This window comes from Megalobrama amblycephala, linkage group LG7 (assembly GCF_018812025.1).
Source record: "Megalobrama amblycephala isolate DHTTF-2021 linkage group LG7, ASM1881202v1, whole genome shotgun sequence".
In the NCBI taxonomy this organism is placed as follows: domain Eukaryota; kingdom Metazoa; phylum Chordata; class Actinopteri; order Cypriniformes; family Xenocyprididae; genus Megalobrama; species Megalobrama amblycephala.
In genome coordinates this window covers 17,626,734-17,749,547 of record NC_063050.1, presented here as the reverse complement: position 1 = coordinate 17,749,547, position 122,814 = coordinate 17,626,734, and the positions used below count along the sequence as shown (strand labels likewise).

Here is a 122,814-nt window from a genome sequence, read left to right as displayed (position 1 = left end):
AAGTGACCATCGTGTGCCTGTAACTGAGTTATAACAGCCAGACAAGTAAAGAAAAAAGATGATCAGGTGTTGGTTATGTTTTCACATAATCATTATTAGAATCACTGAACTCATTTAGAGCCCAATCTCTGAGTTAGATTTACATTATTGATTACAGCAGCACTGTGATTCTACAGCAGTCTATTTTTTTTTTTTATTCTATTTTTTTACAGTCTATGGATGGGACGGTTGATACCGGGGCTCCGATGCTCAGACGCAGTTTTCAAAGCACTATTGTATCACACACTGTACCGATGCTTGTATCGAAATGACAATACCACGTGATTGATGACGTTTGAAGCTTCAAACGTCATGCAGTATTGGAAAATCGGGACAGCTGGTTTGAAAAAATTGGCGCTTCACCTGATGCATAAAAGGAAAATGCATTTAATCATATTTTATTGCTGGGGTCCGAAGAGACCCCGAACAGAATATAACATCTCATCCAAAATTATCAGCTATGATCACATCATTGTATATTTTATATTATTGATCAATATGTGAATCCGTTGAATAGGCTACACATGACAGGAGTTGTGGTCTCATTGTCACAAATTAATTTAGATGAGATTAGTTTAGATCAGATAGAACTGTATTGATCCAAAACAAAAGTGATTCCGTATGTCACGGACATAGGTCACGGACTTCCGAAGCATTGTCTGGTCACGTGCTTTTTCAAACCGTAGATCTGCTAGATATGGTGTAGAAAACAAGTCTGACCACCAGATGTCGCTAATGTGCACTGTGTTAAAAGCTTCGAGTAATGAACCTTTTTTCGGCACAATTTGATGAAAGCCTCAAACGCTTTAGAAAGCCTCGGTTTCCCATCACTAGCAAAAACCCATTCAAAAAACCCATAGACTTGACGGCGTTGGAACCGGAAGTCCTAAAATGCTAACTGGGGCACTCTATTGACGTGAAGGATCTTGGCAAGCGCTCGAACTCCCCGTCTGCTGCCTATCCCACTGAAAATTAACTGGGATCTCGTATACTGTAGCCTAGGCTACCAAGTAAAATGCACCCCCTGACCAAGGGCATAATGTATATTAATAAAATAAAGTAATAACGAATAAGTAAATACAAACAAGCTGGACAATGTGCCGAAGTGTCAAGGTTCTTTTCCTGTAATGTAATGTGTTGTATTGATGAACTGACTTTTTAAAAAAAAAGTCTTAATGATAAAATTATTTATTTTTATTTATTTATTTATCTTATTTTTATTCATGTATTTATTTATTTATTTTACAAACCCAAGATTATAGCCATAAAATACATTTCTTCAATACAGATTTTATCTTGCCTGGTCAGGCTTGATAAAAATGTTAAAGCTAAATGTTTAAAAAAAAATACATCTAAAATCAAGTCAATCTCCAACACTGCATGTTTGCTAATAAACAAAAAAAAAAGTACACATCCATAGACAGTAGCACGTACAAAATGACAAAACTATACTCAATGTCGCCCTCTATTGACTCTAGCGCTAATAGAGCCAAGTATGGCTCTGGGCTGGTTGACAGGTGTCACGTGATCAGTGACGCCGTAATCTGAGTCGTAACTTCCTTGTTTTTGTCGGAACCATTAAACTGAAACCATTTCAGTAATATACGGACAAATAAACAGGAGACGAAATGCATTTTACCAGGTAACACTATCTGCTACCTAAGAACATGTTTGTTTTTGTCTTGTGTCAGTTAGAGAACTGCATTTGCGTGATAGAAAATGACAGTTTGGTGAGTGTCAGTGCGTTGTTATGTGTCAGTTTGTCCTTACATTATCCTGAATATTAGTATTGAGCTACTGTATTTAACGCGTAGACAGTTTAAGCATTAATTCTTGCAGTATATGAACTTCAGTTTGTTTTGGCTTATTAAAGACGTGAAACTGAAATATGTCAGGATTGTTCTTACAGGCCGAACTCATCTTGGACAGATTGTACCCACATATGGAAGATTTCGTCTGTGTTTCTAAACCTAGTGCGCTACCAACCTAGAGAACAGTTCTAGACATTATAGGCACTTTCGCTAAGCACTGTTGACGCCCCTAAATCGCACCAGTCGCATATGCAAAAAGTCGAACGTTCGTAACGCCCAAGAATTTAACAGAATATTTTGGAACGCGCCCAGATGCTCTGACATTTAGTTTCGAACGTGCGGAATTTTTTCGATGATGCTCAAAAATTTGATTCGAATGTTCAGAACACGCCTATGATTCCCCAGACATTAGATTCGAATATTTGGAACCTATTTATAATGCTCCAAAATTTGATTCTAATCAACAGAACGTACCTTTGAACGTACCAAATTCAGTTTGAACGTGCAGCGTGGATCATGACAGTGATGCTTTAGAATTCGAATTAAACTTTAAAATCTCTTAAAATTTAATGTAAGTACGAATTTAATAGGATATTTTGAAACACGTTTATGATGCCCCATCATTAAGATTTGAACATTCGAAATTTGGTGATGATATTCAAAAATTAAATTTGAATGTTCAGAACACGCCTATGATTCTGCAGAAATAGGATTTGAACCTTCAGAACCCATTTAATGCCCATAAAGTTGAACTTTCAATTTGAAATTTGAACGAAATGGAACAAATGGAACATGTCACTTGATTCAAACTTTTGGAATGTGCCAAGTGCATTAAAATCATTTTGATAGACATTATTTTATATCTCTAGTAGAAAAAATATATATCTAACTCTTCCCAGTATGTTCTGAATGCATGTAGGTGGGTTTAATCAAATAATAATTTTCCCCTCCCTAGACATACATGCCCAAATTTATGTTTCCCATAGTGAATTGTGATGAATCAGTAGGTTTTGGAAGAGTTAGGCGGATGGATTAGTAAATCTATGATTTTATTTAACCAGAAAAACCACATCAGGTGATTTATGATCTGCATTCTAGTCTCGAGTGCCTGGCCCTCCACACGAGCTGTCATTTACACACACGCTGCCCAATATGGAAACAGGAATGGGGCGTGACCTCTTCCCTTCCCTTCTACTGAGTTCTCACCCATTTGCTTCCCACTATCTTATGCCAGACTTTTTGTTCTGTTCCAGATCCGTCATTTCCAGGCGGAGACGGCAAGGCGGTACAGCCTAGGAGCTCTCCCTTATTCCGGATCCTTCCATCTGTCTCTCTCTTTATGTGTGAATCATGATGCTGTGCTGGGGAAGCAGTGCCTCGGGTCAGCTGGGCATCGGTGCGTCAGAGGCGTCTGTCTTTGAGCCCAGGAGCTGTTGCATGTTCGATGGGAGGGGTCTTAAAGAAGTGGCATGTGGAAGCCAGCACTCGCTCTTCCTGTTGCATGATGGGAGCGTATACACCTGTGGCTCCAACAGCAGCGGTCAGCTGGGCCATGACAAGCGAGGATGCAGGCCAGGTAACTGACATAAACTGAATTTGAACATACAGTACAGCATGATTCATGACAGTGATGCTGCAGAATTTGAACTTTCAGAACATGTCAGTAATGCACAAAAAGTTGTTCGGGATGCTCTTGTCTCTCCAAAAGATTTATTTTATATAACACGCCTGTGGTGTCCCATCAATTAGATTTGGACATTTGGAATTTGTTGATGATGCTCAAAAATTAGGGCGTTTTCACACCTATGAATTTTTAGTTTTGTTCCGAAACAGGGACTAATTTGTTACAGTGTTGCATTTTCTTCTTGGTTCGGTTTGCTTTCACAAGGCAACATTTCAAAGCGTACCAAAATGTGTTTATGCAAGTCACATACGAGTACATCGGTCCTCTTATTGGTTTTCTCAGCATCATCCATCAAAATGATTGACAAGTTCGCTCCATGAGCTTATTGTGGCTTTATTTGTAACTGTCGAGACACATGCAAACACTATACAAATGTAGCCATCATTCCTGATGTTAAATTATATACAACATTAATATTAATACTGTGACAAATTCAAGCTTGTTCTCTCTTGATCTCCCAGCACTGTCTTGTAGGCTAACTGTGTCGAGACCATATATGAATGTTATAATGCAGGTAGAGCTGGAATCAAGGTTTCGTTGGGACAGCATTCTTGCACGAAGCACAATTAGACAACATTTTAAGACCAAGAAGCGCTCTTTGGTGTTCAGCTAGGGTAACTAATGTGTTCACTCACAGAATCAGACACTACTGCTTTTTATATAACACATTTCCCATTATGAATTATGTTATCGTTTGGTCCATTGAGTCGGTTTGCTTTCACATCTCTCTTGTCTCGGTACGCTTGTTTGGTCTGCTTTTGGTGCACACCCGAATGCGATTGCTGCATTCACACCTGTCCAAATGGACCACACCAAGGTGGACAATGAACTCTAGTTCAGTTCAACCGAACTAAATGAGGCAGGTGTGAAAACACCCTTAGATTTGAATATTCATATCATTCTTACCGTTTCACCGAAATTAGATTCAGACATTTCTAACCTGTATATAATGCTTCAAAATGTAATTCTCATGTTCAGAACGTACCTTTACCATGGATTTATTTTGAACATACAGCATATAATTTGGCACTGATGCTCCAGAATTCCATTCAAGCTTTCAAAATGTATGTATGAATGTAATTTCAGGACGCATTTATTATGCATCAGCAATTCATACATTCAATTTGAACGTACAGTTTGAAACATGGCACTGACGCTCCAGATGCGCCTATGATGCCCCAACAATTAGATTGTAAATTGTTCAGAATCTGTTGATGATGCTCATAAATTAGATTTGAATATACACCTATATTTGCATTACGTAAAGTTTCCTTTCATGCAATGCCATAATAATTGATGGAATAAAGGTTTTACAGCCTTTGCACATTGAAATGTTGCCTTTTTTTAATGAATGTAGCCTTTTGTGTTTAAATATGAATTTCTCATGTTCCTGCTGAAGTTTTATGTCCCATGTCTATTAATTTGACAATTTCATGTAATCACAGTATGTTTTGGCACACACCTAAAATTAGGTTCTCAGAAATAAGGCAACAAACTAATCATGTGGCATTACTTGCTTGATCATGCTATTATTATTATTGTGTTACAGTGTATTAACAGTCAGTGATGACAGCAGATCTTGTTTTATCCAGCATGCATTGGGACTCGCCAGTCCAGGGTTGTTAATCCGGTTTATAAGAAAACAATTCCAAGCAGCAGACGGTCTCTCACATGTCTGTGCTAATGAGATCGCACCATTTGTTCAATACAAGGCCCTGTTATGTGAATTGGTACGAGGGACATGTAAAAGAAGTCAAGAAACTAGTCTCCTTCCAAAATGATAAATCAGAAAATGACCCAACAAGAAGCAATACTGCTTGATTAAATGTATTCAAGTCATTCTATGTCCAACGCAGAAACCAGATCGGATTCAAGAAAATGTATATGAATCTAATGTGTAGAGTGATACATATTTTGTCTCTAAAAGGGTTGCATTGATTGTAGAAATACATACTGATAAGGTTTTGTTCTTTGTTTTTCAAATAGCTGTGTTTCTATTACTTACTGTAAATTCATAAAATTCTTAACAGATGTTGAGCATTTTTTTTTTGTCCATCAAGATTGCAGCTTGTAGAGATTCAGATGATTTTGATTTAGATGCTACAATGAAAAGCTTTTGCGAGGAATGCGTGTTCCGAAATGCTCTAAATTGTTTTCGAAAATGAAAGTTTTTTCTGATGCTGTTTTGGTTAAGTAGGCATTCAGTTTCGTCTCGCCACATTCACACGCCAAAAGTTTTTTTTTTTTGTGGTTTCCTTTAAGCCACTGCTGTATTGCTGACATCTTGATGAGAAGATAAAAGATTACATGTGACATTGTTTTGATGCCACACAACCTAGACGATTGTGATTGGTCACTCACAGTAGGTGCCTTCATCTGAATACACACTACTGTTCAAATGTTTTTGAAAGAAGTCTCTGTAACACTTTACAATAAGGTTCATTTGTTAACATTAGTTAACTACAGTAGTTAACATGAACTAATAATGAACTGCACTTATACAGCATTTATTAATCTTTGTTAATGATAATTTCAACATTTACTAATACATTATTAAAATCTTGTTAACATTAGTTAATGCACTGTGAACTAACATGAACAAACAATGAACTGTATTTTCATTAACTAACATTAATGAAGATTAGTAAATACAGTAACAAATGTATTGTTCATGGTTAGTTCATGTTAGTTAATACATTAATGTTTAACTAATGAACCTTATTGGAAAGTGTTACCGTCTCTTATTCTCACCAAGACTGCATTTATTTGATCAAAAATACAGTAAAAACAGTAATATTGCGAAATATTATTATAATTTAAAATAACTGTTTTCTATTTGAATATATTTTCAAAAGTAATTTATTCCTGTGATGTCAAAGCTTAATTTTCAGCATCATTACTCCAGTCTTCAGTGTCACATGATCCTTCAGAAATCACTCTAATATGATGATTTGATGCTCAAGAAACATTTCTGATTATTGTCAATGTTGAAAACAGTTGTGCTGCTTCATATTTTTGTGGAAACCCTTTATTTCATGATTCTGTGATAAATAGAAAGCTCAAAAGTCTTTATTTGAAATTGAAATCTCTACATACAAACATTATAAATGTCACATTTGCTCCATTTAATGCATCCTTGCGGAATAAAAATATTATTTCTTTAAAAAAAGAACTTTTGAATGGTAGTGTACAGGGAATTCTAATATTTTAATATGTCAAAAACATTATAGCAGTTACAAATCTTTTACTGCACAAAGCAGTACCTGCTGATTTCACAAGGCCGGAGTGTGATATTTTCATCTAATGGATTTGTTTGTGTGTGTCTCTCATAGAGCTGGTTGGAGCTCTGGATGCTCAGAAGATAGCCGGCGTGTCGTGTGGTCAGGCTCACTCTCTGGCGGTGAATGAGCAGGGGCAGGTGTTTGCCTGGGGTGCTGGAGAAGGAGGGCAGCTCGGTCTGGGTACGGCTGAAGAGGCGGTTCGTGTGCCCAGGTAAAACATCACTTTTTAATGCAAAGTTTTCATAAATGAATAAGAATGTTTCATAAAATTTTAAATGACACAGTCCGACTAAAACACCTAATACAAAGTCCACTGTGAAGCACATACGCTGTTGGAATCAAATTTTCCTTAAAAATGTTTAAATTTGGTGATCTGCAAATTAAAGGGATACTCCACATAAAAATGAAAATTGCCATCCCTGATATATATGACTTTCTTTCTTCAGATAAACACAAACAAAGATTTTTAGGAAAATAATCTGTCTCTGTAGTTCAGATAATGCAAGTGAATGGGTTCCGATTGTGACGGTAATCCATACGACCCCAGTGGATGAATCAATGGCTGCATCCAAAATCACATACTTCTCTACTATATAGTAGGCGAAAAACAGTATGTGACAAAAGAAGTATGTTCGACATCACAGTACTCATAAAAGAGTAGGCAAAAAGTACCCGGATGACCTACTACTTCCGGAGTGATTCTGAAGTGCGCATATGATGGACACTTCACTATCCCATGAGGCCACTGGAGAGGATTTGTGAATGGCGTTGTAAGTGATGCAACTGATGCTGATCGGTCACATGATAATGACAGCATGGTGGATGTAGTACATCCAGAATACATTCATACTATATAGAACATGTTTTTTAGTGGTCTTGAAGTAATTACTTATTCAAAATAAGTAAAGACTCGAGTGTATGCGATTTCAGACGCATCCATTGTCTTATGAAGCGAACAGTTCCGGTCGACTTACACAAGCGTTTATTTTTATTTTTTTGTTCTGTTATGTTCTGTATTTGATTTATGTTTGGTGGAGGATGAATTTCATTTTATGATTTATTGCCCACTTTACAACAATTTATGAACTGATTTGTATAATATGATGCAACAGAAAAACCCGGATCTGTTTTGGCTGCCTGAAGGTGAAATTATGTTTTGGTTATTTGAAAATGAAATTTTTTGTATGGCAACCTTTGTTGAGAAGGCATGGACATTAAGACAAAAGACTTTGTATCCTGAGATGAGGTGATTTAGTTGTGATTATGTCAGGATGTTGTGGCTTATTATATTGTTTGTTTTTCTGATGGACATCTTTCCTAATGGCTGGATAGTGTCATATAAGCCCATGCGGGCTGGGCACCATGAGTGCATGACATGAGTGCAAAATATTCATTCATTCTTTCATATTTGTTTTGTCATACGAGCGTTCATGAGGGGGGTGTTGTGACACTTATTGTAATTGCATTGTGAAGTTTGTGCGAGAAGTAGAATCGCAGAGGACCACCGCTTTACATAAACTTGACGCAATTACGTCATGCTTCACTACGGCCCCTAGTGATCGCTTGTATGACCTATCGTTTGCTTCAGAAGATATTGATTTATCCTCTGGGGTCATATGGATTACTACAGTCATCATGATTACTTTGTGGTTCTTTTAAGCATCAATCAAGCGGCACCCATTCACTTGCATTATATGCACTCACAGAGATGGATTATTTTCCTTCATTTGTGTTTATCTGATGAAAGAAAGTCATATATATTGAGGATGGCACGAAGGTGAGCGAATGATGAAAGATTTTCATTTTTGTGTGAACTTTACCTTTAATGCACATTTTGTTTTTTATCCGCTCTGCATCAGAACCAACATTCAAGTTTCAAACGTGATGCTTTGTTTCCTGTTATTTTGATTCCAGTGTAAATGCATTTATACCACATTAACAGTTACATCCTTTTTTGTGGTATATATGCTTTTTCATATTCAACTTCCTTTGCATTGTGAAGGCTGCTCTAGATAGGGGATTCTAATTGGCTCCTAACCTCGTGAGGGGGTCTCTGCATGGGGCCTTCCTCACCGCAGGGGTCTCCCGAATGCAAGTGATTTAGACTTAATGATAGTTATAATGTGCTATTACTGAAAGCTCTTCTGTTCTGTTGTGGATTAGATGTTTGCTCTAGTATTGCTGAATAAACCACAACAGATGGAACAACATTTCCTGACATTTATTTGAATGAGATCATCACTTGTCATCTCGGTTACAACCAGAGAGGGTTAATGATTGAGGGTTATTTATTTGGTTTCACATTTTGTAATGTGATCAAGACCACTGGGATTCGACTGTGAGATTCCTGGCCAGTCAATAAATCAGGAATTTCTTTATTAAATATTTGGATGCTTTGATAATGCAGCTGCCAATAATAGTGCAGTACTCTCAGCTCAGCTCAACCATATGTAGCTCTTTGCTGCATAACATTCACTGGTCAACCTGCTTCCTTTGACCCTTTCCCATTCTTCTATATGTCTGTCCTATTTATATGCCTTCAACAATTAATGTGGCTGAGAAAGTGTATCTAATTTGCACTAAAATAATTGGGAATAATTATGTTTTTGTTTTGAAGGGAAAACACATTGAGAATTGTTTCCTTTATGATTTAAATAATTAATGCATCAAAGCATTTTAATCCATTACACAGAATACCTCAGATTTCCCTCCACAATCCATGCAGAAAATATGAAAAAAATAATAAATTGGTGATGCACCAAGTACCCCTGGAATATGAATATTTATTTATATAATACCTTCTGCAATGGATTTTGCACAGATGTGTCACTCTCTCAAAATGCATATTTTTGATTATTATATAATTATTTTATAATTTGTAAAAATCATTCGGAATGAATATTTCTGTTTAGAAGTAAAAAAAAAAAACAACAACCTTGAATTCAAATTAATTGAGCTGCAATTTCATAATTGTTAAATCCATTCTATAGAATTTCACAGATTTCCCCCCACAATTGGTGCAGAAACTGAAAGACCTAGAACCTAGTCATCAATTATATATGTTGAATGGTTTTTATTCTCCAACATCACCATAACAGTTAAAATGGAGTAGCATTAACCAGGTAAATTTGTTAGATGTAGTCCAGTCTTCTTAAATACTTTTCTGTATTCCTTTTTATTTTAATTTTTTTAGGTTGATTAAAAAGTTGTGCGAACATCGAATCTCACAAGTAATGTGTGGCAACCAACACTGTATAGCACTTTCAAAAGGTAAGAGCAGATGTTGTATCAGTCGTTTTTCTTTTCTGTTGTGCTTCTGATGTGTCAGTTAAAGAAGATTCCCGCTGTCCTCCTCTTCTCAGATGGTCAGTTGTTCGTATGGGGAGAGAACTCCAGTGGTCAGCTGGGTTTAGGGAAGGGAGAGCCGAGCACTCTGTCTCCTCAACCGCTCAAATCTCTGTGTGGGATCCCGCTGGCTCAAATCAGCGCTGGAGGAGACCACAGCTTCGCCTTGTCCCTCTCTGGAGCTGTGTTCGGCTGGGGGAAGAACTGCGCTGGACAACTAGGCCTCAATGACGAGCAAGGTAAAACACACACGCTGATCTAGTGGTTAAAAATCTGCTCTGCGAACCAAGAGGTTGTTGGTTTGAATTCTGCAACAGACTATTCTTGAAACTTTTATACCCTTCAGTAAGGTGCCAAAACTTAGGTTTGATTTGTCAGTCCAAACTGAATATGATTAAAGAGGACCTATTATGCTTTTTTACTTTCTTTAGTCTGCAATGTTGCTGTTTGAGCGTGAAAAAGGTCTGCAAAGTTACAAAGCACAAAATCACTCCAAAGGGAGTTATTCTCTATATCAGTGTCCACTGTTTCTGAACTCTCTAAAAATGCCTCCATTGTAGTCTTGAGTTTTCTGCCGGGAACAAACATGTCTTATTTAAATAATTCCTGTCCAAGGCTTATGCAAATAAAGGGGTGAGACATGGTTTAGTTAGTAGTGTGTTGAATCTCACAGATATGATAAGGGGCGTGACATTTCCCATACACGCTCGAAGCGGTTGACCAATCACAAAACACTGGTCCAGCTGACCAGTCAGAGCACATTGTGCTTTTGAGGAGGAGCTTCATAGAGACAGGAACTAAACAGAGCGTTACTGACAGACTGGGACGAGAGGTGCTGCAACAATGTCAAATATGTGAAAAATAATGTGTTTTTTGAACATTCAAGCATGAAATCCTGTTCTAGTAGACCCCAAAAACAAAATCAAGACTTTGAAAAAGGGCATAATATGGCCTCTTTAATAGACTGGCATAATGTTGCCTGATATTTTTGACTGTAATCTCATAGACCGGGCTGTTCCCTGCCACATCAAGTTCCTGCGGTCACAGAAGGTGGTGTACATCAGCTGTGGAGAGGAACACACCGCTGCCTTGACAAAGGTGTATAGCAGTATGCTGAAAAACACATGCTCCAAAACAATTTTTTAAATATTTGATTTAAATAAAAGTTTATTTAAAAGTCTCAAGTTAAAAATTGAGACAAATTGCTACAGTTATTTGAACAATCCATTAATTTAATCTTTAATCTTTTTTTTTTTTAATGATTGTTACTAAGAATTTCTGTTAGCTTGCTAAAAGTTGCTTGATTTCATTTTTGATTTTCAGTCTGGAGCATTGAAGCATTGCTGTTTGTGCCGTGTTTGTTTTAGGAAGGGGGTCTGTTCACATTTGGAAACGGTTCAAGAGGACAGCTGGGCCACGATTCCACCAACAACGAGCCTCTTCCACGCAGAGTTATGGAGCTCATGGGCACTGAGGTGTCTCAGATCGCTTGTGGGCGGTAAGTATATGTACTAGACAAGATGCACATTCTGTGTCCATCTGTTTCAGAATGATGTGCTGTTTTTCTTTGAAAGTGTTAGATTTTGTTTGTGTCATATCCAAAAATATACTGATAGAGAATGCATATATTTGTTCATCAAGATTTTTTTTTTTAAAGAAATTAATACTTTTATCTAGCAGGGATGCATTAAATTGACCAAAAGTGACAGTCAATACATTTATAATGTTATAAAAAAAATTGTTTCAAATAAATGCTGTTCTTTTGCTGTTCTTCTATTCATCAAGAATGCTGAAAAACAATGTATCACGGTTTTCACAAAAATATTAAGCAGCAAAACTGTTATCACAATAATAAATGTTTCTTGAGAATCAAATCAGCATATTAGAATGATTTCTGAAGGATCATGTGACACTGAAGACTGGAGTAATGATGCTGAAAATTCAGCTTTGATCACAGGAATAAATTACATTCTAAAATATATTCAAATAGAAAACTGTTATTTTAAATTATAATAATATTTCACATTTTCTTACAATTACAATATTTCACAGTACTTATTTACTGTATTTTTATTCAAATAAATGCAGCCTTGAGCATAAGAGACTTTCAAAAACTTTTAAACAGTAGTGTACATTATTCGATTTGAAAAAGCATGATTTAAAAATAAATTAATGTACATTAAATTGTATTATATCATATACCTGATCTCTGGAAATCAACATCCATTGAAAAAAACATATATGTTAACCATTAGTATAGCTAATTATTTAAATGAATCAACTATTGTATGCTGCCACAAATTTGCAGGAACAAAAATATGGTGTAGAAGCATAAAAGATTGTCATTCGGCAGATGCTATTATCCATGACTTGCTTTGCACTTATTACAAGGCCATTTCTTTACAAATACAATTTATACTCCTCCATAACCTTACTTATTATCACTCAATTGCACCTCATATCTCAAGCACTGTGCAACATGCATGCAATAGTTTTTCTGGTTTAATATCGTTTTGTGCATGCAGTCATCAGAAAAGAATGAGATGGGATATTTCACAACATGTCTCTGTGTGTACGTCACAGGCACCACACCCTGGCGTTCGTGCCCTCAACGGGCCTGGTTTATGCTTTCGGCTGCAACACTCAGGGCCAGCTGGGCACAGGCCTCAGAGGAAATGCAAAGAGCCCACTTCCTGTCAGAAACATCCAACCCCTGTGCATTGGAAATACATACACAAGTACGTACATATGATCACCAGGCCATTGTGGAACATTCCGTATGGATTACATAAATCCTCTAAATAAGTCATAACAAGCTAAATGTTAATTACAATTTACCTCAAACTGGAGTGACGGGGATAGTCAGATATTAATAGATGCAGTTGAACAAGATCTGTAGTTTGCTTTGTGATGCGTCCGATTGCTGAATCTTCAAAAGCTATGTTTGATTGTGTAAAAAAAATAGTAATAATTTGTATATTAGTCTTTTTTTCTCCTTCAGGTTCCTCTGATATGTAAGCAAATATTATTGAAATCTGTTTTACCACAAAGTCGACATGCATTTTGCAGAAATGTGCCTGTTATCAAATCTAGCTTCTCTTCTCTAAAAGCACATTTTTTATTAAAAAAGTTTGTAATGTCTTTACAAATTAGGGCTGGACGATTAATCGAAAAGTAATCGAAACCGAAATTCAGAACCTCTAACCGACGTAATTTTCCCATGTCGGTTATTTCGGTTATTTAATCCTGTTGATACTTCCCCCTTAAAAACATACTACCGTGTGTAGCTACATGACTGCCTCGTCCAGTCAGTGGCATAAAGGCAAAACACGGAGGTGAACGCCGGTTCATCACATAGTGATAGCGCGCGAGCGGTGAGCCTTGCGTCTTCACTAAACTTTGTCAGTTGTATTTGTTTTATGGTTTGGACATTCAAGCGATTAGACGATCGGATGTGTATTATTATATCGAGCCACCGCGCTCGCGCTCTGCATTGTGGCACGAACACTCATACAAACACTAGCTGCGCAAAACGTGAAGATCGCGCGCACAGAGAGGAACGCAGAAACTAGTTGTCAGCGCTGTCCAGTTAAGTAGCTTAGAAACTCAAAACTTATTATAGCATATATTTTTCTACTTTTTAAGGAACTGTTTACAACCCACAGATTCACAATTAATAGTGAGACGGTATGACTAACTCACACACGCAATCACTCGTACTGGTAATGCGCTAATTTATCTTCTTCTGATTTACAACGAGCAGAAATCTGTAAGAAATGTTACGAACATAAATAAAATAACTGCTGATAGTGAACTATGATGTCAAATCGCTCTTTCAATAGGAAAAAAATATCCCACCTTTAATAGTCAATCATATTTACAGTACAAACCTTGTCAGTGAACTATGAGGGCAAAAAAAAACAAAAAAACAGAAACAAAATAATCGTTCATTAATCGTAATCGAGGTAAAATGTTCAATTAATCGAGGTTTTGATTTTAGGCCATAATCGTCCAGCCCTATTACAAATGATTCTTCATGTTATTTTATATCACTATAAAAGGAACCATTCTATATGTTCTTTTTCTACAGAAGCCGAGCGCTACACCGTCAGTAAAATTCACAGTGGAGGTGATCACAATTTCCTGTTGTTGTCTGCCAAGGAGGTAACCTTGCTGCTTTTCACTGTAGTATCATCAGAGCTGTCATCAATGTAATCCTCAATATCTTCTCATGAATTGAGTAGTGTGTACCTGCTCATACAAATGTGATGTATTTGATGTTTATTTGATCAATCTTATCTGCAAGTTTGATTGGTCAGTAGCTACTGTTATCCACATGGTGGCGCCGATACATCAATATAATGGTTTTTCGGGATCAACATAAAGACTGATGCCCTGTTTTGTTTTATTAATTTAGTTTCTGTGTAGGACAATTAGGAATTTGCCCAATTAACAGTGAAACAGTAAATTTTGCTCTGGGGTCATAATATTACATTTCTAAGTGTGTGTGTTGTGTGTTTGAGAACAGGGTTTATCTTGTCCTGAGGATTTCCGCATCATAAATAGCACCAAAAGCATTGCTCTGATTAATTCTGAGAGTCTGGACAGCTGGAGGATGAAGCTCCATGACAACAGCGATTCAAGCATCACCAAGTGAGTGTATTACTTCATCCGGTTTACAGTTATGATAGAGGCCTTACGGAAATATTCAACTTTTGTAATGTTTTATAATTTCTAAGGCAAAATTAACTGCATTTTAAAATATTTAACCTTCATAATATGACACACACTACCATTCAGTCAGTAAGATTTTTAAAAAGTTTTTGAACAAAATCCTTCTGCTCACCAAGGCTGCATTTATTTGATCAAAAATACGATAAAATCATTAATATTGTGAAATATTATTACAATTTAAAATAACTGTTTTATATTTGAATATATTTTAAAATAGAATTTATACCGGTGATCAAAGCTGAATTTTCAGCATCATTACTCCAGTCTTCAGTGTCACATGATCCTTCAGAAATCACATTTCTGATTATTATCAATGTTGTAAGCGGTTATGCTGCTTAATATTTGTATGGAAACCATGATACATTTTTTTAGAATTCTTTGATGTATAGAAAGTAAAAAAACAGTATTTATTTTAAATATAAGTCGTTCATGTTGTGTACGGAAGAGGATTAGGGCCAAGCAATAATAAAAAAATAAAACCATCTTGAGATTAAAGTTGTTACATTTCGAGAAAAAACTCGATAAATTTCGAGAAAAAAGTCAAAATAAAATGTTGAGACTAAAGTCATTAAATTACGAGAAAAAAGTCGTTAAATTACGAGAACAAATTCGTTAAATTATGAGAAAAATGTTGTTAAATTACGAGAAAAAAAGTCGTTAAATTACGAGAACAAATTTGTAATTTAACGACTTTATTCTCATAATTTAATGACTTTATTCTCAACATTTTATCTCGACTTTTTTCTCGAAATTTTAATGACATTTTTCTCATAATTTAAAGACTTTTTTCTCGTAATTTAATGACTTTATTCTCAACATTTTATCTCGACTTTTTTCTCGAAATTTAACGAGTTTTTTCACGTAATTTAATGACTTTATTCTCAACATTTTATCTCGACTTTCTCGAAATTTAACGAGTTTTTTCACGTAATTTAATGACTTTATTCTCAACATTTTATCTCGACTTTTTTCTCGAAATTTAACGAGTTTTTTCTCGTAATTTAACGAGTTTATTCTCAACATTTTATCTCGACTTTTTTCTCGAAATTTAACGAGTTTTTTCTCAAAATTTAACGAGTTTTTTCTCGTAATTTAATGACTTTATTCTCAACATTTTATCTCGACTTTTTTCTCGAAATTTAACGAGTTTTTTCACGTAATTTAACGAGTTTATTCTCAACATTTTATCTCGACTTTTTTCTCGAAATTTAACGAGTTTTTTCTCGTAATTTAACGAGTTTATTCTCAACATTTTATCTCGACTTTTTTCTCGAAATTTAACGAGTTTATTCTCAACATTTTATTTCGACTTTTTTCTCGAAATTTAACGAGTTTTTTCTCGTAATTTAACGAGTTTATTCTCAACATTTTATTTCGACTTTTTTCTCGAAATTTAACGAGTTTTTTCTCGTAATTTAACGAGTTTATTCTCAACATTTTATTTCGACTTTTTTCTCGAAATTTAACGAGTTTTTTCTCGTAATTTAACAAGTTTATTCTCGAAATTTTAACGAGTTTTTTCACGTAATTTAATGACTTTATTCTCAACATTTTATCTCGACTTTTTTCTCGAAATTTAACAAGTTTTTTCACGTAATTTAATGACTTTATTCTCAACATTTTATCTCGACTTTTTTCTCGAAATTTAACGAGTTTTTTCTCGTAATTTAACGAGTTTATTCTCAACATTTTATCTCGACTTTTTTCTCGAAATTTAACGAGTTTATTCTCGTAATTTAACGAGTTTATTCTCAACATTTTATCTCGACTTTTTTCTCGAAATTTAACGAGTTTTTTCACGTAATTTAATGACTTTATTCTCAACATTTTATCTCGACTTTTTTCTCGAAATTTAACGAGTTTTTTCTCGTAATTTAATGAGTTTATTGTCAACATTTTATCTCGACTTTTTTCTCGAAATTTAACGAGTTTTTTCTCGTAATTTAATGACTTTATTCTCAACATTTTATCTCGACTTTTTTCTTGAAATTTAACGAGTTTTTTCTCGTAATTTAACGAGTTTATTCTCAACATTTTATTTCGACTTTTTTCTCGAAATTTAACGAGTTTTTTCTCGTAATTTAATGAGTTTATTCTCAACATTTTATCTCGACTTTTTTCTCGAAATTTAACGAGTTTTTTCTCGTAATTTAATGAGTTTATTCTCAACATTTTATCTCGACTTTTTTCTTGAAATTTAACGAGTTTTTTCTCGTAATTTAACGAGTTTATTCTCAACATTTTATTTCGACTTTTTTCTCGAAATTTAACGAGTTTTTTCTCGTAATTTAATGAGTTTATTCTCAACATTTTATCTCGACTTTTTTCTCGAAATTTAACAAGTTTTTTCTCGTAATTTAATGAGTTTATTCTCAACATTTTATCTCTACTTTTTTCTCGAAATTTAACAAGTTTTTTCTCGTAATTTAATGAGTTTATTCTCAACATTTTATCTCGACTTTTTTCTCGAAATTTAACAAGTTTTTTCTCGTAATTTAATGAGTTTATTCTCAACATTTTATCTCTACTTTTTTCTCGAAATTTAACAAGTTTTTTCTCGTAATTTAACGAGTTTAGATGGTTTTATTTTTTTATTATTGCTTGACCCTAATCCTCTTCCGTATGTTGCAGAATGAAAGTGTCAATTTAAAAATTAAGAAATATAAATTTTATATATAAATTGAAGAAAAAAAACCCCCACCTTTTTATTTTTTGTTTTTTACACTGTATAAAATATATTGATTTGATTTCAATGCTGATTACAAAAATCTTCCCGTCCTTCTAGTGACATCATACTCCTGTTGTCCTCAACTGCATGTTGGAATGCCAGCTTTTTGGACCAAAGGTGAGCAGTTAAGATGTTCCTGCCTTGCATTCCCATGTCAAAAAGCATAAGTGCACGGGGTGATGCCATGGAGAGTGGAGCGCTTGTGATTTTTCCATAGGTGACTTCTGCTTAATGTCAGGAGGCAAATTCTTCGCAGGCACCCGCACGGCTCCTGGTTACAGCTCTGTGTGCAAAAGAGCAGTCCCTCTTTCAGAGCAAATGTGACTCGATGGGGATCTTATTCTGAAGAGAGACTCTAGAAACCTCATTGTGCCTGATGCAGTTCTTGATGTTCATAATCTGCACTGCGGCCGAAAACATTTCAAGAGATTATCTGGTTACATAAGGAACAACTGGTGTTGCTGGCGTTCAGACGGGGTATTATGATTTCTGAGGTCAAGTCTTCATTTTATAATGCGGTTTTGGATATTTGATTAAAACTCAGCTGTGCACATGTTCCAACTCAGGGTTGGCGGGCATTTGGAGCGACACATGGACTCTGTGGCACACAATGAACTCTAGATCAAGAGTTGAGGTTTCTGTAGAAATTTTCACTGCTGACTGGGCAGCTTTATTTCTACAGATTGAATTGGATCAAACTGATTTTGAATTAGATCAAGAAAATCTAATTAAATAAAAAATCTCCACCTGAACTGAAATGAATCAGATAGACCAAATCCAAATCCAAAACTCAATCAAATTAAAAATGAATATGATTGGTCAAATGCAGTTGAATTTAATTTGTTTTAAATTAGTCTGATTGATCAAATTCAATATAATGAATCAGATTATTCAGATCCAGTTAAATGTAATTGAAAGGAATTGGATTTGTCTAATCCAATTGAATCAAGTTGAAATTAATCAGATAATTGGATCAGATTCCATTAAATTGATTCATATCAAATAAAATCTGAACGACCAAATAATCATACAAAGACATGCAAAAACAAGAGAGAACAAAGCAAATATTAATAATTGATTATGTTGTAATCAATGTTTGCTTTTTCCTGTGAGCTTTTTATTTTTTGTTCTTCCCATATATTTAAAATATTATATTTAATATAACATATTTTCATATAAAATATTTTCCACATATTTTGATGGTTTAATCAAATTTGTAGGGTCATTAAAAACAAATATCCTCCCTCCTTTCCATCTTTCCTTTCAAAATTGCAAATTTAACCTGTAATATCGCATAAAACGTTAAAATAAATAAACGAATAAAGCAACGTGTTTAAGAGAACAAAATCGCCCCTTTCTGGGAAAATTGCAGCAAAATATCTGTAATAAAAATGGAATCGGGGAAGCCACTGTGCTCTTTTTTTCCTACTTCATAAATGACTTGCGCCTGTGCAGACGAAACGCAATAAACTCTCTCGTGTTATTTTACGTTCAGATGTCTGGTGTTTGGGAACACATTCATGCGAGACGCCTCTGAGAGGTCATAATACCAAATCATTTCGATGACAGACTTTGGTTCACATTTGAGATGCTGTGCAATGAAATTGGTCCACTGGTTAGTCCAGTTATCCAATCACATCCACTGTTGATTCAAAGTCACATGAGTTTTTTGTTGAGCATCGAGGGATTTATTCTGTAAATGTGTTTTTCTATCTTAGTTTATGCACATCTCTTCTTATCGGATAAAAAAATGTTTCCACCTAAATTGAGTGCATACATTATTTAATGTGCATTTATAGAATTTATTTATCTTGATATCCCAAAATGAGCATAAAAATAGGTGGATGGAAACATAACTATTGAAACTGGACACATATTAATGTCCTGGTGTCGTTTATTATAGATCAACCATCTTACCCAGACATGCTTAAAATACACTGGCCTCGGTTCATATGGTCATGCGTATGGGGTTCACTGGTCTGTAGTGCAGGATCAGCATCAGGCTTAAACACCTGCAGCTCTGTATTTACACCCAGCGTGTGATCGTACTTTCATCCCTCCAGAGTGACAGACACAGATAAAGAGCAATGGAGAGGACAGGCCTTAAATCTCCTCACCTCAGATCCCTCTATTTGTTCATCTGTTCCTTAACCAGTTCCCAGGCCAGGACCCACCGTTGCTTGGATATACTAAATCTCAATGTTATATGTTTCCAAATGGTTTTAACTTGTATAGTAACTAATTCAGCAAATGCATTTTTTCTAATCTTAAATTAGTAAATTAAATTTGTACAGTGTTAGATTTCATATCTTGTTGCAAACCAACATTTGGAAACTAATTTTCACCTGCTGTTTTCACAGTGATGACGGACATTTCAAGACAAACCCCAAAGTCCCAGGGATCGATTTCAATGCCGTTAGGCTGCTTTTTGAGACGCTGATGAAACCAGCCTTCGCAAGACTTTTGGAGCAGGTGTGCGCTTTGATATGTCACCATAATCATTTATTTAGGTCTTTAATGCATTGCGTACTTGGAAGGCAATTACTCTGCTGCGAACATTATCAGGTTTCTAAAACATTCAAAGCATTCAAAAGAACAGCATTTATTTGAAGTACAAATCTTTTGTCTTCACTGTCACTTTTGATCAATATACAGTACAGTCCAAAAGTTTGGAACCACTAAGATTTTTAATGTTTTTAAAAGACGTTTCGTCTGCTCACCAAGGCTACATTTATTTAATTAAAAATACAGTAAAAAAACAGTAATATTGTGAAATATTATTACAATTTAAAATAACTGTGTACTATTTAAATATATTTGACAAAGTAATTTATTCCTGTGATGCAAATCTGAATTTTCAGCATCGTTACTCCAGTCTTTAGTGTCACATGATCCTTCAGAAATCATTCTAATATACTGATCTGCTGCTCAATAAACATTTATGATTATTTTCAATGTTGAAAACAGTTGTGTACTTTTTTTTTCAGGATTCCTTGATGAATAGAAAGTTCAAAAGAACAGCATTTATCTGAAATACAAAGCTTCTGTAGCATTATACACTACCGTTCAAAAGTTTGGGGTCAGTAAGAATTTTTATTTTTATTTTTTTGAAAAGAAATTAAAGAAATGAATACTTTTATTCAGCAAGGATGCATTAAATCAATCAAAAGTGGCAGTAAAGACATTTATAATGTTACAAAAGATTAGATTTCAGATAAACACTGTTCTTTTGAACTTTCTATTCATCAAATAATCCTGAAAAAAAATATTGTACACAAATATTTTGTACAATTGTACACATTTAATGTTTCTTGAGCAGCAGATCAGCATATTAGAATGATTTCTGAAGGATCATGTGACACTGAAGACTGGAGTAATGATGCTGAAAATTCAGCTTTGCCATCACAGGAATAAATTACTTTGTGAAATATATTCAAATAGAAAACAGTTATTTTAAATTGTAATAATATTTCACAATATTACTGTTTTTTTACTGTATTTTTAATTAAATAAATGTAGCCTTGGTGAGCAGACGAAACTTCTTTTAAAAACATTAAAAATCTTAGTGGTTCCAAACTTTTGGACTGTACTGTATATGTATTATTAATAATAAACCACTTTCAAATGTGTTCTTCTAGGCCACAAAGAGCTTTGAGAGTCTCCTAATCCCCCAACTGCCCTGCTCTCCTCCTGACGTGGAAGCCATGCGGATCTACTTGATCCTGTCCGAATGTCCCGCTCTCCAGGACTCCAAAAACTACATCTCTCTCACCATCCCTCTAGCCATGGCCATCCTCAGATTGGACGCCAACCCTAGCAAAGTGCTCGGTACGACGTCGCCAACATGTTCCACTGCCCAGCAAAGTTCAAGATCAAAAAGTCTTTTGAAATGAATCTGTATGCTGTTTCTCAGATAACTGGTGGTCTCTGATGGATTGCGAGGTTTTCTCCAGACTAGTGGAGATGTACAAAAGCATCGTTGTGTTTCTGTTGACTGGCGGGAAGGCGCTTCTGGTGCCTGTGTTTCTGGAGAGCTACACCAGTGCCGCCCTTCGACTGCTGGAGAAACTTCACAAGGTACAGCCAAAATCCACACAACAGATTTCGGGTTTTAATGAGTAAATGATAAACTGCTTATTAATAAGCTATTTGATTGAATATTCCCCAGCTGAATTGCTGTTTTTCATCTGTTTTTGCAGACATACTTGCATAATTTAACTTGCGTTGTTGAATGATAAACTACTGTTAGTGACGGATCCAAGTATTTTGCTGCAGGTCAATCTGAAAGCCCATCATGTGGAATACAACCACTTCTACATCCCTGATATCGCCACCCTGGTGGACATCCAGGAAGACTACCTCAAATGGTTTCTGCGCAAAGCTGATATTGTGCGTATATTGCTGCACGTAGGCCTTTTGTAGATGAACAGCATTTATAGATACTTGCTAAGGGTTGCATATTTGCATGTAAAGTTATGTTTCCATTCAAAGTTGCAAATTTAACTCATGTAAAACAATTGCAAACAAAGCACCATTTCCATCCCATGTGTTTAAGAGCACAAAATCCTCACTTCCTGGGACATTGGTGTAAAATATCAGGGCTCTTTTTCTGTGCGTCATAAATAAAAAGAGCGCGCAGATGAAACGCAATAAACATTATCTTGCATTCAGAGGCGGATGCTTAAGTTTGGGAAGTGCATTTCAGAATGACCAAACCAACATTTGAGATGCTGTGCGATGCGATTGGTTTGCTGGTTAGTCCAGTTATCCAATCACATTCCTCTGTTGAGGCAAAGTTTTTTTGTTGGGCATTCAGGGATTTATTCGGTAAATGCGTTTCCGTCGGTATTTAATGCGCATGTCTTCTTATTGGATAAAAATATTATCCGCCTCAATTGAGCGCAAGCTTTTGATGCACATTTTTAGAATTTATGTGCATCTTAGCATTTCCATCCATTGTTTTTTTTTATGCGATAACCCAAAATTTGTATAATAATAGGCGGATGGAAACATAGCTAATATTAATGTGAACATGAACTAGACCCCACTATGTACACAAAATGTTATCGTTTCACATAGACATCTCATACCTTGATTAGCCCAAGCTGAAAAATAAAAGTACCCCATAATTTAACATATATTCTCCTTTTGTTTTATTGTAGAAAATGCGATACCCTCCAGTGCAGGTTTGTTGATTCAATAACTCAATAACTCAGTTTGTTTTTAGACAGTTGTGATGGTCTCAGCTTGATCATCTGAATCTTATTTCCCAGGGTTCTGTCACGTTATGTGCCTATCCGTTCATATTGAACGCGCAAGCCAAGACAACCGTGCTGCAAACAGATGCTGAGCTGCAAATGCAGGTAAAAAAAATAAATAACACAACTCAACACTCAACTCTGAGTTGTTAACTTTCACCACCATTCAGAAGTTTGAGGTCGGTTAGATTTTTCAATGCTTCTGAAAGAAGTCTCTTATGCATTTATTTGATCAAAAATACAGTAAAAATAGTAATATTGTTAAATAGTTTTACAATTTAAAATGACTGTTTTGTGTTTTGCTAGTTTAATGTTAATAATTTATTTCTGTTTTCAGCATCATTACTTGCTTTAATTTGGTGCTCAAGAAACATCTGAATTATTATCAATGTTGAAAACAGTTGTGCTCCTTAATATTTTTATAGAAACAGTGATACATTTTTTCAGGATTCTTTGATGAATATAAGATTCAAAAGAACAGCATTTATTTAAAATCAAATTTTTTTGTAACATTATACGTCTTTACTGTATTCATTTCTTTAAAAAAGAAATCGTACTGACAGCAAACGTTTGAAATGTTGTTAGCTTTTACAAAGTAGTATTTTATTTCTACTATTTTTTTCATATGTTTATAAGCATTATACATTTTAGTTCCAAAAAATTACTTGGTTTGACAAACACAATGTTTCCTATTAAACAAAGAAGTTAAAGTGGACATATTACATTAGTTCATGTTACAGTTACGGCCTGGCAAAATTATGATTTGCTATTGGTTTCAGAGCAGATACAGAGGATGTGCTCTGCATGAATAGTACTATTATCGTCTCATAAAAATACACAGGGATTATGAATCTGACTCTTATTATTTGACTTGTTTTGCCTGCTTCATTACTGTACAGATGGCCGTGAGCGGCGCTAACTTGCACAACGTCTTCATGCTGTTGACAATGGAACCTTTGCTGGCAAGAAACCCTTTCCTTGTGCTTCACGTACGAAGGAACCACTTAGTCAGCGACGCTCTCCGGGAGCTCACAGTCTACAATGACGTAGACTTGAAGAAGCCGCTCAAGGTTTGTCTTTGTCATCCCAATGCACAGGGTTCTTCGTCTGGTCCACATTGTAGCATATTTTGAAGAACCACCCACTTAGACATAAGTTTGACTAACATAAAATCTTATTAAAGGGGACCTATTATGCCCCTTTTTACAAGATGTAATATAAGTCTCTGGTGTCCCTAAAATGTGTCTGTGAAGTTTCAGCTCAAAATACCCCACAGATCATTTATTAAAGCTTGTCAAATTTGCCACGCCATTTTTGTGTGTCCCTTTAAATGCAAATGAGCTGCTGCTCCTGGCTCACTTTCCAAAAGAGGGCGGAGCTTTAACAGCTTTAACGCTTCGGTTGCTCAACAACAACAAAACAGAAGAATCTCACGCAGCCAAAATGACGATTGTCAGTAACGGTGTTCAGCCTTACATTGTTCAGGCAGACACTGATGGAAAGACTCAAGAAGAAGTTACAACGTTTAGAATGAATCTGGATGTTTCTGAATGGTTACTGGATAAATTTATGTTGTTGCTGTGGAGTTGATTCAACTCTTCGACTAGCATGTGCCGTCATGTTAATCTTTTGTGCAAATCCAGCGTTAAATTGACCTTCGTTTGTGAAGCAGTTCGGCGTAAAATGACGGCATGGCAATGACACTCTTACAACAACTCTTCCTCTTCTCTTCTCACCCCCTTTGTTGTGTGTTCTCGGGGGTGGGGTTTATGTAAATTTTGGGGTTTGTGATGTCACCAACCCAGGAAGAAGCTCCTTGTAGTCCCTACCAGCCTTTTGTTGTAGTCCTTAAAAAGCGATTTCTGTGAAAAGAAAATATCTCCCTTTGCATTGAACTTTGAGCGTCGTAACTTTGCAGACGTTTTTGCTCAAAAAGCAACATTACATACTAACTTAAGTATGAAAAAAAGTGAAATCATAATCAGCCTTTAATAATTGCAGGTCATCTTTGATGGAGAGGAAGCTGTGGATGCTGGAGGAGTCACCAAGGAGTTCTTCCTGCTCCTGCTAAAAGAGCTGATGGATCCGATCTATGGCATGTTCACGCAGTATTCAGACTCCAATCTGCTGTGGTTCTCTGATAAAGTGAGTTCAGCCTTAGTTACTACCACAGAATTCAACATTACATAATAAACTTATAATCAACGACTTTAAATGAATAGTTTTATATTTCTTCATTGTTTTGGATTGTCATTCACAATGCTTCATGGGATTCTAGTTCTTTCCCTCACTAGAGCCGTTAAGTACACAGTCTTGTACCTTTGTGTTTTTGTCTGATTTTCAAATACTTTTTTGCTTTAAATAAAAGTTTGTAATTTTGTTTTTTTGACCTCGTAGCTGGTTGGTTTGGTTCATGACTTATAACGCTTATAACAAAGACTTTTTAAAAAACTATATGGGAAAAAACTTAATGGAAAATTACTTTCAACGTCGCTGAAAAAGAGGGTGGGCACTAATGCACTCTATACAGTAGGTGTTTCTCAAAGTGCCGCGTGATTGAGAACATAAACACAGATAATCTTATCGGCCTGGCGATTTTGAAATATCTGGGCCAGCTCAGCTGTTTTCATGCAAACATGATGATCCTGCTGGATTTTTCTATGGCATGATGACTTCCAGAACACTTCAGCTGTGTACAAAACAAGACTGAGATGAGGACTACACGTGATTCGACAAAGTTTAATGAGTTCAATTTACTTTCTCTGCTGGAGAGACTTTGTAGACAAACATTCTTGGATAATTAAAGGGTTGTAATGGAAAGATGGCTTTTAGATAAAGGAATCTTGGTGACATCAGTATTTTTATGTATAACTCATGTCTGTGCATTTGCATTGCAGTGTTTTGTGGAACACAACTGGTTCCACTTGATTGGGATCATTTGTGGTTTGGCCATCTATAACTCTACTGTGGTGGACCTGCACTTTCCCCTGGTGCTCTACAAGAAGCTTCTAGACGTTTCGCCCACTCTGGATGACCTCAAAGAGCTTTCGCCTACAGAGGGAAGGTATGCAACATGATGCTTTTTTTGACTGTCTTAAAAGTCAGCATGAAACTATTGGTGGATTTCATGTGAGTGACAGGTTGTCCCGCCCTCACGCCAGTAAACACATCATCAGTGAAGAGATGTCGACACATGAATTTAAAAAATAATAATTATGTGCACAGATAAATCTTTTATAATAAATATAATAAAACTCCACTATTCCATAAAATAAGAATTGTCCATTTTGATTTCATGGTGACTTTTAGGGATTGTTTGTTCAAAAATGAAAATTCTATCATGACTTAAAAATGGCTTAAAAGTAGTCCATACAGACATAATTCACAAAAAATATTCTAATTCGCTGTAGCTCTCTATATGAGGTAGGGGAGTTTTTAAAATAGATATTCCAGAGTTGCCGAATCCAGCTTGTTCAAATTAAGCCTGTCTGTATCTAAACTTGTACCACTTAGCTCTTGTAGGCAACATGTTGTTGTTTTTCCACGAAAAGTCATCACTCGCTAATCAAATCAGCTCGGCCTCCCGCAGACCACTGTATCGCAGCCCTCGTTAGACCAAATCAATGGAGTTCCTGTGACCCCTGAGGCTTTACTGAGAAATCGAACTCCTAAACGGACTGCACAGACCAGTGAAGAGGAACAGTTTTGTCTCATTTTTCACCCTACGCTCTGTGTCCTTTGCCACTGCGTTACATAAACAAGTTGTTTTTTTATGTAACATTAATTAAAAGCCACCCAAAAAGCTTTTTGAACTGCTCAAGTTTGTGAGTCACCATCAGACCACTAAATGGTTACAGAAGGAGATCAGCCCTGCTCAGAGTTGATGGCCGGTTCAAGCCTGTAATCGTGTTTGTGGTTTGCGTCTTCAAGGCTGTTCCCCACATACTGTAGTTCATGAGTCATATCACCTTATGAAAACAGCCGTCAGCAGACCTTGACCTGGCAATTACAACTCCATGGTGAATGATTTCGTTGTGTGCTAATGCGTTTAAAAGCATCAATGATTAATTGGCTTCCTCTCAGTTAGATGTGTTTGACACTGCTGCCACATTGTTGGATTTATCCGTGGACGGTTTTAATCTGATCAACAGCTAAGGAACAAGATTTACAGCAACATGAAATTGAAGACAATACTCAACTTATTTGATTTAAAATAGCAAGTATGCAAATACAGACCAGTGTTGTTGTAGTTTTGAATTTTGAATTTAGGTTTTATTTCTATTTTATTTTGAGTTTGTCTTTTAGTTATTTATTTATTTTATTTAGTTGTTTAATTTATTTTATAAAATGGTTAGTTCCTGTCACGATAAAACACGGCTATTATATGTCTGCTTCACCCAACGGTTCTGTGTATCACTACACAACACCCTTAGCAACCACTCTTAGCAACGTAAACTGTATGTTCTCAATTGATAATGTTCATTGAAGCTTACTGTATTCTGTAGAAGAATATTGTGAGATAGAGATCGAGTGAGCGATTTATTACCTGCATTAAGATTTAGCATTTTCCTTCAGGTCAATCCAATGTTCATAATAAAAAAATCTGTTTAAATGTCCGATGTATTATCTTGTCCTTTTAACATTTAAGGGGTTTTCCCATGACTGACAGCGCTAGTCAAAGCATTTGTCAGTTGCGTCTTGTTCCGTGTTCACAACAATTCAATCTTTTCCATTTAAAACTCTTTGTTACGGACTGACACACTCATAAAGACAGTCTTTTGCCGCCATCTAATGCCGTTAAATTGTAACTTCTGTTGCTGTTCACGGTCAGGGACTATTTTTTCTGGCGGAAGGAAGGCTTTTAGAAAAAGTTTACTTCATGAAAGTTGAATTGATACATATTTCTGGCTTTAATATTTGTATTGTGTGGTAACTGTTTTATAAAAGCAATAAGGTACTCAAGGCTAGTGTTATATCGTGAATAAGTCACGGCTGAATTGGTTGCAGGCACGACGCGAAGCGCCCTTCAGCGTAACTTATTCACGATACAGCACAGCCTCCCTTATTGCTTACTTTAAAGTATTAAATTGTAATTTTGAATTTTGTGCTGCATATTTGTTTGTTAACTGATTTAAAAAGTAGCATTAAAGTGCCCCTATTATGCTTTTTCGTATATTAACTTTCATGCAGTGTGTAATATAGATGTTTGTGAATGTAAAAGTCTGCAAAGTTTCAAAGATGAATAAATGCAGTTATTGTCTCCCAAAAGAAGGAAAGGATTCTGAACTGCCTGAAATGAGTCATCAGTTATTCCTGGCTGACCAATCATAGAAAAATAGACCAATCAAATCAGACTAGGTCATCTGACCAATCAGAGCAGAGAAGGCTCTCAGAAAGGAGGGGTTTAGAGAGACCGAATCTTTATTGAACCGTTTCAGACACTTTGAGAAAAGACGTGATGCTGCAATGTGTATTATGAGAAAATTAAAGTGTTTTATGACCTTGGATGCATGTAAACTTATTGTAGGAGACTCCAAAACAACATTAACAGCCTTTAAAATAACATATTAGGGGCACTTTAAATTTCTCAAGGCTGTTTATTATTATTATAGTGACATTTTCATGTTTAATGCAGGTGGGTTATAAAATTAGTAACCTTTACAATATATTCTAAATCAAAAACTATATATATATATATATATATATTTTTTTTTTAATCACACAAAATGTTACTGTGCTGGAAACAAACCTCAGTACTCAAGAGGGCAATAAAGTTACCTTTAAATGCTACGAACTTTAAACGTGAAGCGGGTGTATTCATGTAGCTAGCTATAAACGTGTCCTTGTTTTGAGACCTCAGTTGAATCTGTGTTCTGAGTTAGACTGGCTGCTTATGTAAAAAGCAAACATCATGATTTATATGAGGTTTATAATGTCATAGGCAGAAGAGTGTCATTTGTTAAATGTAGGAGATGATGTGTGTCCCCTGTCCCTGCTCGGGTAAGCCAGGGGTTTGCTTTTATACCCTACAGCTGGTGAGCTCTTAGCTGCGATTACAGGAGACAAAGACAATTAAATGCCCGTCGAAGACTCTAGAGATAAAAAAGAGACATTGATGATAAAGTTTGGCTTGGACATCTGTCATAATGACGAATGGATGTATTTTACGTTTTACAACTGCTGCAAATTTTGACTAAATGTTTGTTTTTTGCTGTATGTTTTCATATGTGTACAGGAGTCTTCAGCAGCTGCTGGACTATGAGGGTGATGTGGAGGAGACCTTCTGTCTGAACTTTGCAGTAAGTTGCTGGACACCAAATTAAACGCGTCCCCTCAAATTATGCCACAAGTAGCCAAGAGCATTTGTCTGATTAGACAATTCATTTTATGGAGGAATTCACAAGTTTTAGTAAATAAACTAATTCAACTGAACCTATCCTTGCTATCACACACATGCTACCAAGACAGTTATTTAAAAGTGTGCGCTTTTACATCTGGAAGATGAAGAGAGTTTGCTCATTTGCCATATGTCCCGTCAACGTTTCCTGTCAGATGATAGAATGATATTCAGCAGATGTTTTTGTGATTTATGATTTAGAATTAGGGCGATAGAGATGAAAAATCTCAGTATGTTCCAAGCTTTTGACAATATTAGCTCTGAAATTGCTTAAATTAAAAGAAATTAAATTGGAATTGTATATTAAAATAAAAATTAATGCCAGAACTAAAGAAACTTCAGACTTTTCAGTAAATTAATACGCACTCATATTTATTTATATGTACCAGTATATTTATTCAAATATATTCTATTTTAGAAATAAAAATATAATACTTTTATCGTTCGAAGCCGTTGTAAAATTCCCGAAAACATACAGCTGACCGGATTACAGTATCGCTGCGCCTAGTGATGGGGAGTCGACTCCAAAAGAGTCGACTCCTCGACTCTGAATAGCCCCAGAGTCGGGGTCGACTCCAGCACGTGAATCGACTCTCAGTGTCGACTCTGTTGCTGTGTCTGAAATCGCTCGCTTGTTTACTGATTTTTGAATCCATAGCCTATAGTGCATGGCAGTTGAGTGCACTACAAGCAAGGAGTGAACAAAATGAAGCGAGTAATTCGGACACTTGACGAATCGTGTCAGAGAGCTGTCGCAGAAACTTTGTCACATACATTTATCCCACATGTAGCTTACTTTAGAAATAGATAACAGTCATAGTGTCTTTAGTTTGTAATTATACATACCTCCGTGCCAGCTTAACCTTTTGAGCGGTACGGTCCCACATGTGGGAATTTTATTTCTGTGGCCCTGGGCGTACGGTCCCACACAGTCCCACACATAGACTCCCACATATGGGATTTCGAACGTTCAGCGACGTCACATAACTGCCAGATTCAAACTGTGCTTTCGCGCTCTGGCTGCGAGACGGACGCGCGCAGCTCTTGACATATATCACAACTATACAGTGTTTTCAGCCACATAACGTTTCTTTTAAGGTTTCAGACATTTAAATAGACATAAGCACCATTAAAACAATATATTTAGAGTTTATAAAATACACACTGATGTCAGACATCAGTGGAAGGAGCAATAACAATCCATTTCAAATACAATTTGCCGACATTTATTCATATCAGACACACATAATGGGCCCAAGTAACTACAAAGTTTACTCTATTATTCTTCCAGTTCACCAGCCACTTACTTGCATATATTTCGGGAGAAACTGATGAATTCACCTGCTGTAAATCCGACTGACAGGAGTCTGCGAACTGCGGGGCAAACTAAGATGGCGGCGCCCATCTCGCGTTATAGATCATGATAAAGATCATTTATAAAGGTTTTTAAACGACAAAACACACTCACTTACACATATTTGAGGATCGGAATATCAGATAGTTGATGACATGGTAAGCAAGTTTGTGAATATTTTAAATAAACAAGGGAAAACAAAATAATAGCGATCCATCTGTCATACAGTGTTATACAGTAAGATTTGCGAAGCTCCCCCTCCAGGTTCCTTCAGTGAATCACACTGTCGTAAATACTCCAAGCGCAGCTCTGGACTACAACGGCTACAACGCTCACCAGCGCAGTAGTTTTGCAAATACAGTACACGAAATCTCGATGGAGGTGGGTAATTTTCGAAATTGTCTTATAAAGTAATAATACTTTATAATACAAAATATTTTTGTCACTCTCGCGTGAACGTGAACATGAGGCGAGATGTGTCGGGTCGGCGCAGCTCAACTTGCAAGTGCTGTTTTCTGGCGTAGACGTGCCAGAGGGGGTTAGTGCTCGCCACAAACACACCACTACAAGTCAATTAACCATCGTAAGGACTTAGAAAACTATTTATGAAGGTAAAAAAGTTACTTAGTTCTGCTTTAAAAGAACTCATTCTGGGGGGACAGTTAGAATATTTTAAACTCGCGCTCGAAAGGGTTAAGTATTGATGGTCGCTATATTGATGCAATGAACATAGATTTGACTTTCCATGGTTAACATGTTTATAATCATTAAACTAACCATAAATAATAATAAAAACTCACATAAATAAAAACACATTAATAAGTGTACATTATTGTATGCATCTTTGCATGTATTGTATTTATTTTAGTATCTTTAATCCTCGTGTCCAAGCACTTCTAAGACAATGATCTTGTGCATTCAGCGCCACCCGACCATTATAATGAGATGAATTCATTAAAGAATCCCTTCTTTCTCGTTTATTAAATTCAGACATCATTTTTGTTTAATGACCGGATTTTCGTGTTGGAGAAAAATAATTAAGTGTGTAAGGACTGCCATCTTGCCTTATTTATGACCCTGTTTTGAAGTAAAGTAAATGGAGTCGAGGAGTCGATTCCATCGACACCTACAGTCGAGTCGACTCCAAAAAACCTGGAATCAAACACCCACTTAGTGTGTCTGTCTTAGCAACCACTCTTACAACGTAAACATATGTTTGTTCCCAATTGATTTTGTTCATTGAAGCTTACTGTATTATGTAGAAGAGTATTGTGAGAGTGATATTGAGTGACAGAGTTTACCTGCACTCAGATTTAGCATTTTCCTTCAGGTCAGTCCTGTGTTCATAATAAAAAATCAGTTTGAATGTCCGCTGTGATCTTGTCCTTTTAACATTTAATGGGTTTCCCGTGCCCTGACACTGACAGCGCTAGCCAAAGCATTTAACATTTGCGTCTTGTTCCGTGTTCACAACAAGTTTCAATATAAAAGTCTTTGCGAACGAGTGCCTCGCTCATAAAGACAATCTTTGCTGCCATCTAATGGTGTCATAATGTAACTTCTGTTGCTGTTCATGGTCAGGGACTATTTTTTTCCAGCAGAAGGAAGGCTTTTAATGATTTTAATTCATGAAAGTTGCATTGATACATATATTGTGGCTTTAATATTTGTATTGTTTGGTAACCGTTTTATTAAAGCAATAAGCCTCGTGAAGCCGTGGTTTACAGTGAATTAAATTAACAGCTCCGTGTCGTGCCTAACAACGCCCCTTAACTGTTATAAATTCACTGTAAACCACGGCTTCTTGGGTCTTATTGCTTTAATAAAATATAATCTCATAAAAAATCTTTGCTAATATATCCTAAATATTTAATATTTCACCCAATCGTTGATGTTTATTAGTGATTCTTTCCTGATGGTGATGACGAGCACTGTCACAGACGTGTGTGTTTACTGTAATGCTTGTGTTAGACAAACCAAAATGTTCAATGACAAAATGTAACCACTGTATCCACAGATTACGAGAGAGTATTATGGGATCACAGAAGTTAAGGAGCTGGTACAGGGCGGGAAGAACATCGCTGTGGACAAGACAAACAGGTGCGATTGTTAGCAGTAAAGAGTCTGTGGTGTGTGTCTCTTTAAATGAAGGTCTGAAAGAGGTCATGTTGTTCCTGCCTGTGCTCCATATTTCAGTGTCTGTGGGAGTGACAGTGTGTGTGTGTGTGTGTGTGTGTGTGTGTGTGTGTGTGTGTGTGTGTGTGTGTGTGTGTCAGCAGTGACAAAATTGCACAGTTTCAGAAGCTGCAGGAACAGATGGGACAGCATCAATAAAAAAATCCAAACCCAAACGCCCAAAAAAAAACAAAACATGTAAATGCACACACATTTGTGATGTATGTAGAATTGTTGCTGCATTCAAGGGTAAATTTAAAATAAAACAATAAGTGGAGATTTTATGAAAAGATAATGGTGAACGTGTTTGTTTGAATTGTGCATGTTTTGTTTGCATATGTATGTGCGTCCTGCTGTCTGATGGTGAGATTAGGCAGAGGGCCAGTCATCTTGAACTCAGATCAAGGCCCGTTCCACACACACACACGCACACACACACACACACACACACACACACACACACACACACACACACACACACACACACACACACACACACAGATCACATTCTTCAGTAAACCTGACGCTGCTATATGACCTCCTGAAGAGATTACAGGCCGTCAGCTCAGCTCAGAATTTCAATCGTAATTCACTCGGTCTGGTACGTGAGTGCATTTAAATCCTCAAGGGAAGATTTTACAAACTGTTGACAAGCAAACATTCAATATTCCCTTTCTACACATTTTCTACATGTACAGTACAATCATTGCTGATATTAACTAACTGGTAAATTCATCTCGGCAACTAGCACTGTCAAGAACAGGAAATGAGAGATTATATTATGCATAATGAAAATACAGACTATTTTAAGACCACAACATGCTTTTTTTGTTAAGACAATTCAGCAATGTGTTCAGATAGTTTAGTTTTTGATCTCTTTGATCCATGCGATTATATTCTCATTACTTTAGTTTCTCATTAGATAGTACATATTTTTTATTAATATAAGTATCATTATTATATAACAATCATCTTTTTTAAATAAAAATGACTGTAATACCATCATTTAAAAAAAAAAAAATTAATCAGAATGAAGACAGCAAATGCTACCATGATGTATAACTACATTTAAATAGTGTGTATATATATATATATATATATATATATATATATATATATATATATATATATATATATATATATATATATTATATATATATATAATTTTAATGTTATGAGTGAGGGTATTTCTACAGTACAGTAATAATAAGAATTAAAAATGTACTTATGTATTTAAAAAAAACTAATAAAATATGCTTCATTTTCTTGAAAAGTCGATGCAATTAAAATAAAATGCAAAATGCTAGATACAGTTAACAAATTTATGGGAAATATATATATTTATAAAAATATATTTATATACAGTATATATATTTCCCATAAACATTTTGTATTTTATTTTACTTTTTTTATTGCATTGAATAGAAAATTAAGCATATTTTATTAACCAAGCACCTTTGCCATTTATTTATATATATATATATATATATATATATATATATATATATATATATATATATATATATATAGTGCTGCTTAAAAGTTTGTGAACCCCTTGCAGAATCTGTTTAAATGTGAATAATTTTAACCGAAAATGCATGTTATTTTAAAAAATGTTAAAAAAACATAAAAAAATGTTTACATATGGTCAACAAGACAAAAAAAAAAAATAGCTGAATTTATAAATATGACCCAATTCAAAAGTTTATGAACCCTTGATTCTTAATAATACTGTGAGTGGTTATCTGGATGATCTATGACTGTTTTTATGTTTTGTGATGGTTGTTCATGAGTCCCTTGTTTGTCCTGAACAGTTAAACTGCCCAATATTCTTCAGAAAAATCCTCCAGGTCCCAAAAATTCTTCAGATTTCCAGCATCTTTTGCATATTTGAACCATTTCCAGCAGTGACTGTATGATTCTCCGGTCCATTTTTGAAATTCAGCTATTTTTTTGTCTTGTGGATTATATGTAAACATATTTTATGTAAAATATCTTACTTGGGACAGTACTAAATAAAATAAATGACACATTTTGTTTGATCTCTCTTATTAAAATTATTCACATTTAAACAGATTCTGCAAGTGGTTCACAAACTTTCAAGCAGCACTGTGTATACATATATATATATATATATATATATATATATATATATATATATATATATATATATATATATAAATTGTGTTTAAGAAAAATGTCTTGTTTTTGTATGTTCCTCTCTCAGGAAGGAGTTTGTTCAGGCGTATCTGCAGTATGTATTCAGTGACGCCGTACAGGAGCTGTATTCGGCCTTCTCCAGCGGTTTCCTGAAGGTCTGTGGTGGGGAGATTCTCTCTCTCTTCCAGCCCTCTGAGCTTATGGCCATGGTGGTGGGCAACAACAACTACAACTGGGAGGAGATGGAGAAGGTGGGACACAGAGCGGTGCTCCAGATTTTTAAGACACACTAACTCAACATTCATATTGATGCCTTGTGTTTTTTCATGACTTTGTATCTCTTCTTTTTCCTCGCAGAATGCCTCCTACAAGGGCGAGTTCTCTGCATCCCACCCAACAGTTAAGATGTTTTGGGAGGTGTTTCATGAGTTTCCCTTAGAGAAAAAAAAGCAGTTCTTATGTAAGTGAGAGACAACTGCGTAATGGTTTGTGCTACTGAATGTAGAGTCACACCAAAATTTATGCAGCCATCTTGAATATTTCATTCATTAATACAGTTTATTTACTATAGATTAAAAAAAATGGTTATAAAATATGACAAGATCTTAATTATGTCAGATAACACTTGAGCAAAACATGGTCAGGTCAAATTGTCTGAATAATTTTTGGTTCCAAATTTTACTGGTAGTCCACTGTATGAAGAATATTTGGGTATAATATGTCACAGTTTACTTTATTTTGCTATCCTCACTTACATAAATGAACTATAGTGTCCTGCACCCACTAGTAAAAATATATCAAAAATGTCTGAATAATTTTTGGTTTGACTCTATAATATAAACCTGTCTGAATGCAAAGCCAGTGTGAAGACCTATTCAAACCAAAAGTGAAAATCACAAATCTATATATTTATGCACCTTTATACTATATTTTGTGCTCCTTTGATCTGCCATCATCCATAAACTTGCAGAGGAGAGTTTGACGTTTCGCGTAAAGGAGAAACATCGTCTTTTTCGAACTAGCTTCAAGTTTTGTTGAATGCTACTTGGTTTAAAAATAACTCCCGTGTGAGCGGTGCTTCAGAACCCAGACAAAATAAGTGTTGTTTATGTGCTCCCACAGTGTTCTTGACCGGCAGTGACCGCATCCCCATCCACGGCATGGCCAGTCTACGCATCGTCATCCAGTCCACTGCTGCGGAAGAGCACTACCTTCCTGTGGCTCACACCTGCTATAACATGCTGGACATGCCCTGCTACCAGACCAAAGAGACCCTGCGGCACCGGCTCACACAAGCCGTGGAGCAGTACGAAGGATTCAGTCTGGTCTGAGCAGGAACTACGGAGGTGGCTGTCTGTATGCTGGCACTGCACTTTAAACCTGTGGAGAAATGGAAACGAACGCTGCTCTCGCATTTATTTTACCACAGAAGAGCACGTCCAGAATCTCATGCGAGTAAATCTATAATTTTCCTATTTTTACAGACTTGACTCTTGACTTGCTTATTTGGTTGCATCTTGAGACGTGCACTTTTGTTTTGTTTTTTTCTAAAATTTATATTTTTTAAATGACAAAAATAAATTATAAGATTGGGATTAGTTGAGTAGTTGGCAAAATAAATTAAAGACTTGACTTTCTTTATATTTTTTTTCTGAATATAATTGTTTTTGAATCAGATTTCAAAACCGATAGGTTGCTCTTGTCTAGACCATGTTATTTTGCCGTTTTGACTTTAAGGAAGGAAACAAATTTGGAACAAATTTACTAGTCTAAGCATATGAAATGCCCACCAAAAGATCTATATATAACAGATCCATCACAACCCTCTAAATTGGGGGCCCGTCCGGGTTCAAGATGGTAGCGATAACACAGCCCCATCAGCACAGTACACCATTACAGGCCCAATACATTAAAAGATTTTAACTCGAGTAACCCCTTTTGTTTCTGAGCTTTACCCTTTCAGCTCGTGCTCAAATCGGAAGTTAAGCATTTTCGCACCTCCTGAATCCATTCCAACGGTTTTCCTTTTATGTACAGTAGAAAGTAATCAGTATAAAAGTGTCTCTTATTAAAGATAGGCATGCATGAGCATGTCATGCCCAGCTGCTTTTCGGAAATATTTAAATGAACTAAATCAGATTTCTCTTAGAATGCTATGGGGTTCAATTGAGGATGTGATCCAGCAATAACTACTGGTTGATGTATGACGTGTACTAGTTATGGGATTTTAATTACGTTTTAATCCAGCAAATGTGAATATTCTAACAGCTGTGTTCTTCCAGTCAGTCCATTGCCGCTTTCAGTTTAATCCTTCTTGTTTCACAGGAAGGTCATATGCTGTAAAATTTCGTTTTCTACTCACATTTTCTTTCTGATGTTGGGTTGCAATTAAAAATGGACCAGAGTTCCTCGGTGGTTTCTTGAGATGGGGGATGATAAGGGACTGTTGAGACCACGGTGATGTTTTGCATCTAGCTGCATGAGATGTATTTGTTTGTATATGATGGAAGGCCATATAAAGAAGTGTTTCTATCCAACCTATTCCTTTCTGTCAATGTATGCAAACAAGGGCTTCTTAGTGGCTACTGATGCATTGTTATTTTAGTAAAGTATATTTACTTTTATAGCTTTCAAATGGAATATATTGTTTTATCTATTTTTTTCCAAAACAATAAAATTATTTCACCTCAAGCGTTTTCTTGCACTTAATGACTCTGAAATGAACACCCAACACCAGCATAGTCAGAAAAAATATTTTGGTTTTATATCATATGTACAAAATACAAATACAATCATGTACTAAAATGTACACACAGTATTCATCATCTTTATCCATCATTCTTGTCACGTTCAGTAAAAACAAAATTCACGCTACAATTTTCCAATCTGGAGAATAAGAGAAGTGGGTGACGTATTCACTCGGTTTGTATCCACGTTCACCAGGCGCAAACGCTCAGTGAGGCCCCATAGGTTTGCTTTCTATTGCTGGCTAACAATAGAGATGTGTTGAGGGGATTTGATCCACCCACATCACTGTTAAACAGTGAGTTTCATAGTTTCAGTGAGTTAGACACTGGAGACTATTTAGTACAAAAATATACACACACAAAAAAAGCACAATGAAAGCTGGTTTATAGTACCTTGGTTTGTGCGTTTCTACACCATTACAGCATAACGAGAGATTTTTTTCCTTTGTTTTTTGGTTGTTCATTTGCACTTTTTATCTTTCGTAAAGAAAATTACTGACTTGAGTAAATTCTAGCTTAGTCAATGGCCTTAAAGATTACAGCTTCAGAGATGGAGGGGAGAGAAATTAGATAAACGCTGAACAAATGCAAATGATGCATTTTCTCAAAAGCATTAATATTCAAAATAACGCCATTTGCATGAATTATGGCACCAGTAAATAACAAAAAATAATATACAGAGAGCCTTCCTTCCATTAATTGGTTACTTTCTTCAATTCATCAAATACTAAAAGTTCCTATAATGATAAACTCTCCTCATCTCTAAGTATACACATAGGCAATTTAAGACGCAATAGCTCAATGTTCTTCAAAGCTTGTGCCTGATTGTGAAAACACAGTTGTTTCTATATTACAGCGATATTAATATAGAAAAAACGATCTAAAAACCAATACGAATTGTCGTATAACACAACACAAAATATATCAGAAACATTCTTCTGGACTTCAAGGGAATTGGGATCAGAGATTCGCAAGTAATCTGACTGCGTTCTGAAATCCACGGTCTCATAGCAGACTGCAAAATAATCCGAAGTCAAAAGCAGAACACGAGTCCTTATCACTCTACGGTGAAACGAACGGAACTGTACATCTGCTATTGGTGAACCAGGCGTGTCTTGGTGTCCTTCAAAGCCAAATGTTCCTGGAAAACTTGTCCAAGAGAAACATGTCTTTGTACCCACTGTATTTCTTTGGATAGCAGTGGCTGGTCCTTGTTTGGCTAGTGGAGTAAGTCTTAGCTGAGCACTAGATGAACTTGGAGGAGTCTCTTTTACTGATGAGCACTTCCAACAGCCTTAGCTTGGCTTTAATATGCTTGTATTCATTGTATTCCCCAGCCAAGGGTGAGCGATCTTCCTTTTGCACGTTTCTATGGGAACAGCAAATGTAGAACATTCAATAATAAGATTCTGTTTCTCTCTGTAGAGAGTATATGAACATTTTCAATACTTAGAGCAAACATGTTCACTTTGTATTTGTATTGTGGAAGTTTTCTTTACCTGCCGTTCTGTTTGAAGAACTCATCCTCAAATTCACGGAGGTTTTGGCGGATTCTTTTCTTTTCCTCGCGGGCTTCCTGGAGTTGCTCCACAAGTTCCTGCCTGTGTGTTTGGTTAGGAGGGAGTGGAAAGTTTTAATATTCTTTCGACCCACCGCAGCAACAATGCAATAATTTGCTGCTTCAATAGTTGGTAAATATTACTAAACAATTAGCTTTTTTAAAATGCACAAATTACTTTTAGCCATTTGTATATATTTGGCTTTGGAGTTCCACAAGATGAATTATGAATACAAGAAAAAAGGTAAAAGGTCTGTAAGGGCGCTTACACACTAGTTTGTTGTGTCAGAAAACACGCCAATTCATTGACTTCAGTAGAGATGATACGTAGCAAGGATGTAAAGGAAAATGGCTAGATTTGCGCTACATCACACAACCAATAGTTGACAATATTTTAACTACGATGCTTTGACCATTGACAACTTGCTTTTGGAAATCTGCATTCTTTTAGTAATTATACCTTTAGTTTGCCAAGGATGCATTTTCCAAAAGCACCATAAGTGTAAGTAGACTGTAGAGACCACTGGCACTAATGGTCTCTACGATATCTTTGGGTTTACTGTGTTTTTGAGAAACCCAGCCTGGGTTAGTTCCTGGCCATTAGAGGTCTGGTCTGACTCTTTCCACATCCTCAAAATGGATCTCAAAACACTCCGTCCAAGCATTATCTTGTGTGTCAGCGCCCTAAGACATACGTTTCTACTCTAAACCGAATACTTACATGGTAGCAGCATGCAAATTGGACAATCTCATGTCCATGGTGTTCTTGGAGGGTGATAGTTCATCAACAGGTGAGATGAAACCATCTGTGTCCTCATCCAGCTGGTCAAGAAGTCCCAACATGCTCAGCTCTGGCTTAACCGTGACCGTGAACTGTGTCCTGGTGTCACTGTCGTCGTCCGAGCCATCCTCCTCCTCCTGGAAAAGAGCAGATGGCGCTGGTTAGATCAACTCTGAGGGTTTACGCTACCATGACTAAGCAGTATGAAGCCTGAAACATTGATTTGGAAGGCAAATCTAAATGGGAATCATTTAGGAATCATTGTGCATCAAGCCTGTGTAGTGACAAGTGTTAGTACAAATGAAAAGCATCAGTGCTTTAACAGTGCAATAAATAATTTTCATTTCAGTGGAGTATTTAATGCACTGCCTTACATTTGAGTCACCAATTCAAGTTTTCACATCCCTGGTGCCAAAACCCAACAGGGATGATCAAACGGCAATGGAATCAGCAGGAGTTGAATCTCACAGCACTCCCAAGTATGTGCCCATGCAGTTACTGATTCATGATTAGGTTAATGAGGAAACTAGTGGGGGGGGGGAGGAGGTGGGTCAGCCGAATCACTGGTTGATTGAGCAGTAACAGCTCTTCACCTTTGTGTCGCTGAAGAACAGGGCTGGTACACCCTCGATAATGGGCTGCAGCAGGGGGCCTCTGCGCTTGCTGGAAGGCGAGCCCTGTGGTGGGTGTTAATAGTGACATTACAACCCGGTAAACTACCTTCACATAAGCCCACTTCAGGGCAGGAACTAACTCCACTAATGGACTATAAGATTCACATTAAATAAACCTTGAAATCTGAAGATGGCTCTTCAAGAAATTGTCTTAGGGCATATTCACCAAATTGGGAACCCACGGTTTAACTGATGCTAACAGAAAATGTAACTAGATAACCATATCTTTGACTCAAAAATGGAGAAGCTAAAGCTAAAAGACAATTCAATTCAAACATGTATAATCAGGCTTTAGAGTATTATATAATAGTAATATCCATTTTGTGCTACATAGGCCAGATGTTTTCAGAACATACCAATGTAATATTGGCATGCACTTAGGGTGCATTTCACACGCATATCATACTGTATTAAGTGGGGAAAAAACGCTTCCTGTGGTGTGGGAATATGCCCAAGGTTGTGGTTTAATGTTTTTAGAGTATGTGTGTAAGAGACTTAGGAATTATAAGGAATACTGTTGCAAATATCCAGCTACAGGATGTGACCTCAGTGAGCTACTCTTGAGCTCTTGTTAAAGACGGGCTTATAGGCGCTAAAAAGCCCCAGCACTGCCATTGCATCAATACTGCAGCTAAATGCTTATATTGTGCTACTGCTAATGCTATTTCCTCTACTAATACCGTGGAGATTTATCCATACCGTTTAGATCAAGAATAAAGTAGAAATAGCAGCTAGCTATCCTTTAATACAACAACAGTAGCTTAAGCATTTCTGCTAGCATGGCCCGGATAAGTATTAGCTTTATTTCAAAAACCTAATGAGCTGCCTCGCTGCCAAATGCCTACATGGTCAGCAAACGAACTGTCATGAGCCGATTTGGAACAGTCTACATAGGCAGCAACTTTGGACAGCTCATATATGGCGCCCAATGCGGGACACTCGACTCGTAATGGTTTAAATACACTTCAAATGTTAGCATTTTGCTAAGCTAACCATACTCTAACCATAAATATATACAGTATTCACAAATATTAGGTCAAATAACAAGTTTAATTTGATTAATGTACTCTTGCTTAGTCAGCCATCTTGCTCCATGGCATACTGGTAATTTGGCTATAGGCCCTGTTTACACCTGGCATTACTATTAATATGCGTTTTGGCCGATCAGATCAAAAGTTGACGATGGAGACACATTTCCATTTACACTTCCATTGTCCACTTTCAACCACTTCTGTCCTGTTTTCTTTGAAGGGAGGGTCTATGGGCGGGTAAATGTATGGGCTCAGATCTTTCGATCTAATGGACAAAACAAGCTCGTGCAACTTACATATGAATGCGCCCGGAGACTACGGAAAAACATACGAAGAGCAGCAGCTTTCGTTTCTGCTCTGATAGCCGCAAGACCAGCCGAAAGCGACAAGTGCTTGTAAGAAATAAGGAATGGCAAGAGAACATTGTGCTTGGTACATTTGTCTTCAAACCAAAATTGGGTCTTTAGCCAACTAAGTTTAAGTTTAAATCCTATCTGGCTAATGCGCTTCTCATTTATGTTTATGCGTAAGGTCAGTAGGTGGCGAGTAGGCGTTGTTTTGTGGTTGTTCGAACACATTCGACCTCATGAGCGTCTACACTACGAAAGCAATCCTGTCTAATGCATTTTCGGCTACCTCTGGAAGTGGTCGAAAGTGGACAAGCTCAAAATTTTACACCCTGTTTACACCTGTACTTAGCGTCGTCCACTTGTGATCCGATCAAACAAAATGAGTCATAATACCAGGTGTAAACAGGGCCTTAGTGAGGTATCTCATAGGCAAAATAATGAAGTTGCAACAGCCAGGATTGGAGCTAAACTCTGAAGGACACTGGCCCTCCAAGAGCAGGATTGGACACTCCTGCTGTACATGAACTCCTAGATGAGAGATTTCTCCAGTAAATGGAGAAACAGAGTTGGGACAGAAGCATGCAATAGGAAGGGAAAAGTGAAACATGGTTAAGAAGAAAAGAAAAACGGTGGAAAAACAGAACTTACAATGACTGGAATGGCGGAAGCTCTGCAGAGGATCTGTTTGACGAGTCTGTACCGGTCGTATAAAGGCTTCATGACCTGCCTCTCATTCTTGGTGATCTAGAATGAGTGACAAGAAGACAGACATTAAAATCAACCTCAGCCTATGTAGATAATAAGTAACTTTTGAAAAACTGTATACTCACCGGTCTCCCATGGATGTTCTCATAATATAGAAGAGCTTTCTGAAGGGCCACTTTTTCTGCTCCAATCTGCTCACGGGTCATGTCCTAATGAAGAACAGAGAATGAAATTTTAAAGATTTGTGCAGTTGTTTACAATAAAAAAGGTCAAAAGTGGAAAAAGACACCCTTAAAATCGCACCTTAATGTCTTCAGGTCGGCCAGCCTCCTTGCGTTTCTCCTGCAGTTTGTTCATGACTGCATCCAGTGTGCTCTCCACAGGGGGTTTGGGGGCTTTGGTCTCAGGAGCTTTCTTCTCCAGCTGAGACCCAAAGCTCTTGGGAAGCGTGTTGCTACGCTGGCGGGGGATGGGCGTCAAATCCTCTTCTGACTTTAGCAACTTGTGATCTGTGATGTAAAGCCAGAACATGGAGCCACTTGTTTATAAGAACTTTGCAAGCCATGAGCAGAGCAGATTAGATCAGATGTTGTTTTCCTGTTAGGCCCAACCCACAAAGGTTAGTGAGAAATTATACCCGAAACATTTTGTTTGAACAAAACATCATGAAGATTGGATTAACATGGCTTACATGATACAAACCACTTTCATAACAGTAATTGTTTTCACTTGCAGAGGCATTCATACCTTTCAAGTCTTTGCGCATCTTGGCCAGTTCATTCATCCAGCGCAGAACCTCTGGATTGGCAGCTTTGTCGCCGTGTGAAGGCTGTCGAGAAAACACTAGACTCAATGTTTGTAGCAAATAGAGCTAAATACATTTTGCACTGGTCAATTAGATCATAAAAATGGTACTTTGAGAATGACTGCTTCATTGATTATAATGGGATTGGTTGATCAGTGTAGGATTTTTAGTTGTTCCAACAGATTTAAAAATGACTCATCCAATCAGATATAACGTTTTACTGTTTAGACATCTCTAAGGCTCACCCTGTATTTGCGCTCATCCTCGAACTTCTCCTCGAACCTCCGGATCTTCTTCTTGAGTACGTGGATCCGCTTTGAAAGCTGAGCAGAGGTCAACTCTTCCCGGTCGTCGTCGCAGGAGCCTAACGATGAACTTCTTCGCCTACTGTATGAAGAACATCATTCATTTCACCCTCTGAAATACATAGTATTTCATCTTCCATACCTCACAAGGGTTTTGTTTTACCTGACAAAGGAGTGGGCATTGGGTGGTGATGGAGGAACCTCTGTGTCGTCCAGATACTGCTGACCGTCTCCATAAGCATAGAAACGTGGCGAGACCATTGGGTCACTATCCTCCTCCAAGAGCTGGCGAATAAGCTTGCCACCGGCGTGGGGAGACAGACGAGCTTCCTCGCGGTCCATACTCTCCCTTTGCCACGACGAGTAGGCTGGCACTGGTTCTGTCAACACATAAGCATTAAAATTGAGGGACAATGACAAAGTAGCATGCCTAGAATTCACAAGTCACTTAGTAAATAGCCAAACGGGGAACAAGTGGCAACAGGACATCCACAAAGTTGGCTGTGACTTATAACAACAATCTAACAAATGTTTGAGTACACATTAAATTTTAACTAAGCTGATACTCTATTGACCTTGTTGCTATTTCGGGTCAAAAGCACTAAAATGTGTGCTGCTCAGCTCAGTTGTTTTTAACTTTGAGAAACAGAAGTACACTATCACCTTTGAAAAACCACACATGTATTGTGTATTTAATATTGTAGACTAGTAAGTGTGACAAAGTGTTCTGAAGACTATCATTAACTAAAGATTATTAATCAAACACAGTGAGCACATGCTGTGATACGGGAATGTTTTGCTTATTTACTATGCAGATGCTGTGACCGTAAAGTAAGGTCAGAAGAGCAATTTAATGATGCAGCAAGAAGAATGTTGCGATAAACGCTGACTGCAATGTGACCTGTGGAACTGGTGTGCATGATGGATCAAACTCGATCTTATCTTTTGTTATAAAGTTGATATCAGCATATTTACAGCATTGAAGTGAAGGTAAAACCCTCAGTGTTTGCACAAGATTCATTCAACATTCATTAGGACAAACAATAAAACAATGTGTTTGTGCCCACGTTTGGTACTGTAACTTTTTTTATTGATGTTCTTACTGAATTCTAAAAGAACATTAAAATACTCATCAATAGTTTATGGGGCTAAGGTGTTCTAATTGGTTTTCACATGTTGCTATGCAGTTGCTGATTGGTTGTGGTTGGTTTCTAGGGTGTTGCTATGTAGTTTCAAAGGTGTTTACATTTTTTTTTTTTTTTTTTTTGGGGGGGGGGGGGTACATTGCTTTGCAGTTTCTATGGTAATGTGAGTCTTTGCCAGGTTGTTTAGCAACTATGTGATTGCTAAAGTGTTTTTAGCATGAAATGCTAAAATGTTCTAAGTGTTTTCTTTGCGGTTGTTAAGGTAATGTCTTTGGTTGCTAAAGTGTCCTGAGTGGTTTTTAGCACATTTCTATGCAGTTGTTTAGGTAATGTGAGTTGTTGCCAGTTTGCTTTCATTTGCTAAGTGATTTTTTTAACATGTTGCTAACTTGCTATACAGCTGTTAATGTGTTGTAGGTGGTTGGTTAGGAGTTGCTATGTGGTTTCAAAAGAGTTCAGAGTTTTTTTGGCTCACTGCTATTGCTATCATTATCAATGTTTAATATTCACAATATTAGCAGTAATAGCGGTGATGCGTGCCTTAGCAAACATAATTTCAAAACATGCACACTCACTCAAACACTCAGCTCAATATGCCATTCAAAATGCTGTGCAGCCAATCTGTTAGAGCTTACATTCCCACAGGTTCTGTGCACTTTTTGTGTCATGTGCTTAACAGTCATGCTTGAGGAGCTAATGGGTCAGGTGGACCTCTCCCTCATGGCAGCACATTTTGGAGCCATTTTGTTGAGCCGGCATAATACATCCAAGCATTTGCTGCAAGATGGCCTTTCACTGAAAGACTCACAAAGTCTCTCAGTAGGCTATTGCGAACATAAATAAAAGCACATATTATTGTGCCTGTCCTCAAAGGCTGCAGGTTGTTAGATGCTAGCTTGGTACATGCCAGTTTGAGGTGTTTTATTGGTTTTCCATGCAGCTTTTAAAGGTCACTGGTGAGAGACGGGGCTAAGGGATGTCAAGTTGTTAACAAAAGCAGATCTCAGCCCTTACCCTCATTGTGACTTGATTTTAAAAGGCTTTTGAAATCAAGGAAAGGTGCGCTAAAGAAATGAGAATCTGAAAGACAAAAGGAAAGAGAAGAAAACTGTGAAAACGACCCAAGGAAATGCTGTTTTACTCGAGAGAGCAAGACGGGCAGAAAAGCAGGGAGTGATAGATAAGACTGTAGACATCACAGCTGGCAAACAGCTGCCTCTTGGCACTGCAGTGGGTCACCGCAATGTGCTTTGGCACTGGCCTCAGTGGGACAAAGGTCTGGCAGCTCGATGTTACATACAGTCCTGAACACTCATTTGACCACTCCCATGAGCTGGAGCAATAGCTTGTTTTTATTGCCACTGTATATTTACAGTCGCGTGAGTTCCTTTCCAGCAACCATATGCTTCCAGAGATACAAAACACTTTTAGCTTGTATAATCATTTACCCTTTTCATCTGTGATTTTATTCCACTTAGCATAATTGCTATGATTATACTGAATATAACTATGTACAGCAGAATGCACAAAGCATTAGATCTGTTTTGTTATATTTGTATAGTGTTTTTACCACACATAAAACTGACTCTTTTCATCATGTTATCTGTGATTAAGTTGTTCCACTCAGCATAACAAATGCACTGTGAACTACTCAAAATAGTTAAATTGCTAGGATTTGTGGCACATAAATAGGTAATAATGCACAACTGGATATTGACTGCCTAAAAAACAATTGAATTTATTTATTTTAAAGCGCTTTTCACAATAAATTTTGTCCTAAAACTGATCTGATTATCATGTTATCTGTGATCAAGTAGTTCCACTTGGCATAACAAACATGATTGCAAGGATTTGTAGAATATAACTAGGTAAAGAACACAAAACCATTCAAATTACTGATCTGTATAGCGCGTTTCAAAAAAATAATAAATATTCCGAAATGATCTTTTTCATCATGTTTTTCTAATTCATTTGCTCCATTTAGCATAAACTAAATAGCTAGGATTTGCAGAATAAAACTAGGAAATATGCACCCCAAAACTAGTAAGTTTATTTAATTTAAAATGCTTTTCACAATAAATACTGTTTCAAAACTAGTCTTTTTCATCATGTTATCTGCAATTTTATCTGCAAACTTAATTGTAAGGATCTGTGTATAAGATGAAAAGGCCTTAAAATCATTTAAATTCCAAATTCTATTTAAGTATAGCGCATTTTACAATATATATTCCAAAACTACATGAAGAAAACTTTTCTGTCTAAACACAAGACAGCACATGGAGGAACTATCTCATGTTGCAATCCCAGGAATGTCTGTACCTTGCAAAACCACAGAGCGATTTATTTTGACCATCTTAGTCTAACAGTCAACCGAGACGTGTCATTATGTAAGCAGCCATTTGAAGCTCTCACTAGAGGGTGCCGTTGAACAACTACATTATACAGTATAGAGATTCTGCCAAGGCTGTGACCACAATATTAAGCACTATATTAAAGTAAAGGGTAACTGTAAATCAACATGGCAACCCTCACAGCAGGGCAGCTCCATATATGTGCACTTCACCGCCTCGGGTGAATCCGTGCTAGGCCTTGAACGGAGAAATCTAGGATTTCGTACACTACAACATTTCCAAGGTCAATGCGAAAAGGGGTGTGTTTGCGCATGTTTGTACAAGTCAACAACTAGCACATGCTGCACGAACAGGAGAGGAAACAGGAAGGGAGAGTGTTGTGAATAGCCATGATAAGTTTTAAAGGCTCAGACGTGACGTGCACATAGCAACAGCTCCCAGACTCCTGGATTTAAACCTCCTCCTGTTTCACTTCTCAGTTGCTATGACTATACGGTCCTCCACTTGTAGAGCAAAACGTCTGCTTGTTGCTAGGCTCACCCTCCTCCACCCCAAACAAATTTAAACCCTGAAGACAACAAATGCTGTTCATCGTAAACTTGACTGAAATGCAGCAGCTGTGGAAATGCACCAAACCATTTTATTGTGATGCATCTGATCAGTGAAGTTCATTTAGATTCTATGGACTGCTTGCATAAAACATGGCCTTACAGAGAGTACAATATGAATGCTGAAAAAGATAAATGAAACAAATAAACAAAAAGTGCTCTATCTATCTATCTATCTATCTATCTATCTATCTATCAATCAATCAAAGGATTTGATGAAAAAGTGATATAATCTACAGGTATATTTACAAATTAATCTTAAATTAAATTAAATAAATAAATAAACTCATACATAAACACATTATATTCATATTACACATACTTACTATATATACACACCAATTATATATACACAAAGTCTATCATCTATATTTAAAAATTAATCTATACATTAAAATGAAATTAAAAAAATAAATAAAACACTATACATATTAAATATATATATTTAAATAAAGTAAATATTACATATAATTACTTATATATATATATATATATATATATATATATATATATACACACACACACACACACACAAAGTCTGTCATCTATTTTTATAAATTAATCTATACATTAAAATTTAATTGAAAAAAAATTAAAACAAAAAACAATATTCCATTTTATCTCAAAGAATATGATGAATAAACAAAAAATTGCTATAATCTATATTTATTAATGTACATTAAGATTAAATAAATTAAATAAAAACTTATATAAATGTATATTGTAATTCTAATATTGTATTGTAAGTCTATCATCTATATTTATAAATTACTCCATACATTAAAATAAAAACAAAAAACAATATTCCATTTCATCTTAAAGAACATAACAAAAAAGCGCTATAATCTATATTCATTAATACACATTAAAATTAAATACAAAAATTTAATAAAAACCTAATTTTAAAATATATATTATATCTTAAAGAATATGATACATAAACAAAGCAGCACAGATATGCAATTAACAGCCTTTCGACTGTTTACAAACAGAGGATTATGGCCAAAGGGGAAGTGTGGGAAAAAAAAAAAAAAAAAAAAAAACATGCAACAGCAAGAACTGCAGCTGAATCCAGCGCAAACTCAATAAATCCCAGAAGCATCAGAGTCAAAATTCTCATGGGACATCGCAGGGCTTTGAAGACGCTGTGGCTCAAACCTCAGTATTTACAACAACCATGCACTCAAAAAAAAAAAAAAGCATTGCTATCACGCTTTTGCAATGCAAAATCTGGGCTAAACGCAACAGTATGCAATGCATGAGGAGGAAAACAGACTGCTTGTAATCTTCTTCCTCTGTTAAGTGACTTAATAAGATCCACTGCATGAGGACACAATGTGGGCAAGGCAGACTTGCAGCTGCCGCCCATGTGCAGAGAGACAGACAGCAACAAAGTGAGAGAGACAAATATATAAAAAAAAAAAAAACCACTAACCTGCCCAGTTGCTGTCGTCTGTCAGAGTAGAAAGGTCCAGTCGAGGGACATCGTCGCACGGCTCTGCGCCACTAAGAGCCTCCTGGATCTTCATGGCAGGCGTCTAGCAGAGAAAAGAGCGAAGGATAAACACCAACTACACCAGAGTGGGGGTAGTGCGCTTCTTAAGTTGAGCAATACCCTGCCTGCGCCTGTCCCCGTCTACTTACAGGCTGGGAGGAGGCAGGGGGCGGCACTGGAGGACAAACCCCTGCCTGCTGATTGGCTGTCTGCCCTGCTCAAGCCCCACCCATGTTCCTTTGAAGGTGGGTGTGGTTAATTTTATGTTCTTTTCTATCTCTCTACCCCTCCCTTTCTCTCTGCGCAGCTGTGTCCCAGTAGCTGAGAGAGAGAGAGAGGGAACATGCCGAGCACGCAGAGCACGCAGGCAGAAATGCCTTCCCAATCATTTCACTTTAGCATTGCCGGGACTCTTCCCTCTGTTTCGGCAATGATCAATCACACAGGAGGGGTCGCGGGGGGTGCAGACAGATCTAATCCGGACAAACGTGCAACTCGGTCACTCGCACAAACACACACTTCCGCCACTGGGGCGTGGGATGGGGTCTATTTTTGGAGCAGAGGGGGACTTTTTCCCTAACTACAATGTGAAAAGGAAGTTGCAAATAAAACAAAGATTATTGGAAATAGGGCTGTCATTAATCATTATTTTGATGAATAAAAAAAAAAAGAGACCTAAACAAAGGCCTAAGCCTTTAAAAGGACTTAAAATAAAAATATAATAACAATGAGGAAATCATATTTGGTTGAAATAAAGTTATCAAAAGCAAGTATGGTTTTATAGAACGACACTGTAAAAATATAGGCTACATAATATAAACAATCATCTTATGTACATTATGTATTATAAAAAAAAATGGCTGAAGAGGGCGTTAAGGGCCTTGTGTTGTTACACTTTACAGCAGATCAAATCCTTGTTTAATACTGGCCAAATGACATTCAGTTCAAATGTCCACTTAATCTTTGGCCATTACTTTGCGATAGAAATGCTACAGCCACTGTTATTTCTTGAACAAGAATATGCGGACATCAAAACATGCACGCTCAAATCGAGGGTTTAAACTTTTATTTTGAAATCGCCTTGCATGTTTAGAAACATATTGATGTAGCCTATTCTCCTGTGTGGCTGTAGGTTTATAAATGATTTACCTTACAATGTGTTCCCAGATGAATGTTATAAGCAAACCAAACTCACAGCATATGTAAAGACAAAGTTTGAGACGCGATTCACTCATGTAAATAAAAACAGTACATGTGGAGCAGCATTTGTCGAACTGAGACGCACCTACGTATGTAACCTGCACGCGTGTAAATAAAGCGCATACCGGCTATTAAACCAACAGCGCATATATTTGTTTAATTTAATCGCAGCCTTTGGGAATTCACAATAACACTATGATTAGTCCACTTTCAAATAAAATTTACCTGATAATTTACTCACCCCCATGTCATCCAAGATGTTCATGTCTTTCTTTTTTTTTAGAAAATGACCGATCATTTCGCTGGATAAGACCCTTATTCCTCATCTGGTATCGTTTAAAGCACTTTGAAGCTGCACTGAAACTGTAATTTTGACCTTCAACCGTTTGGAGGCCATTGAAATCCACTACATGGAGAATAATCCTGGAATGTTTTCATCTTAATTTCTTTTCGACTGAAGAAATAAAGACATGAACATCTTGGATGACATGGGGGTGAGTAAATTATCAGGAAATTTTCATTCAGAAGTGAATTAATCCTTTAAGATTTTTAAATAGCTTAGCCTAAATAGAGTACTCGAATTGAGGAATCGTGACAAAATTTCACATTTAATTAGGTAACACTTTCCAATAAGGTTCATTAGTTAAACATTAGTTAATGTATTATGTAACATGAACTAACCATGAGCAATACATTTGTTACTGTATTTGAAAATACAGTTGTTCATTGTTTGTTCATGTTAGTTCAGTGCATTGACTAATGTTAACAAGATTTTAATAATGTATTAGTAAATGTTAAAAAAAAATTCACAAAGATTAAAAAATGCTGTATAAGTGCAGTTCATTATTAGTGTTACTAATGTTAACTAATAAACCTTATTGTAAAGTGTTACCTTGAAATCAGTGTGTTAATTGCCGATTGTGAAATTTACTAGCAATTTCGAGTTAAAACTGGTTCTACACCAAGTTTTTTTTTTTCCCCAGTGTGCATGGCCTGCATTACTGACAGCATGACAAACAGTCCCGTTTAGTTATTACGCCACACATGGCTTACTCATGCTAATGCAACTGGATTTGGAACGCACTTGTGCCATTGCAGACGTGCTATTTTTGGCGATGTGATTTTCATTACGTGCCTCATCATGATCCTTAATTGCAACACTGCTGATATTGTGTCAATCCAAACTTAGAAAGAGGACTTTGTGCTGTTTAAAGTTGTGCACTTGGCTCTGTAAAATGCCTCTGCCAACATGCCAAGAGATGTGATGTTTATTACCACCAGAGTAGATAAGGAACAGAATGGGAAACAGACTGTCCAGACTTCCTGAACGTGATAAACACTGCCACTTCAATGGAACGAGACTAAAAGCAAACATTTAACCTGAAATGAGTCTCATTGCACAAATACACACTCATCAAAACTGAAAAATATACACCAGTTCATGAGCAGGCTAACTGCTTATTTAAAACGAGAATGTGTTTACAGTACGAACGTAAACCTAATGTATATACAACGTCTACATGCTTTTGCTTAAACCATGACGAAAACGACTTTAAGATCTGAGCGGTGGAAGTCAGTTGACTTAGATCAACAGGCTTTCCACAGATTTACAGCCTTCACATGATGTTTGTCCCAGAAAAACATTGACTAAAATCTCTCCAATCAAGGGCAATCAACAGTAAACAATTCATCAGATAATCTTCTTGTCATCACCTGATTAAAGAGGTGACAACAATAATGAGATTATATGGCTGATGAGATAGAGTTATTATGGATATAAATATTTCAATCTACGCATCTCATCTTATCCAGAGATGCCAAAACACCAGTAATCTTATCTAGAATCTCAAACTGTGGCCCAAAAGCTCTGAAGCAAAGGCTTTGTTGAAAAGTTAGGGGGGAAATTAAGCATTTAAAATAAGTTGAGATCTCTGTGTCTTAGGGTTTTTTCAAATAAAATGTTCATAATGCATTCATTTCAAACAGTGAAATCGCCAAGATTAAGAGAGTAATATTCAACTGGTCATGTGATCTCAAAATGATAGACCCCCATTTCTTTATGTACTTATAAAACTTTAAATAAGGACAAAATTATGGAGTGCACCTTAAAAGAAGCCATTAAATATGAAACTAAGACAAAATTATGTATTTACCACAAATAAAAAAAAAAAAATGTATTCATTAACGTCATGCTCAGTATAGAAACGGAACTGTCAGAGATGGCTTTAAACACTGTGGTTAACTAAAAAAGCTGCAGTAAAGCTCTGCATATGAGTAAAGGATTATGCTTTTCAACACGTTCAAAGAAAAAAGTCTCTAATCAGCTGCCAGTATCAACGAGATGGGAAGCACTTATACCACAATGCATTGAGTACGTGTCACTTCTGGGTACAACATGTTCTAACTGTTAGAGCGCATGAAGTAGTAAGATCTCACGCATGACATGCAGTGACACACTGATTCAACATGTATGTGACATCACAATGGCAGCGAATCATGTTTGGGCTTAACAAAAACCAATATTCCTTGTTAAAAAATAAATAAATGCCTTTGAAGGACAAAGAGAAAGAAAACTGAATTGCTTGATTTCTATCTTATTTAGACTAGACCGTTTTACAGACTGAACGTCGATAGAGAAACATTTAAACAGAGGATGTTCGTGACTATATCAACTCTTTCATTGAACCTCAAAGTATTTGAATGCTTGAGTCACTCTCAAAAATGTATGAATGTTGTTGCATCAGTTAAATAAACAGAGTGACGTTCATTTTAAAGGCAGAAGCACTACATTTCACTTCAAGGAGTTTGTTAGTTTCAATCTTAAAAACGAAGGTTCTAAAAGGAATGTCATAGAAGAACTAGTTTGGGTTCCCCAAAGAACCTTTCAGTGAACAATTGTTAAAAAGAACCACTTTTCTTAGTGTGAAGAATCTGAAAAACCTTTTTCCACTATAAAGAATTTTGACATGCCCTGACATTTGTGCTTTTTTTCAGTTTTTCATAAACACATTAATGACACAAGTATCATTACACTGTATTCAGCACAAACTAGGCTACCATAATATGTGAGGAACATGTATGTACATGTTTGTGTTTTTGAAGGAATAACGTTTATGCGTGGTTATTGAAAAAACTTAAGTCACTGAAATAAGGCCAAAAAATGTATATTAAATCTGTGTTCATAAGACTTCTTGGTATTGGAGGTTGTAGACTAGAGTTTTTACTTCAGAATTATGTAAAAATTATGCTGACTACTCTTTCATATAAAACAATATATTGATTTAGTTTTTGTAAGACACTTTTTGTCAAGAAACACAGTATGCGTGGAGGCATGAATCATCATGAATAATGGGTGATTCTAACCTGAGAAGACAAAAGAATTGCGTAATGATGACCTGAAATGACTTGCATATTAATGAGGCCTTTCAGTCAGGTAGGCTGTGAAAAAAGCCTCTGTAATCATGTCTCAGCTCAATTTAAAATAATGGTATTCTATTATATACTTTAAAATATAATGTATTTCTGTGATGCAAAGTGACTGAACAATTATGTTACCTCTATGGCATTTCATATAGGCTTTTAGCTTAAAAGCATGCACATTTGGGGAAATATTGATGGATTCTTATATGTTTGTCAATTTTCTATACAGAGGAGTAATATTTATTCTATATTTATTGTCATCACTATGAGTGCTGGATACTGTGTTTTCAATTCATACTTGCAGCCGGAGGGCGCTCTGTGCACCTTTAGTCCACAAATCCATATAAAGAAGAACAAGAACCAGGAACTAACGGCATGTCTTCTAGAGATCGCTAACCATGGCTTTAACATCCAGATAAACACTTTTCAAGACAATAAATACACGATTGAGACGATGTATGCATGTATTGACTGAATTTGCATCTGAATAGCGCTGGCTCCGTGGGCGTGGCCGCATTAGCAGATAATGAGCTGAATCACGGATTTCTGACATGGCTCTATTTTCATACAGATTACATAAACACAGAATGTTTGTTTTCGACTTGCACGATTTAAAACCTGACATTTCAACGTTTCTTTAGACATAAGTCTAATTTTTTTGTCATTGGTATTCACTAAGTTACAGTTCATTTTCTGAGAACTATCAGATTGGACTTTGTTCAGAGGGAGATGAGAGATCACGCATCATGTTAGTTTATTTTACAAAAAGCACAACATTTTGTTTTTACTCTGAGTGTACACAAATGAAAGAAGATATTCAACAGATTAAAATGGTGTATAACTCTTAATTGTATGTGCAACATTGACAGAGTATTTTGAGTCTCTTTCACACTGGTAAGAAAAAAAATGCGGTGGTATCGCCGGCGATACCTCAGACCTCAGAGTGTTAAAGGTTCTTCATAGAACCATAGATGCCAATAAAGAACCTTTATTTTTAAAGGGTTAGTTCACCCAAAAATGAAAATTCTGTCATTAAGTTCTCACCCTCATCTCATTCCGTAAGACCTTCATTCATCTTCGGAACACAAATTAAGGTATTTTTAATCAAATCCGATGGCTCAGTGAGGCCTCCATTGACAGCAAGATAATTAACACTTTCAGATGCCCAGAAAGCTACTAAAGACATTTAAAACAGTTCATGTGACTGCAGTGATTCAACCTTAATGTTATGAAGCGACGAGAATACTTTTTGTGTGCCAAAATAACAAATATTTATTCAACAATATCTAGTGATGGGAGATTTCAAAACACTGCTTCATGAAGCTGCGAAGCTTTACAAATCTTTTGTTATAAATCAGTGGTATCAAACCCCCCAGTGGTGAACCATTGAAATTTCGAAACACTTATGACGTAACGAAGCCTCGTTTACTGAAATCACGTGACTTTGGCAGTTTGATATGCGCTCTGAACCACTGATTCGAAACAAAAGATTTGTAAAGCTTCGAAGCTTCATGAAGCAGTGTTTTGAAATCGTCCATCACTAGATATTGTTGAATAAAGTCATTATTTTGTTTTTTTGGCACACAAAAAGTATTCTCATCACTTCATAACATTAAGGTTAAACCACTGTAGTCACATGAACTATTTTAAATATGTGTTTAGTAGTTTTTAGTCTTGCTGTCAATAGAGGCCTCACTGGGCCATCAAAAATATCTTAATTTGTGTTCTGAAGATGAACGAAGGTCTTACAGGTAGAATGACATGAGGATGAGAAATTAATTACATAAATTTTCATTTTTGGGTGAACTCACCCTTTAAGAGTGTACAAATTCATACAATTGAAGTGTCCAAACACTTTAGGACCACTGTGTATCAGTAATTGGAGGACAACCAACCGACTGGTCTGAACATGCAGGAAGACGACTAAAGCTGAGGGTTTGGTCCATTGGCACATTGACATTAAACGGCGCCAGAGCCCAGATGGCATGACAGCAGGCTAAAGGTAGGTGGTGGTCCAACAAATCCAGGATGTTCTCACAGTAACACCAACAGACACAATTGTTTGGATGCAATTCAGATGCTCTTCTAATCGCTTTATCCAAAGATCTGGCAATGTATATCAATGTTGACATGTCTTAACACCGCCGTAACAGACGATCACAAGACATTGTGAAAGCGCAAATATTTAGTACGGCTATCTATTTGGTGTTCTTCCTGTAGATGTCTTTTCACCTAAAACAATAAGCCACTCACTCAAGTATCTTGTTCATCTACATTTTTCTTTAAAAAAACAAGGCTGTTATTACATGAACTTTTCTTAGAACTATGTACGGTACTCAAACAGGACAAAAAAACAAAAAAAAACAAGATAAAGAAAGCAGGAAAGAAAAGTAGGTTGCAGGAAATGTGATACAGAAAAAGAAATGCTAGAAAAACTACACTCACCTGAATAAAATGTAACCCATGTTCCTTTTGATAGTTCCCCCTAAAAATATACATTTCATTAGTGATATTGTAACAGCATAACATTGCTAAAATGATCTGTAAAGATCAGACTGAAATTATCAGGGATATTGTTTTAAAAAAAATTGAATACTGTTTGAAATGCTGGGATCCAGTGTGCAGAGCGGTAGGTGCTACACACGGTTAGAAACAGCACAAGATTTGACCTTCTGTGATTTTACTTGTATTGTTAAATGAGAGTGTTTAGATATCCATAATTTATAACCACCAAATCAGCAACATTGTACTGTAAATGTCGCTATCATATGGTAATGTTTTCAGGTTTCTGATCTCAGACACCCAAGGGTCTCAGTTAAACAAGCTTAGTTTCAATAGACGTTTTTTCCCCCAATAAAGTCAATAGATTATTTTTTTTTGGTTGAGTTCTAAAAGTTAGGTTACTTAAGTTAGTATGTTGCTCTCAAAAGATCAAGGAAAATTTCATTTCTCATGATGTGATCTATTTAAGTTAATTCTATTGCCCAACATACATAGAACTGCGCATAATGCATTTAGAGGCGTTTAAATTACCTGTTATCAGCAGATGCCATGTTTTCTGTAGCATTTCTATCGTATGCCCCAGGTGGCACTTGGGAGTCCATTAGCTAGATTTAAAAGAAAACCAACACATGTATGTTCTTAATATATTAACAGTATAATTAAACATTAAAATAAATAAAGTGACAGTAAAGTGTGCATGTACAAGATTTTGCAGCAATCAAATTCAGGGATATTATTATCATGTTTAACAGTTGTAAAAGTGACTGGACAGTATCCACCTAGTGTAACTTCAAATATATAAAGTCTAGTCAGTGAATATTGCGTTCGTTTAAGTTCAGCAATTATTTAAAAATTATTTGAAAAAGCTTAAAAAACTCACTTTTTTACTACTGATTTTTTCCCCAAATAAATTCGAAGTACATCATTTTGGTTGAAAAGTAGAATTAAAAAACAAACATGAACTTTGTCATTTCTTAGTACTTCATGTTTAACGCATTTGTTTTATATCTAGGTTTACTGTTACGTTTTTTTTGTTTTTTTTTTAAATGTGGTGTCAGACTTTTGTCTACATTACAAACTGTATATCTAATTAGATTGGTTATCTGCCATTAAAAGCCCATATTGGTTGACCATAAGTTGACCAAGAGATGTTTTAGTATAACTGAGACATTACTAAGGCGTCTGTAATGGTGTCTAATGCACGTCACTGTGGTGTACCTGCAAATGCTTTGAAAACTGTGGTCTGATCTGCTGAGATGAATCCAAAATACAAACACACACGTAGTATAAACATGAGTCAGTGTCTTCGTCAAAACACTATTCCCATAAAAGCAAACCCTGCAATTTACCTCCAATTTTCCAAAAAGATGCATTAAGAAGGGCTTTAAGATAATTAGCTATTCCTGTCACTGTTCCGTACCACTCTTTAATTTGTGAGGTTTTTTTTATGGGGGGGGGGGGGGGGGTCAATGACCTTGAGAGTATTGAAGGGATAGTTCACCCAAAAATGACAATTCAAGAAAAATGAATGTCATTCCAAACTTGCATGACTTATCCTCTTTTGTGATCCACAGAACGGAGTATTTCGAAGAATGACTTTCGAAGAATGTTTTTGTCCATATAATGAGTGGGGCTCAAAACAACATGGGACCAATAGATATACAAAGATGGTGCACTCCTATTACTTATAAATGGGACAAACTGAAAAACGCAATATAGTGGAATAAGTCCCGCCTTCTAAACAGAAGAGCCAATCGCTGATTGATAAAATCACTGCATCTCTGCAGCTGCCGTTAGAAGCTCCGGTTCCCATCGAAACCAGAGACTCGCGCTTACGACTGCACATGCGCATTGGCTGGTATAGCCTGAAAAATATGCTTTTTGAGCATAAGAAACAACATTCATGGGACACTTCATGTCAGATTTTGTTGCTTATTTGAAATATGCTATTTAATTTTGAGTTCGGCAAGCAGTTTTTGAGATTTCAGGATTCCCCCATTCAAATAGAAAGGACTTGGGATTGAATGCCCGAAATAGCTGCCCGGAGACGTTTCAAATAGGGCGGCCAAGTAAACAGACTTTCCTTTAAAGGGACTTTGATTGGACCCATTGATGCTGTAGAAGTAATGAAAAAAATAAATAAATTACTGATGCAATTTTCAAAATATTCCAATATATTTAATGTTTCATAAAAAAAAATTCATAAATGTTTAAAAAGACTTGATGGTGAGTAAAAATGATTACAATTTTCTCTTTTATTGGTGAACTAAATTAAAATAAATGAAATAAATTTCTTAACATCTAGTTTAGGTATCATGAACTAGAATTTTTCAATATTGGTTCAAGTTAACTGCATATAGTAATATGTTTTTAACATTTCAATTTGGATTAATGTTGTGTATATAGTTGTACATTAATGAACATGAATTAATTATAAACAATATTAAAAACGAACATGAACCTAGAACCTAATAAATGCTGTAAAAAGTTGTTGTTTATTGTTAGTTCATGATACGGTACCCAACGCATTACCTGTAACACTTTACAATAAGGTGAATAATATAATCGAACAGTAAAAATCTAATTGCTCGTTGTTTGTTGATGTTTGTTCACAGTGCATTTGGATTTTAAATAATTATTAGTAAATGTTGAAATCACCATTGACTAAAATTAATAAATGCTGTAGAAGTATTGTTCATTGTTAATTCATGTTAAAGGATTAGTTCACTTTCAAATTAAAATTTCCTGATAATTTACTCACCCCCATGTCATCCAAGATGTCCGTGTCCTTCTTTCTTCAGTCGAAAAGAAATTAAGGTTTTTTGATGAAAACATTCCAGGATTATTCTCCTTATAGTGACTTCACTGGCCTCCAAATGGTTGAAGGTCAAAATTACAGTTTCAGTGCAGCTTCAAAGGGCTTTAAACGATACCAATATTCAAATTACGGAATGAACGAGGCGCCAGTTCCAATTTTTTTTTTCATAAGTTGAATAGGGAAGGTCTAGGACATACAGCGTAAACTTTCTGAAGAATACAGAAGACGGTCTGGCGGAAGCACTTGCGAGGCGATCATTTGTGTTTATAAAGCATATACATTTTTTTCCCCATGCTAGATAAGACTATTATTCCTCATCTGGTATCATTTAAAGCCCTTTGAAGCTGCACTGAAACTGTAATTTTGACCTTCAACCATTTGGGGTCTATTGAAGTCCACTATAAGGAGAATAATCCTGGAATGTTTTCATCAAAAACCTTAATTAAAGTGAACTAATCCTTTAACTAATATGGTTAACTATGAAATGAACAAATGAAAGCTTACTGTAAAGGGTTAATGCATGTGTTCCCCAAAAAATATGAAGATTATTCAAAACACCATTTGGAAACACTCCAGGTGGTTTTTAAGTGGTTGTACTAGGCTGTTGCCAAGTGGTTGCTTACTAGCCCAAGTCAAAAGAGCCTATTTTATTGTCTGGCAAGTGAAAACTAAGTATTATTGCATGAACTTTGTCGGACAGGTTACACTTCTAAACTGAATACTTACGGTTAGTGGTCTGTTGAAATCACTAACCCTTAGTAAGTGAAATATTTATAGTGATGCTTGCCTTGCTTGCAGAAAGACAAAGAGAAGGCCATGGAGATAAGACTAAAAATCAGACTTACAGTGAGGGCGTCCTGGTTGTCAGAGAGCTCAGTCAGTGTTGGACTGTGTTTGGGCTTCCTGTTTCTCAGAGCCTCATGTGGCAGCAGCAGACGCCCGTCAACCTCCTCTGTGACCCTCACACCCGGAGACGGGATGTTCTCTTTATCACCCTCGACCCTGAGAAAGACACAATTCGCTTTCAGACACCACAGAATGAAGAGAGATGAGCCAAGGACTTCCTGTGCTTGTCCATTACTCAAGGGATCAAATCATAAGACGAGAGCAGAAATGAACCCGTTGCTCTGATACCTCACCTACTTTAAGCAGACGTGACTGTTTATTTACATCTGTGTAACACAGCACAACTGTTGAGCCACTAATCTAATGTTTTCAGTGTCTCTGTGGATAATTTGCTTAGAGTTCATGTCAACAGGATTAGTTCGATCGCTCTGAGATCCAGATTCAACGACCCAAGCTGGAATGAAAATGAGAGTGGATGATAGTGATTCATAAAAAAATTTACATCTAATGGGTTTTTTGCTAGAATTACTGCGATTATATGGGATTAACTAACTAAAATTAGCTATAAGATGACATACATTATATTAGCCAGGCCGATTGGATAGTAGATATTTGGCCATTTTAAGATTATCAGCAGTCATCAGATATTTATGGAAGCTTGTTTCCGCCAATGAATAAAAAAATAAAGATAATCATGACTTTTTATCTCACAATTCTGACTTAACTCACAATTGTGATATAAAGAGAGAAACTCGCAATTCTGAGAAAAAAGTCATTTTTTCCCCTCAGAATTGGATTTTGTAACTCGCAATTGCGTGTTATAAAGTCAGAAGTGCGAGATATAAACTCACAATTCTGAGAAAAAAAAGCCAAAATAAGTGTTAAATGCAAGTTTTCTGTGCAACTTATGTGCATATATCATAACATAAAAGTAAAGTAAGTAATTAGTAATAAGTAATTTTACTGACCGCAAACTTTTGAATAGTAGTATAATATAATATAGTCAACTCAAAGTGTTTCTCTGTTAATCAGGTTTATTCAGCTGAGAATTGATATCAGAGATATAACCTAGATCGCAATCACAACAAACAACTTGCTAATTGTTTTGGGAGTGACCATGTGATGTTGATTAGAATAAGTTTACTAAACACTTTACAATGACCTGGAAAACTCACTGCACAGACAAGCTCCCATGCCATTTGGTCAGAGCCGCACCAGAGTCAATACAACCCAAGAATAGCTGCTTTTCAGGAGTAACCTGCTCCTACCTGAAGTTCTGCTCCTGTTCTCGTAGATGTCTCCTCCTCTCTCGGGCCGTTGTCAAAGGAGATGAAAAGTGGGCAGTCTGATCCAAGCCCTCTGAACTCTGACCTGTGTGCATGTGCGTGTTGAAGAGGTGCTGCTCGACTGCTGAGCGAATAGTCTTCTCCAGAAAACTGGGCAGAGAGAGAAAGAGAGAGAGACATGTTAATGGTCAAACGATGATTGCTTTAATTACCTGACAAATGGAACTCTGCTGTCTATTTAGAAAACTGACTAATCATTGATTCAAATAATTGAATTGTCATATTACGGCACTGCTTAATCACTTACTTTGTTAAGTCAGGTCTGCAGTGTCTAGGAGAGATCTGTGAGCTATTGAAAAGAACAAAGAAGAAAATACTGAATTACTAAGCTTAAAAATTTGCTTTAGTTTTTGTTCATATTATGAAAGCCAATGGGGCCCAAAACAACATTGGAAATATCAATGCAATTTTCAAAATATTTCAGTGGGTGGTTGCCAGGGCGTTGCTAAGGTGTTCTGGGTGGTTTTTTAAAGGTTTCTGATATGCTGATTTGGTGCTCAAGAAACATTTCTTCTTATTATCCATGTTAAAAAAGCAGCTGTGCTGCTTAATATTTTTGTGCAAATCATGCTAAATTTTCTTTAGGTTTTTTTCTCATAAAAATAAACAGATTTATTAGAAACTAATAAATTTATTAAAAATCTTTACTTTCACTTTTGATCAATTTAATATATCCTTGCCAAAAAAAAGTTTTATTTTATTTTTTAATTCTTTACTGACCCAAACTTTTGAACGGTAATATACATTTATATATAGTTACTATAGTCAACTCAATGTGTTTACCTGTTAATCAGATTTAAACAGTTATAAACTGCTATCAGAGATACAACACACAATCACAACAAAAGACTTGATGCACAATTCTGCACTGAAATGATGCCCTGTATCCAAATATAGCATAAATATTACACAGAAAATGTTTTAAACTTTTGCTTACAGTCTACAATACATTTTGGACCTCTAAAGTGAGTACTGTATTTGAGTTTGGGACTCTAGGGAGCTGTTTTAACATATTTTTGAACCACTGTTGTTTTTTTAAGACAATGCCTTCATGTTGTTACGCAAAGAATAATTGACAACAGACCACTGAATTATTAGAAAATAATGTACACCCGATAATAATTCAATGGTCTGGAGTCAATTATTCCATGGTTACTACACCTCAGGACATTGTGCAGATGTTGTATTTCAAGACATTTGTCAGGTTTTGTCCTTAAAACGCTCTTGTGTGTAGGACTTCTTAAAGGTGCCCTAGATTCAAAAATTGAATTTACCTCGGCATAGTTAAATAACAAGAGTTCAGTACATGGAAAAGACATACAGTGAGTCTCAAACTCCATTGTTTCCTCCTTCTTATGTAAATCTCATTTGTTTAAAAGACCTCCGAAGAACAGGCGAATCTCAACATAACACCGACTGTTACGTAACAGTCGGGATCATTAATATGTACGCCCCCAATATTTGCACATGCCAGCCCATGATTGAGGCATTACACAAGAGCAGCCAATATTAACGTCTGGATGTGCACAGCAGAATCAACAGACTAGGTAAGCAAGCAAGGACAACAGCAAAAAATGGCAGATGGAGCAATAATAACTGACATGATCCGTGATATCATGATATTTTTAGTGATATTTGTAAACTGTCTTTCTAAATGTTTCGTTAGCATGTTGCTAATGTACTGTTAAATGTGGTTAAAGTTACCATCGTTTATTACTTTATTCACGGAGACAAGAGCCGTCGCTATTTTCATTTTTAAACACTTGCAGTCTGTATAATGCATAAACACAACTTCATTCTTTATAAATCTCTCCAACAGTGTAGCATTAGCCATTAGCCACGGAGGACAGCCTCAAACTCGTTCAGAATCAAATGTAAACATCAAAATAAACACTATACTTACGCGATTAGACATGCTGCATGACGAACACTTTGTAAAGATCCATTTTGAGGGTTATATTAGCTGTGTGAACTTTTTTTTATGTTGTTTAAGGCAAGCGCGAGCTCGGGGGCGGGGAGCACGAGAATTAAAGGGCCACACACCCTGAATCGGCTCATTTCTAATTATGCCCCAAAATAGGCAGTTAAAAAAATGAATAAAAAAAAATCTATGGGGTATTTTGAGCGGAAACTTCACAGACACATTCAGGGGACACCTTAAACTTATATTACATCTTTTAAAAAAAAGTTCTAGGGCACCTTTAAGTGGGGCCAAAAAATAATCAACAAATCGAAAAACAGATTAATCGATCATCAAAATAATCATTTGTTACAGCTCTAAATACAAGAAATTTTTAAAATGTAGTAATTTAATTTGTGGCAGGTCCAGCTCCAGAACACCGATCAGACATGTGCTTTGGCTCTTTTGACTCAGGCTGCCAATTCAGGCTTTCTCAAGCCAACATCAAAGTTTGTTCACAAACTTTAGCTTCTGGTTTGAATTGAATTGAATTGAGAGAGAGAGATTAAGCGTGTGCATTACCTGATTCTCTCAACAGTGTTCGGCAGCAGTGTCTAATTTTGTGTTTAAAAAACATGGAAATAACTTGTCGTTTTTATCCTATCGTTTACTATATTTTTGTGCTTGGTCTTTGTTGTTGAGGGGTTTAGTTCTTTTGCTATTGAAGGCTGTAAGGACCTTTGAAATAACTCAAATCATTTGGCGAAGTGATACGGACATGTAATGCGGTCAAGACCCGCATGGAACCAATTTAGCCATGCGTTTACACACCTCAGAATGCTTGTCAACCAATCAGATCCAAGCATTCAACAGCCCCAGAGTATAAAGCATTGAATAGAACGCTGCACTGTACACACTGTTCTGAAGCCAGGAAATCTCCTATTGGCTTACTGACCTCATTCAACCATCCAAATCAGAAAAACAAATATGATTTACCAGAAAAAAAACTAAATCTAAATACTCTTACATTGGAAAGAAAGTTCCAGAAAATGACTCCACGGTAAATAAATAGCAGCATTATCTTTTGGATCCGGAAATACTCCAGACACAACAGTTATGTCCTTTACCAGCAGCGCTCTCAGGATCAGTGCCAGTTAACCACTCACAGCTGACTACTCGCTATTTAAACACCATGAGTGAGTGAACAATTTTCTCAGGATTGAGCACTATTCAAAAGGGATGACCATTAGATGCAAACATAGATGCTATAAAAGGCTGGCAAGAATATGGCAGTGAGAACTGTTAGGAGTTGAGACAGAGGACTAAAGATGATTTGATGAGGTCTGTCGGTCTTGCATAACACAGTGGTCATAGCGTGCACTTCAAGGGCAAGGACTGAGTAGAAGCTGGCACTAAAGCTAGTCTCTTACCCTAGACATTTCTTCCATACAGTCATCTCCTAAATCTAGTTCACTGCAGTGGGCAAAACAGGAGGGAACCAAACTAGCAATGCTAACAGAAAACAGGTCCAAATTTCAAGATATGCATGTTACTTGAAAAACTAACAAATACAAACATGGCATTTTAAGGGTCATAGAGCAAATAATATGTCTTCAACATAAGCTTTATGTATGAGGGCAGGTATGGAAAAGTGCCTTTTGCCATTTAGATTTTAAAAATTCATTTTAAACTAACAAAAAATGTTCTAAAACAGACTCTTGATCCTATGAATGAACACCTATATCAATATCTAGATGTCCAAAAAATAAAATATTAAATTAAAATGCATATATATGTTTTTTTTTTTTAATTTTCATTGTGAAACAAATTAATACTTTTATTCAGCAAGGATGCATTAAATTGATTTTAAAAATGACAGTAAATACATTTGTAATGTTACAAAAGTTTTCTATTTCAAATACTATTCCTTTTAAAACATTCTACTTAAAAATATTTGTTTTTCAAAAAAAAAAAAAAAAGAAAAAATATTAAGCAGCAACTGTTTTTAACATTGATAATAATAAGAAATTATTATAAAATATAAAAAAAGTTTCATGAGCATCAAACCAGCATATTAGAATGATTTCTGAAGGATCATGTGAGGAAAATATAATAAAATAAAACAAATTCACAGTATTACTGTTCTGTAATATTTGAACTGTATTTTTGATCAAATAAACGCAGCCTGGGTGAAGCGGATCTTTCAAAAACATAAAAATAAATCTTGCCAATCAACATAATATTATTATTATTATTATTATTATTATTATTATTATTAAATCTCTCTCAAGAGATTTCTCTCAGCTAATAAAAGCTTTATTTGGCAGGCTAAAATGATTTACACTCTGACTGACATCTTCTCTGGCCTGAGTAAACACACTTCAACCATGTACACACCCAAACAAAAGGTTCCAGAAAACACACTAGTATATTATATTTATTTGCTTGCATTCCTTATTGACAGTAAAATGCAGTGGAATACAATAAAAGACACTAGTGGTTGGCTGAAATGTCAACACTGTAAATAAACAACCAAGATCAATTACAACTTCTCTATTTGTACAATAAAGTCATACAGGTTAGTAATGATATGAGGGGAAGTACATGATGAAGAGAATTTTCATTTTTGTGTGAACTATTCCTTTAAGGCTCTCTGCTCTTGTTCACTAGTGCCAGAGAGAGTGTGAGTGTCCGCAGCACGAGGGCTGGGTTGGGTAAACTATGTGATGGGAAATGTGTGAAGGGTCAGTTGCTATGGTACGAGAGGGGACCTGAGCTGATGCAATGAGTCAACACATGAAGGAACTGAGAAAACAACCACAGGAGAGGTTTGTTTTGTTCGCTACCAGATTCATCACGCTCAGTCCGTACTCAACCAGAAACCATTAGCAGCTGCCCCTGACATGACGCTAAGTGGATTTCAGTTGTTTGAGCGATCATTTGCACATAGGGTTGTGTTGTTACGTAAAAGATCTGTGCAAATAACATTTGTGAGATTTACTTTACTACCACAAATCATCTAGCAGCTGAAGCTTAATGTACAAAATAAACACAAATTTGTTGTGTCAAATCTGAGGATGTAAATTGAGACCTTGTTCCCTGGTTTGCACAATAAAACAACTCATGTGCGGATCATTTCCAATTTGAGATATTATTAAAAAAGTCCACCAAAATAACATGTTTTTCAACAGCAGGGAGAACAGAAGGAAAAAAAAAACAGTGAGAGAAACTGTGACTGGTCCTACCTAATATAGAAAGGAGATATTGGTCTTTCATCTTCTTGGAGGCTGGAATGGAGAAACAAACAGGTCAGAATTACTGAACAGCACAATCTACACATATCTGGTATTTGCCAGAGTAAACAAAACCATTTTTTGCAACACATGGAATGAGTGTCTAAGAGTGCCTATTGTCTGGTGAACAATGAACACGTCGTGCCGCAGTTCAGAGCTTTTGTTTGACTTGTCTCCAGTAATTACTACAGCTGGAAAGAACTGTATCCACTCCATATGCTGGAGTCCGGCCAACAAAACATGATGAGCTCAGGAGTGGATGTACCACAGATTCAGATTTGTTGGGAATTAATATCGTTATGGAGAACAAAACAATCCACGTTGAACAAAACAATCCATCTCCAGGAAACCAGTGGGACTGCATTAGTGTCAATAAACAATGGCTAATATAGTCATGATATTGTTGCTGAATCAACCCCACCCCACCCCCTTTTTTGTGAGAGGAATATTTGTGGAATGGACTAAAAACAGTAAAATGTGTTAAATGGAGCAGAATATTACACAATTTTCAATACATATTTATCAGATTTTGCCATTTTTACAAAACAATGATAAACAATCATCAGATACCTGGAAATTTTAATTTGAATCAGTATTTTTCACTTTTTGTTGTAAAAATATCTAAACATCCTTCTGATTAAAAATATAATCATCAAATACAAAATAAAGTTAAATAAGATAAGACAAAGACAATAAAGACAAAATAAAATTTAATTATTTGAGGATCTAAATAAGTAAAATGACTCACATTGGGATGGATGGATGGATGGATGGATGGATGGATGGATGGATGGATGGATGGATGGATGGATGGATGGATGGATGGATGGATGGATGGATGGATGGATGGATGGATGGATGGATGGATGGATGGATGGATGGATGGATGGATGGATGGATGGATGGATGGATGGATGGATGGATGGATGGATGGATGGATGGATGGATGGATGGATGGATGGAATTTATCTTATTTGTTCATGTTTTAAAGCATAAATAAGTGAGAAAATCTTTTCTTTAAAAATGTCTCATCTTGTTCAGTTTTGTTTCTCAAGTAAATTCTTATATATCTTGGATGTTTAGATATTTAACTGGAAATTAAAGGGGACCCATTATGCAAAATTCACTTTTACATGGTGTTTACATATATTCCCCATGAATCATAAAGAGTCGTTCGTGTTTTCTATACTTTGTGACGTCACATTAGAACACATTACCTACATGATAAACAATCTAAAAATATTATGTTGGCTGTATCAATGAACACAGAACACATTCCACTGCGCTACTTTACCATTTCTTTTCTATGTAAACGCGCTAGACGGACGAGTTTGACTGCTGCGCTAGTGTCTCGCATCTTTACGGCGTCTCGCGCAGGAAACAGCGCTCTAAAAACACAGAGCTCCAGTTAAAAGAGGTTTAACTTTTAAAAAACGCGTCTCGACACTTTGCTTTTTCAACTGCCACTTGTGTGTGATTGAGCAAGGTCTGTCTAATGCATTTACATAGAAAGTAATGGAAAAGCAGAGCAGTGGCATGCAAAATCATATTCTGTGGAAACAGTCCCACATTTTTTCATCTATTTTGTTGCTGCCCGCGTATCCAAGGCACGAGCTGTAAATTTTGTGCAAACAAATACTTGCGTCGCTTCATAAAACATTAAACCACTGGAGTCACATGGATTACTTTAATGATCTCTTTACTACCTTTCTGGACCTTGAATTTGGTAGCTGCATAAACTGTCAATGGAGAGACAGAAAGCTCTCAGATTTGTGTTCTGAAGATGAATGACAGTTTTACAGGTGTGGAACAACATGAGGGTGAGTAATTAATTACAGAATTTTCATTTTTGGGTGAACTAACCCTTTAAAGATGCGTACAAGAAAACAGTGTGTTTTTGCTTCCACCCAAAAAGAGGCATTTCGGGCATGGTATAATAAATGATCTGTGGGGTATTTTGAGCTGAAACTTCACAGACACATTCTGGGGACACCTAAGACTTATATTACATTTTGTAAAAAAGGAGCAAAATAGGTTTCCTTTAAGACACTTCTTTTCAGTGTAGCTGAAAGCATAATCAAATAATCCAAAATATCTCATAAACAAACATGCAAGGGGCATAGGATCTGTATAACTTGATGTTCTTGTACATTCAAATGATGTAGAAATCTGTGTAAATTTCTGTGGCTGCAAATTCTTGTTATAATCCATATAACTGCTATGCCTGGATTGTGTTAAAAAAAAAAAAACGGTACTAGAAATGTAGAGATCATTGAAAGGTCCATTCATTGAGTGAGTTGGCATGCACTGTTCAGAAGTACGTGTGATATTACCATGAACGCTGTTGTAAGATGTGTGTTGTGTGTGTGTGTGTGTGTGTGTGTGTGTGTGTGTGTGTGTGTGTGTGTGTGTGTGTGTCAAAAGGTAAGTAAATAATCTGAGAGTTGGCCACACTGAATCACAACCATCCAATACAACGGATTTAGATCCCATTCACACATAAAATAATAAAAATAAAACCAAGTCCATTTGGCTCCAAACAGCTCATGAATCACGACATGATTATCAAACAAAGTTCTTGCGCATGTGTGTGTTTATCGGGGTGCTTCCTTTTTGTTGTAAAATGCGAAATGACCCTTCCCGTAAAGCCTACTAAGAATTAGGGTGCCGCACATACCTGAATAGACATTTCGCAAGATTTCTTGGAGAATCTGAATAAAAGGGAAATATTTTTCCACTTCACCAGAGCTCTTAAGTGGTGTTACACAGTCTGACAAGGGTATTAAAATAATGACTGCCGTCATGAATTACAAAACGGAAATCCTGCTTAGCCACCACCTCCCTGAGGGAACAACAAGGCCCTTTTACTGAGCTTTTGTTCTGTGAGAAATTATGGAAAAGTACTTGACTACAAAGGACAATTTTAATTATCATTACTGATCACAGTTAAATCAATGCATTAATCTACAGACTTCATGAGGTGTATATGCTGATAAATCTACAGCAGTCACAAAAGGTATCTAATATTTGGCACAAAGGCGAGATTGCGGGATTGCTATTCCCTTCAAAGACCCACAGGAAGATGCAATGTCCACATATACGTATGGAAAGTCACAGCAAGCTGACTAGACAGCTGGATCAACTGAAAAACTGTGCTGTTTTCTGAATTCCAGGGTTAATTATTGGAAGACTAACTTGTTGGACAAAATATTACATTTAAAGTTTTCTAAAAATGTATAAAAATGTAATTATTGTTTCATGCCACAATAGCTGCTGCTACTGTATTGCACAATTTGCTCTCACATAAAGTCAAGAAGTTAAAGTCAGCATGAAACAGAAGTCGCAATAGTCTTTTCTTCCCTATTGTGACATATATCCAAGTGAAACGGCTTCACAAATAAGAAAAAATGTAGGGCAGGACTTGATTTTGTCCGTGGGAAATTGATTGGATGGTTGTGGTTTGCTATTGGTGGATCTCATGTGAGTGACAGGTTGAAAACATCAGCTGAAAAGTAAGGTCATTTCAGAGGTGGAGCAAGTTATTATATTTTGTTGAAATATTATGAAGACAAACCTTTTTCTTTTTTTTTTTTCATTGGAATAATGTGCTTTGATGAATTGGCATAACACCAATGTAATAATAGTAGATGACATTTACCCCAGACAGTGTTACATAAGCATGTCAGGTACAGAACCTCTCATCAATTGCTCTTATTGACATACCTTTATGCTTGTGGTGTGTGTAAACAAAATCTATTTTTGGACAAGTACATTTCAAACATGATGCACCTGTCTGAAAAGCCAGTATAGAAAAGACATAGCTTGTCCAAAAATGAAATTTTGTCAGCATTTTACTGTAATATATTCCTATACAAAAATAAATATTTACTACTGGAATAAAAAGACAACTAGCTGACTACAACTAGATTTTATATTAGAATTATTATAAAGGTGCCGTAGAACGTCTTTTCAAAAGATGTAATATACTGTAAGTCTAAGGTGTCCCCTGAACGTGTCTGTGAAGTTTCAGCTCAAAATACCCCATCGATTTTTTTAAATTAATTTTTTTAACTGCCTATTTTGGGGCATCATTAACTATGCACCGATTCAGGCTGCGGCCCCTTTAAAATCTCTCGCTCCCTGCCCTCCCGAGCTCTCGACTATAAGTGCAGTTATACAGTGCATAAACAAAGTTCACACAGCTAATATAACCCTCAAATGGATCTTTACAAGATGTTCGTCATTCATACTGAATGCATGCATCGATTCCTGTGAGTATAGTATTTATTTGGATGTTTACATTTGATTCTGAATGAGTTTGAGGCTATATGCTCTGTGGCTAACGGCTAATGCTACACTGTTGGAGAGATTTATAAAGAATGAAGTTGTGTTTATGAATTATACAGACTGCAAGTGTTTAAAAATGAAAATAGCGACGGCTCTTGTTTCCGTGAATACAGTAATAAACGATGGTAACTTTAACCACATTTAGCAACATAGCAACATGCTAATGAAACATTTAGAAAGACAGGTTACAAATATCATTAAAAATATCATGTAATCATGGATCATGTCAGTTATTATCGCTCCATCTGCCATTTTTCGCTGTTGTCCTTGCTTGCTTACCTAGTCTGATGATTCAGCTGTGCACAGATCCAGACGTTAATACTGGCTGCCCTTTGTCTAATGCCTTGAACATGATCTGGCATATGCAAATATTGGGGGCGTACATATTAATGATCCCGACTGTTACTTAACAGTCGGTGTTATGTTGAGATTCGCCCGATTTCCGGAGGTCTTTTAAACAGATGAGATTTATATAAGAAGGAGGAAGCAATGGAGTTTGAAACTCAACGTATGTCTTTTCCATGTACTGAACTCTTGTTATTCAACCATGCCGAGGTAAATGAAATTTTTGATTCTAGGGCACCTTTAACATGTCTCATATTAAAGAGTTAGTTCACCCAAAAATGAAAATTCTGTCATTTATTACTCACCCTCATGCCGTTCCACACCCGTAAGACCTTTGTTAATCTTCGGAACACAAATCAAGATATTTTAGTTGAAATCCGATGGCTCTGTGAGGCCTCCATAGCGAGCAATGACACTTCCTCTGTCAAGATCCATTAATGTACTAAAAACATATTTAAATCGGTTCATGTGAGTATGGTGGTTAAATATTAATATTATAAAGCGACGAGAATAATTTTGAAGCGGCAAAAAAAACAAAATAACGACTTATTTAGTGATGGACGATTTCAAAACAATGCTTCAGGAAGCATCGGAGCATAAATGAAAATATTCTCGTTGCTTTATAATATTAACATTGAACCACTGTACTCACATGAACCGATTTAAATATGTTTTTAGTACCTTTATGGATCTTGAGAAAGGAAGTGTCATTGCTCCCTATGGAGGCCTCACGGAGCCATCGTATTTCATCAAAAATATCTTAATTTGTGTTCCGAAGATGAACGAAGGTCTTACGGGTGTGGAACGGCATGAGGGTGAGTAATAAATGACAGAATTTTCATTTTTGGGTGAACTAACCCTTTAATGACTCAACTTGAAGACGGAAAGTCGTAAATATTGAGTTGAAGTCTTGCGCTTGAACAGACAAATTAACACAAAAATGATGTCAAAATGCCCATCTTGGTGAGTATCCTAGCAAACATTATTAGTAGGTTATGTCTTAAATGAACGTAAACAGTCTAGAAAGACAACGCATGTGTATCAGTATCAGGATTTTGGATCCGTGCAGTATGTCTTAAAGTGACAGCAGCCAAATATTCCTGCTGTCTGTGTTTTTAATGTTAATCAAACAAAAGACAAGGAAATCAATCATTGCTCTTGACTGAATAACTTTTGTAACTTTAATAATGTTGAATCTTTATTTAATTTGTACAGTGAAGATTATATGCAATTTTATATTTGATTGCTTTATTCAAATGACCTGAAAAGCATTTTATTTGTATCTTTGCTCTTTTGTATTTATTTGTGCTGTTGCTTATAGTTTGATTATTTGTTCTTATTTTCTTTATTTTTATTTGACAGTAGTCCTTTTATTCCCAATAGATAGATGGATGTATTTTTGATCAAATAAATGCAACCTTGGTGAGCATAAGAGACTTCTTTCAAAAACAAGAAAAAAAAAAAAATCAGACTGACAACATACTTTTGAAAGGTATGAACTGACCTGTTAAAGGTCTCTGTGGATGTGGCGGAGCTTATAGTCTGATGGGTCAGATTCATGCCGTCAACACTGAGACTGATGCTCCGGTCTGGACTGTGCAGAGGAAACTGATCTCTAGTCCCAGGGCTTTTAGCTGGACGATGGGACAAAAGCCTGGAGTCGGGATCACCAGAGGGGGTCGGTTGAGGAAAAGATCTAGGCATTTCCTCCGTCTTTATCTTCTTCACCTTAAGGATACAGATCAAAAGAAAGACAAAGAGGGTGAAGCTGTGATTGTGTTTGATTAGTGAAGGAAACGCTCTTGGACTGACATCATGATATAAAGCACAATAACAAGTAAAAGGTTCTTATAAATAAGCATAGCTCACATGTCTTACCTTGCTAAATGATAAAGGCTGTACACGGCGAAAACCAGTTGAATAAGTGTAAGAGGTAAAAAATCTGACCCGCACAAGAGCCAAGTCAAATTCAGATCGATTCATTGCCACTTAATGATGCTGAACAGCTAACTGACCTTCAAATGAATAATACCCATGTATTATTGGTAAACAGAGCTTAAACTATACTAAACCACTTGTATTAGCAGGACCCCAGCAAATAATGGCACCATCATCCTTGGACCGCAGCTCCAAAACTGTGTTTATCCAGAAGAGACTCTGAAATCTAAACTTTTGAGCACTGATTTTTGAATAACCAGCCAATCTCTCACAGCAAAGCGGAAGAGATGACCAAATTTACCTCACAAAGCAAATGAGATCATGCAACAAATTCACAAAGACTACAATAGGATTAGATTGATCTTCAACCCATTTAGTCCTGAAGGGACTAGGCAAAGGTAGGTAATGGCTTTGCCTACGGTAAAGGGGACACTAACGATTGAGCCCACGTGGGACCTATTTAAGGCACAGTAACTGAGTGAGATCTGGACGTCGATACACTAATGTGTTAATGATGCAAACAGCACCGGAAAATCATTGTTTTATTGAGTTCTGCATTAAACGCCTTCGACTGACTGTTTATAGAAGGGTCAAAGCACTGACGCAAAGGCATCGTGTTGTCATGTGATCTTTTAAGATGTTAGACGTAAATGACAAGGTCAATCTAAAAATGAAAATTCTAAGTTAAATTTTAGTAAGTTAATCCCTCAAAGCAATCATTTGGCTTCAGAAGACTTAGTACTTAGAACTATAGTGCACAAACAATATTGACTACTTTTAGGGTGCCTCAGTATTCATTGAAATGCACTACCGTTCAAAACTTCAACAGGTCAGTGTGCTTCGCATGGACATTTACTTCTGTGTGTGTATTAGGGCTGCCCCTAGCTAGACGACTAGAAGAGGCTTAAGGCCTGTACACAACGGGACGAATATCGCCAGCGTTTCTCGAGACGTTTTCACTGGCGATGCACAGAGTGAACGTGTAAATTCACTCCCTGACAGTATATGGTGCTTGTGCTTAACGGTAGTGCAAATAAACATATTTATGATATTAATAAAGTTAAAGAAGATAAAAATGCAGATATAAAATGGCATATATGGCATATATATGACATATGAGAGATGGTAGTCAGAAACAGTAGTGCAAATAAACATATTTATGAAATAGACATTCCTAACTATATTTCTTGAAATGTAAAAGAAAAAAAAAAATAAAATAAATAAATCAAACAGTAAAAATACAAAAATAATACACATCCATTGGTGTGGCCAAAAACTGGCAGAGCACCCATAGCGTGCATCTCAATCAGCTCCCTAGTTCAGTAGTCAGGGCACTGATCAGGGAGTCGGCTGCATTCATTTACACGGTATACTGATACACGACCTAGGAAGCTAGGAAGTTGTTTGAGATGCAGGGATAGTTAGTTTGTAGGGGTCTTCCTCTTCTTCGTCTTGGTATTAATGTGTGCTAGGCAAGACCGTTTTGTGCTTGAGCGCCACCAAGTCGTGTTTTACTGTAACTTCAGCAGCTCCATGCACACAAACAAAAGCGCCAATCTCATTGGTCTGCCAGTTTTTAACGCGGCGCGTCAAACCATAAAAACGAACCCGAGACGTTTTTTTTTTAAAATGATGCTTTTACGTCTGGCGTTTTTCACGTTGGTGTGCACACTCACATTGGCGCCCTTTGTTTAGTCACGAGGCGTTAAACATTGGCGATAATTGCGCGCGATATTCATCCCAGAGTATACCAGCCTTTAGTCGCCCAAAAATTTTATTAGTCAGTTAGTCGCAGAAAAAAAAATTTGTGGTGAAGTCAAGCTGTTCGTGAGGGACAGATCATTAATGGCGGGTCCTTGTAGTAATTACAGTATGTCGGGCAAGAAATTCACTTATCCATCGACCTCAAATATGGCTTTTCATTTAAAACATTTAAGTAGTAGCAACTTTACATGGCCGCTCACTCTAAAGTTAACCTAGATAAATGTGTGCCATTATTAGGCGCATATACAAGTGTTTGTGAGAAGTGTGGAAGCCAAAGTATAGCGCTTTTACTGCAAGACATGGAGGCACCGGTGCGATCAGTACGCGGAGCCGTGTGGAGAATGTTTATGATGGATGGATGCACTTTCTTCAGCTTCAAACTCGGTTCCGTTCACTGCCATTATAAAGCTTGGATGCATCAGGACATTAATTAATATAACTCTGATTGTGTTCATCAGAAAGAATAAAGTCATATACACCTAGGATGGCTTGAGAGCGAGTAAAGCTTGGGGTAATTTACATTTTAAAGTGAATTAATCCTTTAAAGGCTCATTATTATGATTTATATGGCTTATTATTTATACAACTGATCATTGTTAGTTTTAGCTCAGGTCCATTAAATGATAATTACAACTTTTGATTTTATTTACATTACTTACATTAACTAAAAAATGAACATTAACTAAGATTAATAAATGCCATTTTAAAATCTAATAAATGCTATAATAATTTGTTTGGTAATAATGAATTAAAATGTTAACTAATGAAGCCTTATATGTCAAGTGTTACTAAACAATAACAAATAATCAGAAAATGTTCAATCATTATAAGGCATAATGTAGTCCATATTAAAATATAAAAATGTTTAAGTTTGAAAATATTAGTAATAAAGTATTTGGTGCTGTGATGAACAACATTGCGAATACAAAAAAAAAAAAAAGCATTTTAAATACTGTTAGCGCAGCTGCTTTGTTTAAGGGTTTACGGGGTAACCGCTGCGTTTCTGCTGTTCCATCAGCACCCTCTGCTGTCAGAGAGTGAACGTGCGCTTTCATTCAGTGAATCTCTTTCACTCATTCCGCCATGTGCTTCTCAAGCACATTGGGCTTGTTTACATCTGTGAGTGCATGTGTCCCTTTGAAGCAGCATACAGCAGTGTTGTGCATTTTAAACGGTTGATGGGGAAAGTATTCTTAAAATTATTAAATATTTTATATTCATTTAAATTATCGTGCATATTCTTTATTGTGATATATCGTATTACTGTCTATATACATGTGAGATTAGTTGACTAATCACTTAAATGAACGACTACTAGTCGACTAGAAAATCTTTAGTCGAGGGCAGCCCTAGTGTGTATACCTTTCAAAAGTTTTGGATTGGTAAGATTTTTAATGTTTTTGAAAGAAGACCCTTATGCTAACCAAGACTGCATTTATTAGATCAAAAACAGTAAAAACAGTCATACTGTGAAATGTTATTACAATTAAAATAAATGTTTTATGATCCTATAGACATAATTTTAATATGCTGGTTTGGTGCTTAAGAAACTTTTCTTATTATCTATGTTGAAAACCGTATTTTTGTGGAAACTGTGACTTTTTTCCACGATTATTTGATGAACAAAGTTCAAAAGAACAACATTTATTTGAAACAGAAATCTTTTGTAACATTGTAAATTTCTTTACTGTCAATTTCAATCAAATAAAATAAAACATTTCCCTGCTCTTTGCTGAAGACTTGCAGCAATTCTTACCTTTTTTTTTCTTGGTGTGGGTACTGGATTGTCTGGACTTGACTCACTTTCTCTTGACGGGCCTGTATTGTCAGCTGAAGTGCAAGGAGTGACCTAACGGAAACACCTAGTGATCAGCCAACAATCTTAATTTATAATTTTTATAAACAATACATTCTGTTAAACAGTAAACGGTAAAACTGGATTAATTTGAAAACAACCTTTTGTCAAGTAGTTTTTTTGAATTTACTTTTTTTTCTTTCTACCTTGTTTTCTATGCGATTCTGCTAGGCATCCAGAATAACAGAACTAGATTTTTTTATTTTAAATATGAGTTTCCCCCACCAAAGTTTCGGAGTGCATTGCTATGCAGTTACTAGGGTGCCCTGGTTGCCTACTAGCCCAACATCATGGCTTGTGTCCATGCTTCAGTGTAAGTCTATTGGATTTGTTTGCCAACTTTATCCCTCAGCACTTAGAAACACCAAGATCCATGATTTTTGAGGTATAACTTCAATAGCATGAACTGTGGGGAACGAGTTACAAACCAGAATTTAATAGGGCTGTTCAAGACTGTCACAGTCCAGATCTAGAAGTTTCTCTGTCCTCACCTCTCATTGGTAGAAAGTCTTCCACTATCAAAACTGACTCACTAGTTACATTTCAACTTATAGACTTATGACACAGCCCTACCAGATTCACTTTCCTCATTGATAATCAATCACCGTAACTGAACAACAAACAAAACACTCACAAATTTTGCAAATATAAATAGAGATGGTAGACAGTGGGCTGTCAAATTAAAATTCTAATTTCGAATACTCAACGAATTTAAAATAAAAAAAATGGGATGCACATTTGGATGCAAAAACAGTGCGTTCATATTTTAGGTGTAAAAGTTAAATTTTTAAAAATCATGCCTCGATACTTTGTGGGTTTTTCTATTCCACTGCATCTCATGTTTTTAAACACAAAAAGTACTCCGTGATTGGCACTTCAGCTCGTTGTATCAAACTATGCTTAAATACAATGCTTTTTTGTTGTTTTTTGTTGCTTCTGTTTATGCAGTATATAAGTGTATGTATAATATTTAAGTAAAAACATACATATATATATATATATATATATATATATATATATATATATATATATATATATATATATATATATATATATATATATATATATATATATATATATATATATATATATATATATATATATATATATATATATATATATATAAAATAATAATAATAATCAAAAAAAAAAAAAAAATAATATTTTTTTCAGCAATTTTGACAGCCCTACAGTGCTGGTGCACTCAAATATTCTGTACATATTTGCAACATTTTCAAACCTTCTAGATGCTCAAGACCATCCCAATACAAAGTTCAGGTAAGCATAGGACAAATGAGGTCTTTGTAATCTTTGACCCTTGTTTAGTGAGGTTTAATGATAAGCAAACCATTTCCTTCATGTTTCTGAGACTGTGTATCAGCTACTGATCACAACAAAAGAAAAATCAAATCATAAAACTTAAATGTCAAGTACAACGAAATAATCCAAAACAAGGAAATGTTCTCGTTTCGAGAGATAACAAGTATTCCATTCAAACTAACTCATCATGCTTTAAAATAAGTCAATAAATAAAAGAATTATCAATCTCCTTTATCCACTTAGAAACACACTCGTTAAACTATCACTTCAAAATAATCAGCGTTGATGTCAAGAAATGTCCCGTGTATAAAGTTCCTGTTTGTTTATGCTGGTTTTCCCAAAACAAAATGAGGTAATCCGAGCAAGCCAGTTCGTTTAGCGCTACGTGTTAAGATGAATGATTTCATTGACCCCTTATGTAATTGGAAACATCTCCGCTGTAGGAAGTGGTCTTATTTTTCATGAAAGTCACATCATGTATTTTTTTCCATCAGCAATTCTGAGACTGTTTACGACATCGTTTTGCCGATTAGACGGTTCTCCCACAGGCCTTATCTGGTCAAACTCGGTTTGATCAGCACCACATGTCTATGTAAACAGAGGACTTTCAATAGCTTTGGATTTCAAAGATAACACAAAAACACAGGATAAGCCAGTATGTGTTAAGACCTTCCTCGGCTGAGATATTTCAGGAAGGTGGAAGATGGCGAAATATTTCAGATTTATGAATGCGAAGACTCTTCCTGGCAGGAAGCCACAATTAGGATCTGAACTTACTTCTGGTTTACAGAATAAAGTTTGATAATGAATACATAAGGATCGTAGAGAATTCACTTAAGTAAATACAACAAGCAATACAATTATTTTATTGACATTGTAATCCATTTTATTGATGTGTAACTTGGAATGGAGGTTGTAATTTACAACAGTTCCAGAAGTAGGAAGTGAGAAGTTTTGTATATCATATGAAGTAGCTTAACAATCATATTTTGTGTATAATTTTAATATTAATAGCCAGAAAATTTAAATTTCTTTCTAAAAGTGTATATTTGATGAAGCAAGTCTCTAAAACATATACTGATACCTAAACAAAATATATAATGAATAGCTAATGATGGTGATTCTTACCTTCTTTTTTCTTGGTGTGGGTATAGGGTTGTCTGAACTTGATTCCTTTTCTTTTGAAGAATCTGTATTTTCAACTGGAGTGCACTGAGTGACCTAACAAAAAGACAGTGATTAGTCAAATGATTTCAACATTATAGACCAGGGATGTCCAATCCTGCTCATAGAGGGCCACTGTCCTGCAGAGTTCAGCTCCAACCCCAATTAAACACACCTGAAGCAGCTAATCAAGGTCTTACTAGGCATACTAGAAACTTCCAGGTGTGTTGAGGCAAGTTGGAGCTAAACTCTGCACGACAGTGACCCTCCAGGAGCAGGTTTGGACACCCCTGATATAGATATACATTACATCTGAAGTTTATAAAAACATAGGAATTTCAAAATAAAATATGAGGCAGCTTAAGAAGTACATTACAGTTCAAAAGTTTGGGATCAGATCATTGATTTATAATGTAACAAAAATAATGTTTTTTAACTTTCTATTAATCAAAGAATCCTGAAAAAAATGTATGTCGGTTTCCACAATAATGTTAAGCAGCATAACTTTTTTCAACATTGATAATAATCAGAAATATTTCTTGAGCATCAAATCAGCAGATTAGAATGATTTCTGAAGGATCATGTGACACTGAAGACTGGAGTAATGATGCTGAAAATTCAGCTTTGCATCACAGGAATGATTTCCATTTTAAAATATAATCAAATAAAAAAACAGTCGATTTAAATTGTAATATTTACAGTTTTTACTGTATTTTTGATCAAATAAATGCAGCCTTGGTTAGTACCACCTCGATTTAAGCTTTTTCAAAATACAGAAACAATATTATTGTTTTCAAAACATCATGCCAGTCATTTAAGAGGGTCACAGTTCACACTGCTTCATAGAGAGAACACACACAAACATGAGATCCTGCCCGTCTCCAGCAGACACATAAACACTACACCATGAGTTTCTGAGCACGTACACATGGCCGCCGTCACATGCAACTGACATAATTCAATTGAGAGGGATAATTAAATTCACAGAAAACAGAACTCTCATTCTGTGTACATATTGTGAAACTCCTGCATATATAAGGAAATCAGGGAAAACTCAATAACAATATGCATGTTTGTGCGGTTTATCAAGAGAGCAAATACACAGATGATTAAATGACTTTATATATTTATTGACTTAGTGTTTATCAAGATGTGCACTTGGCACAAGCTACTGTAGATCTATTCTTCATCTTTTACTCAGTGTTGTTCCTCAGGGCATGAGCAAACATCCTGTAGCCACAAAAACATCTTTTGTGTTATACTCAGGGGTGTAACTTTAATACCCATCAGAAAGACAAATACATGAAACTTCAGGGCCTTTAATGGGAATTAAGGTCACAAGAACTCGATCCAAAGTCAACATGACATGAATATCAAGAGTTTTAGTATCCCGGACGAGCCCCCACTTTTATGTCCCATCTCCATCTGTGGCAATAATCTTGATGTGCTGTTAAAGAAACAGTAATCCAAATGACTGCATTACTGGACTTAAAAAAATAGCTTTTGACTGACTTCATCATTTGGATTAAACTGAAAGCTGAGTCTTGTGATTGTACCTTTCACCTCAGGCCGAGTAGTGTTATTGGATTGCTGGGGTTTTTGAATTGCTACGTCACTGGAATTTAACAAGGTTTGACACTATAAGTGCATATGACTGTGGAAACATACCCATACTGACTCTGTGTACCGTAGCAGGTTGCCTATACAGGCATACACTGTCTGCAAATACACACGCATACTATCAGCCGTACCTTCATCTTCTTGACACGTGGAGCATGTGCCTTCAGAACAGGGTTGTAAGATGCCGTCTCTGTGTTTTCGGTGTTTGTGTTGGCCTCCTGGGAACAGAACAAGGGATTCACATGAGAGCACCTGTACACACTGACCACAGCAATAAAGCGTCAGTGCACATGACTGGGCTGCATTTCAGAAGAAACTGCTTTTGTGTGATAAATACAGAAAAGCAAACATTGTTGATGGTGGCAAAAGAGAGATAACGCGATGACGTCTTGAAGTTTTGGCGAGTCGGTGCAAACAGCAACAATGCGAGGTCAGGGAGACACACTGGCTATGCATGTGACAACCAGGATAAAGCAGGAGAGAGTGGCATGTTTTGGGGTGTGAAGGATGTGCTTCGATACACGAGTGTGATCTTTTCAGTTGGTCTGAACTATTGAGGCCCTTTGACATACTGAGTTATGTCTTTTTAAAATTCAGATGTTAGTTTATCAACTATCTAAATGAAGAGGAGAGAATGGGATGGGGAAATGTTGCAAGTCAAATTCAAACTTGTATCGCTCACATGAGTACTATGACTAAATGTTTAGACCAGTGTTGTTAATCTTAAAGGGATAGTTCACCCATAATTGAAAATTTTGTCATCATTTTCCACCGTCAAGTTGTTCCAAACCTGTATGAGTTTCAAATATGAAAGTCAATGGGGTCCATCAACTGGTTGGTTACTGACATTCTTCAAAATATCTTCTTTTGTGTTCAACAGAAGAAAGAAACTCATACAGGTTTGGAACAACTTAAAGGGTTAGTTCACCCAAAAATGAAAATAATGTAATTTATTACTCACCCTCATGCTGTTCCACACCCGTAAGACCTTTGTTCATCTTCAGAACACAAATTAAGATATTTTTGTTGAAATCCGATGGCTCAGTGAGACCTGCATAGGGATCTCTTAAGATCATTAATATACTAAACACATATTTAAATCAGTTCATGTGAGTACAGTGGTTCAATATTAATATTATAAAACAACGAGAATATTTTGGTGCGGCAAAAAAACAAAACAACGACTTATTTAGTGATGGCCGATTTCAAAACACTGCTTCAGGAAGTTTCGGAGCACAAATGAATCAGCGTGTCGAATCATGATTCGGATTGCGTGTCAAACCGCCAAACTGCTGAAATCACGTGACTTTGGCACTCCGAACCGCTGATTCGACACGCTGATTCATAACATCCATAACGTGTTTTGAAATTGGCTATCACTTTATAAGTTGTAGTTCTGTTTTTTTTGGTGCACCAAAAATATTCTCGTCGCTTTATAATATTAATATTGAACCACTGTACTCACATGAACTGATTTAAATATGTTTTAGTACCTTTATGGATCTTGAGAGAGGAAGTGCTCCCTATTCAGGCCTCACAAAGCCATCGGACTTCAACAAAAATATCTTAATTTGTGTTCCGAAGATTAACGAACGTCTTACAGGTGTGGAACAACATGAGGGCGAGTAATAAATGACAGAATTTTCATTTTTGGGTGAACTAACCCTTTAAGGGTGAGTAAATGATGACAATTTTAATTTTGGGGTGAACTATAAACTAAAAATAAATAAATAAATAAATAAATAAATAATTATGTTAAATGAAATAAATTCAACACAACATTCAACATAAAAAATAAACTTATTTTCAGTCAGTTATGAAAGAAAAATTTCTAACTTTTGTTTAGTTGAAGTACTAAAATAACACTGATTTCGACCCCAATATGATATGCAGTATTCTGTTCCCTTGCACTGCACAATTGTAATTATTACTTTTACATTTTTTAATATTAGTTAATGTGTTATGTCACTCACTTTGACCATGATGATGTTTGAAGGTTCCTCAATCTGTCTTCTCTCCACCACAGACTCAAAGATGGCACTGTACTTCTGGATTAGCTTGGCCATAATGTTATTACAGATATTCTGCTCCCGTATACCATCAAAACCGGATGACACACTGCAGAAAAACAACACATACATAAACATGCTGTAAAAACTACAGTGCATGTGTGGTTAAATGATAAAACCAAAACCAGGAACAACATTATCCCTTTTTATCCAGTCAGTAATAAATCATAAACAGTGAAAAGTCAAGTCAATCAAGCAATGTAAGTAATACAGTAATTAAATTTATTATATATATATATATATATATATATAAATATATATTTTATTGCACTTATATATATATATATATATATATATATATAAAGTGCAATAAAATAAAATCTGATAGATCCTTGTGGGATCTAGGTCACATTCAATCAAATTTAATTTATTGTCATTTAGGTAAAATGTAAAAAAAAAAAAAAAAAACTTTAAGATTAAGAGTAAAATAAATAAATAAATAAATAATACTATTTCCCTCAGTGTGTGGAGCCACATTGAGATACTGTCCCATGATAGAGTCATAAAACATACAGTAAATGCTGCTTCTGTATGGGGTCACCGAGTCCTCATCTGACAGCTGTATTTGTGGTTTAATTATTCCCAACAAAAAGAACATGTTGTACAAGGGTACAAGCAGGAGAGGTATGTGGCTAAAACAGGCAACAGTTTTGTCACTTCCACCTTCCTGAGCTGAGGTTACACATGTCACCTATACACAAACGCTGAGGTGTCAAACACACATGCTATGGTGACAGGGATTCCCTGAAACTGAGTGGCTGATATATTATTAGGGGTAGCGTTCATATTGCATCAGCTGGCTACTTACTTAGGGTTAGTCACTATAACAGGGAACATATAAAGCCATATTTAAAAACAGTATTGCACTGATTAAAATTAATTAATCAATTTATGGCCCAGTTTCACAGACAGGGCTTAGATTACGCCAGGATTAGGCTTTAGTTCAATTAGAACATTTATAAACATACCTTAGAAAAAAACATTACTGGTGTGCATCTTGAGACAAAACAATGGCACTGACATATTTTAAGATCTGTCAGTGCAAGTTTCTTTCAATTAAAACAACTCAAACATGCATTTTAGTCTAGGACTAGCTTAAGCCTGGTCTGTGAAACCGGGGGTTTATTTCTTTAAAATCACATTACTTTATGTCCAGCCTCCTTAAGACAAACTGAAAATATTGAAGAGTGTTTGCTTAAAACTGAATATATATAGTTCTTTTTTTTTTTTAAATACATCTGCTTTGTGTTGTAGAGGCAGATGGCATCTCAAACAATCTTGGGCTGTTATTTGTCAGAGCTATTGACTTGTGAATAATCAGCCTAAATGTTTCTGTGCCTGAAAATAACAACCAAAGAATTTATGACCATAGAAAGTATGTAAGTGCTACTTGGGTTAGCGCTGACATTGAGTAAAGAATTCCACCTGGACTTTGGCCCCCTCTGTTGGAGCCAACAGCCAGGATATAGCTAGATGTAAGATAGATAGACAAAATTGGCATAAAACATGCTTTATTACGGACACAATGACAATTACATCAAGATTTTAGTTTAAAAATGTATAGGAATGTTTCTGTCACATAAGGAAAAAAAATAATCATGGTTTGGTAAATCACAATTATGACATAATAATTATTACATAAAAAGTTTAAATTATGTGAAAATCAATTAAAATATGGCAAAATGATGGCATGAAGTCATAATTATGTCAAGTGAATTTTTTTTTGTCGACTCATTTGAATCGTGCTTTAGGAAATCAGAATTATGTTGCAGAAATGGGCTGCCATTTTTTATTTTATATATATATATATATATATATATATATATATATATATATATATATATATATAAATTAACTAATTAATCACACATTTTTCTGTAATTAATCGCAATTAATTGCACCTAACATTTAAGATATTAATATTTTTTATATTGCAATACTTTCACATTGAATCTCCATAATAATGTAGAAAGGCAGTATATTTTAAATATTTGTTTAATAGCATCTTTTCACTTAGCACTATAAATGAATGAAGGCCAGGATCACTGATGCTGATGCTTCTATTAAATGGATTTTTTCCCCTCAATTTTAGGCAATAATTAGAGCCTTTCATCATTACAGTATAATTGAAAGCTATAATTTTTAACATTATGGACTTTAAAAATATAACAACTTTGAATTTAAGTAAATAAACCCATTGTAATAAATGTCACATTTAGCTGTGCCTTTAATATATCAGGACTCAACACTAAAGATTTTTTTTCTACTGGCCAAGTCGGGATGGTTCAGATTTTTACCTGCCCTCTTACCCTTTCTCTTTGTCTTTTGTTCTTTGATTAACATTAATGACAGACAGCAGCAGGTTTATTAGGTTCGTAAGCAGGTTCATGACATGACACACATGATGCGGATCTGACAAGTCGCATTTTTTCATAACTCTAAACGTTAATTTAAAACTATTTAACTCATTTATAACTTATGAGGTCTTATTTCATGCTTACGAGGATACTCGCCAATAACAGGCATTTTAGCATAATTTTGTGTGTTTTTGTCAGTTCAAGCAGGAAAGAGAACTCAATGCAGCACTGGCGCACTGTCTGAAGCGACTTTCTGTGCACACATTTCGGGTGTTTGTTCACAGAGAGCCGCTTCACATCGCCAATACAGATTGGAGTTCTTTTTTAGTGTCTAAACACGCTTGAATGGTTTACAAGCACTTGAATGAATGATAGCAACATCATATAATGTAATGCTTGCCAAAGGATGCCAGGAAAAAAACAGATGCTGTGATAATTGCGCTAAATATTTTTAATGCATTAAACTTAAAAAAATTTGTTGCATGCGTTAATTTTGACAGCCCTAATATATTTTATATATATATATATATATATATATATATATATATATATATATATATATATATATATATATACACAGTATGTAAACAAATCCATTCATCACAGCAGAGCATTTAAACTATGCAATGGTCTGTGGGGTTGATCAAGGTTTGTGTGAAGTGCAAGTGCTGATCACTCTACAATACAGCCAATGAGAAGCAAGACTGAGAACATGACACTCATATTACATAACATGCAGTTTTTGGCATTGAGCAGTCGAGACACGATTCATATAGCTGGTGGATACATGCACAAAGAGCTAAAATTATTCTAATGAGCCTGTGCTTCAAAAATAAACTGCAGTAAAAGTGAACTTAAGTTTAAAGTTAAAGAATTGATTTAAGAAGATGAGTGGTATCAGATTAAGGATCAGTTGATATGTTTGATGAAAGTGAAAAATATTTCATTGGTTTGCTCATGATGAATGGTGTGATTGTGACTTACTGGAAGACGTTGGGCCCAAACACTGTGGCCAAGTTGGTCGCAGTCATGCGGTTATGAGCGTGTTCCTGTTCCACCTGGGACAGGAAGTGACATAGGTAATGCAGGAGACTGTAGTGGATATCTGGCAGCTGATGTAGGAGCTCACGCAGGTCCTTACAGAAGTCATCCTCATCAGATTCTGACAGAACAACATAGAAATATAATAAAGGGTTTAATATTTGAAATAGGAAGATATTAATATAATTAAAATAAGAGAGTAGTAAAGCTCTGAATCTTCTGAACAAACAAGGCCAAAGAAACAGGAAATGCCATTTTAAATTAAATAAATAATTGTTAAAAAGAAAGTCTATATAAAGTCTGTGTATTCCTATATATATTATATATGTAATTTTTTTTAAATAATAGAAATTAAATATTTAATTTATATTTACATTAATAATACATTTTAAATAATAATATTGTAATTGTTATATATTTTCTATTTTAGCTGGTTGTCACAGAGAACCAGAGCTCCAGAACAGTGGCAGATGGTGGGAAAAAAGCTGGAAAACAGCAAGTGGCTACAAGGATTATTTGTGGCGCTTTTATGATGAATAGTAAATGTGGAAGTGAATAAAGCTGACTCAAAACTACTCTGTAAGAAGTAGGGGAAAGGTGATGGTGTGTATGTGTGGTAAAACAGTGGTGAATGGAGGCAGAAAGAGAAAGGACCACATCAAGCTAAAGTCTCTAGTCAGCCTATGGAGAAAATTGCTGAAGTGTGCCTGCTTTATAACCACTAATGGAAAAAGAGAACCTTACTATGAGCAAAAGGTAAGCTACAATTCACTAGCTATCATCTAACATTTAAAGGTGCAATATGTAATATTTTTGCAGTAAAATATCCAAAAACCACTAGGCCAGTGTTATATATTTTGTTCACTTGAGTACTTACAATATCCCAAATGTTTCCAACTATTTGTAAATCGTGAGAAAATTGCAATTTTAACCAAGGACGTGTGAGGAGTCGCCTGTCAAAGGCGTCATACCTGCGTTACCCTCGGTTTCCGGTTTTATTTTGTAGAAACCATGGAAACACCAAAGACGCTTTAATATTTACATGTTTGAATAGACAAGGGAACAACTGTTTTGATATATTTATAGACAGAAAACTAATTATTGTTATAAAGCTCAACATGTTTAGTCTTATTGTTTAAATCTAATTTTCTTGATTTTTTGCGAGTACCATGCTTTACCATGCCTCAGACAAAAACACTATTTTGTCAAGTAGCTAACATAGCATAATCAGATGCAGCTTTATTTTTAGTAACAGTAATACAGCATTTTCTCCATCATACAATACGTTTTAAAATTAATTGCATGCCATTTATCAACACAAGCCATCCAGCATTTAATATGATATTCTGAAATTGATTATCTGCAGTGTGTGTAACAGTGTCTCACAGCAGCCGCTGAGCGAACACTCAGAGTAACATAATTTTCAACACAATCAAATGTATCTAATATGATAAACAGAGCTGTGTTACCTCATACTCATGACCGGAAAAAGCGGAAGCGGCGCCGGCGACTGTGGCATAATAAAAGTTCAGCTGCTCGTGAGGCGTGTGTTGCGCAATCGCTCCAGCGGCCTTGTTCAGCTCCCACAACACTCGCTCCTGCTCTGCTTCATACTACAGTGACGTTAATAATAGCATCCATGAACATGATTTCTTCCCAAGTCCTATCCCTATTCTTTTGCACCGTCCGTTGAGGTGGAGACCACATGTCACAAGATTCCGCGCTCAAACTTGGCATCATCAAGCCTTTGTTTTGAATAGGCCTCTAGTGAACTCTAGTGAACAGAATTCTTACATATTGCACCTTTAATATGCACAAATATCTCTATATATTAAAAACTGTTTAGAACTAGATTTAGGGGACTTATAAAAATTTTATTTTAATAAATGAATATTAATAACAAATTATTTATGTTTGAAATCACATCCAAAATTTCATCTGTGTAACTACGGTATGTGCATGAATACCTAACATTCACAATACAAATATGTCTTTTTTAATCCTTGTTTTCTGGCACCCAAAATGCACCATCTGTGCAGGATATATGGTGTCTCGCACATGCCACAAAAAGAGGGAGATTGGAACACCAGAGAAAGAAAACTCCAGCAAACAAGTCTGTTAAGAAAACAGTTCACGTATTTCCTTCAGGAATTCCATTTTTATGTTGCTGTTGTTGCAATCTTTTATATGGAAGTGAGGTGTTTATCACTGCACTGCTGATCTCTGACACCAAGACCACATTAATTAAGCAAAGTCTTCTCCCTGCATGTCGCAGAAGTCGGTGAAGGATGACACAGTTGCAAATTCAATATTTTTTTCGCATTTTAATGGATCCACTGGATGTGAGCCAGTAAAATAATGTAATTTATTAAAGCCCTAAATAATCTTTTATCATCCATTCTAGAGCTCTTCAGTCAGTGGGAAAAGACAGCACTTACTATTATACAGTCTAGATTAAACTTCTACTACAGAAGAAAACCTGAGCTCGGCTCAGTCACTGGCCTGAAGAGATGACTCATGTGCTTAAGATAGAACCATAACCTTCACACAAATCATTTCATTTGATAACAGCTAACAGGTTTGACTGGCACCAAACTGCTGACCTACTTTGCTATTATGAATTAAATATATCTATGATATGTAAGAGTATTGTATAGTATATAAAAATATCAAAAACGTATGCATGGGATGAGGATGTACTATGGTGAGAATTCATTTATTGTCTCATATGAAGCCCCGGCCTAAGGGGACATGGCCAAAGACTTTGATTTGGTATTAAAAAATATGAAATGGGAAAGGAAATTATATTTTCATGCTTCTGCGTTCATTCGCTAAAGTATTGTGCTCCCCTGAGAAACTTTGATTTCATTCGCAAAACATTTGCACTCTCTCACAAAGCTATTTCATTCCCTGAAAAATTTTGCATTTGCTAACAAAAGCACTTAAGCGTAGCTTTTCCTGCCACATCATGTTATTTCCATCTAGTGCTGTCAAATCGATTAATCGTGATTAATCGCATTGTGTGTATCTATCTATTGTGTGTTGCATTCTCTCGTAAAAGTAGGGGTACGTTCGCAAAACATTTGCTTTCCCCCGAGACACTTTGCGTTTGCAAAATGTTGGAAATAGTGCTGTCTAGTCGATTAATCACGACTAATCGCATCAAACATAAAATGATATAAAAGCTATTAATCACATCCAACATAAAATGTTGTTATATGATAGCAATTAATTGCATCTAACATAAAATGTAGTTATATAATCACGATTAATCAATTTGACAGCACTATTTCCAACATTTTATGAATGCAAAGTGTCTCAGGGGAACGCACAATGTTTTGCAAATGTACCCCTACTTTTAGGAGAGAATGCAACACACAATAGATAGATACACACAATGCGACTAGATGGAAATAACATGATGCGGGAGGACAAGCTGTACTTCAGTGCTTTTGTGAATTTGGGAATGCACAATGTTTTGCCAACGAATGCCTACTTTTACAAGAGAATGCATTACTTTTGTGATGGAACCAAAATTCTAAATAAAGGGTCGAAATTTGTGTAAAAATTGTTTCTACACTAGTTTTTTCTCCAAGTAGTATAAACCTACAATCTTTCAGTTACCAGCACATATGTTTAAGCACTGACCCAAACCACTTAGGATGAATGAAGACTAAAGGTGACTCACCCTGGTGCAGCTGAATGAGGAGATTGTGGATGGAGGGTTGGATGAGACCTTCAGGTAGATCCCTCAAAAACTGCTTCAGTAAACTGGCAACTGCAAAGGCGTCAGCTTCCTGATGCAGATCCACCTCTTCTCCACCATCAAACCTCTGGCGCAGGTTATCCACTGTCCGCACGCTGCCGTTCACCCTGAACAGACCCTCCTGACGAAGACCTGACAGATTGAGGCATAATAAGAGAGACGCAAAGTTATTTTTAGTTAAACCTAACAATTTAGGTTTTAAACAGCAGGTAATAAACAAATATATGCCCTTCTTAGCTCAAATGCAGAGCTAACCTTGATAAAGATTAGAAAATTTTTCATTTTATAAATCAAGTTCAAGTAAAACACTTAAGTGCTGCCATGTTAGGCCCTGTGCAGTGATTGGCTGATCTGAAAGAGCACAGCACCATCTAGTGGACAACAAGCACAACTGCAGCTTCTAGGCTTCAGATTTATCACCGGTTTGATTTTGTTTGTAGCCTACAATATGACACAAATATGATAATAACGAATTATAATCTTTTAGAAGCCTAATGAAAGTTTATTTGGTTAATGGATAAAGTTATAATCCAAGCGATGTGGTATTAATAAGAAGTGAGGTAGCTAATATTCAGATTCATTGGTCATTAGTTCATGATGTCCCATATTGAATAACATGATACATTTTTATCATACAAATTTATATAGTAATATTATGAATAGTATTGTTCTCTATTTGCAATTGTCATGTTTTTGTCTGTCATTAATCATATTTAAACTTCTTTATACATTTATAATGTTTGATAACTTTAAAAATGTGCTTGTTATCCTTTGTGTTTTCAAATAAATAATACAAAATACTCGATGAAATATCACTAAAATAGTACATATTTTTCCAAAATTGATCATATGTAATGCTAAAAATCAGATGGTGTTATTTTAAATGTACATGTCCTTCCTTTTTCATTTGGGTTGACCTTGATCCGTTACCCAATTACCTAATTGTAATGGTCACAGCTTGGTCCTTGTTGACTAAAGGCTTGGAGAGTTCACTAAAGCAGTAAAAGCTGTGACTTTGTGTTCTTAGACAACATGTACTATTGGCAGGAAGAAAAATAGACTAGGCCTACTTGCCAACATGGTCAAAGTGCACTGATTATACCCACAATATTCTTAAATAAGCGCACAAAAAGGTGGTGCATTATGTAACTTTTACCCTCTAGTGGTAAAAAACAAAAATGCACCCATTCCACATCGCTTACAACATTTCAAATCCCTCAGCTCTAGTCATCCAGAAAAGTTTTATCACGAGCTCTGTCGCGTTTCTCTTTGCCGGAGACTCGCCTCTGTGCGACGTTTGTTTAAACGGTCGATTCCCAAAGTACCGCGAGAGCGATTCAAAAGCATAAGGAGTCGTATGCTCTCCAATCGCTCTCGCGGTACTTTGGGAATCAACCGTTCAATATGATTAAAGGGTTAGTTAACCCAAAAATGAAAATTCTGTCATTTATTACTTACCCTCATGTCGTTCCACACCCGTAAGACCTTCATTAATCTTCGGAACACAAATTAAGATATTTTAGTTAAAAATCCAATGGCTCCGTGAGGCCTGCATAGCCAGCAATGACATTTCCTCTCTCAAGATCCATAAAGGTACTAAGAACATATTTAAATCAGTTCATGTGAGTACAGTGGTTCAGTATTAATATTATAAAGCGACGAGAATATTTTTGGTGCGCCAAAAAACAAAAACAAAATTTAACTACTTATAAAGTGATGGCCGATTTCAAAACACTGCTTCAGGAAGCATCGGAGCATAAATGAATCAGTGTATCGAATCATGATTCGGATCGCGCGTCAAACTGCCAACGGCTGAAATCACGTGACTTTGGCGCTCCGAACAGATTCGATACACTGATTCATTTGTGCTCCAATGCTTCCTGAAGCAGTGTTTTGAAATCGGCCATCACCAAATAAGTCCTTATTTTGTTTTTTTGGCGCACCAAAAATATTCTCGTTGCATTATAATATTAATATTGAACCACTGTACTCACATGAACTGATTTAAATATGTTTTTAGTACATTAATGGATCTTGAGAGAGGAAATGTCATTGCTCCCTATGGAGGCCTCACGGAGCCATCAGATTTCAACAAAATATCTTAATTTGTGTTCCGAAGATTAACGAAGGACTTACGGGTGTGGAACGGCATGAGGGTAAGTAGCCTAATTAATGAAAGAGTTTTCATTTTGGGGTGAACTAACCCTTTAATGACAAAAAACAAAAACATGACAACTGCAAGGATGAAATAGAGAACAATACTATTCATATTATTACTATATAAATTTGTATGATAAAAATTGATCATATTATTCAATATGGGAACTTCGTGAATTAATGACCAGTGAATCTGAATATTTCCTCACTTCTTATTAGCATAACATTGCTTGAATTAGAACTTTATCCATTAACCAAATAAACTTGTACCGCGAGAGCGATTCAAAAGCAGCGACGATACTAGAAACCTTTCTCTGTTTACGGATATGACAAAACACGCACGTGCGAGTCACGTATGTGCGCAATTTCCCGCGAAAACCCTCCCCTCAGGTCTAAAATATAAACCCTTATAATAATCTTACCACACTGAATCAGGGTAAGACAAAAACACGTTTTGGAAGAAGGATTGATGATGTATTGACTCAATGTTTAAGTTTTGTTAATTTTGAACAAAAAAGTTAGCCTACATAGTGTCTCACACTTTGGACTTTATCTAAAATTATTTTAAATAACATTTTTTCTCATTTAAAAAATATATTTTATACATTCATTATCTATTACCTCATCAATTGAGATATCATGACTTGAAATGTTGAAAAGAGGAAATGTTTGTAGCCTTTAAAATACCTTTAAAAATGTAACTTCACAGGATTATTTAAAATTAAAGGTAGGCTCTATAAGGCAATTAAAATGATAAATAAATTAACCTTAAATGTAAGATGAATTGATTACTAAAAATATGCATTTTTATGTCAACAACCCATTTTATTGCAAAAGAAAAACAGAAAAGGTCTAATAAAAGAAAACATGCTCTTTTTTAAAACTTGTGTCTTAAAACCAGTGTATTAATATCATATAATATAATATAATATAATATAATATAATATAATGCCTGGGATCATTCCCATCAAGTTTAATAAAACAAAGTACTCTGCTATTTATTATTATAGAACCTGTTGCACCTCTTAAATCAATCATATATTATAAATTGCCAAGTAACTCTTAGGCCTATATTAGACACCTGATGATTTCTTTGTGAGAACGCAGTAGGCCAGGATATGACATGTTATCAGTTGCATTATAATAACTCACCAAAGAAATACTCAGTTTACTTTTAATTCTTTATTATTGTCCCCAGATCAGATTTCTTCACACCAACAACTTAGAAAACCATGACACTTACCATGCTTTTCCAGATACTCCACCATACACCGAACCACTACAGGAACCCCGTCCTTGACCAGTCCCAGATCTCTCAGCTCCATCAGGGACACGCCAAAGATCTTCTTTCCCCCTGTGCCGGTGACCGGAGAGGGTTTGAGCATGGGCAACTGCACCATCCACTTCATGTCCTCCTTGATCTGCACCGCTGCTTTGTTGTGCTTTGAAAAGCAGAAGAGAAAGGAGCAGTCAACCACATCCACCGTTTTGACTGTCTGCATCATGAAGACTCCTAGTCCATATATCAGCCTTTATCTGAGACTTTTCCCACTGCCAGTGCAGGTGGATCTGTCTATGGCAGGAAACAGGAGGGAGGGAGGCTAGTGTATGTGTGTCTACGTCAGGAGGGGTTGCCATGCACCTGTAACCAGGTGAGAGGAAACATACAGACTCAAGCTGGCAGCTGACAATATATCAAACTCAGCTGTGGCCAGAGAACAGGGTGTACCCTACATGCTCTAGAGGAGGAATATTTTGAATGTTATGCATTCATGAAGTTACACTAATATGGTGAACACATTTTTACAATAATAAATACAAATCTAAATATTTTCTTTCAATGAAAAATACTTGGTGAGACATTAAAAAGTAACTTTAAACAGGTTTATTAAATCTGTATATACTGTGTGTGTGTATATATATATATATATATATATATATATATATTTATATATAAAAACAATTACAAATATAATTTTAATATATACATATTTTAAATATCAATAATAAAAATATAAATATGTATATTATGCAAATATAATCTTTCTGCAGCAACTTTTAAAATGCAATAATGAAGTATTCTAAAAGATCTTAAAGTAACATTCATCAAAATTCATTCTTTGTGTCACAAACATAGATACAATGCATCCATCTTAATGAATGAAAGAGCAAAAGAATGGATTGCATTCAGAGGTTGTTATCAGTCCTTCTAAATGAGATGTCCTGCTCATTCTTTGCTCTACAGCCTATTGTGAACATCTTCTAATTGGGTGTTCTGTATCAAATGTCCTCTCTCAGCAAAGTGTGACCCAGGCTGCATTGTAAACACACGTGCTTATCTTATGCTCAAATGCATAATCAGCTCAAATACCAATTATTTCTGTTTCAATAGTAAGAGGACCATATACAGTATAAGTGCATGTATATTTCAAGAGCAGGCATGACAGCATAGAGAATAAACTGAGAATAATCAGAGGGGATCTGCTTCAGGAAACCACTGTTACCACACACAAGCATATGGAGAAGTGCTGCTCAACACAAACTTTATTCTTAGTTGCAGGGCTAATTTGCTTCATAGTCATAAAAAAAAAAATGTAAGTACTATGTACTATGATTTGGTTTCTTTTATATTGTTCATGATGGAGATGAAAATGCTAATATTTATGTTCAATTTGTTTTTGAAGTGACATATTTCAAAGTGGCCTCAGACTTAGAATCACATCTATACTCAATAAGACTGCATTTATTTGATCAAAAATACAGTACAAACAGTAATACTGTGATATATATATATATATATATATATATATATATATACTGTAACAATTTAAAATAACTGTTTTCTATTTGACTATATTTTAAAATGTAATTTATTCCTGTGATCAAAGCTGAATTTTCAGCATCATTACTTCAGTCTTCAGTGTCACATGATCCTTCAGAAATCATTCTAATATTATTATTTGATGTTCAAGAAATATTTCCTTATTATTATCAGTGCAGAAAACACTGTTTTTGTAAATTTAATGTGTCCTTGCTGAATAAAAATATTAATACATTTCAGTGTACATATTTAATATAGTTAGCAGGAAAGCTATACATCTCATTATGCTTCCTTAAGTCCCTGAATTTGGTGGTAAGAACATAAGCTTGTCTGAGCTACTCATGAGAGACCTACAGGAACAGATGTCCATGAAATCACCCCCAACCCTCACAACACTTCGTATGTGAAAGGGCCACACATGTGTTTGCATACAGTCATGCTATTCACAGTCAATGAGAGCAGTAAAGAACTCTGTGCTGCAAGTTTCCATTACAGGTTCAAACAATGTCCTAATTATTTACTGACGCCCCCCTGCTTTGAAGTCAGTGGATCTTCAAACCCTCCCCCACAGTCTGATAAATACACCTCACTAAGCTCCTCATATCACATGAGTTACTTCAACATAACATGTCTAACCTTGTTTACATCTAGCTGAATAGTGTAGTTAAAGGGTTAGTTCACCCAAAAATGTCCCTCATGTCGTTCTACGCCCCTAAGACCGTTCATCTTCGGAACACAAATTAAGATATTTTTGATGAAATCCAATGGCTCAGTGAAGCCTCTATATACAGCAATGCCATTGTAAATCTCAAGATCCATAAAGCTACTAAAAACATATTTAAAACAGTTCATGCGAGTTCAGTGGTTCAACCTTAATATTATAAAGCGACGAGAATATTTTTTGTGTGCCAAAAAAACAAAATAACGACTTTTCAACAATATCTCATGATGGGCGATTACAAAACACTGCTTCGGAGCTTTACGAATCGAATCTGCGATTCGGAGCGACAAAGTCACATGATTTCAGCAGTTTAGCCATTTGATAGGAGATCCGAATCACTGATTCGATTCGTAAAGCTCCGAAGCAGTGTTTTGAAATCGGCCATCACGAGATGTGTTTTGAAATATGTTTTTAGTACCTTTATGGATCTTGAGATTTACAATGGCATTGCTGTCTATAGAGGCCTCGCTGAGCCATCGGAGTTCATCAAAAATATCTTAATTTGTGTTCCGAAGATGAACGAAGGTCTTACGGGTGTGGAACAACATGAGGGTGAGTAATAAATGACATTATTTTCATTTTTGGGTGAACCGACCCTTTAAGCAAGCTAAACTAAAATACACTACTGTTTAAAAATTTGGGGTCTGTAAGATTTTTTTAAAAGAAATTAAGACTTTTATTCAGCAAGGACGCATTAAATTGCATCAGTAAAGAAATGTATAATGTTAAAATATTTCTATTTCAAATAAATGCTGTTCTTCTGAACTTTCTTCATCAAAGAAAAACAGTGGGATTTTGAATGCAGGGTTTGCCCTGTTAAAAGTAGGCTTCATGGTTAAAAATCACAAACTCCATCTCTGTTTGGTGAGCAGCGAGTCTCGGCATGTTCATTCATTTCTCACACGCATGCGTGCACATATGCTGTGTGTGGTCCTGAGAGCAACTGGCTGTAGCATTGCATGCTAGCAACAGCTGCAGAACATCCCTGCTTATAATAAGGTAGAAACTAGCAACACTGCCAGAAGAAGTGTGCAAAAACTGTTCCTTCAGGAGTTCAACAGCTTGTCAATGGGGCAGTTTCTTCTTTGTGCCTTATCTACACCTAAAAGGTACGTATTAGTACCTTAGAGTAGTAATATGTCCCCTTATACGACACGATTGTGAACCTTATATGGGTAAACATGGTAAAAAGTTGTCCTTTGACTGTCTGTGTAGCTGTTGTACCCCTAAATTTTGCACACTGCACAAAAATAATGTTGATTTATATTTAAAGTTTCACTGACATTGACAGAAGATGTTTTCAGTTCCAACACAGTAGACATTGTGAGCAGATGGGAAGAAATGACCTCAGTCTAGCGGATTTTACCCAGTTTTAAGTCTAGGATCACAGCCAACGCTCATTCACACTGATGTATTCAGAAACTCCTCAGTGTGTAAAAACAAACACACACTCTTTCAAACTGGCTGCCTTATATGGAGTTGACCAGCATGTTTTTTTGTACTTACACAGATGGTTATTGCTCCAGCCCCCATCTCCCTCTTCTTCCAGGAAGAGCCTGTGGTGAAAGAGTAATTAATTCCCCAAAATCCTTCTGCTTTCTTACAGTGGCCTCCTTAACATCCCATAACAAAGTCCACAGCTCATAATGTGTTGTTTAGTCCATCTTTGGACCGACTAAATGTATCGGAAAACTTCAGAGGCTAAGCAGAGGAGTCAGCCTCCCTTTCCTAAAAGCTCAGTGGAGGAGTTTAGTGACTCCTCACCAGATGAAATCTGAGCCCTGCGCTTCAATTGGCTGGTGTTGTAAGTCACATGACCAGCTGGCCCAAACCTTTGAAAGTCTCTCCACATGGGGGGAAAAGGAAAGGAAGCTGCATCACTTACCAATTCACAACTTGTCTGTGTTGGTATGAGGGGGTTTTGTTGTCTGTTGGATATATTTTAAAGAATCTACTTAAATGATAAAGAAAATGAAACTTTGGCTTTCTTTGCATGTGTTTATGTTTTGATATTTTAGAATTTTGTCATTCATTTAAGTGAGAAATTCGAGACCAACATAAAAGGGCATGTATATTTGTATGCACACTTGCACAGGCTTTTGGACTGAAGACAAAGTCTTTGTGTGCAACAAGCACAAAGAGTGCTGGTCTTCAAAAGCTGGCCAAAACAACATCTTCAAAGTCACCACCCTTAGTCTATAGATTCCAGTTTAGAACCTTGTTTATTCTCTCAACCAACTTCAGAAAGTGCATCCTGGGACGATTTTAAACTATTTAAGGAGTTCGCATGTAGGCTGGACACTTGTTGGCTGCTTTTCCTTCACTATCCAGTTTAATTCTTATCAATTTCTAAAGTTCACTTTAATACCCCAAGATTTACTCATCCTCAAGCCATCCTTGGTGTATAAGACTTTCTTCTTTCTGATGAACACAATCAGAGTTATATTAATAAATATCCTGATGCATCCAGGCTTTATAATGGCAGTGAACGGGACCAACAAGTATGAAGCTGAAGAAAGTGCTTCCATCCATCATAAACGTACTCCACACGGCTCTGGGGGGTTAATAAAGGCCTTCTGAACCGAAGGGATGTGTATGTGTAAGAAAAATATCCATATTTAACAAGTTCTAAAGTAAAATATCTAGCTTCCATCAGACCGCCTTCCGTATTCAACTTACAGAAAAAGCGTATAGGCATAGGGCGTAGCGCAAGTGTTTTGAATTACGAGAGGTGTTACACTTTCTTTATAAGTTGAATACAGAAGGTGGACTGGCGGTCTTTTATGAATACTGTGGATTCGGGCATAGGCCTACTTCTTTTGTCGCATACTGTTTTTTGTGTACTATATAGTAGGGAAGTATGCGATTTTTGCAGCCAATTACTTACTACAACCGAAACTTAACATTACACTACACCATGAACCTCCCACGATGCTTCGCTGCCCAATGGCTTACACACAAACAGACCACCAGTCAGCCTATTGAACATTAGGTAAAAGAAGAGATTGTTTAGAGTGTGAAATCAGGAGCAAGAACCACTAGAAGGAAGTACAATATCAGAATTTAAAATGACATTTCCAGTTGAGTTAAGCATTAGCACACCTGAAGGGCATTTCAAATTGCTAGATTATTTGTTGTGTTCATGCATGTGCTCAAGCGTCATTCCCTGCAGGTTGATTTGAGGAGGTCCATTGACAGGAAATAATATACATTACTACACTCAAAAAATATTTATACCTATTATAATTTATAAGTCCATGTACTGCCTAACATTTCAGAAGGGTTATCTTCAAGGTCAAAAGGCACATTTTGACCCTACATTTGCATCGGAATCACTTCACAATAAATGCATAATTAATATCCTCTGATACTCACTAATCACTGAATAGCAACTAGAACAAATGACAACAGATGCTCAACTAAATCAATCAACTCAGATGAACAGGTCTTTGTTCCTCTGACCTCTCTCATTCCCCCAGCCTGTTACGTAACCAACATCTCTGGCAGGCATGACAGACTCGGGTTTGGGTCTGATCTTGGGTGTCATGGTAACCGTTTTGGCCAATCACATCAGGGCGATGTCATTGGTGAGGTTTTTATAGAGTGCACCAGTCGGCTTCCAGAAGTAAAAAAGATTGGCTGGCACACATTATATAACCACCCCCCTGAACACAATAAGGCTTATCATAATGGAGGTTCTTTATTAAACACTGACAAAAACTAAAACAGTTACACAGAATATAATATGCTACATATTTAATTGATGAGTTGTCAATAGATTATATAACCCAGGGTATGATTTTACCCCAAGCTTCAACATATCTGACACAAAATGGCAATTGCAAATCCACATTTTGGTGCCTGGATTCCAGTTGTTTCTTGCTTCCCTTTACTGTAGCTTTCAGTAGTCTGTAAAAAAAATAGCTCAGATTTCTTGTTGAATCTTTTTGTATAGTCAATCACACAACAGCTCTTTCCCATTTTAGATGCGTCTTTTAGGAAAAACAGCAGAATCAGTGGTCCAGTGTCCTTGGAAACCCTTTTTCTGGTTAACATCATTACTGAGAAAGCGAATGGTGGCCTTGTCCCCTTTGACAGTTAAAGATGGTGAGATAGAGCCACAAAATTTGCCTGAAGAAAAAAAAACAGGATGCGATATGACAATGGGAAAATGCAGCCGATTATAAAAGCAACAAAATACAAAGTTCTGTCATGAAACTCTAGATGGTTCCGGCTCCTTAAAGGGATAGTACACCCAAAAATGAAATTTCTGTCATTAATTACTCACCCCCATGCCGTTTCAATAAGACTTTCATTCATCTTTGGAACACATATGAAGATATTTGATCAAATCTGAAAGCTCCATAGAGCTGTTTCCATAGAACATTTCTGTCCCTCCATAGACAGCTACGCAACTGAAACTTTGATGCTTCAAAATGTTCATAAAGAGATCATAAAGCTAATCCATATGAATCGAGCAGTTTAGTCCAAATTTTCTGAAGAGCCTTGATCACTTTATTTGATGAACAGATTGAATTATAGGCTTTTATTCACATATAAACATTGATCAGCTAACATAAACAGAAGCTAAACCAAACCTACTTGACGCAAAAGAACAAATCTCTTGTGGAAGCTCAAACATGCTGCTTAACACACGAACCTCATTGGCTCTCACAAGAAATAACCTGGTTCTTGCACTTGAAGCGAAAATGCTTGAGGTTCCGTTGGTTTACCACAACTAATATCTGAGTTGATTAATGTTTATGTGAATAAAAGCCTAAATTAAATCTGTTCATCATATAAAGCGATTGTGTCTCTTCAGAAAATTTTGGACTAAACCGCTCAATTCATATGGATTGAGGGTGAGTAATTAATGACAGAATTTTCATTCTTGGGTGAACTAACCCTCTAACCCTTTCTACTTGCAATTACATCATTCTCTGTAGGGCACAGCTGATAGGTTCCCACTGTTTTGGCCAATGAGCTTGCTCAACATTCAAATTCTTGCCTATATTTTGCTGTAACAGTTTGCAGCGCGCTTTCAGAAACCCTCCATCTTCCCCAGCTCCACCTGTATAGATCTGCTAGGGAGGCGATTCATGCCTGCTTGTACAGCAACAGCATGTCTTGCTTGCTCACAGCAGCATGTCATGTGTATTGGCAGTGGCAAGTCCCGAACTTGCTCTGCAGCAGCTGCAATAAAAGCAGCAGCAGCGTAGCAGATCTATTTCGCCAAGACCAAATACATTAACATTGTCATACTCATTACCATGCCAAACTCTCAGAGAGTTGTCATGACAGAAATATTTATTAACTATGCTATGGTATATAATCAAACCTTGTGATGACCCAGCAGCATCAAAGACCTCCACATAATCCACACACTGCCCCAGCAAACTAACAGCCTGCAGTTCAAAGTGAGTGAAGACAATATGGATTCCAGTGGCTGAGGGGATGTAGATAGTCCAGGTGCACACCGCTTGGCTTGGGTACTCATTGGGCCAGTTGGGTGATTGGAGCTCCCCTTTTTGACTTGTGAAGTGCCCACCGCAACCAACAGCAGCTGGAGATGTACAGATAAAGGTGGTCCAAAGAATGGAAATGAGAAGATGTGATGTTATTTTGGGTGTTCTGAGTGGTTGTTTTACAGTTGCTATGGTGTTAGTGGTTTGTTCAAATGAAATGCATGTATGATTAACATGATACTGACGCTTGTCTAAGCAAACACCATTGACCACAACCCAAATCTTAAACATAACATGTATTTGATGGAATGACAATATTCATTCAGAGGGAAAAGAAGTGTTTTGTTTTTTCACTCACTCTCTATGTCAGTAGGATCCACTGCTTTCCATACAGCACTGAACCCTGTGTCCACAATTTTGTCATTGGAGGAGAAACTGATAGTCAGTGTGTCACCAGCTGTGACTAGATCTCTCGGAGGAGATGTGCTGCAGTGGGTACCTGAGAAAAAGAGCAGGATACACAGTATATTATATCCATATTCCCAAAACACTGCGGCGGCCCACATGAGAGCAAACTAGTATATATGGACATGCAACATAGGATATGTCTACCTAGAGTGCCGATGTTATCACTGAGAGTGACTTTGTCATTGAGGCACAGTGTGGTATCCTCCAGGGAGAAGTTGCTAAAGTGAAGGTAGACATTTTTTCCTGTGGGCACACGGATATTCCATTGGCAGGAAGCTCTGTTACTGTAACTATATGGATGATCCATTGATGCCAACATGCCCTCTGTGCCAACCAGATCCTTCAGTCCACCACAACCAGAACCTTGAGAAAAAGAGAATGCTTTTTAAACTAAACCCTAAAATCTTCAGCTGATTCCAAAAGAACAAAGATTCTCCCGTCCAGCAATGCTAACGTACATACCAGTGAGGTCATAGATGTCTTTGCGAATGATGTTCTCAATCCAGGGCAGGTAGGCGGAGGAACGAGTGAAGACGCTGGGCTTCTTATCAAAGACACAGCCGATTGGACCAAAACTAGTGATGCCATGCACCTCCCAAGGGGCCGAGGAGCTGTCTTGGCATACCAGGGGTCCACCCGAGTCACCCTATCACATTAAATGAATGCTATGAGTGTAATGGAGGCAAGCTAGTAAGATCTGTATGTGTAAACCTCACTTCCCTTGGCCTTAAGAGGTTCACTAGCAACTGACACTGCGGTCTTTAGTGTCCTTGTTAGCGTGGCCACCTCTCATGTGGGAGACGCCGGTTCACCTCACACTTGGATGGGGTCGAGTAGGAGTGGTTATATTAGGTGCCGTGACCCGGAATGGGAGTGAGGTTTAGGGGGGTGATTGTAATAGAGGCAAGCTAGTAAGATCTGCACATGTAAACCTCACTCCCCTGGCCTCAAGAGGCACACAAACATTGGTCGCTAGAGACTGCGACACCTCTCATGTGGGAAACACCGATTTGAATCCCTCTCGGAGCGGGTCGAGTAGGACCGGTTATATTTGGTACCATGACCTGGATAGGAGTGAGGTTTACAGGGTTGATTGTAACGGAGGCAAGCTAGTAAGATCTGTATGTGTAAACCTCACTCCCCTGGCCTTAAGAGGTTCACTAGCAACTGACACTGCGGTCTTTAGTGTCCTTGTTAGCGTGGCCACCTCTCATGTGGGAGATGCCGGTTCAACTCACACTTAGATGGGGTCGAGTAGGAGCGGTTATATTTGGTGCCGTGACCCGGAATGGGAGTGAGGTTTAGGGGGGTGATTGTAATGGAGGCAAGCTAGTAAGATCTGCACCTGTAAACCTCACTCCCCTGGCCTCAAGAGGCACACAAACGTTGGTCGCTAGAGACTGCGACACCTCTCATGTGGGAAACGCCGGTTCAACTCACACTTGGATGGAGTCGAGTAGGAGCGGTTATATTTGGTGCCGTGACCCGGAATGGGAGTGAGGTTTAGGGGGGTGATTGTAATGGAGGCAAGCTAGTAAGATCTGCACCTGTAAACCTCACTCCCCTGGCCTCAAGAGGCACACAAACGTTGGTCGCTAGAGACTGCGACACCTCTCATGTGGGAAACGCCGGTTCAACTCACACTTGGATGGGGTCGAGTAGGACCGGTTATATTTGGTGCCGTGACCCGGAATGGGAGTGAGGTTTAGTGGGTTGACTGTAACAGAGGCAAGCTAGTAAGATCTGTATGTGTAAACCTCACTCCCCTGGCCTCACGAAGACTGCGGTCTTTAGCATCCTTGTTAGTGCACCCACCTCCCATGCTGGAGATGCTGGTTTGACTCCCGCTCGGAAAGGGTTGAATAGGATCCAGATATATTTGGTGCCGCGACCCAGATGGGAGTGGTTTGGGGAGTGATTGTAATGGAGGCAAGCTAATAAGATCTGTATGTGTAAACCTCACTCCCCTGGCCTCAAGAGTATGACCGGTTATATTTGGTGCCATGACAAGCAACTGATGCTAGAGACTACGGAATTTAGCATCCTTGTTAGCACGCCCGCCTCTCATGCCAGAGAGGCAGATTTGAATCTCGTTTGGAGTGGGTCAAGTAGGATCGTTTACATGAGCAACAAACATTTTTGTAGAATGTTTTTGGTTGGTTTGTTGTTTGCTCTGCTCAATTTAATTTGTTTGTAACTGTAATTACAAATAAGAGCATATTTGAAGTGTCTAGTATCTATTGGATAAGCAATACAATCTGCTCAAAATGCCCATTGAATATAAATACAGCAGATGTTTACTCTACATTATCTCAGAATAGTTCCACACCTGGCAGACAGACTTGAGCTCATCAGGTAAAGTGTAGCCGCAGCAGATCATGGAGGTCTTGACCTGGAACCACCAGTAGTCCATGCGTTTACAGGTGTCATACGGCACTACCGGCAGGGCCACCTGGTTCAATGCCTCAGCGACTTTAGGAGCAGTGGAGTTACCTGTGGGCAAGATGGCATTATGTATTTTGTAGAAATTTTATGTATTATCTCTCACTGCAGAGGTTAAGGCTTAGAGCTGATAACTGGAAGATAAATAAGAACTCTATTCTAACTTAATATGATTGTGTATTCTAGGATGCATTATCAAAACTGCACAGCAGAGGGAGCAATCACTCCAGAGTCTTTGGGGACTATCGGGACTGTCAGATATGTGGGCCAGGGAGTATATATTGTACATGTTGGATCTGTACATTTTTAGTGCCTGTTTTTATACATCAGGGCAAATATGTTTATAAATCAAATTCAGATGGGGATGTTGAAAAAGTATCCAATTGCCTGAGTGTAAAAAAATGCCATGAGACAGATCACTCTATAATATTAGCTCCTTGTAGCAGACAGAAAAATAAGTTAAGACCCCACCAAAAATCCATCACTGACAAAATATCTAGTATAATATAATAAAATAAATCCGGTCATTCAAGGCAGCATTTCTATTTTTTTTATTTATGTTTTTTAAGTTTAAGTTTTTCATATAATATTTATATATTTTTTTCAGCCAGTGTAATTATTGTCATCTAAAACTATTAAAAATCATTTTCTTTAATTGAAATGAAGCTGACATAAAATGAAATCAATGAAATAAAAAACTAATAAAAATGGCACATAATAAAAATACTAAAACTTAAAATGAAAACAGAAAATATAAATTAAAAGTGTATTCAAAATATTAATAAATATTATAATAGTGTATAAATAAAGAATTCACTGATTTCAGTTTTATTTCATTATAGTTTTAGCTTTATTTAACAATAACACTGATTTTGCATGCAATAATATTATTATTTTTTATTATCTAAAAAAGTTGTCATGTATTTATTTATTTATTATAATGACTTTGAAACACAGAGTTACTTTTAATGACCATCAGAGGATAAAGATTTTTTCCCTTAAATAATGTTGTAGTGAAGACATCTACCAGCTGCTGAAGTTAACAGTCTAGCTGCTGAAACTAACAACCTTTGACCTCCTGACATCAACTACCCACAAACAGGAAGTCCTCCCCAAAACTCACAGAACTGGCAGAAAGCCTCTCCAAGTTTTTTGACTGACTACATTTTATGTACTGTAAATAAAACCACTTACAGCAGCTTTAAATGAGCAAACCCACCTCAAAACTTCATCCCCCGGTTTCACAGACAAGGCTTAAGCGTAGTTTCAGACTAAAATGCATGTTTGACCTGTCGAGCTGAATACCTATCACTTTAATTCAGGGACAACATAGAACAATGTCATGTGATTAAAATGAGTAAACTAACCTGTTTCATCTCCCCAGCCGGTGGCGTAGCATTTTTTGCCCCCGGGCAGGACCTCCTCACCCGAAGGCAGACAGGCGAAATTAACGTAGTCGGTTGGTGTGACATCTCCATCCAGTCGCACCAGGGCGATATCAAACTCCACGGTTGGCACAGTTGGGTACTGGAAACCCTCGTGGCGATAGATGCCAAGCACGTTAAAGCACTGCTCGGTTGGCTCAGAGAAGGTCAGGTTGTGTTTCCCTAAACACATTTTCCAGCGCTGCAGCTCATCTGCATACCTGATGAAAATCGACACACACACACGTACATTGAATCGTTATTACAGCAAAAACCCTGACGGGGTCATCAGGACTGAGACAAATCATCACCTATGAAAAATACTAATTACAGATAAATAAAATCTCATTCCAAAAATGATATCTTGCTCCATGTGTCATATTTGTAAAAAGGCTCATGCATGTAAATGTTTTCAACTTTGATAATAATCAGAAATGTTTCTTGAGCATCAAATCACCATATTAGAATGATTTCTGAAGGATCATGTGACACTGAAGACTGGAGTAATGATGCTGAAAATACAGCTTTGACATCACAGGAATAAATTACATTTTAAAATATATTCAAATAAAAAACAGTTATTTTAAACTGTAATAATATTTCACAATATTACTGTTTTTACTGTATTATAATCAAATAAATGCAGCCTTGGTGAGCATAAGAGACTCTTTCAAAAACATTACAAAATCATAATTACTCCACACTTTTGACTGATAGTGTGTATATATAGAATAGAAATATTTTTTGTTACCTGATGAAGCAGTGAGCAGCTGTCAGGACCCAATTCTTATGGATGAGAGTTCCACCACATGTATGACCGAACTTGGGTGAAGGCTCTGAGTCACGCAAAACCTTCAATAAAATGGTATTTTTACTCTTTATTTTTTTTACAAACAGGGCAGGATGAGTTATGCATTATGTTTAATACTTAAAGTTAGAGGTTTGTTTAAATCCCTAGTCCTTAAGACCAATATTAATATTAATGCTTCCTTTAGCAAACATAATTAATAATAGCAACAAGCTGAATTAATAACTGACCTCAAGCATACTAACCTTGGTAACATCATAGTAAGTTCATTTCTCATATCATTAGCTTTGGATAAACATAATTTTATCTTTAATAAGATAAAACGACAAACATTAACTTTCCTGTCATAAATGATATCTGAAATCTCTTCGAGGAAGGGTGTGAGATTGGATGAAGGCATAACCGTACCTGCATGGATACTTGCCATGGCCAGGAGTGAGCATTGGCAGGTTCTCCGTTGACTATGCGAGTGTTGACAGCGGGAGGGATCGTGGGCTTCCCACAGCTCTCAGGCCAGTCTGTGCATTCAGATGAAGGCTTTTATCTGAGGAGATTTCTAACATGCTGAATGATTTCAGCTGTCAATTATCTTTGCTCTAAATTACCCAGAAAAATAGACCAGAGTCTTAAAAGGATATTTTGGTATTGCACAGGAATATATTGAAAATGTGAGCGGTGCTTGTAAAATTATGACCATGTTGGCAAGGATTTTGCCATAACAAACTTTGGGGTGGTTGCCAGGTCATTGTTCTGGGTGGTTTTGAGTGTATGAGTTATTCCTACAGTTTGGTGGATTTTGTACTGAGTAGGTTTGTTGAAAAAATAAAAGTAAAATTAAATTATTTTTTAGTCTTGTAAGAGGGAAAAATGTCTGTCTATCATAAAAAGACACTGGTCAAGCTCAGGCTTGCATAACCTAATAATAATCCTGACCAAATATTTCACATTTCACATTCTATGGAATCTGTCCAATCTATTACATGACATTTTTACAACTATAAATTGTATTTTATGTCAAAGATAATAAATAAATGTGTACTAATACTCAAAATTAATCATTTAGAAATACATATATGTGACGTTTAATTTTAAGTGAAGTTGAGAAAATATGATTTGGGATATAGGAATTTGTCTGTCAAGTGCTTTAAATGGTTTTCTTTAATTTTTTTATTATTCTTAGGTACTAATCATTATGAATTTGTGTTAATTAGGGAACATCTATGCATGGAAAGTTGATTAACATTTTATGTAAAATATGCAATGTTGTTTCATGGAAACATAAAACACTCCAAGCTGTAGAAATGACACAAATTTCTATGCAGTTTTGGTGGTTGTGATGGCATTGCTTGGTGGTTACTAAACAGTTTTTGGTGATTTCTAGCCCAGGTAGGATTTCCAACTACTTTGTGACAATACACACATGCAATATCTGGTTAGAATTATCAGCTCTCGATTTATATTATGTATTGATTTATATTTCCTGGAAATGACGTTTACTTGGCAATAAATCTCATTCTGATTCTGATGATTTTGCTCATACCTATCGAGATGTCATCCCATGGGTTGGGTGGCACCGGAGGTTCGGTGGGGGTAGGTAAGGAAGAATCGGTAGTCCAGTGTGCACGGAAACCTTTGCCCTCAATGAAATAGTCGGCATAGAAACGTATCACGAGTTCATTTGTTGTGCTTTCGATGACAGCAGGCATTTTGGAGCCACAGAAGGGGCCTGTAAGAAAGTACATTTATTTAAATGTATTGCCCTCTATAGCCCTTGAAAGCATGCAAGCCCTACCATTTTAGTGGACGGTAAATTATAAACATATGTCTGGTTTGAATGAATGGAGGTTATAAATATGTCAGAGTTTTAACTGATTTAAAGGGTCTCATAAAAAGGCGCCCTTGCAAAGCATTCCTTGTCCTTGCTCACCGTATTTTTTTGCTCCAGGTTGTGTTCCGTCGTAGACAACCACGTTGTCATTGCACTGGCCGAAAAGGATGCCAGCCTCTTCCACGTCAAAGTCAGTGAACGTCAATTTAATGGTCTTCCCCTTGGGATCGCGTATGGTCCACAGACACATGCTGTTAGCCGGATAGTTCATGGGCCAGTTTTGAGACTTGATGATGCCTGTCTCCTCCTGTGAGAAACCTCCACATCCCTGGATATCTGCAGGACATCATAAGTGCGGTTTGGTGCTTTCGGACAGAGTAACGGCTATAAAATGTGACAGTGAAAGGTAGAATTGTTCCAACCAAGAAAAATGTCACGAAATTGTGTCTTGCTGTTAAAGCAGAAGTCACCCTTTACATGGAATCTCAGGTTTTAGCCCCGGGCCCAGGACAAGCCACATGTCACCATGGTCCAAAATTAACTTTTTGCCAAACTCTGCCAGTGGCAGGTGAATTGAGAAACTTTTATCATTATTTCCAACCAGCCATGAGACAGTATTTTGTATTTTTATAATCATATATTTTGTCCCAATGACAATGGGATTATTTAGCTGTTTTTCCTTGCAAAACAGTACAGGGCTGCACTTTCAAACCAAACAGATTTCTGTTAATCAATCAGTGATTTTGCATGAAAAACTTAAAACTTGAACCCCATGCGATATCTGCATGTGAAAAATTTTCACACGATCATGCAGATTCTTTTGAAATGACTGGATTTTGCTTATGAAATTTAGCAGAACAATGGTAAATGTGACCACGGCTTAAGTAGATTGTAGAGACAGTAGGTGCCAATGGTTTGCACAATTGGGAAATGCAGCCCAGGTCATTGGCCTACTTGAAAAAACATTTACAGATCAGACAACCACAGATCACAGAAAATGTAAAGGCACTTTGTTTCTCATATTTTTGTTTTTGTGGCTTAATGGGTCCTATTATGCCTTTTTACTTTCTTTAGTGTGTAATGTTACTGTTTTAAGAAGAAAAACTAGATTATATTACAGCACATTTACAAAGTTCACACAGCTAATATATATATTCGTCATGCATGCTGTATGCATGCTTCGAATTATGTGAGTAAAGTATTTATTTGGATGTTTACATTTGATTCTGAATGAGTTTGAGGCTGTGCTTCGTGGCTAACGGCTAATGCTACACTGTTGGAGAGATTTATAAAGAATGAAGTTGTGTTTATGAATTATACAGACTGCAAGTGTTTAAAAATGAAAATAGCGACGGCTCTTGTCTCCGTGAATTCAGTAAGAAACGATGGTAACTTTAACCACATTTAACAGTACATTAGCAACATGCTAACGAAACATTTATCACTAAAAATATCATGATATCATGGATCATGTCAGTTATTATTGCTCCATCTGCCATTTTCAATGTTGTTCTTGCTTACCTAGTCTGTTGATTCAGATTCAGATCAAATTTTGAATCTAGGGCACCTTTAAGCACCGTTTTTGAAGAGTGTGCATGTTTGTACGTGCTCTGGTACGTATGAATGAGCCTATGATTGAATCTGGAAATAAAGCAAAATTACTGAGAAAAATGAGAAGCAGTCCTCAGATGCCACGTCCGTAATTTATAGCAAAACATCAATCTCAAATGGATTCATTTAAATAAGTTATTACTCCACCACCTGCGTGACGTCATTCACCAGCGTGGTTGAATGACAGGTTTGCAACAATACGGTTTTTAGGAAACAGTCGTGACTAGTTGATTTGTTCAATGATGCATCGTACTATGGTAGTGAAGCAGCGAGTTACGTCATTGTACGGGAAACACACCCCAGAGCGTTACCGACAGACTGGGAAGAGAGGTGCTGCAACAATGTCAAATATGTGACAAATAAGGTGTTTTTTTGAACATTCATGCATGAAAACCAATTCTAGTAGACATCAAAAACAAAATCAAGACTTTCATAATTGGTCCCCTTTAACAGCATTTTTGTATTTCAGAAAATGTTTTAAAATGATATTAAAATGACATATATACATGTTCTATAAGGCCTTCTTTTTGTTCAGATCATTTCTAGTTCACTGCACAGGCAGTGGGAATCTGCAGGCAGAATTTACTGTGTGTCTAAGTAGAATATGTCATAGAGACAAGCTTTAAATGTGAGCACTCGCAATGCATGTTAATGCAGGCGTCAATCAGCATGACTCCAGATGGTTTCCTCTCCTTTTTTAGGGGTGTAGCATCTGGTGAAGGGGGAAATGTTTTTCATAAATCCAGGAATGTGTATATTTACTGTGAAATATGGCTCTTTCAATTGCCACTGTGTCAGCCAGGGTGTTTATTTGAGCAATTTGGCACTATTCCAGTTTAGAGATGTGCAACTCTAAAATGAGATTTCAATTCATTTGAGTTCTAAAATATTATTAAATTATTGTTAAAATTGGATGATTAAATGATGTTGACTTTGTGATTGCCACACTCTTTTCCTATGGTTATTTTTACATTGCTATTCTACCCTCATTACCTGGATTTCAAAATCACACACACATACACAAAATCTCACAAGACACACAGGGTTGCTGATGGCTCGCAGCTGCATCAGCAGGATTCATCCGAGGTATGTGTGTGTGTGTGTGTATGTCTGAGTAGATGGATGTCTTTATAAGTTTGCAAAGGTGTTTTACCAGAAAGGTCCTCTGGATACACAGCTTCCCATGTGGCAGAGAATCCACGGTCGGCTAGCCGAGCATCTGACTGGAAACTTAGCAACATGTTGTTACTGACACTGATAAGAACTGGGGGAAGAACAAACCCGCAGTGTGTGCCTGAGAGAGAGATAAAAGAGAAAGAGAAAGTTTCTGCATTACTCTGCATCAGAACATTGACATTACTGGTTTTGCATCAGTTGCACTTAAGTCCAATTACAATGTTCGTCAAAGTTTCTTGTATCAACAAGACATCAGCCATAAGAGTCAATTTTTTGAAATTGAGATTTATACATCATCTGAAAGTTGAGATTTATACATCCTCTTAAATAAGCTTTCCATTGATGTATGTTTGTTAGGATAGGACAATATTTGGCCGGGATAAAACTATTTGAAAATCTGGAATCTGAGGGTGCAAAAAATCTAAATATTGAGAAAATCGCCTTTAAGGTTGTCCAAATGAAGTCCTTAGCAACACATATTCACCCACAAAAATACATTTTTTATATATATTTACAGTAGGAAATTTACAGTAGGATATTAATTACTTAATATCCTAATGATTTTTGGCATAAAAGAAAAATCAATAACTTTGACCCATACAATGTGTTGTTGGCTATTGCTACAAATATACCCGTGTGACTTACGACTGGTTTTGTGGTCCAGGATCACATTTAGTTTCACAAAACCACTCACCCCCTCCTGGCTCTTAGAAATAAAAAGGCTATTTTGGGTACTGTACCTTTAAGGAAGCCCATTTGTGCCACATACGAAAAAATAATAATTCTTTGGATAATAATTATGAGATATAAAGTCATAATTATGGCATAATAAATTCAAATTGTAGGCTTATACTAAGTAATTGCATTATGACTTTTTATTTTACTTTCTCTCAATTTCAAACTTTTGTCATAATTTCACATTTTTATCTTATAATTAAAAAGTATTATCATTATAATTTATCCTTTAATTTTATCTTATAATTTCTCTTAATTTAATGCTCATTAGGGCTGATCTACCCAAAAAACACTTTTCCTGACAATACTGCAGCATCACACCAGTCTCGTGTCCCGTCCCGTGTTTTATTGAATCTTTTGGCTGAAATGCTCCAATCGTGAATAAATCATTCTTCCGAGTCTGTAATTTTCAATCAACTGGTCCAGTAAGTTAGCTAGCAGAACAGTTTAATGATTGGTTCATAGAAAATTCTGATATATTTTTTTTACTCGACGGTGGGCCTGCATGTGCAAGCTCTGTTGTTAATGTAGATTTGATTCGTCAGTAATAAACAATGGCACCTTTCTGTGTTTACAAGTTGTTATGCATTAAAAAAATACTCACTTCAACTTTAATAGTACAAAAAGGCATTTAGGAAGTCATCATCTCCATTTCATATGAAGATAATGATTATTTCATTTGTCCAATGGCATCTAATTATGTGAGAGAAATTAACTCATGCCATGTGTGTTAATCAGTATTCCTGCAATACAAGTCAAATTCATTATTAATATTAAGAATTCCAAATAGGCCTACTGTGGGCCTATTGCTCAGGTTAATATGGTTTGTTATGCATTTCTATTCAAACTGTTGAACTCCTATCTTCAGGGTAATACAGGCTGTCAGCAGAACTAACACTCACACACCGCTTCATCTTGACAGCCAGGATAAAGAAAGTGATGTGAAGAACACACACATACACACTTGCAACAGGCAAGTAAGGACACAATGTCAAGACAAATGAGCCATGCAGTCCATGACTGCTGGTGGACCAAAACTGAACTTGTTTTTATTCATTTAATGAATTTCAAAGCCCTTTTGTTCAGTGGTTTGATGGAATAATTCATATTTAGTATCACAAAATCACATTTAGTATCAAATTTAGTTCACAAAACAATTAGTAATCGTTGTTCCAATAATGTTCTTTTATTGCACTGAATTTTTCAAGAATGCACTGGTCACTCTTTTCCATGCATTTACAATAAAAAGTGATTGGAACTTAAAGGGTTAGTTCACCCAAAAATGAAAATTATGTCATTAATGACTCACCCTCATGTCGTTCCAAATCCGTAAGACCTCCGTTCATCTTCAGAACACAGTTTAAGATATTTTAGATTTAGTCCGAGAGCTTTCTGTCCCTCCATTGAAAATGTATGTACGGTATACTGTCCATGTCCAGAAAGGTAATAAAAACATCATCAAAGTAGTCCATGTGACATCAGAGGGTCAGTTAGAATTTGTTGAAGCATCGAAAATACATTTTGGTCCAAAAATAACAAAAACTACAACTTTATTCAGCATTGTCTTCTCTTCTGGAATCCTTTCCATTGAATTGATTCCATTAAATTGATTCTATTGAATTGATTCCATTGAATCCTTTCATCTGTCGGCGTTGGTAATGCACTTTTACGTCGCCGTGGTTGTTTTTGGCGATTAGGACATCCGCGACATTTTGAAGCATCAAAAATACATTTTGGTCCAAAAATAACAAAAACTGCGACTTTATTCAGCATTGTATTCTCTTCCAGGTCTGTTGTCAATCCGCATTCATGGCTTCTTCTTCGTCTTCTTTCCTGTTTTATGGCGGTTGGCATCCAGCTTATTGGTGCATTACTGCCCCCTTCTGCTCCGGAGTGTGGTTCACAACTCTGCAGTGACGCTGCTGATGTAAGACGCTGCTGATGTATTATTCGGTGCACCCAAGCTTCGTTTACAGTCTGAGGGAGACGCACGCTGTATTCAAGCTATTCTACATTGTTTGTATTTTGGTATTGCTATATTTTTTAAAATGGTGCGTAAGTGTAGTCTGGGTAAACCCAGCCTGATCTGCCAGCGATTTGATTTCACTCGGCAACTCAGTCTGGAAACCCGTGCATTCATTTCTGCTGCGCTGTTACACTTTTGCGGGAACCAATCACAGACTGGCTTATCCACCTTGCTCGCTATTGGCGGGTATAACACGATGACGATAGAGAAGCGACGGCAAGCAGCTTTCAAACTCTATCTGATCTACCCGTCTCTCCAAAATAAAAATGCACAATCACAGTGACGCAGATTGTGTTAAGCATTTACCTTATCTAAGAGAAATGTAGCAGAGCGTTGATCCGACAGTCTCTTCATAGGAAGATTACAAACGGCGATTGATGACACACGACGATTCTCTGCTGTTATTTTGGTGGTTTGCTTCACGATGTGAGTACAGGACTCTTTTACTTGAATGCCCCTTGATGGTAGACAATATTTTTATTATTTGCTCTATATGTTTCGTCTCCCTGCTTCTTGAATCTCGCGCCGCCTGAGCTGACTGGAATTCTTTTTGGTTGTCATGACAAACAAATTGCTCGAGTGGGTGTAAATACCGATCACTTTCATGTTTTTTTGCACAACCTGCAAAAATCGCTTGATGCCATTGCTGGTTCTGCAAACCGCGGATCAATGCTACAAACCAATACAAACTAACCCTGCGTCTCAATCAGCTCCCTAGTTCCCTAGGTCGTGAATCAGTATATCATTCAAGTTAATGTGGCTGATTCCCTGATCAGTGCCCTGACTATTGAACTGGGGAGCTGATTGAGACACAAGGTAAACCTGTCTTGGGTTTTCGCATCGCTCTGCAAAGTACGCAACCCGGATCGTTGATCTGATTGGTTGAAGGACTATCCAATTGCGTGACTAATGCTCGTTGATCACGCCTCTTGTGCAGTAGGAAATACATAGCAAACTCCCCAGACCAATGTTCAATTTTAAATTGAGCTTGGTCTGGTGATAGCCAGACTAGCGTAAGTGTGCATGTCGCGGATGTCCTAATCGCCAAAAACAACCACGGTGACGTAAAAGTGCATTACCAACGCCAACAGATGAAAGGATTCAATGGAATCAATTCAATGGAAAGGATTGCGGAAGAGAAGACAATGCTGAATAAAGTCTTAGTTTTTGTTATTTTTGGACCAAAATGCTTCAAAAAATTCTAATGGACTACTTTGATGATGTTTTTATTACCTTTCTGGACATGGACAGTCTACCGTACATACATTTTCAATGGAGGGACAGAAAGTTCCGAAGATGAACGGAGGTCTTACGGATTTGGAACGACATGAGGGTGAGTCATTAATGACTTAATTTTCATTTTTGGGTGAACTAACCCTTTAACTTTCCATGTTGCTTTTTTAAACGTGAGTTTATGACTTCAAAACTCTTGGAATATAGTTTTATGAATCATATATACTGGATATGGTGCCTTTTTGAAGTTTGAAAGCTCCATTCTCCATTCATTGTAATTGAAAGGGCAAGAGCGATTCAGTTTTTTGCCCCACGGAAGAAAGAAAGTCATACAGGTTTGGACAGACATGAAGTAACGCTTTAGGGGTTTACTATTACTCTACACTTTCACTGCTCTGCAAATAGCCAAAAACACTTGTCCTTTTTATCTTTTCTTGTAGTTCAAACATCCCAAACTTTTGGTTCTTTTCCCTCACACTTTCTCTTCCATTCTTTCTCAACTTGCACCAGGACTCATTGACAGTATCTGGGGTGCAGTCCTTGAAAAGTTGCTGCAGATAAGCGTATCGGCTGCTCACAGCTCTGTTTGATTTTCAGTAATAAGGAGCCGTAATTTATAGTACGCTCGCCTGCTGGCTCATGCCTCACGGAGACTGATGATAATCAGTTTTTACAGTCCCTTTGTGTGAGGGATAAGAGAGAGCGATGAGATTGCCAGCTACTCTTGCGCCAGAAGTGCCATTTAGCCTTAGTTATGGGCCCCAAAACTGAGCCGAAGGTCATCTCTGATAGGCCACGTTCTGGCACAGTGCTATGCTGGCTTGACACATTTTATCTAATTAAATTACTGGAGGATGTGTCACATGAATAGGACAAGTCTGTTCACATATTAAAGAGGACCTATTATGCCCTTTTACAAAGTCTTGGTTTTGATTTTGGGGTCTACTAGAAAAGGTTTTCATGCTTGAATGGTCGAAAAACACATTATTTTCACATATTTGACATTGTTGCAGCACCTCTCGTTCCAGTCTTTCAGTAACGCTCTGTTTAGTTCCTGTCTCTATGAAGCCCCTCCTTCTGAAAAAGAAATGTGCTCTGATTGGTTGGCTGGACCAGTGTGTTGTGATTGGTCAATGCTTTAAGCATGTTTCAGAAATGTCACGCCCTTACCATAACCATAAGTTTCAACACACTACTAACTCAACCAGGCCTCACCCCTTTATTTTGCGTATGCCTTGGGTGGGAATTAATTAAAGGTGCCGTAGAACGTCTTTTCAAAAGATGTAATATAAGTCTAAGGTGTCCCCTGAATGTGTCTGTGAAGTTTCAGCTCAAAATACTCCATCGATTTTTTTTAATTCATTTTTTTAACTGCCTATTTTGGGGCATAATTAACTATGCACCGATTCAGGCTGCGCGGCCCCTTTAAATCTCTCGCTCCCTGGCCTCCCCAGCTCTCGACTATAAGTACAGTTATACAGTGCATAAAGTTCACACAGCTAATATAACCCTCAAATGGATCTTTACAAGATGTTCGTCATTCATGCTGCATGCATGCATCGATTCCTGTGAGTATAGTATTTATTGGGATGTATTATATTTGATTCTGAATGAGTTTGAGGCTATATGCTCTGTGGCTAACGGCTAATGCTACACTGTTGGAGAGATTTACAAAGAATGAAGTTGTGTTTATGAATTATACAGACTGCAAGTGTTTAAAAATGAAAATAGCGACGGCTCTTGTCTCCGCGAATACAGTAATAAACGATGGTAACTTTAACCACATTTAACAGTACATTAGCAACATGCTAACGAAACATTTAGAAAGACAATTTACAAATATCACTAAAAATATCATGTAATCATGTCAGTTATTATTGTTCCATCTGCCATTTTTCGCTATTGTCCTTGCTTGCTTACCTAGTCTGATGATTCAGCTGTGCACAGATCCAGACGTTAATACTGACTGTCCTTGTGTAATGCCTTGAACATGGGCTGGCATATGCAAATATTGGGGTCATACATATTAATGATCCCGACTGTTACGTAACAGTCGGTGTTATGTTGAGATTCGCCTGTTTTCCGGAGGTCTTTTAAACAAATGAGATTTATATAAGGAGGAAGCAATGGAGTTTGAAACTCAACGTATGTCTTTTCCATGTACTGAACTCTTGTTATTCAACTATGCCAAGGTAAATTCAATTTTTGATTCTAGGGCACCTTCAAATGAGGAACATTGTGACGTATTTGTTCCTGGAAAAAACTCGAGACTACAATGGACCATTATACTCTAAAGAAAGTTGAAAATGTAGAAAAGCATAATAGGTCCTCTTTAAGCCTAGTTATAGTAATGCAGATTCAGGCAGTTGCAAAACTAGAAGATTTTTGGTTTTAAACAAAACATTGTTTAGACTGCACTATAGATTACAGATTAGATTTTAAAGTTTTCTGAAACAAATGCCTTTGCAAAACTCACCGCCATGATGCTTGGGTCTTGTGAGTGGTTTCCAGGGTGTTGCTAAGGTGTTCCAAAGTTTGCAAGCACCATTTATTAAACATAAAGCTATAGTAAGTAACCTTGGTATCTGTTTTTTTAGAGTTGTGTCTTACCCAGTGACTGCTGACTATCGATGACGGTGAGTTTATCTGTGCCGCATTGGCCTGCTTCACCGACGATGGCCAGATCAGTGATGTGCAGTTTGACAAGAAAGCCCTCATCCACTGTGATGTCCCAAGAGCAGCTCAAGTTTGCAGGATAAGCCTGAGGATAGTTCTTGGAGCTTATCTGACCTTTACGTCCGAACAGCTTCCCAGGAGACCCACAGCCAGAGTCTGAACAGAGAGCGAGTGTTATTGTCTGAACAATAATGCTCAAAAGAAATTCATCAGACCCTGCAATCTTTAAATATCATCTGGCTTCATGTAGGGTAGAAGCATGTCATGCTTGATGATGGCACTGCAAAATGTGCTTGTTATCTCTTCATGTCTTTAATGCCTAAACTGTTTTTCCTAGAGAGAAATCAAATTAAACAGAGTGTAAACTGAGACTTTTGCGGTGTCAAACTGTGCTCAGATTTTCCAGTATATCCAAGTCTTCAATCAAAAGTCAGAGATTTTATGTTCAGTTTCATGTTTAATGCCCTTCATTGTGCACAACAAGCAATATTAATTTACCCTCCTTAGTCATTAGACTGCAGGAGGTGCATTGATCATCAGCCTTATACGTTAATATGACCAGGTAAGTGATGCATTGAAGTGGTTTCTTTCAAAACACCATGATTGTACTTACCTTCTGGAGCAGATGTGGGTGTCTGAACTGGTGTGGTGGTTGTTGGTCTAGTGGTCGTGGTCTTGATGGTGGTTGTTGGTGTGGTTGTAATTGGTGGGGCACTTGCTATGGTGTAGGTGGCGCTGAAGCCTTTAGCAGTCCCGCTTGAATCAGACTTGAAACGAACCACCATGCTACTGCCACTAGACAACACCGGAGCCGGGACCTTGTTTCCACAGAAACGACCTACAATAATTGAGATTCATGTTTTTTGGCAGATAAAAATGAGTGCACAGATGTTCGGCGAGGCACAAAGGCAAGCTTTTTGGATTCAGTAAATGTCAGTTCTCACCCAGTTGAGCGGCACCATCTGAAGCACCATCATAGACGTCCACAAAGTCACCACATGATTCTGGGACAAGGTCAAAAGCTGTGAATGTTAACCGGACCTTTTCCCAATCAGGTACGCGTATTATCCACTGGGCAACACATACATATGAAAAAATTAGTTAATTTAACATTAATCCTCACCTTAGAATAACTATACTACAGTGCATTTAAATGGCTGTTTTGGGCATTTTGTTTTGCACACTTTTGCAAATGCACAATATATAGACTGATCCAAATGCAATTTTGGTATCCTGACAGGGCTGTTGATTGAAAATGTGCTTTCTCATGCATCTTTAGTTAGTTTCAAGTCAAGGCTGGAAGGCTGGCTGTAGATTAGCTAATGTGGGTAAATATCCTGCCAGATGGAGCCGCACCGTGAGGAAGCTTCCAGCAATCTGACTTCCACAATCAAAGCCCCTCATGTCAAAACTGATCATCAAATCCTCCTCACAAACTCCACAATTTCCTCTGTGTGTGCAATCTGATCAGGACTGGATTCATTATTCATAAGCATTTGTCAAAAACATGATGGAATTATATTTTTAGAAGTTATGAAGAAAATGTGTTAGAATGTCATGGATGGATGCAAGGACATTGCTATGTGGTTGCTAGTGTGGTTCTGGATGGTTGTTAGCTGATTGGCCCGGTCAGAAGAAACTAATCCCAGTGATATTCATCTCTTAGAGAATATATTCTCTTTCATTGTGGATTATTTTTTCATTTGTTTTATCATATGGCAGCCGAAAATCCATTGCAATCGCTTGGAACAGTACCATACTCTCAATCTGAGTTATCAACAATCACTAACGGTAAGTATGAGCAGCAGGTTAGATCTTACTAAAGTTGCGGACACATTTATGGTTATTTGGTGAATTTTTGTGGGTGAAATCCAGTCATTTCAATAGGAATCCACACAATTGGTAATTTCATATGAGGACGAAAAAGTTCTCGAGCTGATTTCGCAACAAGTTCAGTTGGTTACGTGAATTTGCCACCAACAGAAAGCTGCTTGCCGAAATTTCACTAAGTGTCCACTAAAGGGGTCATGAACTGAGAAATCTAATTTTCCTTGAGCTTTTGATATATAAGAGGTCATCATACTAAAGTTTTAGAACTGAAAACTTCCTTCTTAGTCCAAAAAAAGCCTTTAATGTTATTAAGCCCAGCGAACGACTCGTCCTGGAATGTGCCTATTTATGACGTAATAGATAGGTGAAAGTCTCTTCTGTCTCTGCAGAAGAAAATCAACACCTACTTCACCATTGCAACTTTGGCCCCGCCCACTGGCGTTAGTGAGATGAGGAAGAGAGAAGAGCACAGGATCACTCACTGGACTAAAAATAACACCTTGAAAATGATCCTAATGCTAGGAATGTGGTTATTTCAACTATTTTTAACAATGTGAATATCTCAGTTGAGCATTATTTATTTTTTATGCGGTACATTGTACTGTGGATTCCTTGGTAAATAAGTAGGATGAAAATAATCTGTTATTTAAAGGTGCTCTAAGCGATGTCATGCGTTTTTAGGCCAAAACATTTTTTGTCACATACAGCAAACATCTCCTCACTATCCGCTAGCTGCCTGTCCCCTGAACACACTGTAAAAAAAAGCGGTCTCTGTAGTCGCCACAAGCTCCGAAAACGGCAATAAAAACAAACTGGTGCAGCCTGGACCACTTAACATAATAAACATGCTCCAGCCAATAACCGACAAGAATGATTTTAAATGCACGTTCATGACTGTTTCAGGAAGCACGGAGGGGGAGGGGGAGGAGGAGGAGGGAGGGTCTAGCTAGCCTCTGTTTTGTTTGACAACACTTCGAACGTCAACAGGAAGTTACTCCGCCCAGGATCACTTAGAGCACCTTTAATTATAAATAGAAATGTGATTAAATGATAAATAGAAAGCGATCAAAGAACGCTCCCTTTGCAATCGCTGGAGCTGTCAATCAAACAGCGCGAGTTTATCAGTGACTGAGTACTCGCACCAAAACTCTCGTAATAATCAACAACTCGCTTAGTAACATCGCGTTTGCTGTTAGTTAGGAAAGCATTCGTTAGTGTGCAGAAATCAAGTTGCAATGACGAGATCGCTGCATTCATGTGCTTAACATGTCTGTGATCAGCTACATGCTCATCACTACAACCTTTCATGCCACAATCTAAATATAATGTAATATATCTAAATACAATCAATACTTTACATGATTAGTTACCCTTTAGAGCTCTAATAGTAAAAATGTGATATGTAATACTAAAGCTATTTCATATGCAAAGATGTCAGCCAATCACAGCAGTGGGCGTTGAAGTCTCACAGCAGACACGCCCCTACAAACAGAGCGTTCAAAGCAGAGGGCTAAAATCAGGGTAGGAAAAATGCCTTTTATTTCTAAATTATGGCAGTTTTTGATGTAAAAATCATAATAACATTAATGTACCCCAGGAAACATTCCAAAACAATGCAGTTCATGACCCCTTTAAGACAGCAGATATTGAAAACAATGTTCAGATCAATGGAATAGCGTAGGTGGAAAAGGACAACGATACAGACTCCAGAGAACAAATGGGAAAAAGACAGATTGTGATAAATCAAGAGCAGGTGTAGAGGTCATATTGATCATTGGAAGCACCTGGTAGAGCGCGCCATTCTCATAGGTTTGTGCAGGAAAGCCAGGGGTCAACAGCTCCCCACGGTCACCTTGAAGAACGCCACCAGTCCCAACTATTTCTAGAAGCATGGGAACGAGAGAGATTTAGCTGCATAGAGAGACACCAAAAGGGTATTCTGACATCCCCCCCTCCCATACACCCCAGTTACACACACACACACACATTAATGCGCTGCGTCTCTTTCTAGGTCAGCTGCAGCGAGACACATATAACAGCCTCTCAGTATCTGGCAGAGTACGATACAGTCACTAAATGATGATATGAAAGGTGCAACAGACGTGCATTGTTAAATCTCCAATGTTCTTCCACCGTTTTAATAATACTGTTATGTAATTAAGTCATTATGTAACTCTCATTATCGTTACCTGATGCCGTCTCAGGGGCCACAGCTTGGTAAAGGGCTTTGAATCCCTTCTCTGTGTATCTGTCGTTGGTGTCAAAGTACACAAAAATGCTGTTTCCTAAGGACACTATTGGTTTAGGCATTGAATAACCACAGTACCTCCCTGCAAGATAAAGAAATCGTAGAGTTTTTATTGAACACACAGCCTCTGACATCAATAAAAAAGATTTTCTCTTACATTTTCTCACAAGTTTGCAATCCTAACTAATCAAGATTATATAGTTATCTGAATTTATTTTCCATTTTTGGGTTGTGACCCACCAGTTGAGAACCTCTGGACTAGAATACCCAGGAAAATACAGCGCTTTTGCTTTAGGTAGAGTGGCCAGTTTTTGTCTTGGTGTGTTTCCTCTCATTCAAACTGAAAATTTGGCAGGGCATGCTCAGCATAAGCAATGGCTCAACAGTCAAAAAATTGTGACCTGTAACATTCACTCAGTCTGTCAGAAGTTAATTGCCTCATGCCCTCTGGAATAAATGCAGGCAGATCTCTTCTGCGCTCATGGTAATTAACTTACAGTGATTTTTTTCGGACTCTCTGCAGGGAAGAGAAATGGTTTTGCCAAAATGATGACCGACCTCAGCACAAGACTCACCAATGGTGCCGAGTTCATCCTTGAGAGTGACAAAGTCGGCCTGACACATATTTGAGTCCTCTATAGAGAAGTCTTCAAACCACAGATGGATCACCTGTAAGAAGAAACCATGAAAATTCATTTTCCATGAATGGGGTA

The 122,814-nt window shown here is 36.7% G+C and overlaps 3 protein-coding genes across 12 annotated transcripts in view; 1 reads left to right on the top strand and 2 right to left on the bottom strand.

Annotated features, from left to right (window-relative positions):
- Positions 1-1,533: 1,533 nt before the first annotated feature.
- herc3 (HECT and RLD domain containing E3 ubiquitin protein ligase 3) lies at positions 1,534-37,657 on the top strand. 2 transcript variants are annotated; one of them, XM_048196260.1, is made up of 25 exons: positions 1,534-1,681; positions 3,104-3,426; positions 6,867-7,026; positions 10,009-10,085; positions 10,178-10,399; positions 11,167-11,258; positions 11,528-11,658; positions 12,744-12,898; positions 14,251-14,324; positions 14,689-14,813; positions 17,680-17,739; positions 19,983-20,094; positions 21,261-21,450; positions 21,536-21,699; positions 21,898-22,011; positions 22,785-22,808; positions 22,896-22,985; positions 23,780-23,950; positions 24,882-25,025; positions 25,778-25,944; positions 29,116-29,179; positions 32,649-32,731; positions 35,034-35,217; positions 35,324-35,426; positions 36,089-37,657. In XM_048196260.1, exons 2-25 carry the CDS (start codon positions 3,201-3,203, stop codon positions 36,295-36,297), a joined length of 3,141 nt encoding a protein of 1,046 aa, XP_048052217.1. In that variant the 5' UTR covers positions 1,534-1,681; positions 3,104-3,200; the 3' UTR covers positions 36,298-37,657. The 2 variants fall into 2 exon arrangements, with proteins under 2 accessions (XP_048052217.1, XP_048052218.1); XM_048196261.1 differs by having other exon boundaries at positions 1,643-1,769.
- A 50-nt stretch (positions 37,658-37,707) lies between these two features.
- On the bottom strand, positions 37,708-97,870 carry fam13a (family with sequence similarity 13 member A). 8 transcript variants are annotated; one of them, XM_048196251.1, is made up of 27 exons: positions 97,638-97,870; positions 93,833-94,231; positions 90,355-90,564; positions 86,610-86,787; positions 83,173-83,317; positions 81,331-81,417; positions 79,544-79,636; positions 76,997-77,089; positions 73,043-73,266; positions 66,799-66,840; positions 61,901-61,942; positions 61,576-61,743; positions 60,307-60,463; positions 57,175-57,248; positions 56,587-56,626; positions 49,462-49,564; positions 46,082-46,147; positions 44,086-44,302; positions 43,863-44,004; positions 43,560-43,641; positions 43,116-43,321; positions 42,938-43,021; positions 42,756-42,851; positions 40,646-40,729; positions 39,993-40,189; positions 39,213-39,314; positions 37,708-39,082 (listed from the first exon to the last, which is right to left on the bottom strand). In XM_048196251.1, exons 2-27 carry the CDS (start codon positions 94,092-94,094, stop codon positions 38,959-38,961), a joined length of 3,318 nt encoding a protein of 1,105 aa, XP_048052208.1. In that variant the 5' UTR covers positions 94,095-94,231; positions 97,638-97,870; the 3' UTR covers positions 37,708-38,958. The 8 variants fall into 8 exon arrangements, with proteins under 8 accessions (XP_048052208.1, XP_048052209.1, XP_048052212.1 ...); XM_048196252.1 differs by having other exon boundaries at positions 93,833-94,031; XM_048196255.1 differs by lacking the exon at positions 40,646-40,729.
- A 1,945-nt stretch (positions 97,871-99,815) lies between these two features.
- Positions 99,816-122,814, bottom strand: part of zgc:154142 (uncharacterized protein LOC555481 homolog) — a 27,758-nt gene continuing 4,759 nt past the window's right edge. For both annotated transcript variants that reach the window (XM_048196242.1, XM_048196243.1), the window contains 18 exons: positions 122,677-122,770; positions 122,043-122,183; positions 121,638-121,735; positions 118,968-119,094; positions 118,637-118,861; positions 117,958-118,179; positions 111,331-111,471; positions 108,666-108,902; positions 108,279-108,464; positions 107,147-107,256; positions 106,682-106,782; positions 105,874-106,151; positions 104,394-104,557; positions 102,527-102,710; positions 102,209-102,427; positions 101,955-102,095; positions 101,470-101,694; positions 99,816-100,262 (listed from right to left, as the gene is read on the bottom strand). In XM_048196242.1, the coding sequence (XP_048052199.1) occupies positions 100,114-100,262; positions 101,470-101,694; positions 101,955-102,095; positions 102,209-102,427; positions 102,527-102,710; positions 104,394-104,557; positions 105,874-106,151; positions 106,682-106,782; positions 107,147-107,256; positions 108,279-108,464; positions 108,666-108,902; positions 111,331-111,471; positions 117,958-118,179; positions 118,637-118,861; positions 118,968-119,094; positions 121,638-121,735; positions 122,043-122,183; positions 122,677-122,770 (3,042 nt within the window). In that variant the 3' untranslated portion in view covers positions 99,816-100,113. The remainder of the gene's footprint in view (positions 100,263-101,469; positions 101,695-101,954; positions 102,096-102,208; positions 102,428-102,526; positions 102,711-104,393; positions 104,558-105,873; positions 106,152-106,681; positions 106,783-107,146; positions 107,257-108,278; positions 108,465-108,665; positions 108,903-111,330; positions 111,472-117,957; positions 118,180-118,636; positions 118,862-118,967; positions 119,095-121,637; positions 121,736-122,042; positions 122,184-122,676; positions 122,771-122,814) is intronic.

Excerpts from the sequence above, each read along its gene's own strand:
- herc3 (XM_048196260.1), top strand. The coding sequence starts at position 3,201 with ATGATGCTGTGCTGGGGAAGCAGTGCCTCGGGTCAGCTGGGCATCGGT. Across the intron at positions 3,427-6,866 it reads CAAGCGAGGATGCAGGCCAG|AGCTGGTTGGAGCTCTGGAT; the intron begins GTAACTGACATA and ends TGTCTCTCATAG. Across the intron at positions 10,400-11,166 it reads AGGCCTCAATGACGAGCAAG|ACCGGGCTGTTCCCTGCCAC; the intron begins GTAAAACACACA and ends GTAATCTCATAG.
- fam13a (XM_048196251.1), bottom strand. The coding sequence starts at position 94,094 with ATGATGCAGACAGTCAAAACGGTGGATGTGGTTGACTGCTCCTTTCTC. Across the intron at positions 60,464-61,575 it reads GAACAGGAGCAGAACTTCAG|GGTCGAGGGTGATAAAGAGA; the intron begins GTAGGAGCAGGT and ends TGTCTTTCTCAG. Across the intron at positions 49,565-56,586 it reads ATGGGTTACATTTTATTCAG|ACGCCTGCCATGAAGATCCA; the intron begins GTGAGTGTAGTT and ends TTTCTCTGCTAG.